At 46.8% G+C, this 141957-nt stretch overlaps 3 protein-coding genes, 4 non-coding genes and 1 pseudogene across 8 annotated transcripts; 3 read left to right on the top strand and 5 right to left on the bottom strand.

Moving 5' to 3' along the window:
• Window positions 1-19578: 19578 nt before the first annotated feature.
• UBE2Q1 (ubiquitin conjugating enzyme E2 Q1) lies at window positions 19579-26918 on the bottom strand. The gene is made up of 13 exons (XM_049782279.1): window positions 26556-26918; window positions 24394-24498; window positions 24128-24232; window positions 23512-23562; window positions 21896-22036; window positions 21617-21701; window positions 21357-21417; window positions 21194-21284; window positions 21049-21107; window positions 20921-20969; window positions 20644-20739; window positions 20397-20463; window positions 19579-20066 (listed from the first exon to the last, which is right to left on the bottom strand). Exons 1-13 carry the CDS (start codon window positions 26901-26903, stop codon window positions 20035-20037), a joined length of 1290 nt encoding a protein of 429 aa, XP_049638236.1. The 5' UTR covers window positions 26904-26918; the 3' UTR covers window positions 19579-20034.
• Window positions 26919-44072: 17154 nt separating this feature from the next.
• CHRNB2 (cholinergic receptor nicotinic beta 2 subunit) lies at window positions 44073-52820 on the top strand. Its single transcript, XM_049782272.1, has 6 exons — window positions 44073-44447; window positions 45524-45669; window positions 45830-45874; window positions 46088-46197; window positions 46859-47834; window positions 51993-52820. Exons 1-6 carry the CDS (start codon window positions 44384-44386, stop codon window positions 52152-52154), a joined length of 1503 nt encoding a protein of 500 aa, XP_049638229.1. The 5' UTR covers window positions 44073-44383; the 3' UTR covers window positions 52155-52820.
• Window positions 52821-56399: 3579 nt separating this feature from the next.
• ADAR (adenosine deaminase RNA specific) lies at window positions 56400-91281 on the bottom strand. 2 transcript variants are annotated; one of them, XM_049782211.1, is made up of 15 exons: window positions 91164-91281; window positions 71386-72746; window positions 69969-70152; window positions 69132-69277; window positions 68564-68720; window positions 68299-68489; window positions 63698-63923; window positions 63363-63534; window positions 62830-62923; window positions 60786-60908; window positions 60493-60626; window positions 59457-59639; window positions 59003-59115; window positions 58622-58749; window positions 56400-58529 (listed from the first exon to the last, which is right to left on the bottom strand). In XM_049782211.1, the coding sequence occupies exons 2-15, from the start codon at window positions 72081-72083 to the stop codon at window positions 58292-58294; spliced, it is 2787 nt and encodes a 928-aa protein (XP_049638168.1). In that variant the 5' UTR covers window positions 72084-72746; window positions 91164-91281; the 3' UTR covers window positions 56400-58291. The 2 variants fall into 2 exon arrangements, with proteins under 2 accessions (XP_049638168.1, XP_049638169.1); XM_049782212.1 differs by lacking the exons at window positions 56400-58529; window positions 58622-58749; window positions 59003-59115 and adding an exon at window positions 59151-59399 and having other exon boundaries at window positions 59435-59639.
• On the bottom strand, window positions 72140-107780 carry LOC126020134 (heterogeneous nuclear ribonucleoproteins C1/C2-like; annotated as a pseudogene).
• On the top strand, window positions 76343-76449 carry LOC126021416 (U6 spliceosomal RNA). Its single transcript, XR_007499933.1, has one exon. It is a non-coding gene; the product is annotated as a U6 spliceosomal RNA (small nuclear RNA).
• Window positions 91790-91896, bottom strand: LOC126021448 (U6 spliceosomal RNA). The gene has a single exon (XR_007499963.1). It is a non-coding gene; the product is annotated as a U6 spliceosomal RNA (small nuclear RNA).
• Window positions 107781-111218: 3438 nt separating the features above from the next.
• Window positions 111219-111325, bottom strand: LOC126021637 (U6 spliceosomal RNA). The gene has a single exon (XR_007500136.1). It is a non-coding gene; the product is annotated as a U6 spliceosomal RNA (small nuclear RNA).
• Window positions 111326-115709: 4384 nt separating this feature from the next.
• On the top strand, window positions 115710-115839 carry LOC126021065 (small nucleolar RNA SNORA22). The gene has a single exon (XR_007499679.1). It is a non-coding gene; the product is annotated as a small nucleolar RNA SNORA22 (small nucleolar RNA).
• Window positions 115840-141957: the final 26118 nt, after the last annotated feature.

Here is a 141957-nt window from a genome sequence, read left to right on the forward strand (position 1 = left end):
GAAGCTCACCACAAAGAGTGGTGGTGAATGCAGTTAGAAAAATAACTACAGGGCCCGAAGAGATAGCACAGCGGCGTTTGCCTTGCAAGCAGCCGATCCAGGACCAAAGGTGGTTGGTTCGAATCCCGGTGTCCCATATGGTCCCCTGTGCCTGCCAGGAGCTATTTCTGAGCAGACAGCCAGGAGTAATCCCTGAGCACCGCTGGGTGTTACCCAAAAACTAAAAAAAGAAAAGAAAAGAAAAGAAAAATAACTACACTAACGACTATCATGACAATGTTAGGAAGTGAGAGAAGTAGAATACCTATCTCAAATACAGACAGGGGTTGGGAAAGGAGGAAGATGGGGGGCATTGGTGATGAGAATGTTAAACTGATGAAGATAATTTTCCTTTCTTCTTTCTTTCTTTCTTTCTTTCTTTCTTTCTTTCTTTCTTTCTTTCTTTCTTTCTTTCTTTCTTTCTTTCTTTCTTTCTTTCTTTCTTTATTTCTTTCTCTCTCTCTCTCTCTCTCTCTCTCTCTCTCTTTCTTTCTTTCTTTCTTTCTTTCTTTCTTTCTTTCTTTCTTTCTTTCTTTCTTTCTTTCTTTCTTTCTTTCTTTTGTTTTTTGATTTTTTTTTGTTTGTTTGTTTTTGGGCCACACCTGGCAGTGCTCAGGGGTTACTCCTGGCTGTCTGCTCAGAAATAGCTCCTGGCAGGCACAGGGGACCATATGGGACACCGGGATTCGAACCAACCACCTTTGATCCTGGATCGGCTGCTTGCAAGGCAAACGCCGCTGTGCTATCTCTCCGGGCCCGAGGATTTTCTTTTTATGACTGAAACCCAACTACAATCATGTTTGTAATCATGGTGTTTAAATAAACATATTATTAAAAAATAAAATATAAAATAAATAAAAATCAAGTCTTGGGGCCGGGCGGTGGCGCTCGAGGTAAGGTGCCTGCCTTACCTGCGCTAGCCTAGGAGACGGACCGCGGTTCGATCCCCCGGCATCCCATATGGTCCCCCAAGCCAGGAGCGACTTCTGAGCGCATAGCCAGGAGTAACCCCTGAGCGTCACCGGGTGTGGCCCAAAAACCAAAAAAAAAAAAAAAAAAATCAAGTCTTAATGGAAGTCAGAAAAACAAGTCATGTCTATGAATGGAAAGAAGTAGTAAGAGATAATACAGGAGTTAAGGCATTTGCCTTACAGGCAACTGACCGTGGTTCCATCTTAACGCTATGTAGAGTCCTCTGAGCCTTCCAGGAGTGATCTCCCAGTGATAACCAGTAGTAAGCCCTGGGCACTGCCAGGTGTGGTTCAAACCCACCAAAAGAGTAATTTAAGAGTCCTTTATCCCCCATCTGATCTATTAAAATCAGACAAAATTTTCTCCATTACAGGATGGGTTGATTCTAAAACTTAACCAACCCAACTCCAACTCAACTTGCAAAGGAATAAAAGCTTAAAAATAAAAACAAAACAACAATTATGGTACTTACTTCCTTTTGAAAAGGAATTTGGGAGATTTTGACTGACATACTAGAGTATTCTGTAATGCTGACTCTGTGCTGGACCGTTTGAACAATAAAATACATCGGAGAGGTTGGAAAGATGCTCATATCAGTGCAGCATCTGTTACTCTGCTGGTGATGCAGGTTACTAGTGAGAAAACATTCTGGTCATTAGACTGGGATAAGATTAGACTGGAAATTATATTCCAGCCTTACCAAGGTATAGAAATAAATCCTAGATGAATTAGACTTCAATATGAAAAACAAGCTTTATTGTTTTGTTTTGTTTTTGGGTCATACCCAGCAGCGCTCAGGGCCTACTCCTGATTCTACTCTCAGAAATAGTTCCTGGAAGGCTCAGGGAATCATGTGGGATGCCGGAATTTGAATCACTGTCCTTCTGCATGCAAGGCAAAGGCCCTACCTCCATGCTATCTCTCCGGCCCCATGAAAAACCAACTTTAAAACTTTGGTGGGAGTATGGGGGAAGTAAAAAATATAACTTTGGAATTGGGTTAACTGTGTTAACTGTGTTAAAAGTAGTAAGTTGGAGGGTCAGAGACATAGTTTAGTGGGTAAGGCACTTGCCTTGCATGAAATCGACCTGGGTTCAATCTCTGACACCTTATAATATAAGGCTTATATAGTCTTCCCAAACTCAGTAGTAAACTCCTGAATACTGCTGTGTGTGGACCTAAACCCCCCCTACAAAAAAAAAAAAAAAACTCAAAAAACAAAGCCTAATCTTCCCCCTGCACTCTCCACACAAAAAGGTGAACTTGGAAAGAGTAGCTGGGTAACTGCTGGTCAGAGGGTAGCTGAGAGGCAAGTGAGAACCTCCAGATTCAATCTCACTATCTTGCCCAATTCCCTGAAACTGCTGAGTATGAACCCCATTCCCAAAGAAGTAGTCTTTAATTGTTACTATTAGGGAAGATTTGTTCGAGCCAGAAAATAGGAGAAGATATTTGCAATAATATAACTAACACTGGGGCCAGCAAGGTGGCACTAGAAGTAAGGTGTATGCCTTGCAAGCGCTAGCCAAGGAAGGACCTCGGTTTGATCCCCCAGCTCCCATATGGTCTCCCCAAGCCAGGGGCAATTTCTGAGTGCTTAGCCAGGAGTAACCCCTGAGCATCAAACGGGTGTGGCCTGAAAAACAAAAACAAAAACTATATATATATATATATATATATATATATATATATATATATATATATATATATATATATATATATATATATTGCACTCAGCAAAGTGGCCAATAGTTCAGTCCCCCGTTTTAGCCCTATCACCAAATCAAGAACACTCAGTTCTCTGTCCTTGATTTAAACTTTCTGTTTTGAGGTCATTGTCATTGCAATGCAACCAAGAGATCACTCCCCAGTAATCTTTACCCTCTCCCGGCTCTGGTTCTATCCTGTAGGAGCTAAGGCTGAAAGGGCATTGCCATAGGCTCAGAATCTCTCATTCCCTGTTTCCCACATGAGCCCCTGACAATCAGAAATAATCAGCTCTTCATCTATCCCATTTCAAGTTTGTTCTGTATGTGGAATGATCCAAGTCTGTAAGCTTTGGAGATTGGCTTTTTCCACTGAATGTATATGTAATATATAGTTTTGGGTCACACTCATTGGTTACTCAGAGATCACTCCTGACTCTGCTCAGGGATATCTCCTTGCAGGGTCAGAAGGATATTATGGGGAAAAAAAAGAAGGATATTATGGGACACCAGGTTTGAACCCAGGTCTGCCACATGCAAGGTAGGCACCTTATCCAACGTACTAGTGCTCAGGCATTGAGTTTGATGCTGAATTACTCCACATCTTCTTGAGCATGATCCCTCTAGCATTGTTTGTTCGTTTGTTTGGTTTGGTTTTTGGGCCACAACCGGTGACGCTCAGGGGTTACTCCTGGCTATGCGCTCAGAAGTCGCTCCTGGCTTGGGGAACCATATGGGATGCTGGGGGATCGAACCTCGGTCTGTCCTAGGCTAGCGCGGGCAAGGCAGATGCCCTGACCACTTGCGCCACAGCTCCGGCCCACATTCTTGTTCTTTTTTTTTTTTTTTTTTTTTTTTTTTTTTTTAGTTTTTGGGCCACACCCAGCGTTGCTCAGGGGTTCCTCCTGGCTGTCTGTTCAGAAATAGCTCCTGGCAGGCACGGGGGACCATATGGGACACCGGGATTCGAACCAACCACCTTTGGTCCTGGATCGGCTGCTTGCAAGGCAAACGCCGCTGTGCTATCTCTCCGGCCCACATTCTTGTTCTTGATGTTCTAGTTTCTGTTTTGTTTGCACACCACTAGAGCTGAGTGTCCCGTGAAACCCAATTGGTTAAACTGAATTGAACTTGCATCCTAACCTTTCGTGAAAGAGCTTAGTTATCTAGTCTAAGAACTTTGGAGCCAGCCCTAGGTTTCAATAATTTTATTTTTCCTAATGATTCTGTAGCTTTCTGTTTAAGTCTATGATTCTTTTTGAGTTAATTTTTATGTCATCTGTGGAACTTGATTTTTAGGTTTTGCTGATAGATGGCCAACACCATCTGTTGCCCCGGCAACGTTTGTATTTTTTTTTTTTAAATAACAAGTCTATTTTTTCCTTTAAATTGGATTTTCAGCTTTATAAATAGCTGGGCATATTTGTGTGGGTTTGTTTCAGTTTCTCAGTTTTCTCCCATTGATGTGAGTGTCTGTGCATAGTCTGGGTCCTGTAGCTATAAAAGCAATATTGATGTGGGTAGGCTGATTCCTTCCACTTTATTTATTTTTTCTAATTTTGGTAATTCTGTGACTTACCAAGTTGTTCATAGCACATTTGTTTCAGCTATTTAGTGTTCAAACACCACACAGAATAGTCTCACTCATCTAAGGGATTTAAGAAAAATAAAAGACATTGTAATAATACATGTATGGGTTTTAAGAAAATAAAAGACATTATTGTAATAATACACAGAGACAATAGAGATGAGGGCTGGAAAGACCGGCCATGATATGAAGCTTACCAGAAAGAGTGGTGAGTTCAGTTAGAGAAATAACTGCACTGACAATTATCATGACAATGGTAATGAGTGAGAGAAATAGAGTTCCTGTCTCAAATATAGGCAGGGGGTGGGGGAGGAGGTGGATGGGGGGCATTGGTGGGGTGAAGGTTGCACTGGTGAAAGGGGGTGTTCCTTTTTATAACTGAAACCCAACTACAAACGTGTTTGTGATCATGGTACTTAAATAAAGATATTAAAAAATATTTCAAAACCAGTCCCACCACCAATGTGACCAATGTCCCCAATTGAGCCTGCCTTAACGCAGGCACAAACAAATCTGCTTTATACTGCTGGTTACAACGTAAAGGCAAATAGAATTATCAAAACTTAGATAAACACAGTTCAATTTGAAATGCACCTAATATCTGTCCACAGCATTATTGAGGGCATGTCTGAGGATTTACTGGGCCGAGGTTGTGCTAGTTGAGTCCTCTGACTATTGTTTAGGCTCACTGAGCTTGGTTGATCAATACATAACTTTCCCATAAGATTTTCTGTGTCACTACTGGGCTGACACTACTATAAAATATTGAGGTGTTATAAAATATTGTTGCATGGTCCAGGATTTATACATCATTGAACAAATCTGATGGCTTGATAGTTGGATAAGATTAAGTTGGGGAGCTGGACCATTTATGTCAGAGGCTGCTGTAGTTCATGCAGAGAAGTGAATCTACTTCCCTCCTTTTGGAGAATGCCACAGAGGTATCAGCCAGGACCAGACTACTTGGGAAGAATTTGCAGCCATTCTTTTATTTTCTTTTCTTTTAGTTTTCTTTTGGGCCATACCCGGTGGCATTCAGAGGTTATTCCTGTCTCTGCACTCAGAAATCACTCCTGCAGGTTCAGGGGACCAGATGGGATGTCAGGGGTCAAACCTAGGTCTGTCCCAGGTCAGCCACATGCAAGGCAAATGCCCTACCTCTGTGCTTTCTCTCTGGCCCCATTATTTTCCTTTGGAGTTTGGAGGAGGAGCAGGTCTATTTTTCTGATGGGAAGAAGGTAATGGTGGACTGGAGCTACGGGCTTTCTGGTGGTGGGGTGGATGTGGTGGGCTCAGTCAGGTCCCCTTTCAAAAGGAAAGACCCAGCATTGTTAATCCCTGTAGTCCAGTCTCACATGAAATGATTTAGCTGCCCATATTCTTTGATTTCAGTCTTGGAACTGGGTTGTTTCTGTCAGAGGGTGTAGGGTGTGGGATTGGGTCCTTCCACTTTAGTGTTCTTTTGAAGAACATTTTAGGCAGGGGACAGAGATGGTGCAGGGGTTAAGGCACTTGCTTACTTTGTATGTGGTTGACCCAGGTTTGTTCCCTGCCACTGCATACTATCTCCCCAGCATGGCCAGGAGTCATCTCTGAGCACAAAGTCTGGAGTAAATCATGAGACTTAGAAACAAGCAAAACAAGAGTTTAGAGTTTAAGCGAAGGGGAGAGAGAGAGAGAGAGAGAGAGAGAGAGAGAGAGAGAGAGAGAGAGAGAGAGAGAGAGAGAGAGAGAGAGAGAGAGAGAGAGAGAGAGAGAGAGAGATCAACAGCTGGCTGAAATATGATTTTTTTTTTTTGGTTTTTCGGGCCACACCCGTTTGATGCTCAGGGGTTACTCCTGGCTAAGTGCTCAGAAATTGCCTCTGGCTTGGGGGGACCATATGGGACGCCGGGGAATCGAACCAGGGTCCTTCCTTGGCTGGCGCTTGCAAGGCAGACACCTTACCTCTAGCGCCACCTCGCTGGCCCCTGAAATATGTATTTTTTTGAGGGGGGCCACACACGTTGACGCTCAGGGTTTACTCCTGGCTATGCACTCAGAAGTCGCCCCTTGCTTGAGGGACCATATGGGACACCACAGCGGTTCGTCCTAGGCTAGCGCTGGCAAGACAGACACCTTACCTCTAGCGCCACCGCACCAGCCCCTGGAATATGTATTTTGTATGCTGAAGACCATGTTCGATTCTCCTCACTGCATGGGCAAGCAACAAACCAGGAATAGTCTGTGAACACTTCTGGTACGGCCCACAAGAAAAACAAATAAAGTTTCAGAGCTGTGAGTATGGTTCAGTGGCCAGCTGCTCACCAGCTTACAGGTTCGATCCCCAACATATGGTTCCTAGCTCCTTTGGAATAATTTTATCTATACCTGCAATTATTTTTGCTTGGATTTTTGCTAGAAATCCAATTAAAATATATAAACCTGTGCAAAAAGAATTGGCATTTTTATTAAATGTTGGAATGTTCATGAATATAGAATTTCCATTTCTTTAGATATTTGATTTTTGCGTAGTTTTTATATAAACTATATATTATAAGTTGTATTATCTTTTTTTTTTTTTTTTTTTTTTTTTTTTGGTTTTTGGGCCACACCCGGTAACGCTCAGGGGTTACTCCTGGCTATGCGCTCAGAAGTCGCTCCTGGCTTGGGGGACCATATGGGACGCCGGGGGATCGAACCGCGGTCCGTCTCCTAGGCTAGCGCAGGTAAGGCAGGCACCTTACCTCCAGCGCCACCGCCCGGCCCATAAGTTGTATTATCTTATATTTAGTTTTATTGTATGGGTTTTTTTTTTGGGGGGGGCCACACCCGGCGGTGCTCAGGGGTTACTCCTGGCTGTCTGCTCAGAAATAGCTCCTGGCAGGCACGGGGGACACCGGGATTTGAACCAACCACCTTTGGTCCTGGATCAGCTGCTTGCAAGGCAAACGCCGCTGTGCTATCTCTCCGGGCCCTATTGTATGGGTTTTATTAAAATAATTCTAACATGTTTGGCTAGATTTACATTCTAGGATTTTACCCAAGTGGTGGCAAATGCCATTATTTTGTTGTAGTTGCTTCGTTTTTGTTTTGGGGCCACAGCTAATGGTGCTCAGGAGTTTACTCCTGGCTTCGCACTCAGGAATTACTCCTTGCAGTGCTAGGGAACCATATGGGGTGGTGGGGACCAAATCCAGATTGGCTTCATGCAATGCAAATGCCTTACTTGCTGTATTATCTAACACTGGCCTCTATTTATTTCGTTTGTTTTTTTGTTTTGTTTATGGGCTACACCTAGCAGTGCTCAGGGGTTATTCCTGGCTCTGCACTCAAAAATTGCTCCTGGCAAGCTTGGGGGACCACACGGGATGCCAGAAATCCAACTGGGGTCTGTCTTGTGTTAACCGAGTACAAGTCAAATGCCCTGCTATCTCTCTGGCCCCTGAGACAATTTGTGATTTTTTTTTTTTTTTTTTTGGTTTTTGGGTTATACCTGGCAGTGCTCAGGGGTTACTCCTTTCTCTTCACTTAGAAATCGCACCTGGTAGGCACGGGGAACCAGTATATGGGATGCTGGGATTCAAACCACCGTCGATCCTGGATTGGCTGTGTGCAAGGCAAATGCCTTACCGGTGAGCTATCTCTCCAGCCCCTATTTTGTGATCTTTCTTATTTCCTAATATAACTTTTAGTGTTTTACAGTTTCCTATAAAGGACCTAGTTTTTCACCCAGTGTCCATAGATTTTGATATTTTTCCATTTTAATTTCTTTTTTCTTTTTTTTTTTGTTGTTGTTTTTGGGTCACACCTGGCAGTGCTCAGGGGTTATTCCTGGCTCCAGGCTCAGAAATTGCTCCTGGCAGGCACAGGGGACCATATGGGATGCCGGGATTCAAACCAATGACATCCTGCATGAAAGGCAAACACCTTACCTCCATGCTATCTCTCCGGCCCCTCCATTTTAATTTCTGTTGTGTTTTCATGCTGTTCAAACTATTTTCCAAATTTCCTTTGAATTTCTTCATTCCAAATTTCCTTTGAATCCTCTAAGTGTGCCTTTTTGTTTCTCACCATCTGGAGACTTCCACGTTATTTTTTGCTACAGTTCTGGGGTGAGAGAATACGCTCCACATTACTGACACTTACTGAGACTTCAGAGCTATAGAGACTGTCTTGGTATCAGATCAGTTCACACCCAGAAGATCAATTCACATCTGTCAATTGGTTCTCACCCAGAGGGTCAGTTAACACCAGAGTGTTGGTTCACACCCAGTCAATCAGTTCACACTTAGAGGATTAATTCACACTTGGTGTGAATCTAGAGGGTCAGTTCAAAATGATTCACACCTAGGAAATTGATTCATATTCAGTGGATCTGTTCAAATCTAGAGGGTCAAGTCACACTCAGTGGATCTGTTCTAACCCAAAGGGTGAGTTTACCCTCAGTGATCTACACCCAGATGATATGTACTCCATGGGGTGTCGTGTCCAGTCATGAGGAGTTGATCCTATTGATTGCTGTGGAATTCTGTATTTTTGTTGTTGTTGTTGTGTATTCTTTTTTGTTTGTTTGTTTGTTTAGTTTTGGTTTGGGGACCAATCCTGGCTGTGCTCAGGGGTTACTCCTAGCTCTAAGCTCAGGGATCACTCCTGGAAGACTTGGGGGACCATCATATGGGGTGCTGGGGTCAAAGTGGGTAGAAGCATACAATGCAACTCTCTTGACTTCTCTTTGTGTACCTTTTATGCAGTTGTTTCTGATGCTATATTTTATGTAGGGGAATGTGTTTCTATGTAACCATCAGTCTGCTGATTTTACCAGTGTGAGTCATAACAATTTTACCTAACTTGCTTTTGTTCTAATTGTCACTAATGTTTCCTCTGGGTTTATTTAGGAGCACATCAGACAATGTTGTTAATTTTTGTTTCAGCTGTCAAACATAATCCAGAGAGGGCAAGAGAAGGAAGAAGCCCTATTGTGCTTCTCTGTCCTCATTTTTTTTCATTGTTCTTTCTTCCTGATGTTTCATGGTTCCTTCTTTTTATCATTTCCTTCTAGGGTTAAAGAACTTCCTTTATAGTTGTTGTTTAAGGGATGGTCTTCTGGTGACAAATTCTTTGTTTCCCTTCCTTGGGAAGGTCTGAATTTCCCCTTCATTCCGGGAGGATATTTCTCTTGGTTCTTTCCTGTCAGCACTTGAGAAGTAGACTGCCTTTCTGCCTCCATGGTTTTCACAACAAATCTGCTCTTATTTTTACTGTTTTGTTTGTGTCGGTGGGGCAGCCATATCAGGCTGTGCTTAGTTCGGGGATAACTCTTGCTGGGATTCAGGGGATCCCTTTGCAGTGCTGGGATTGAACCTTTGTTGGTCACATGCTGTGGTTCTGCTGATAGTCTCCTTAGACACCCCCTACTGGTGGCTTGTGACTTCTGTGGAGAGGTGTGACTCCAGTAATGCTCCTGGATACCAGAGAGGGGGAACACATGAGATGCCACCAATCAGTTGGCCAGTTATCACCAGCACATGACAGGGCACCAGAAAGGGTAGGCTGGATTGATGACTGGCTGACTGGTGACATCCTGGCTGTGTACATGACCTTGTCTGACATAACTAAGGTAGATATGTTGGGGTGTCTCATTGAAGCTTCCTGGGGTCAGAACTCTCAGACTTCTTTTTTTTTTTTTTTTTTTTTTTTGCTTTTGGGTCACACCCGTCAGTGCTCAGGAGTTACTCCTGGCTCTACGCTCAGATATCGCTCCTGGCAGGCTCGGGGGACCATATGGGATGCCAGGATTCGAACCACCATCCTTTTGCATGCAAGGCAAACACACTATCTCCATGCTATCTCTCCGGCCCCATTGAACTTCTGACATAGGACTTTACACATAGGATTGGGTGTGTCATGTGCGTCTGAGGGCAGCTTTTTGGTAGGTTCTGTCAGTGCCTGTTGGTGCTGTGGGTCCTTTTAGCTCTAAGTTTAGTGATACAGAGTGGGATGAAAAACCCAGGAAATGTCACCATAGTGTTTCTTGGTTCCCAGGTCAAAGTCCTTTCACCTTCATTTGATGCTGAAGACTAGAAATTATTTTTTATTGTACCGTTCAAAATGGGTAGGAAAGCTACAAATGGGCTAAATCCCAGAGTGAAACTCTAGGAATTTGTTTTTTAATGATTGGGGGGAAAATCCAAAGGAGAATAATGTCCTCTTACAAAATGGTCCCCAGCAGTCATTTCAGAGTCCCCAGAGAGCATGTTCTGAAGAAGGGCCTCTCCTCGTTGCTCTTTGAGCCCTCCCTGATCCAGTAGTGTGCCCTGCTCCCCCATGAAGTTCTAACTCCTAGCTCTTTACAGAAAGTCTCTTATTCTCCATTCAGATCTAGATAGTTAAGTCCAACTAAAGAAAAAGGCTCTTAAAACTTCAAAGTTCCTGAAAATTAGTGAGCAGAGGAAGCAGCCTGACAGAAAGCAGGTTAAGAGCTGGGAAGGGGCATTCATGGAGGATGCGACTGCTTCTGGCTACACCTGCTTCAGGCCTCCCACCATCTGCTCTGTCCCCACAGGGACATGATGTTTGCTGGTGTTGCCCTCCCCGGTGGTTGCTGGAGAAACCTCAGGCAGTGCATTCAGGCTTCACTTGTCCAAAGCTGGCTGACTCTCTTTCCACCCCATCATGTGCCACAGGCTTCTCACCTAATTCCAGAGTCCCAAAAGGTATTTTTGTTGTTTTGTTTTTGGGCCACACCCGGCTGCGCTGAGGGTTTATTCCTGGATCTGCACTCAGAAATTGCTCCTGGCAGGCTTAGGGGACCATATGGGATGTCAGGTGTTGGGTCCCGTTTACACCTTGATTGTTCATCAATGGATCCTCAAAGAGCTCCCAGAATGAGAAATTGAGTTCCAGTCCCCTATCCCCTTGTAGGGGAGGAAATCTTGGTAATATTTATCTGCAGCAAATAGTCCACACAGACAGGAGGGTAAAGGGGTAAGAAGGTCAGATGCAGAGTCCTTTGCCAGTCTACTACCAGCTCCAAAAAACACCTGGAGCCAGAAAAAACACCAAAAGATCCCGAGCACCTCGCTCCCAGACTATTTATTAGGCTCTCAACAGCGCCTCCACCTGGAAGGTAGAAGGTAGGACAACAGGCAGAGATAAAAATCTTATGGAAATGCTTTCATATATAACAATTCCCCCTTTTTGTAGTAAAGTAACAATAATAAAATACAAAAGTAAGTAATATTTTCTTTTTTTTTTTTTGTTTTTGGGCCACACCCTGCGGTGCTCAGGGGTTACTCCTGGCTGTCTGCTCAGAAATAGCTCCTGGCAGGCACGGGGGACCATATGGGACACCGGGATTCGAACCAACCACCTTTGGTCCTGGATCAGCTGCTTGCAAGGCAAACACCGCTGTGCTATCTCTCCGGGCCCAAGTAATATTTTCTATCATTATAAAAGGACCAACTAAGCAATAAGAAAAGAGCGGCTGTTTCCATAAGCGCATCACAGGGAAAAGTAAAGGAAAACTTCTAACCTAAACACAGGGTGTCCAAAGCCAGAAACATGTGTCAAGGAATCAACTACTAGCTCCAGAGATGATAGATCTATGACATATAGGGATTGAACCCGGGTCTGTCCTGGGTTGGAAGCATGCCAGGCAAACACCCTACCACTGTGCTATCACTCTGGCCTAAAAGGTTATTTTTCACAGTTCTGTTAAGTCTTAGCATGGCTTCAGGGAGAGAGATTGTATCCTGCCATATTTTGTAGTCAAATAGATTTAAGTAATAAGGTCATTGAGGATCAGTTTTTGGGGTACCCCTGCAGGAAGTGGAAAGGTGGGGATGAGGCCTCACTCCATCTCATGGAGTCCCCGAGTGAAAGATGTGTCTTTTCACAGTGAGCTAGTGTCCAGATGTTATGAGTGCAGAAGTTGCAGACCCACAGCCTGGCACAGTAGAAAAGGAGCTCAATCTCAACATAAAGCTTCAGAGAGAATGGTTGCCGAAGGACCTAGGCCTGGCAGTACTGTGAAATCCTACAGGAAGTTACAATCAAACTGAATTGGGCATAAAGATTTGTTCAGAAATAAGGAACCAGTGAGATAGTATAGTGAGATAGGATAGTGCCTTGCTTGCAGCCCAGATTCAATCCCCAGCACCCTACTTAGTTCCCTGAGTCCTGCCAAGAGTGATTGTTGAGTGCTGAGTTCAGAGTAAGCCCTGAGAATCACCAGGTTCAAAAACAAAAACAAAAGAAATAAGGGGGTGGGGTATGGAGAGATAGCACAGTGGGTAGGGCATTTACTTTGCACATGGCTGATTCAGGTTAGATCACTGGCATCCTGAGCCCACCAGGTATGTGGCTCCCAAACAAACACAAATGAAAAATAAGGGGTCTTAAAAATGTATGACGGGGGCTGGAGAGATAGCATGGAGGTAAGGCGTTTGCCTTTCATGCAGAAGCTCATTGGTTCGAATCCGGCATCCCATATGGTCCCGTGAGCCTGCCAGGAGCGATTTCTGAGCATAGAGCCAGGAGTGACCCCTGAGCACCACTGGGTGTGACCCCAAAACCAAAACACACACACAACACCAAAAAGTATATGATGCTGCTGAGAGAGGAGAATGGGGTCTGGGGGAGAAATCCTAGAGATGGGCCTCATGGAAGTCTTGACTTGCGGGCTCTGTGCAAAGTGTCTCCCACAACAGCAGTAAGCAGTAGACTTTGTGGCCCTGCGGGCAGAACACCGGTAATTGGCCCATACCAAAGGAATCTTTCTGGAGCTAGAATTGAAGTCCAATCCATTTTCAATACCTGGACATTTTTTTCGGGCCACAAACTCTTGATGATCAGGGGTTACTCCCGGCTAAGCGCTCAGAAATTGCCCCTGGCTTGGGGGGGACCATATGGGACACCAGAGGATTGAACTTCGCTCCTTCCTTGGTTAGCGCTTGCAAGGCAGACACCTTACCTCTAGCGCCACCTCACTGGCCCCAATACCTGGACTTTTTGAGAGGGGTGGTGTGACTTTGGGTCATACCTGGTGGAGCTCAGGGCTTACTCCAGGCTCTGTGCTCAGGGATCTTCCTCTATGGGGTTTTGGGAATCAAACCTGCATTGACCTTACCCTCTGCACTATATCTTGCTGGAGAGTTTGGTGGAGGAACCGTGGAGAAAGGCAATTAGCCTGAGTTGGAACCAAGGATGCAGCTAGTCTGAGAAGCTGGCCTGGGCAGGTAGTGGGGAAGGTAGGTGTGGAAGGAAATGGGGCTTTGAATGAAGGGAGCAGATATGTTCAGTGGAGCATGTGGGGGATCTTACCACGGGCACTCAGGGTGAGTCCTTGTGAGAGCCATGTTCACAGGGGCAGAGAGTCCCAGGGAGGGAAGGAGGTGTGAGCCCAGCTATGGTGAGTAATGGGGTGAATGTTGAATGGCAAGAGGCCGAGGGATGTCCAAAGTGTTGTTCCCCAGAGGTGGGCAGGTGTGAGGAGTGGAGAGACCCCATTAAGTGGCTAAGTCCTGGGCTCTGGCCTGGGCTCCACTGCGTAGAGGTGATCCCTGAGAGCAAGAAAGCCTGAATGGCTGGGGGCCTGGATGCTCTGTCTGGCTTCCAGCATGTCCTTCTCGCCTTGTCTCCTCTTTCTCCAACAGGAGGGGCCTGTGTGACCTCAGAGGCATCTGAGTTTGTAAGTTCTGTTGAAGGGTTCAGAACCCAGGGAGAAGGGGTTGAGAAACTAGTTTGCAGAGCCTCTGAGCTCAGGGTCTCTGTCCCCCTGACAGCTGCTGATCGGTCTGTATGCAGCGGGTCTGACCTGAGCATTGCTTTTCTTCCCTCGGGTGCAAAGGAAATGGCTGGTTAAGAACAGGCCAGAAGCCAGGGTGAGACTTGCAACCCCCAGCGTGTGTCTCTGCAGGACCACGCTGACCCATCTGTGCAAGAATAGCTTGCAAGAAATTGGCTTCTCCAGGAGCTTTCTGAATTACAGAGGGGGCGTTTAGCACCCTTTCCTGCTGCTGAGCCCAGGAGGCCATGTCAGCCAGTTGCTGACCATCACATCCTGCCTGGGAGTGCGACACCTTTCGGAAGCAGGGGTTGCCTCTAGGACTCCACCTTCTGTTTTGCACTTTTTGCACTGCCCACTGTCATGGCGACCGGGAACCACCAGGCTGCTGAGAAACCCGGGACGGAGTCCCAGAGCACAGGGCCTTGCAGCAGCACTCGTGCAGCTCCAGAAGCTCCAGCAAGGGGGCGCCATACACTGATTTCTCAGGGCTTGGATCATAAAATAACCCGAATCAGAGCAAAGAAACAGGACAAGTAGGGAGGGTGCTTGCCTTGCCCATGGCTGACCCAGGTTCAGTCCTCAGCACCACATAGGATTCCCTGAGCCCCATTAAGAGTCATATCTGCTTTGTGGGAGTTATGGCCACACCCCCCCAAGAAATAAGAATTTTAAAATACCTGTGTCCTTTGATACATGCAAAAGCCCCCAGCTTTCTCTATCTTGGACCCCAGGAGACTGTGTGCCTTTGTGTGGCTGGGAAATTTGCACTGTGGGCACCTGCTGAGCACATGCTCTGCAGGTAGGAGTGCCAGGCTTGATGCCTGGTGCCACAAGGCACTGCTGGGCACCATGGTACTTACTGCTGGCATGGCACCCCTCGGTCCAAAGAAAGGAACAGAACTAGCATAATGTTCAGGAGTGGGACAGTGTGCGACCTGAGCCATGGTAAGTGATGGCCAGTGCATGGTCTTGCCAGAACAGCTGGCAGGGAAACGGGACAGGGTATTCTTCTGCTGTTCCCCCAGGGGTTCCTTCCTGGCACTGCTTTTGCAGGAATGCTTCTGAGACCCGAGCTGACTGGCCACCATCTTCAGTGTGAGCAGGGAGGCAGGCTGCTGGTCACCAGTGTGGTCCCCCAGACCTTGTTCTACTGGGCCATGCACATCACAGAGGTCTGCAAGAAGCCTCCCCCCGCCATGAGTTTTTGGGGTGAGGGATCCCATTCCTGGTGCTGTCTTGGCACCCTCGCATGAGTGCAGGTAGTGAGGCCCAGCCAGACACTTCACAAGAACATGCAGGTGAGGTGCTCTTCAGCAGCCTGGCTGAGGCGAGGAGCAGGAACCGTACCTGCAGGACAAGGCAGTGCAGCACAGGGCCTGTGGTCTGGCCGAGCTCCAGTTGGGTAATCGTGGCTGTGGCTGGAACAGGCGTGTGCTGAAGGGGCGAGTCCTCCCACCTCCTCAAGCCTCTCTGCTTTGCCCATTTCTCTCTGTTCTGAGACTGCTCTCGGTCCCTCTGCTGTCTCTCCTGGCCCTGCTCCCAAGGACGGTCCTTACTGCTCCCTGATTCTTGCTCTAGAAGTCACAGCACTGGCATCACACTGTTCTGCTCTCCCACTTACTGAATGCTGGAGCCAGTGGGTGCCTGGGCCACACACAGCTACGTTCATCGATTTTGGCCAGATGGCCACTGTCCCCACGGGCTCCCTGTGCAGCCTGGAGAGTGACGTCTTCTGGACTGTCCCCCCGCTGACCCAGGCTTTGTGTTAGAGAAAGGGAGTGCTCTGGGAGAACTGTTAGGTTTGGAAGGGCTGTGCACCCCCATACTTCAGGATTCTCAGTAGACCCTCCCGTCCTGATCTGAGCCCCACTTGCAGAGCTTGCTAGAATGTTGGCTTTTGACACTGGGTGGAGCTCTGTGAACTCTCATTCCCTGAAGTGTCGGCCAGTGACTGAGTCATCTGGGCAGCAGGAAGAAGGGGCCCCTGTCCCTAACTTCTGCTCAAGCCACTCTGCTTTTTGCCTGTTGCCTGCATTGAGTTTGGAGGTCTCACCAGACAACGATTCTGTTGGAGAAGAATATAAGCCTCTGAGAATCAGGAGGACTCAGTGCTTATGTCCCTGAAATGAGGGAACCCCTCCCACACTCTCCCCTTTTTGAGACTAGGGTTCGGAGAACTGCAAATAGGGAAGAAGGCTTTGGGGAAATGGAAGGAGGTGAAGAAGTGAGAGTCGCTTCCTAACTCCAGGTCCAGAGGGAAAGGAACAGACTGGAGGACCCACTTTGCGCCCCCAGCACTGAGCCAGGGAACCCCCAGGACCCATTGGGTGTGACCCAGCCCCTCTCAGCAGACTCAAAGAGGAAAAAAAATCATCTTCCCTAGTGCCCCACGGCTCTCCATTTTGTGCTCAGTAGTCAAGGGCGCCACCCACAGGCCATTTTGGCCTTTGCATGAGGCAGTGCTGTGCATTCCAGGCAGGCTCCATGTGGGTAGGAGTGGCCCAGGGCAGAGTGGAGCAGAGCAGCTGGGCCGTGCTCATCTTCACGTGTGGACTAGCCCAGCCCAGAGAGGACAGGAGGGTGAAGAGAGGCTGCAAGAAGTGAGAACATGAGAGAACGGCCTCACAGGGCAGGAGTCAACGGTTCATTCTTCTGGGCCAGGGGCAAGGTTTGGAGCCATATGCAGCTACTTGGGGGATCACATGGTACCAGTGAGCAAATGGGGGTCAGCTGCATAAAAGGCAGTTACCACCCCTAATAAACCTTGCCTTCACTCTTCTGTCCCTACTTCACCTAACATGCGCCTGTCTCATGTGTCTGGGCAATGTCAGGATTTGGCAGATTGGCAGGACTGGGAGAGAAGGCTGTACCCCCACCCTGCCTGGCTCCAACATGCAGGACGCTGTCCTGGCAAACTCGCAGCCCCTCTGCTCTCTCTGCTGCTGTCAGTCCAGCTCTCCAGAGTACAACAGCTCTGCGGTCTGTGATCATTGTAACCATAACAGTGCTTGCATTGAAGGGCTTCCCATGCCCACCCCACCTCGCTCCATCCCGGCAGCAGGGAGCAAGCAGGCACTGACTGGCAGGGGCTTGCCTCAAGCTGCTGCAGCCAGAGTGCCTGCCGCAGCCTCTCACGCCCCTCCCTGTCTCCTGCTTGACCGGGAGTCACCATGGGTGTGCTGGCCTTTGCCATCACACCCTCAGAGGGAAAAATCACAGGCACTTGGGCTTGGAGTTAACTGACGTGTTCTTCCCCTCCAAGGCTCTGCCTACTTCTTCAAGGGCTACAGGGCTACTGGCCTTTCTGCCTTAAGATCTGCTTTCCCTTGGGCCCGGAGAGATAGCACAGCGGCGTTTGCCTTGCAAGCAGCCGATCCAGGACCAAAGGTGGTTGGTTCGAATCCCGGTGTCCCATATGGTCCCCCATGCCTGCCAGGAGTGATTTCTGAGCATGGTGCCAGGAGTAACCCCTGAGCACCGCCGGGTGTGGCCCAAAAATCAAAAAAAAAAAAAAAAAAAAAAAAAAAAAAAGATCTGCTTTCCCTTCCTGTCGCACATTTGAAGAATTTAAATAGCAGGCGAGAGCCACATGGTCCAGTTCCGCTGCGCAGGTCCACATTCCTGTCCCGCTCGCTGGGGCCCTTCTCGAAGAGGGGCAAAACCCAAATGCCCAGCACTGATTTCATCTGCGTTGGCTTTGACTCCAGATTCCATTTCATGTGAGAGCATACACTTTCTTTCTCCTGTGTTTTAGGTTCCCCAACACAGCACTTTGAACCCAAGAAAACTTTAGTTGAAAACTGGAAGCCGGCAGGCTTTTCCCCTTCATTTGCACCCCGGTGCACATGGAGCTGAAGGGACGAGAGGCCCCTACGTGCTTTTCCTGGCAGCCCGTAGCTGACTCAGGTGGAAAGCCTTTAGTGAGCAAGTCAGTCATGAATGTCAGACTATGATGAGCCGATGAATACATGTCAGCAGGGCTCGTGTTACCGGTCACTGTCCAGTCAGCCCTGCCCCACAGAACCATAACCCAAGGGGCTGCCCACTCACTGCCTCAGGCTTGGGCTTGGGGACCAGGATGCACGGGAGGTGCAGGACAGTCACCAAAGAGAAAGTTGCCTTAGGAGTAACCTTGACTGTTATACTCTAACGTCATCAGAACCCTACGTTTAAGGTCCTAAAGAAAGTGCTGAGTAAGGAAAGAAATGTCTGTTTCATGGGAGTGGAGCCCTGTTCTTTAAATAATGTTAGAACCAAACTATTTAAATAACTTTATTTGTTTCATCCTTTGGTAGATGAGAAAAATACATTACAAAATACGTAATACAGAGGACAGATCACAGTACACGTGACTAAAAAACACAGTCTACATTCCCGCCAGGACTGGTGGCAGGTCCCAAAGAGAGCCCACGCCTGAAACCATATTTTAACTCTGGAAGTTTTACTTCAAGGTTCTCTTGTCCGCCACCTCAACCAACACACATGAACACCCCTAATGAAACAGGTGGAGAGTTACAGCAGCAATGAGAACTCTCATTACCTGAAGCAGCAACACCAGGGGAAATAGCCAATGGAAGGTCGCTATTTCAGAACATTCCAGAACTCCCCTGGTATCCTACAGGTTCCCAGGCCACTGGCCATCTGTGCCTTTGAAACTTGGGGACCTTACTGAGCCATCCCTGGCTTCATGTAAGTCAAATGGCCGTGGCTCGGACTCAGGGTGCTCAACCCTGAGGTGAGCTTATGGCCAGTATGAGGGAGCCTGTCCTCTTCCAACAGCAGGAAGGGACGATGTGGCACTGGCAGTTAGCTCAGCAGACACCTCACCCCATTCTCCCCTTGCAGCAGTTTCCTGAGCCCCAAAAGGGCTGACAACAAGGCATAAGGACTAAGTCGGCCCTTCCAAAGAGGCCCACTGGAAGGCCAGGCTTGGCCTTGGAAGGATCCGAGGTTCTCCAAGAACTTCAAAGCCATGTCCCATTCTTTCCAAAGAGCAGATGAAATAAAGGGTGGGGGAAGTAAGGGAGGCACCAACTGTAACGCTTAATTCCTGCATGAAAGTGGTTTCCAGAGGGAGGGAAGCAAATGCATAGCCGAGACGCAGCTCAAGTATCATTGAGAGCGGAAATGACCATGTAGACAGACACTCAGTCCCCCAAACCCATTCATGTCAGAGCAGTTCTATGCAACAGCCTCTGAAGCCTTGTTAGTCTTCTTAGAAATCTGCACACAATAGAAGAACAGTCCTAGGAACAAGGTTGTGTCCACCTACTATAGCGTCCTTGTCTGCAGGCCAGGCACAGCATCCTGGGTGTGGGCGCTGGTCACTCTGGAGGCTTTAGGGAGTGCTGGGAGCAGGTGATGTGCTTCAGCCTCACCTGCCCCAGAGCAGAGCACGGCTTCTCTCCTAAAGCCACAGTGGCTTGGCACCCCCACCCCCACCGCCCAACAGCTCAGGAGGGGGGCCATGTGTGGGAATAAAAAGATGAGCCAAGACCAGCGTCTTCAAATTAACAAACTGTAATTGTTTTCCCAAAGATACATTTTTTCCATACACATCCATCATACACTGTAACCAAAAAAAGCAGTGTACATGAAATAAGAGAAAATAAATTAAAAATCCATAGCATAGGTAAGGAGGCTCTAGTCTGGAGCACAGCTGAGTTTCCAGCAGAAGAAGGAGGCTTGAAAGTTTCTCTTATAAGAATGCCTGCTAGCAAGGGTTCCAGCCAAGTGGTTGGTTGGTCTGTGAGTCAGTCTGGAGTACTTGAAGACAGTTCTGTGTGTGTGTTTTTCCTTAGCGTTTAGAATAGCCATCATTGTCCTGCAATAGGCAGAGCTATCACGTCCAGGAAAAATGAGGGAGGGAACCACAGAGGCAGCGTGAGACCCAAATACAGCATTCAAAGGTAATTGGTCCAGTGGCGCCTGGGGAGGGAGAAGGGGGCCGGCCCCCAGGGTTAGCCGTCTTCCTTTGGGGGTGTGTACCAGCCTGCAAAGAAACCCAAGACCAGAGTGAGTGAGAACAGGCCACAGTCTCTGCTCCCAGTTCCCATTGACCCTTCCAGGGCACAGCCAGCCAGTCCAGGAAAGTGAGCTTAAGGTGGGGAGCATAAGCTAGATAGGTGGGTGCTGGGGAAGGAGCCACAACACCAAGTCCAGTATACTTTTCTGGGCACAGGCAAGGGAGACCATCCCTCCCTCCAGCTCTTCTCTGGAACCTGGGGCAGGAGGGAACCAAAGGGCATTTATTGCTGTTTTGCTGGAAGTAAAATCAGGGTTCTGGCAAATGTCTGAATCTCAAATCCAGCTCCAGCCTCACCGTTTTTTTCGTGGATCTGCACCAAGGACTTGTAGGACTGCTGTGCTCTTGTCAAACTGTACTGAGACTGGGGAAAGGAAGCCACAGCATCAGACATGCCAGGCCAACAGTGGCCTCGATTCCCTCCCTTCCCTCGCTACCACCCAGAGACCCAGTGCTGGGCTCTGCCGAGGCATTGGGTACCCTCCCCGGGGATGGCCAGGGAGCTCCTTTGGGGAGCAGTGCCCTCCTCCCTCCAAATCCTCACTTTGTTGGCTCCGAACTGCACTCGTGCTTTCCCCTTGACCAGTGTGGCGCTGATCTGCATGATCACAGACTCTATGGAGTAGGCACTGCTCCAGCCCTGGGAATAGCACAGAGCAGACAGTTGGGAAGTGTTTCTGAGAAGCCTCTGTGCTCCAGCAGGGCCACCATCTAGCTATGGAAGGTCAGTGGGGCAGGCCTTCTCAAGCAGAATCAATGGGCCTCATGGGGTGTTTCACCCGACCCACAGGGCTGAGTGCGAGGCTCTGGCCATGGCTCACCTGTTTGGTAAGAAGTTCCATGCAGATGGCACCTCCGCCCAGAACATACCTGCACAGGAAAGGCCAATCAGTGTCTTGAAGCACCCGGTCCCCTGGCCCTCCGCAGCAGGAACTGCCTGGACACTCACCCCCCAGAAAGAACCGGAGACACAACCCTGACGAACGGCGGGTCAAAGGGAAAATTATCCTGAAGGAGACAAGGACCAGTAAGGGAAGGTCGCCCTCCACAAGGCTGGGATGGGGGGAGGGGGAACACTGGAAGGCAAGCCTCACTTTAAAAGAAAAGTTGAGGAGAATGAAGTCAGAGCCTTCCTTCTCTTTGAGGATCTGGAGATCATTGTGCAAAGCGCTGTCCTGGTCAACCCTGAAATAATGGGCCTACTTTAGCGCCACAGGCTCCCCTGCGGACCACCGCTGCCCACCCTCCCCAACTCACTTGAGGAGTTTGACATTCCAATCGTACAGGCTGTCATTCACGAGTTCCACTGCATAGTTTCCTGGAAGCAGGGAAGGGATGGGAAAAGGGTAAGGCCCTGCTGTGGGGAAAAGACCAAAGGCTCCTCGTGCTCCCAGGAGGCATGCTCAGCCTAAGCTACTGGCCACACTTCCAGTCTTGGTCTGAAACTCGTGTGTCCTAGGGCTCTGGGGTCCCCAATGAGATGTTTCCAGGGGCTCTGCAGAGACAGACAGACTCACCGCCTTTGAAACTCTGTGATCGGTAAATATCCCTGAGCTCCTTCATCAGCCGGTCAGTGGCCTGCACCGAGCCAGATACCGCACCCTGCGCCAGAGGGACAGATGTGACTCAGTCATGGGCTTGGGGATACCCGTGAGGACAGCGTGCAGATAGGTGCAGGCAAGGTCAGGCACACTTGTGACTCACTCCCAAAAGCCCACAGATGATATGGGGTGGGGGACACAGGTGCTGGCCTACCACCTCCCAGTCAGCCCGGCCTCATCCCAGAAGGCACGTACATTTAAGTAATCTTGCCTCTGGTTCTTTTTAATTTTCTCTAGTATGGCCAAGTTTTCCTTTCCGATGCCATCATCTTCAGATTTCTTGCCTTCAGCTGGCTCTTCTTCTTTCATTTCATAGTGATCCAGGTCTTCTGTGTCCTGGGCCAGGTGTAGGGTGGGAGAGGGAGAGGAGAGAAACCACTGGAGGCTGGGGGAGGGGCTATGACCTTCCCAGAGGGTGGCCTGATGAGGACAGCAGGGCCCTTTCCATTTTCAGTCCCCCCACACCCCCGAAACACAGACAAAACTCGCACTGAATGTTCCAAGCAGACCTACAAGTCCCTGAGCTGCATAACTAAACCAAACTGGGGACAGTGGTAGCAGGGCCTCTGGCTCCTCCTCCCTCCTCAAATGAACCTGCCCTGCCTGAAGTATCACAAAAATTCGCTTAGTCGTAGCAATTCTTCCCTGAATCACAGAATAACTCTTGCATGGCACTGTACCCACAACTCTCCAGGTTGTGGACTAAGGCACTCATGCCTGGCCCAGGCAGAGGGGGTTGCCACTAAGTGGACACAAGGAAGGCCATTCATGGAGAGGGGGAGATCAAGCAGAAGCTATGGCCCTTCCCCACTCAAGACAGCAAGCAAGCAGTTCACCAAGCATGGAAAGGACCCTACTTCTAGGGCTCAGGGCTGGGACCGGGAAGGAAGGCCTTGTGCCTCACCAGCCCTCTGACTGGAGATCCTCAGTCCTGGAGAGGATGAAGCCTAGATGTGTGCCCAGTGCAGATCAGGTGAGCATCGAGTGCTGTGCTCAGGCAGGATAGAGCCACCAGCCTCCCATCAGAGTGGCTGACACCTACTACTGCTTTCCATACAGACTGGTCCATTTGATGCACAAACTCACTCCACTCAGATGCACTCACACCATGGCACAATTGTGCCTGTTTCGCACACGAGGACACTGAGGCCCTACAACCATTAGCAGAGTTAAGATGGAAAAAAGTTCAATGCAGAAGTTCTAGGTTCAATCCCTGCACCGCATGCCTATACACCACCAGGTGTGGCCCCAAAGCATACAACCAAATTCTAACTCTGACGTTAATTCTAATATTCTGTAGTAGAAGAACATCAGGTTATTTGGTACTGATATACTATGAACACTTAAGACATCCATAGAAGTGTTCCAATTCCCTAGTCATACCTAGAAACATGGTTTAACAAGATGAAGAGCAGTCTACTTGGGAGACATCTGCACCTCAACTCTGGCTGAGTAACCTCTGCATTACTGCACTGTACCCTAGGTTCATCGGATCCTTCTTGGAGCACAGCTCTCTTTTACCTTCTGTCCTCCTCTCTCTGGAAAGCCCACATTTCTTTTTAGAATAAGCATCCTTCAGAAAACCCAGATTACATCACTGTCCCAATTAAAACAGAGAAGCTACAAAATGCACGCTCAGGATGGTACTTCACTGACTGGCTGAACAGATGCTCAGTTGACTATGATAGCATGTGCAAACCCTATCTTCTGTCTTGACATTTTCTTCTCCCTAGTTCTGGGTCAACAGTGCTGTGGAATTAAGAGGTCCCATAGTGCCACTGACTAAAGAGCTTCCCGCCAGCGCTGCTTACCTCTGGCATCTCCTCATCTTCGTCCTCTGAAGACACATCCTCCTGTGTGCACTGTGGAGGGTAAGGGATCACAATCAAGGCCACAATCAAGGACCCAGAAGCTTCCTTGAAGACAGTCTCTGACCTAATCCCAAGTGGCCATGCCTGGAAGCTATGCCCTCTGGCTGAAAAGCCTTCTGCTAGCCAGATAGAAGTGAATGCTACAGGCCAGGGAATGACTTTAACGCCAGCCTATTATTAAGCTACCAGACGCCAAAGAACAAGAAATGAATGAAACGGCAGTTTCTGTCATCTGCCTCTCCAACTCCAGATTGAATTTCCCAAGAACCCCTCTTGGATTGTTAAAGAGGGCTTGAGTCCCTAGGGCCACCACTGCTAACGCAACAATAAGTCCCCTCCTTCTCCATGTGATGAGCACTGCCTGTGTCTGGCGACAAGACAGGAAGCTCGTGGCCAGGAAGAATAAGGCCCTCCTCATCTACAGCAGAAAGAGGTCAAGAGTCGCACTGTGTGTGGTCAAAGAGAAGTGGCTGCCAACAGGTTCCAACGAAAGTGCCTCAACCATCTTAGGTGGAGTGACCCTGCGCAACAGAGGCTAAAACCCCTTGCTTCTCACCTGCTCTGCTGGCAATGGCTGATCCAGCATCTCCACATCTGGATGCTGAGGCAGGTTGTAGAGTTTACACAGGTCAGAGATGATCCTCTTCAGATGCTGCAAGAGCTGGGGGGAGGGGACCATTGAGACCTCAAATATTCTTTCCCAACCCTAATGTGGACCAGGGCAGGAATGAGTATTAACACTCACACATGCTCTCCATCCAATCTATGTCTTCATGCCAGAAGAGAAAATGCACCCAAACCCCAACACCAAGGCCCCCTCACCAGAGTATTTCCTTTCTTTATGTCCACCAGCCTCTCCAGGACAGCAGCCAAGTTAGGGTCATCAGACTCCACTGACCAGATAGGGGGCACGGCAGGGTAAGATTCCTGAGGAGAGGAGGGAACGTGTCAGGGTAAGAGGCCATGAAGAATAAAAGTGCCTGTGCGCTGCTGCCCCTACCCCATAAAAACCCAGGTCAGCTCCCCCCCAAAACGAAAGGCCAGGAAATAGTCTCATGGTGACATCAAAACGGAATGCTCCTTCTATTTCTGTGAGGGAACTTGGGACGCCTTCTCAGCTTCTGTGGCATAAATCACTAGACCTTTCACAGTTTCCCAGTCTTATGCACCCCAGCACAAGCCCCTAGACTCTGCTGTTCCAATTCGACTGAGGGGTGACCCAGGCCAGCCACACTGAGGTGGAGGGAGGATAGGCAGAACCCCACCCCAACCCAGCCCATATGGGGTGGGTAGCGTTGAGTGGTGGGTGAGTTGCTTCATGGCCCAGCCACATTTTCCTGATGAGGGACACAGATCTGACCAGGTGCCCCTAGTTCAGTCCCTTTGGGGACAAAGACAGTGACAGCCTCTGGCAGCTGGAAAGGCAGCAAGATGTGTCCCCACATGAAGCGCAGCGGCCTAGAGTTAGGAACAAGACTTTCCCCCAGGAGACCCACCCCTTCCTCACAGTTAGCTCTCTCTACTCTGGCTAGCTGTCTCCTGGCCTAGGGGGGGAACTTTTTCAGGAGTCAGGCTAAGGGAAGGTGGGGGAATGAGGGGGTCTTTGAAACCTGTGGGTACCCACCAGACTCACCCAGGCCAGCCCACCTGGGTTCTGCCCAGCACCTAACAGTCACAGAGACCCCCCCTAAAAAACTGTCCCACAGTAAGCTCCTTCTGGAGCCCTTCATCTGGATGCTGGAACTGTCCCCCATCTGCTGCACCCCAAGACATCTAGGCCAGGCCCCACAGGAAGCCCCTCCAAGCCTGCTAGGCTGTGGCGAGGAGGGGTAATAGGGGTGCAGGCAGGCAAGGGGAGGATAGCAGGCCTGGGAAGAGAGAGGAAGAAACCCTCTTTTCCTACTACCCGGAACAGTGCAGCCATATACCCGGCTATGGGTATGTGAGCATGGGGTGCCCAGCTGCGGGCACAGGAGGGGAGTGGCAGGGGCAAAGGGAGGAGCCAGGGTTGGCCCCCAAAATAAAGGGACCTCTTAAGATTGCACAAGGTGTGTGGAGGGTTCCACAGGAGTCAGGGGCCCTGACCAGAGTGAGGTGTGACCTGAAAGGGGCCGACAGCGCAGCCACATTCCCCACCATGGGTATGTGGGCATGGGGTGCCCAGCAGTGGGCGCAGGAGGGGAGTGGCAGGAGCAAAGAGAGGAACCAGGGTTGGCCCCCCCTAAAATAAAGAGAACCCCCTAGAGGTGCATGGGGGGGGCGTCCCCACAGGAGTCAGGGGCCCTGACCTGAGTGGGGTGTGACCTGAAAGAGGCCTAGAGTGTGGGGTATGTGGGCAAGGGGGTGCCCAGCAGCGGGTGCAGGAGGGGAGTGTCAGGAGCAAAAGGAGGAGCCAGGGTTGGCCCCCTAAAATAAAGGAAACCCCCTAGAGGTGCACAGGGTGGGGGTGGGAGTCCCACAGGAATCAGGGGCCCTGACCTGAGTGGGGTGCGACCTAAAAGAGGCCTAGAGTGCAACCACATACCCCACGCTGAGTATGTGGGCATGGGGGTGCCCAGCAGCGGGTGCAGGAGGGGAGTGGCAGGAGCAAAGGGAGGAACCAGGGTTGGCCCCCCTAAAATAAAGGGAACCCCCTAGAGGTGCACGGGGGGGGGGTCCTCTCACAGGAGTCAGGGGCCCTGACCTGAGTGGGGTGTGACCTGAAAGAGGCCTAGAGTGTGGGGTATGTGGGCATGGGGGTGGCCCAGCAGCGGGTGCAGGAGGGGAGTGGCAGGAGCAAAAGGAGGAGCCGGGGTTGGACCCCCCTAAAATAGAGACCCCCCCTTAGAGGCGCACAAGAGGGGGGGGGTCCCCGCTGCTCTGAGTCAAAGTGTGCCCTAAAAAGGGGCCGGACGGGGTGCACGAGAGAGGGGGGCGGCCGCTTTCCCGAGGGGGGGCGCCCAGGCGCGCGACCCCCGGGGGAGCCGGGCCGGGGGGCGTCTCACCGTGATGTTGCAGTGGATGCGGACGGGCTCCCCGGGGCCCGAACCCCGCGGGGGCAGCTGCGGGCCGGGCGCGGCCCCGGCGAGCAAGAACTCGCAGCTGAGCTCGTCGAGACAGGCGCTGGCGATGCGGAAACGCTCGTGGCCGCGGTGGAAGATGGACTCGAGCAGCTTGAGCTCCCGCCGCAGGCAAGGCCCGGGGCCGGGGCCCGGGCCTCCCCCGCCAGGGCCGCCCCCGGAGCCCGGCGCCGCCCCCTGCACCCCCAGCTGCTGCTGCTGCTGCTGCTGCTGCCCCGGCCCCGGCTGCTGCTGCTGCGGCTGCGGCTGCCCCTGCGGCTGCGGCTGCTGCATCCTCCGCTCCGCTCCGCTCCGGGGCCGGCGGGCCGGGAGCCTCCCTCCCCGCCCTCCCTCCGGCCTCCGCTCCGGGCTCCGCGCCGCCGCCGCCGCCGCCGCCGCCGCCGCCGCGGTCCGCCGCACTTCCTGATCCCCCCTCGCCAAGATGGCGCCGCCGCCACCTCCGGGACAGGCCCCCCCCGCCCCGCGCCGGAAGCCGCCGGAAGCCGCGCGCCACGCCCCCTCGCCGCGCGCCACGCCCCTTCCTCCCCCACGTGACCGCGCCCCGCCCGCCCGCCCGCCTCTCACGTGACCCGCTCTCGTCTTGCTAGCCCGCTCCTCCCTCCCTCCCTCGCTCCCTCCCCCCCACCCCGGCGTCACTTGTGACCCGGGGCTTCCGGGGGATGGGGCGGGGCGGGAGGCGCTCGCCGCCGCCGGGAGTTCGGCGGCGGAAGTGTGTGCGCGCGTGCGCGGGCGTAGGAGCCGGCGCTTTTTCTTGACGTCACAGTCGGCGCCGAACGCGCGCGAGCGGCGAGGGCTTGCTCCTCCCAGAAGCGCCTTGCGTTGCGCGCGGCGGGACTTTCTGGGGCGCTTCCGGCTTCTTGATTCCGGTTTCCGGTTCCCGGCGTCACCCCCCCCACCCCAGGCGCTGAGGGGGAAGGAAGCGAGTGGTTCTAGCGGCGCTCTGGGGAATTTGGGGAGCGATTTTTCCCGAGCCGGAAGTGGCCACCCTCCAAACTGGGGGGCTCGTTTCCCCGTGTGACCTTGTGCGTGTGTGTGTTTGTGTGTGTGTGTGTGTTCACCACCCCACACCACTTTTTCCTCTTGGGCCTCAGTTTCCCCACCCACCCCCAGACTTGGCCCATCCCCCTCTTTGGTCTTAGGGAGCTTTTCAGGCTCCAAAGGGGGTCTTTATTTATTTAATTAGTTAATTAATTTATTATATTTATTTCATTTATGTAGTACAATCATGATTTTTATTTTGACCCAAGTGGATTACGAATCTTTCACAGTAATATTTTAGGTTCATTACTGACATTGAATCGGGAATTTACACCCGCAAAGTTGTCCTCCCTCCACCCCTGTTCCCAGTTTGGTTTTTGGGTCACACCCAGCAGTGCTCAGGGGTCACTCCTGGCTCTGCACTCAGAAATCGCTCCTGGCAATCACATATGGGATGTAGGGATTCGAATCACCCATCTGTCCTGCATAGGCTGCGTGCAAGGCACACGGCCTACCGCTGTGCTGTCTCTACGGTCCTTATTTATTTATTTATTTATTTATTTATTTTTGGTTTTTTAGTCACACCCAGTGACGCTCAGGGATTACTCCTGGCTTTGTGCTCAGAAATCGCTCCTGGCTTGGCTTGTAGACAAGACTTACTGTCTGGTCGAGCGCGGTGGCCCTGCTCAAGCTCTTTAAACTAATTGTAGGGGAATGGTTTTCAGGACCTAGGACTGCTGCTCCTCCGACCCCAGAGGTGGTTGGGTCTCTGCAGCCGGGCGAGGCCTAAGCTCTCCCCTAAGAAACCTGGCCCTGGCTGTGTTCTCTGGGGCTGTGTCTCACCAGCCAGATGCCATGATCGCGGCAGCTGGCACTGAGCGTTCACTGGGTGGCGCTGGTGGGGCCATCCCACCCCCTTCTCAGAAGAGAGATGGACCACCTACCGACTGGCTACGGTTTTATTTTTAATTAACTTTTTTAATGAGGCACCATGATTTATAATGATGGTTAATGTTTGGGCTTCACATATACTAGGTTTCAACACCACACCCCCTCGCTTTCCCCTCTAGTCTATTCATTCTTGTCCTCTTTTTCCCCCCTCCAGGTCGTGGCAACTTATTTATGTGATTCAAGGCCTTGGGCATACTTGGCTCTGGGTACTTAGATGACTGAAATACTGTGGGGGGAGGTCAAACCCCTTGTTGATGGTCTCCAAGTCTAAGAATGACTCCCAGAATGATAAATTGAATCCCATTCTTCTGTCCCCCCTTTTGGGGGAGACTTTGATAATAATATCCGACATGAATAATCAACGAATGCAAAAGATTAGGGGACCAAAGGTTCAGCAAAGAAAGTCTTTTGTCAGTTGCAGCCAGCTCCAAAAAGCAAACCGAACCAGCAGTCAGTTCTGGCAAAAGAGCTCCCTATGCCTCCCCAACAAGCTATTTATTTGTTTCCTTAATCACCCCCACCTGGAAGATCCAGGTGGGATGACAGGCAAAAACAATATTACAATAATTACTCAACAATTCCCCCTTTTTTGTAAGCAAACAATAATAGTATACAATACAATACAATAATAATATACAATACAATACAACACTACATAGTTACAATTACAAAACTTGAATGAAATATTAAATACTATAAAATTAAAAACATTAATTTCAATTAATTAAAAAACATTTAATTACACTAATCATAAATTAAATATACTTTAAAAGATTTTAATCATAAAAAATACAAATATATAAGTTAAAAAAAATTTTTTTTTTTTTGGGTTTTGGGCCACACCCAGTAACGCTCAGGGGTTACTCCTGGCTATGTGCTCAGAAGTTGCTCCTGGCTTGGGGGACCATATGGGACACCGGGGGATCGAACCGCGGTCCGTCCAAGGCTAGCGCAGGCAAGGCAGGCACCTTACCTTTAGCGCCACCGCCCGGCCCCAAGTTAAAAAAATTTTTACCAGGTTCAAAGTTACTCTCAAAAAATAAGGAGTATAGAACTCCTAAAAGTCCAATCAAAGACATTTGATGAATCAGGAAAGACGAGTTGTAACTTGATATAGAACACAGCACTGGAACAGTTAATGATGTATTCCTCAGTTCGATATCAGGAGGCTTGCAATTATGATGAGATTCCTACAAATAAAACGTTAAGAACTAGGAAGAAAAGATGAATTGTGAGAAATAATAAATTAAGGCATAAAGTATCAGGGAAAGAAAACCATAAACAAAAATTACAAAACCAATACACATGCAAATACATACTATACAAAATTATGGGAATAACACTCATTTATAATTGCCAAAAATATCAATTAGACAGGAATCAAAATAAAGCCAAAGAAAAAATTTTAACTGAATCAACAAAAAACACTTTGAAAATACAATAATGAAAAAACTGTTTAAATGAATATTTCACAATAACAAAAAATTATAGTAATGAAAAAAAACTTTTTAAATTAAAGTCGAGTAAATCTAGATGATCAAGAATTTCATGTACAACATGACCATAAAATTCCATAATGCAAATATGAAACAATAAATATATTATAATCAGTCATGAATAATGAGCACTGTGAACAGAGTCTACTCAAAATTATGGTTATATCAAAACTATGATTATATCTTCATCTCAAAATCTATGTTGAGAGCAATAAAACACTGATGTTACAGTGAAAAGTCAAAAGTTGCCAAATGAACATATATCGATACACAATCATAAAGCAACATTAACATGATTAAGAATCTTTCTTCCGGGCCCGGAGAGATAGCACAGCGGTGTTTGCCTTGCAAGCAGCCGATCCAGGACCAAAAAGGTGGTTGGTTCGAATCCCGGTGTCCCATATGGTCCCCCGTGCCTGCCAGGAGCTATTTCTGAGCAGTTAGCCAGGAGTAACCCCTGAGCACCGCCGGGTGTGGCCAAAAAAAAAAAAAAAAAAAAAAAAAAAAAAAAAAAAAAAAAAAAAGAATCTTTCTTCCATATAGGTCTTAAGTAACATCAATATATTGCAAAATCTTCTAATTAATAGTGACCTAAAACAATACTGAAATTAAGGCATAAATACATCATACAAACAACCACAATGGGAATTCATCGTATTCATTCCTATTAAGGAATCATACCTAAAAAATGACCAGTAAAACATCAATGATAATTGACAAATAAAGGAAATGATCATTAAGTATTCATAGATCTCTGAGAAATATAAAACAAGATATATGCTGCTGTAGATTTTACCGATGCAATAGGGATTTTCTTGATCTTCTTATCATCAAAATTGATCCAATACTGTTCTGTGGCAATTTTACAATATGAAGTACAATGTCCATAATGAACTTGGCCAAAATGATTTGATACTGACAATAAATTATATTTTTCAATCTTGTTATTATCTTCTTGAGTGAACTCTGCTAAATTGAGGTCTTCCAAAGGAAAATCCACATAAGTGTATAATTTTTTTAATCTGTTTTCCATCAAAAGCAAAACGTTTCAAATGAATTATCAATACAGGAGGTATTTTCCATAAATATGTTTTCTTTGAAAAATTCCTTTTAGTGTTGCAATTATAACAGTGAATTCTATTGTTATCTCTCAAATCTTCTTCTTTAAAAAATTCAACAAGGCATTCCTGTAAAGTACACTTATCTGCAGACTTGACAGCCAGGGACAACTGAACAAATGTTTCATAAACCTCAGACTTTTGGTAACATGTAAGACACTGTAGTATAGATTTAAACTGTCCTTGAAAGGTATCATAGATAACAGATTTGCAAGCTCTAAATTGTTCATATTTATCATTGTCTATAAAGTGTACAGTTTCATCTGTTACTGAATTTTTAAGCAAATCTTGATGTAGTCCTTCTATAAGAAACATTAATAATTCGTGAGGATCCTGTTGGTTGTGTCCAGCAAATTGGTCATTGAGTAAACTTATTGTTGCTTTGAAGCTTTCAGGATTGAAATACTTATGGCATCCATTTCTCATGATTTTGATAAGATGCCCAAATTCATCTGCTAATTTACCTTTATGTCCCTTTGGATTTTCTCTGTTAATATCTTTTTTATAATGATCTTGATAAAAATACTGAGTCAAGTCTGTAATATTATACAAGCATTGCAATATTGAATTCATGTAACATGAGTTACCCAAATTTTGTAATCCAGTGAAAACAGGTTTCTGTTTTTCTCTTTGTAGTCCAGACTGTAAGGATTTTTCACTTTTGTCAGATTCACTGAGAATATGAGGTATGAAAGTTAATCCCTCACTTACTTTCCCAGTCACCTCAGCAGCACCACAACTGTCAATATCTTGAGCACTCTGTACTTGATGTGGGGAGGAATCTATAGTCCCAGCAACCTGACCTTGATCATCAGCGCCAGTCCGATTTCTAACGAGGCGCAAGGGGACCCAAAATTCCTTAGGAGGGTTGTCATTTGTAGAAACATAAGCATATCCCCTCCCTCTCAAGAGGAGATAACCAGCTTTTTATCCTCTTTTATCCAAATTGGAATATTTGTTGTTTCTTGTCTCTGATTATCTTCTTTAAAATGTTTTTCCCCTGCTGTATAGCTCTCTCCCTGAGGTAAATTTAGATAATTTAGTGTAATGAGAGTCAAAGATAACAGCTCCGTTGGCATTAAACCTCTTTTTCTATTCTTTTGCAATTGAGTTTTCAGAGTTCGATGGGCTCTTTCCACAATTGCCTGTCCATGACAATTGTGGGGAATTCCTTTAAGATGTTTTATCTGCCATTCATTACAAAAAAATTCAAAAGTTTTACTTATATAAGAGGGTCCATTATCAGTCTTAATAGAATACGGAATACCCATAACAGAAAAACATTGTAAAAGAAAACTGCAAACTGCCTTAGATTTTTGGGAAGACATAGGAATTGCCCAAATAAATCGAGAATATGTATCCACTACCACATGAAGGTATGGTTTTTTGGGAAATAAGTCTGTTTGAGTTACATCCATTTGCCACAATTCGTTAGACTGCAAGCCTCTTGGATTTGCTCCTGCTATATGAGTCTTTTGTGCTAGCGGGGCACATATGTTACATCTTTTTATAATTTCTCTCGCTTGCCTCCATGGAATTTGATAATTTACATGTAAACGACGAGCATTTGTGTGTAAGGCTAAATGTTCCTCTACAGGTGATTTAAATATAGGCATTGCCAACAAATCAGCAGTTTTATTTCCTTTAGCCATTGGCCCTGGAAGGCCTGAATGAGCTCTAATATGTGTGATGAAGATAGGTTCAGTTCTTTTTTGAATAATGTGTTGTAACTTTTTTAATAAATTCTGTATAATAGGACTATGAGAATTGAGGGAGGCAGTGGCTATCACCGGGCATAAATTTACAACATATAAAGAATCAGAAACAACATTCATGGCTTCAGATACATTTTCTAATAAATAAATTAATGTTGCTAATCTAATTCAACTTTCTGTGCAGACTTATATTTGGTTTCTATCGTTATATTCATATTTTCTCCGGTTATTCCGCCCCGTCCCCCACTTGATCCATCTACATAAAAAACTTTTGCATTGGGAATAGGAGAATCCCTCACAATTGAAGAGATAACAAACTGAGTCTTTTTCAAAAAGTCCCAGGTCTTTTCTTTTGGATAATGAGAAGAAATCTCTCCTGTAAAATCTGAGAGAGCCCTTTGTAGAGATTCATTAAGAGGCAATATTGACTCAATTTCCTTTTTTGGTATTGGCAATACTATTATATCTGGATCAAAACCTAACAAAGATATTGATCTGAGTCTTGCTTTGATAATCAATTCTGAGATTAGTTGCAGGTAAGATATCACAGACTGAGGCTGTTTGTTATGTAAATACACCCATTCCAAAGGACCAGCCTGTTGCATTAAAGCCGCAGTAGGTGTTTCTTTTGTAGGGAAAATTAATAAAAATACCTTCTCTCCAGGGATAAATCTTAAGAGAAATGATTTCTGCAGTCTGTTCAAGAAAATGTCCAATTCATTTTTAGCAGTTTGTGTTAAATTTCTGGGACTATCTAATGCAGGATTACCTTCCAAAGTTTTAAACAGATTAAACAGCTCTGCATTTGAGATTCCTAGTGCTGGGCGGAGCCAATTTACATCACCCAAAAGTTTCTGAAAGTCATTAAGCGTTTTAAGGTTCTCTTTTTTTATGGAAATTTTTTGTGGACATATTGATGTCCTGTCCAAAATAAAGCCCAAGTATTGATATGGTGGCATGGTCTGTATTTTTTCTAAAGCTATTTTCAGTCCTGCCATTTGCAAACAATTGATCACATAAACATATAATTTCTGTAAATCTGTTTCATTATTCATTGTAATTAAAATATCATCGGTGTAATGATAAATTATAGTTTGTGGGAATCTTTCACGAGCAGGGCTCAAAATTTTGTCCACAAAATATTGACACATAGTTGGTGAATTTAGCATGCCCTGAGGGAGAACAGTCCATTGAAAACGCCTGCAAGGGTGAGTATTATTAATAGAAGGAACTGAGAATGCAAAACGATGTTTATCATCTGGGTGAATAGGAATATGATAGAAGCAGTCTTTTAGGTCAATTATAATTAGTGGCCATTCCTTAGGGATTACTACAGGTGATGGTAAACCTGTCTGTAATTTTCCCATAGGTACCATAGATAAATTCACAGCTCTCAGATCCATTAACAATCTCCATTTACCAGATTTCTTTTTTATGGTAAATACAGGTGAATTCCATTGAGAAAACGAAGGCTCAATATGTCCTAATTTTAGCTGTTCTTCCACTAATTCTGTCAGCACCTTTAATTTATCAGTTTTAAGGGGCCACTGGCCTATCCAAATTGGTTCATCAGATTTCCATTTTATTTTTATTGGTGCTGGGGTTTTTCTGGCAGTGGCCCCTACCAAAAATTTTGGGTTTTTAATTCAGAAGAAGGTTCAGGCTCACCTTGAGCTAATGGAATATGGAATTCTGCCTTCCATTGTTTATGCAAATCACGGCCCCATAGGGATGGTGAGAATGGGCCCACATGAGGTCTGATTATAGCCTTTTGATTTTCTGGGCCATGAAATACCATGGTTCTTGTGCTTAACAAACAAGAACTCAGGCCTCCTATTCCTTTTAATGAATATGGAATTTCTTGCAGAGACCAATTTTTTGGCCATTCTTTATCAGAAATTACAGTGACGAGCACCTGTGTCTATCATGCCATTGAAGAATTGCCCTTCTATATTAAGTTTAATCATTGGATTTTCATCTTTACATTTAGTAATCAGAGCCACTCATGGGTTTTTGGCAGCCCCTGGATCTGTGCTTCCAAAACCTCCAGTTCTTATCTTATCTGAAGTCCCAAATTTAACATAAGGTATTATTACTATTTGGGCAATCGTCTCCCCTTTTTTGAAAGTCCAAGTAACTGGCACATTGATAACTACAATAATTTCTCCCTTTGAATCTGAATCAATAACACCTGTGGCTACTGATATACCTTTTACTTTAAGGGAACTTCTGCCCAGAATCAAACCCATTGTATCTGGGGGTGGTGGTCCCACTATGCCTGTGTGTAACATATAAGGGCATTCTCCTGGGTAAATTGTAATGTCCACTGGGCAAGTTATATCAAGCCCAGCACTGCCCACAGTGGCATGTGTTAATTCATTAATTGAGATTAATCTTCTTGGGCTGGGCTGGGGAGAATTATGGTTTGATGACTTTGCCCCTGATTTGTAAGGGCCTGGGGATTGGCCCTGTAGGCGTTTCCCTGTTTTTTTTAATCGTAGATCCTGGAGGAACTGAATTTAACAAAAGATGGCAATTCCTTTTAATATGCCCTTGTTTTCCACAATGGTAACAGGCAAATTGTCTCCTAGGGTTTGTATTAAAACTTCTTCCTATGTTATTATTATGGGGATTTCCAGATCTACAGTCTTTCGCCCAGTGGTAACCCTTATTACATTTTGGGCAGAGACCTGGTTTTCGGGCAAGCTTTTGCCCCCTTTGGTAAAGAGGTTTATTTCCTTTAGTAATTGCAAAGGTTTGCACCTGATCTGAATTTGCTAATGAATGGGGTATATCATAAACATTTCTACATGCATATAAAAATTCATTTAAATCAGCTTTTTCCTGCAACGGAGCCAATACCAATTTGCAAGCTGAATTAGCATTATGATAAGCCAAACATTTTTCTAGAAATTTCCTCACCTCATCATTTTTAACTTGTATTTTTAAAGCGTCTTTAAGTTTAGCCACAAATTCTACATAAGGCTCTTGGGGACCTTGGATGATTCTTAAAAAGGTTCCCTCACCAGTACTGTTAGTATCAATTCTTTCCCATGCAGATAATGCAATGTCTTTAATTATTTTTGAGATTTCCTTTGGTAAAGCCGCTTGTGTCTGTATATCTGAATATTGATTTTCTCCCATTAATAATTCATATGAGAGATTAACCCCTGCCACTCGTTTTTTGGTTCCATCTGGACTATATAGTTTGGATTTCACACCCTCTGCATATAACATTTCCCATTCAGTTCGCTGTTTAGATGGCAGGCATATTTCAGCAAGTTTTTTAAAGTCATGCAGAGTCCAAATTGATTTTCGACACCACATGCTTAGTACCTCCTGACAATATGGAGAGGTAGCCCCAAATTCTTTACATGCTTTCTTAAACCGTTCCACATCCTCCATTTCAAGAGGTTCATAATTTGAAACATATACTGTTTGAAATGGAGTTGAGGCTGGATTAGCAGAAGTACCTTGCACAGGACTCTGATGCCTGAGGTGTGGAATACTAGAATGTGGTTCATTGTCTGAGTTGGCATTAACATGTGAGTCCATATTGTGAACAGAATCAGGACTCCCTTGTGGACTTAGCACTGGAGGCTGATCATCAGTGTCAAGATCTTGATTTGGATTATGAGTATCTAAATTACGTGTCCGAGTTGGTTTTTTACCGGCAAAAATACCTATACTTTTGCTGCCAGTGTTAGATTTATCAGCCTGTATCTTAGTCTGAATTTTCGTAGGAAAATTTTTTTTATTGTCCATACTGGTCATCACTTTACAATTTCCACATTGTCTATTTCCTAACCACCAGCTAATGGCTATGCATATGGTAGTCATATTAGCCAACACAGAAATTCCACAAACTATGACTAATGGAGACCATTCAAGCAATGCAAATATTGGAGTAGAAATTTTTGACTGAATTGTAAGCATCAACCATCCAATGACAATGATATTTACTAGTATCAAACCAAGTGGTTTATATCCAAGCAGAGTAATGCACTTGAGTAATGCCGAACCGATGTATTTAATAACAGATGGCATAGTGAGCGTGAGTATCCATAATAACCAGCCAAGGATCTCCAGAGGTAATTTCCAATGAAACATCTCACTTACAGTTCCAGAGGGTCCAGATTCACCTGTTCCGGGCGCCAAATGTGGGGGGAGGTCAAACCCCTTGTTGATGGTCTCCAAGTCTAAGAATGACTCCCAGAATGATAAATTGAATCCCATTCTTCTGTCCCCCCTTTTGGGGGAGACTTTGATAATAATATCCGACGTGAATAATCAACGAATGCAAAAGATTAGGGGACCAAAGGTTCAGCAAAGAAAGTCTTTTGTCAGTTGCAGCCAGCTCCAAAAAGCAAACCGAACCAGCAGTCAGTTCTGGCAAAAGAGCTCCCTATGCCTCCCCAACAAGCTATTTATTTGTTTCCTTAATCACCCCCACCTGGAAGATCCAGGTGGGATGACAGGCAAAAACAATATTACAACAATTACTCAACAAAATACGTTCGGAGTTATCTTGGGGCCACTTAGCTCCTTTAACCGGAACTGTGAATGGCATGCATTTTTGTCTTTGAACCACATCTGATGATGTTCAGGGCTTACTACTGGTTATTTGCTAAGAATTCACTCATTTCAGGGCTTGGGAATCATATGCAGTGTCATAGATTGAACCCAGGTCAACAAGCACAAAGTAGACACCTTACCTTCTGTGCTATCTCTCCAGCCCCATACCATCTTATTTTAGGTTGCTAGTTATAAACACAGAAGACTGTTATATGAATTCATACTCATCAAGCATTTCCTATTGTTGTGGGGGACATTGTCTAGTCTAGAGCTATAAGTAGGGTTCTGAGGCTTGCTTTCAGAGACCACATACTTGGAAGCCACTCTGCTTTCCTTATCTGGTTGTTAGACACATGCCACTGAACTCCAGACTGTACTGAGATACTCAACTGGATTCTATTCTGTTAATTGCAAGAAAATATGCTAAAACAGCCTTCACCCCTCCCCACCCTGCCGCTGGGAAGTGAGTCCATTTACAGTCTCCTTGTCTCTTCTGTTTGGGAGCTCCTGACACCTAGAATCCAGTTTGGTGGTGGCACATCAGCAGCAGTGTGGCAGGCATTATATTAGAAATGGAAGCAAATAGGGGCCGGAGAGATAGCACGGAGGTAAGGCGTTTGCCTTTCTTTTATGCAGAAGATCGGTGGTTCAAATCCCGGCATCCCATATGGTCCCCTGAGCCTGCCAGGAGCTATTTCTGAGCATAGAGCCAGGAATAACCCCTGAGCGCTGCCAGGTGTGACCCAAAAACCAAAAACAACAACAAAAAGAAGTGGAAGTGAATAATCATTAAATGAGTAAACCCCAAGTCCTGGGGTTGGAGAGATAGGACAGGCATTGTGGCACTTTTCTTACACACAGCCAATCATGGTTTGATTCCCAGCACTTCACTAGGGTCCCTCATACCTCTCTAGGACTGATCCTTGAGTGAAGGAGTAAGCACTGTTAGGTGTGACTCCCCACCAAAATAGTTATCAAAGGCTAATTATTGGTGATGTTTGAGAAACAGTAAATGAAAGGGGAGGCTACAAAGCTGTATCTGTATAGACTTATTTTTTGGGAGGGGCACACCTGACAGAGCTCAGGGGTTACTCCTGGCTCTTTACTCAGAAATTGCTCCTGACAGGCTTAGGGGACCATATGGGATGATGGGAATTGAACCCGGGTCAGCTGCATGCAAGGCAAATGCACTAGCCACTGTGCTATTGCTTCACCTAGTGTAGACCTTTTGTTAAAATATAAAACGTGCAATTATATAACAAAAATTGCTATATTTATGCTCCAAGACACTGCATTTAAAGGCATTCAGGATCCTCACTGATTTGTAAAATTACAAAATCACAGCACAGTACAACATGTTGTCCGCTTGCTTTGCTTGAGACCAACCTAGGTACCTGAGTACCACCAGGTGTGGCCCCAAAACAAAACAAAATCAATACAAGGGGCTAGAAAAGGACTCTGTGGGTTGAATATGTGCTCTGCATGCAGGAGGGCTATATTCAATCTCCAGTACTGCCTCAGTACATTCTTACTTTCTCTCTGAGTCCTACAAGCGCTTATAGGAACAACCCCTGAGCAGTGAGCTGAGCCAAGTACCTGAGTACCACTAGATAAGGCTCAAAGGAAAGGATGTATCAAAAAACAGTTATTTCATTTATATAAAATTCAGGGGCTAGAGTGATACTATAGTGGTAGAGCGTTTGTCTTACATGCAACAGATCCAGGACCAACCTGGGTTCGATCCCTGGGCAATTTCTGAGCGCTTAGCCAGGAGTAACCTCTGAGCATCGAACAGGTGTGACCCCCCCAAAAAAAAGAATATAGAAAAGAATCCAGGTGGAAAAAAAAAAAAGACCAGCCTCAGTAGCTCAACTCTTAGGTACCTGTTGTTTGCAGTGAATAGTGTAAATATTGAGGTGGACAGCTAGTCAAGTCCCAGCTTTTTAGGAGGTCACAGGTTCGCTGTCAAGAATTATGTCTGTGGAGACTGCTCCGATAAAAAAAAAAAAAAAAGAATGTGCTATGTGCAATGTGCTTTAAGATCCACTACGTACTTTATGCTCTGAGCTATATGCTATGTGCTGTGGAAGTACGGGGTTAACAGTACCTAGAGTCTGGAGATAAAAAAAAACTACGTGGAAGATGAATAAGCTAGTAAGTCAAGGATGACTTGAAGCACTTCAGACTCCACAGGGAGCTATATGTTCAGTCAGCACTCAACACTTTGCTCTTTCAGCTGATGCCAGTTTATAGAAATGGGCTGTGAAGGTCTTTAAAAAGTTGCTCTTTTTAAACACTCTGATTGGGAACAGGACATAGCCTACAGTGAACACAGGAGGCCTAGTTCAGTCCCCAAAACTCATTCCACAAAACAAACAAAAACAAAACCAGAAAGAGGAGAGAGGAAGTTCTTTTATTCTTCCCCCCACCCCTAGAGAGGGACTTTTTTTCTGTTTTTTGGGCCACACCCGGCGGTGCTCAGGAGTTACTCCTGGCTCAGAAATAGCTCCTGGCAGGCATGGGGGACCATATGGGACACTGGGATTTGAACCAACTACCTTAGGTCCTGGATTGGCTGCTTGCAAGGCAAACACCACTGTGCTATCTCTCCGGGCCCATAGAGAGGGACTTTCAAGGTCATTGCTTTGCCTCTGGCTTGATATATTATAGGATCATCTCTCCATTGGCTTCCTGATCTCCTTTCAAGCCAACCTGCACACCTCGGCCTCTCCTGTTCCAAATTGCCCAACTTAAAAAAAAATAAGGGGAGAAGGGGAGGCAGAGCGGTGGCGCAAGTGGTAGGGCATTTGCCTTGCATGTGCTGACCTAGGACGGACCAAGGTACAATCCTGGCCTCCCATATGGTCCCCCAAACCAGGAGCGATTTCTGAGCACATAGCCAGTAAGTAGTAACCCTTGAGAGTCACCGGGTGGCGGCCCCTCTTTCTATATTCTTACACACTCTCTGAGGCTTTTATTCTCCTTCTTGGTGTGAAAATTTTGTGAATCTTTAAGAGACTGCTACATGTTTACATGAATATGTGTAGATTTATGCTCATTTCCTTGGGTAACATAGGGCCTGTGGTTATTTAGCTTCATATCTGATCCTTTACAGATACTTTTCTATATTTCTCTCCTTAACCAATGGATAGGAGACATGTTGACTAATTGATATTATAGAGGAGATTTCCCCATGTTAAAAGACATCAGACCTGCACTGGCCCTTATGATTTTGTTTTTGGTCACACCAAATGGTGCTGGGAACTACTCTTGATTGTTCAGGGTTGCTCCAGGTGCTGCCTGAGGGGACCATGCAGTGCTGACAATCAATCCTGGGTCATCTGCACGCAGAGCACATATTCTAACCTGGAGCTGACTCTCTGAATAAACTTTTAGTCTTTTTCCTGATCCTTTGTTTCAGAAATTCCCATCAAAATCCAGCAAATAAACCAAGCAACATATCTTGAGAAGTGGAAAAATATTGACATATTTTGCTAGTGGGCTCGATTGAGCTTGTGCTACAGAAATGGGTTCAGAACAAAGAAAAAAGCTCCATTTTATACAGTATCTAATTGGGGAGAGGGATTAGGGGCATTTACAGGCAGCTGGCATGAGAGTATAGAAGAAGAAATTCCAAAGTATGTTGCTTTACAACTCAGAGTCTGGACCATCTCAAGGGCATGAGCACATTCAGCACAGGCTCCTCGGATATCAAGGTTCCAAAGTGATACCCGACCATCTCAAGGACATCCAGAGAGCACACCATGGTTATGTCATGTTGCCCAGACTCAGCAGTCCTTCAGCAGGCCGTTCTCTCTCATGTTAGCCTGCTTGAAGTAAGCCTGTTTGAAATATGGGCAGGAATTTCTTTTCCTTATCACCTTTACTCTATAGAAGCTCTGTGCAGGGACAAACTCGAAGAGGCAGCCATCAGTTCAGCTGGATTCATTTAGTCATAAGACATCCTCTGGAGACAAAGAGCAGATCACTGAACTTATACGTGGGTCAGACACTGCTTCACTTCAGAGCTGACATTGCTGCCAAATGCTCCAAGTTAAGTAGAAGGTGGTTGGAGGAAAATAAATGGATGTGAAAGATCCAAGTGTTGCAGGCAGAGATAGGAAAGTGTGCTATTATATGCTGGGAATATCTGGGAACCTAAACCTGCCAATGACATAAAGATTATTGTCACAAAAGACCCATCTCAGGAACCCTGAAAACCTTTTGTGGAAGGGGCCAGAGGGATAACACAGCAGGAGTGCATTTGCCTTGCATGCAGCCAAAGCAGACAGACCCGGGTTGGATTCCCAGCATCCCATATGGTCCCTTGAGTCTGCCAGGAGCAATTTCTGAATGCGGAGGCAGGAATAACCTTGAGTGACACCAGGTGTGACCTAAAAACAAACAAAGCTTTTGTGGAAGCAGAATTCCAGGCCTAGCACATGGATAGATCCCTGAAAGGTGCCAGTAATACATAGACAAAGACTGTCAAAGGTTTGTTTGTTTGTTTGTTTTTGGTCACGCCCAGTGGCACTCAGGGGTTACGCTTGGCTCTGTGCTCAGAAATTGCTCCTGGCAGGCTTGGGGGATCATAGGGGATTCTGGGATTTGAACTACCATTCGTCCTGGATTGGCAAGGCAAATGCCTTACCTCTGTGCTATCTCTCCAGCCTCAAAGGCTGTGATAGGAACTCAAGAATGGCCCACAGGAAAACCCTCATTAGCTTCAACTTGTATAAAGAATCTGGGACAAAGGCAATTATGGAAAATATCCATATATAATTTTCCCTCAAAAGTATTCTAGACTCTGGGCCCGGAGAGATAGCACAGCGGCGTTTGCCTTGCAAGCAGCTGATCCAGGACCAAAGGTGGTTGGTTCGAATCCCGGTGTCCCATATGGTTCCCTGTGCCTGCCAGGAGCTATTTCTGAACAGACAGCCAGGAGGAACCCCTGAGCACCGCTGGGTGTGGCCCAAAAACAAAACAAAACAAAAGTATTCTAGACTCTTTCCACTCTGAAGAAGCTCATGCTTTTTTTTTTTTTTCTTCCACCCTACCCTCTTAAGCCTCCCAAATAAACTTGTTTGACTTTGCTATTGTCTCCTTCTGAAGTGCTTTTCTGTGAGGGAAAGGTGACAACTGTGGAAGTCCTGGGTAAGGTTTTAGACCGACTTTCCTTTTCTTTAGAGGGCATTTCTTGCTCCAGTCTGGGTTCCATGGCTCCCTAAGAACTCAGGTGAGGGATCAGTTCCCAAATCAGGCAGACTAACTACAACCAGGTGCTTTTTGAGAACCGCCTATGAGGCTGGTAAGACTTGAGGTCTATACTGAGTCTGGGTTCAGAGCAGACACCTCTGTACTAGAATTTTGACGCATGTCCTGGGTCAGGGCGGGGAGAGAAGTGGTCAGTACACTCCCTTCTCAAGGCAGCCTCTCTCCTTCCCACTCACATACCCTCCCCCCCCAATCCTGGGACCTGACTCCTTCGGATTGGAGTCAGCATCATCCACTAACACAAGGGACTCAAGATGTGTCCAAGGACTTCATGTGGCAAGCAGAGGGGCCAGAACCTTCAAGGACCTTAAAGATAGCACCATTAGTTGGAGCCTCGAGCTGGCTTGCTGATCCCAGTGACGCTGAAGATGTGTTCAGAGGAGGAATCAGAGAACCTTGATGTATGTGATAAGGCTTTTGGAACCTTTCGGTTTGAAAGCTACACGAAGCCACCTAAGGGAAAAAGGAAGCCTTTATCAGCTTAGAAGTGACAAGTTCAGGGCTTTTAAGATCAAAGATGACATTGTGCTTTGCCAGGGCTCTCTGTGTCTCATCTAGGCTCTCCTTTGTGTGGGCTGCATTTGCTGGCCTTTGTGAAGAAAAGCCTCTGGTCAGGTCAAAGCTTGATATCAGGGCCACCAAGATTCAAGGTTACCTTCCTTTTAAATGGTATCCAGAGTGCTGCCTTGGGCATGATAGCGGTAGGGAATTTTGCCTTGCATACGCTGACCCAGGGTAGACCTGGGTTTGATCCCCAGCATCCCACATGGTCCCCAGAGCCTGCCAGGAGCTATTTCTGAGAGCAGAACCAGGAGTTATTACCCTGAGTGCCACCTGGTGTGACCCAAAAATCAAAAAACAAAACAGAATGCCTCCTTGAGGAGAGCATAGAGCTCTCTGCTGTGAGTGGAGGTCAAGAGGGGGAGGAAAAGGGCCTTTCCTAGGTTCCAAGAGCCATAAGCACCCTTCAAATAGCAAAGCTGACCACCCCCCAAGTACCTTATATACGTTTTCTCAGCTGCATCCTCAGCTTTCCTGCAGCAGCAGGATAATTTACAGCAGGGGGAGGAGGGTGTTTAGAGAAAGAAGGGGGAAAAAAGAGGGCGGGAACTCCAAGAAATCGCCCCCCTCCTATCCTTATTGTCTGAGTTCTTTGGGACTCAGAGGGTCCGGATCTATTTGTCTTATTGCATCCTTCAGAAAGACAGCCCCCCACACACCACACACACACACACACACACACACACACACACACACACACACACACACACACACACACACACACACACACACACACTTCATCCTGGTGCAAACGTTGCCTGAAGGAGGAGGCACTTCTCCCAGCGCCCCTTTCCAGCTCGGCGGTTCCTCCACCCAAGCCCCATCCGAGTCTCCTCCCTGCTATCCCGGGTGTCTTCCCGGGCAGGGCTGAGCTCCGGAGACGCGAAAAGAAGCGGGTCCCCGCCGTCACCCTCCTCCCGCAGCCCCTCTGGGTCTTTGAGACCCAGACGCGATTCAGAGTCTGGGCGCTGCAGCACGTAGTCCAGCCCCGCGGGAGCGGTTTCAGCACCGCGGACAGCGCATCGCCCCGGGCCCGCTCTTCGTCCGTCTGCTCCGTGGCCGCCCTGGCGAGCGATGCCCGCGGCATGGCCCGGACACCCGGATCCGCGGCGCTGCTCCTCTGTGTCCGACTCCTGGAGCTGTGCTCAGGTAAACTATAGGCTGGACCGCCTGGCTTGCAATGGACCGGCCCAGCTTCCTAGAGCCTGGGCTGAGAGATGGGAGAATTCTTGACGTCTTTTGTTCTTTCCATGAAAGGTGGGTGGATGCCCCTCCATTATTATTCTCAGGTTCTTACATACTGAGCTCCTGGTTTTCGGAACCCCACAGGGAATGGGTAGGAAGGGGAGGGATGAGCTTTGCAGAAAAGAGGGGAGGGTGGTCAGCTGCTCTGCGGGGCTGAACGCCAGGGAGCAGGACAGAGCTGCAGAGAGACGTGGTGGAGGGTAGGAACAAGGCAAATGCAAGGTTCTCTCCCACCTTCAGCCTTTGGATGCGGGGCATCTTTTATGGGACTGGCTGGACTCTAGGCTCCATCCCAAGTCTAGTTATCAGCGCCATCCTCCTTCTGCAGCTGGTGTCTGGGTGGGGAGCAGGGCACTACCCACAGCCAAGGTCACGTCACATGTGATGGGCATATGCAGCTAGCTGCTGCCAGTGGAGAAAGGGCACGGTGTGGTGAGGCCTGAGTGACAGTACTTTGGTGACCACCTTTATAACCTTCCTCTAGTCATGGGGGAAGCCACAGGAAGAGAAATGTCAAGTCCTTTGCAAGTACTTCCCCCGTCCCCCACAGGATTGCAGGAATCCCCTCACATGGTTCCTAGTCTGCAGGAATTCGTGAGTGGCCTTGGTGCTGCTTTGCTGCTATTCTCAGGCAGAAGCCTCTGAGGGGTCGCCCCATACAATTTTTTTTATTTTATTTTATTTGGTTTTTGGGTCACACCCAGGAGCGCTCAGGGACTACTCCTGGCTCTACACTCAGAAATTGCTCCTGGCAGGCTCAGGGGACGATATGGGATGCCGAGATTTGAACCACTGTCTGGCATGCAAGGCAAATACCTACCTCCATGCTATCTTTCCGGCCCTGCCCCATGCAATTTTTGCTAAATCCCAATGGGAGGGGCAGTGAGACTCAGCAACTTCCTCTGGGAACTAGAATTGACCCATCTATCAGGGAGGGCCGACTCCTGGAAGGGCCTCACTTCTCTCTTGCCCCTGTCCAGGCATCTGGGCCACAGACACAGAAGAGCGGCTGGTGGAACATCTCCTTGACCCTTCACGCTACAACAAACTCATCCGCCCAGCCACCAATGGCTCAGACCTGGTCACTGTGCAGCTCATGGTCTCACTGGCCCAACTCATCAGTGTAGTGAGTGGGGGAGACATTGGTCTGGTTGGTGGGGAGCTCCTAAACACAGCCATCAACGCCACCAGAATGTGTGCTAGTGAAGTCTCCAAAGCTGGTGGAGTTGTGAGAGGGTAGGAGGTGCAGAGGTAAGCTTCTTATCAGCTTCTCTCCTTTTTCTTAGCACGAACGGGAACAGATCATGACCACCAATGTCTGGCTGACTCAGGTCAGTGCCCTTCCCACCCACCGTCCTGGTCTGCAAAAGCTGCGGTAGCGGCTCAGTTGGCTCAGCTGTGAAGCTAGTGAGAAGCTGTGTTTCAAGTTCACAAGCTGGACAGAGAAGTCCAGTGGGGGGGTGTGTGGGGAGAGCTGGCTAAAATGCTTTTGTAGGCACTTGGGGTCCCTCTGCCCCTTTCTCTGAGCTCCTATCCCTGTGCAGGAGTGGGAGGACTACCGCCTCACCTGGAAGCCTGAGGAGTTTGATAACATGAAGAAAGTCCGGCTTCCTTCCAAACACATCTGGCTCCCGGACGTGGTCCTGTACAACAAGTAGGTGGGGATGGAGCACCAGGAAGGCTGGAGGCTATTAGGGGAGCACTCCAGGAGGAGTGGGGTTTTGGGAAAGTAAACTAGCTCATGGGCAGGTGGAGAGAAGGGTAGAGATGCAGCCAATGAGGACAAATAAACCCATACCAGGGCTACTGTGAGGACAGCTAAGGTGACCAAAGCCCAGGCCACTCCTCTCCTGGCTAACTCTAAGTCCCAGCATTTGGGGCTGCAGTGGTGCACATGTAAACCCTGGGGTCCTGAATTACTTCAGCATGCCAGGGCAAACTGAGGGATCCCACTCTCCTCCAAGTCTCTCCCTTGTTCTGCAGGAATCTTTCAGTATTCCATCACCCCAAACCTCATTTTCTATTTCCACCTACCTTTTTTCTCTTCCTTTTCTCATACCTCTCTGACTCCAACTTGTCCACAGGCTCTGACACCTTTTACTCAACCCCTTCTCAGAGCAGAACTCTAGGCTCCCAAGCAGGCCACCAATCTGGCACCATGCCCTTCTGGCACCATGCCTTTCTGGCTCTCCTTTGGCTCCACTGCCCTGGACATGGGGATGGACACCATGCATCTTCCCCTTGCACCATCATAGTCAGGGCCGGTGGGGGGGAGGCTGCTGAGACCTGGACCCAGTGGGCTGCTCTCCCCACAGTGCCGACGGCATGTACGAGGTGTCCTTCTACTCCAACGCTGTGGTCTCCTACGATGGCAGCATCTTCTGGCTGCCGCCAGCCATCTACAAGAGCGCTTGCAAGATTGAAGTCAAGCACTTCCCATTCGACCAGCAGAACTGCACCATGAAGTTCCGTTCGTGGACCTATGACCGCACCGAGATCGACCTGGTGCTCAAAAGCGACGTGGCCAGCCTGGACGACTTCACCCCAAGCGGCGAGTGGGACATCGTGGCGCTGCCGGGCCGGCGCAACGAGAACCCAGCCGACAACACCTACGTGGACATTACCTACGACTTCATCATCCGCCGCAAGCCACTCTTCTACACCATCAACCTCATCATCCCCTGCGTGCTCATCACCTCCCTGGCCATCCTGGTTTTCTACCTGCCCTCCGACTGTGGCGAGAAGATGACACTGTGCATCTCGGTGCTGCTGGCACTCACGGTCTTCCTGTTGCTCATCTCCAAGATCGTGCCACCCACCTCTCTGGATGTGCCGCTTGTCGGCAAGTACCTAATGTTCACCATGGTGCTGGTCACCTTCTCCATCGTCACCAGCGTGTGCGTGCTCAACGTACACCACCGCTCACCCAGCACACACACCATGGCACCCTGGGTCCGGGTGGTCTTCCTGGAGAAGCTGCCCACACTGCTGTTCATGCAGCAACCACGCCAGCACTGTGCCCGCCAGCGCCTGCGCCAGCGACGGCGCCAACGAGAGCACAAGGATGCGGGCAGCCTCTTCTTCCGTGATGCTCCAGGCACAGATTCATGCACATGCTTCATCAACCATGCGGTGTCTGTGCAGGGCCTGGCCGGGCCCTTGGGGGCAGAGGCTGCGACCGGGGCCAGCAGGGCACGCACCAGGGCTACATGTGCCTGCGGCCTGCGGGAAGCAGTGGACGGTGTCCGTTTTATTGCTGACCACATGAGGAGCGAGGACGAGGACCAGAGCGTGAGTGTGTAGGCCCAGGGTGTGTGTGAAAGAGGATAGGTGGGTTGGGGTGCAGTGGGGAGCACTGTCATGGCTAGACCTGTGTGGTTTACACAGAGCTGAGTTGCCAGAGGTGAGGTGCCTTTGGCTGGATACCCCCCTGGCTAGATCCCCTAGGTACAAATGCCACCCTCCAGGATGACCTTGCTATTTTCTGCCCATTGGAATCAGGGGTGAGACACTCCCTCTTTGCTGAGCTGCCAGGAGCTGGAGGAAGCAATCCTAACTTTGTAGGGGGGCCTGGGCTAATGACCCCCAAAGTAGCTTCCAAGTCAATGATGCAAATCTGAAGCCCCGAGCCCAGAGATGAGACCATTGAGGGTTCCATGGTTGGAGCAAGAGGAAAGTGTGCATGTTTGGTGTCTGTTGGGGGTGTGATAGGGTCCCATGAGTCCTTTTCAGGGGAGATGGAGGCTCAAATCAATACCCATTTTCTGTTCCTCTGCATCCCAGGGAACGACCTTGAGCGGTGTTTCTAGGGCTTGCAGGGAGTGGAGAAGGGCCTCTAGGACCGCCCCCAGCTTTCCAGCTCTTTTTGCAGTGATTCCCATCAGGTGATGCCCGCTGCTCTCAGCCAGTCTCCCAGTACCTGGCTGACTGCAGTGCACAGCTCAGCTGTTGCCGTGGAAACTGGCAACGTTTCTGTGAGTGGGGAGAGCAGGGCTCTGAACCAGATGGCTCAGCTCCCAGGGGGGCCAGAAATCTCCCTGGAGTTGGGTCTGGGGCCTTCGAGCTGGTTACTGCGCTGGGGAAAGGAGAAGGCAAATCTTTGTGGGAAAGGCTGAAACTGGCAGAAACCTTGTGGAGAGGTGCTGCGTGTTGTGGGGGCTGAGCTGGCTGCAGGTCATCTCTGCTGCGGCGGCTCATGTTCTGTCTGTGTCCTGCTCACTGACCTACTTGAGAACGTCTCACAATGTGGTTTCCTGGGGTTCAGTCTCTATCCCCACAGACTACATGACTCCCCAGCTACTGGTCCAGACCCCACACCTGAAGTGATTGTTCATTCCTTTCCAAACTTTCACATCCTAAAGGCTCCAGAATAGTCACCTTTACCATCTCTGTGGTCTAGCCTCCATAGCCTGAGTATAGTTGACCTGGCAGTGTCCCTGGTTCTGAGTCCCTCCTTGCATCTCCCCCTTCACTTTGACAGTTGACTTTTTGCTTAGCATTTTCTCTCTCTCTCTCTCTCTCTCTCTCTCTCTCTCTCTCTCTCTCTCTCCCTCTCCCTCTCTCCTTTTCTCTCTCTCCCTCTCCCTCTCTCTCCCTCTCTCTCTCCCTCTCTATTTCTCTCTCCCTCTCTCTCAATCTCCCTCTTCCTCTATCCCTTTCTCTCTCTCCCTTTCTCTCTCCTTCTCCCTCTCTCTCCCTCTCCCTCTCTCTTTCTCTCTCCCTCTCTCTCTCACTCTCTCCTTTTCTCTCTCTCCCTCTCTCTCCCTCTCATTCTCCCTCTCTCCCTTTCTCTTTCTCTCCCTCTCTCTCCCTCTCTCTCCCTTTCTCTCTCCCTCTGTCTCCCTCTCTCTGTCTCCCTCTCTCTCTCCTTCTCTCTCCTTCTCTCTCTCCCTCTCTCTCTCCTTCTCTCTCCTTCTCTCTCTCCTTCTCTCCCTCCCTCCCTCCCTCCCCCCCTCTCAAAACTGCAATACCAGCAGTGCTCAAGACTTACTCCTGACCTTTTTGCCCAGGGATCTTTTTTTGCTTTGTTTTGCTTTTTGGGCCACATCCGGTGGTGCTCAGGGATTATTCCTGCCTCTGCACTCAGAAATCGCTTCTGTAAGGCTCGGGAGACCATATGGGATGCTAGGAATCGAACCCGGGTCCATCCCGAGTCAGCTATGTGCAAAGCAAACACCATACCGCTGTAATATCTCTCTGGTCCCACCACGGATCATTCTTGGAAGTGCTTGGGAATTCTATGAGGTGCTGGGAATTAAAACAGGGCAGAATGCTTACAAGGCAAGCATCTGTGCTACCTCTCCAGACCTAACATTTTAATATTATAGTTAAAAAAATTTCCCCCAGTTGTTTTAGTAATGCCCTTGTAGCAAACCTGGGACTCACATCATACCTACTTTCACCATCTCTTCTGTTTCTATCAGCCTGGAGCAGTCGCTCTGTTTCATCTTTCAGGCACAGTTTTGATGGGATAGAGGCTGTAGAGGAACCTCATTGTCTGTGGTGACAGTATGGAGCTTAGGGCTTCACTTAGGTGACGCATGAGCTCTACCAATGAGCCACATGCCAGCCAACCCTGACTGCTGCTTCTTTCGACGTGTTCCTACATGTTGGCTCTGTACTCAGCAGCATTTCACCCTCATGTCCTCTCCATCCAGACCACCCTTGAGGTGCCATTGTGTGTCATATCTCAGTTCTGGTCTAGATTGGCACCATGGGCCAATTTCTACCTAGTATGTGCCTCTGTGGATCAGGGGCCACAGGATATGCTTGCTTGGACATCACATACTGGGGACTTTATCTACCCAAGTCCAATCCAGAGGACACAGCATAAATGTGATGGGAACAAGCTAGAGTGAACCATTGACTAAATGAGGTCTCTGCTGGTTTCCTTCCTATGTGCCTCATGGTGTGGGTGTAGCTTGATTTGAGTTTAGGGGTGCTGGCTGGGCCAGAGCCCAGCTAAGAGAGGCTCAGGTCTCTCTCACACCACAGAAGTGGCTTCTGGGGTTGGAAAGATAGTACAGCAGGTTGAGCACTTGTGTGCATGTGGTCAACCTAGGATTGACCTCCAGCACCACCTATGAGTACCTTCAGGAGTGATCCCTGAACACAGAGCACCTTTGGGTGTGGCCCCTAAACCAAGAAAGAAGTGAGGGTCCAGAGAGATAGCATGGGGCTGAAGAGATAACATGGAGGTAGGGCATTTGCCTTGCATGCAGAAGGATGGTTGTTGAATTAAATAATTAAAGATGGGTCTGGAGGGAGATGGATGGAGGCCTTTGTCCTTAGGCCCCAACCACGTGGCTTTATCCCCCATCAACCGGCGGGTCTGGGGTCCAGGAAAGTGACGGGTATTGAACTCACTCACAGGCAGGCATCAGGAAGCATCAACTTTATTTATACCCTATCCACCACATGTGTGTGGCCTACTCATAACCTTTCAAGCACTAGTTATTCTTGGCCCTGCATCTTAACTCCTTTCAGCCATCTTCCTTTGACCTCCATGCTGGTCCAAGACCAGAAGGGGAGAGCCCGCCAAAGGCCAAAAGGGCAAAGACCCTAATCCCCTGGGTCAAAGGCTTTATATAACCTTCCAAGACCACTCCCTGGAATGTGAGGGGTCTTGCAGGTAAGGTTACACCTAATATCCAGTTCCCAAGACCCCTCCCAGAAAAGGGCGGGTCTCAGGTAGGTACACCTAAATCCAGGGTGGAGTTACAGATGGTGGTTCGAATCCCGGCATCCCATATGGTCTCACAAGCCTGCCAAGAGCGATTTCTGAGCGTAGAGCCAGGAGTAGCCCCTGAGTACTGCCAGGTGTGACCCAAAAATCAAAAACCAAACCAAACCAAACCAACCAACCAACAAACAAACAAACAGAAAAAACGAAAGAAAGAAAAGAAAGAAGTGAAGAATTGGTTCTTTTTTACTTTGTTCTCTCCAAAACCCCATATCTCCTTGTAGGCCTGGGAGCTGCTTGAAGAGACCTGGTAGATAAGATGTGAGACTGCAGGCCCTGACTCTTCATTGAGCTCCATTGGCTGTACCCTGTGTTTCACACAGTTCCTGATCAAAGGGAGCTGGTTCAGAGACTCAGCTCAGATTGGGGTGGAGGGAGGGAAGGAGGGAGGACACAAGCTCGATGGAAGTTACAATATGACACAATGAAAATCCATGACAGAGCCCGTGCAGAGGCTCCCAGATGCACAGTGGCTCATTCTAAGTAGGGGAAGAAGCTAAGTAGGGAAGTACTCATTGTAAATAGGGAAGGAGCTTTCCATAAGAGGTGACAAGAGGTTTGCATTTCAGAGGACATAGAGGAGTGAGGATGAGAATGAGTGTGAAAGAGAAGGGGGGAGAGAGACAGAGACAGGGAGACTTCTATATTCTGTTTGTGACCTGCTTTCCTGGGTCCTTCGGCTGATACTTGCCCTTCCTCCCATGCAGGTGAGTGAGGACTGGAAGTACGTCGCCATGGTGATTGACCGACTGTTCCTCTGGATCTTTGTGTTCGTCTGCGTCTTTGGCACAGCAGGCATGTTCCTGCAGCCTCTCTTCCAGAACTACACCGCCGCCACCTTCCTCCATGCAGCCCCCAGCTCCAAGTGACCCTGGATCCAGGCACCCTCCCTCTTTTGCCCTCTGCTCACATAGGTCCTTTGGAGCACTCCTCTCCCCCCCTCAACACCCACCGGAGGCTGCAGGACCAACCAGCATCTGTTCTCCAGCTTTGGCCTAACCCAAGGATCATGTTGAGGGTCAAGGAGGAAGGGGAAGTAGGGGGCAGAGACACTAGCCTTTGGCTGTGAGCATAGGGGATAAGGAAAGGGTGAAGGGGTGATGAGCCAGAACACCCCCACTTGTGGGGGAGGGTTGTGTGGGAGCAGAGGAGACATGGCACCCCTCTCAGGGTGGGCTTGACATCAATAGTTGGAGATAAAAGAGGGATGGGGTATCCATAGTAGACCAGGTCACCCCAGATCACCCCACAGTGAACCCAGATTATCCTATAATGAAGCCAAGTCACTCCCCAGGCACTCACACCACAATGGACCCAGGTCACTCTGAAGTAGATATAGGTCACCCCTGTGGATCAGGTCACATTCCAGGTTACCCCACAGTGAACCCAGGTCACCACAGAAGGGGCTTAGGCCATCTCCCCAGGTCAACCTGCAATGGATCCAGGTCATCCTGAAATGGACACAGGTCACCCCGCAGTGGATCAGGCCACTTTACAGTGAACCCAGGTTACCCTGAAGTGGACATAGGTCACTCCACAGTAACCCTCAGGTCACACCACAGGGGACTACCAAGCTCTCACAGGAAGTTTAGCCATCTCCCTGCAGATCCCGCAGAGGTCCCAGCACAGCTCCCAGCCTGCCTGTGAGGGGTCCAGAGCCCAGCTCCAGGCGCCTCTTCTCTGCCCACCCTGCCCTCAGGCTCTGTTGGGTACTGGGGAGCCTCTGAACTCTGATTCTTGGAGAGACCTGCTGGCAGCCTGTCTTCACTCAGACACACATAGGCCCCCACATGAAGCATTGGGTCCCACAGGTGGAAGTGAGCTTACAGCACCTTGCCCTGGAGCTGGGGTGAGAGGCTGGGGACCAAGTTCCCCTTAATATACCTCCTACTCCATCCTTCCTTCCATCATGGCCCATGTAGCCCCTCAACTGGGACTCTCCCTCATGAATCCAGATCAGAGCTAGCCAAAAGGGCACCTGAGCTTCCTGTCCTGTGGGTGCTCAGTTGGAACAGGAAGTAGCCCCAATGTTAGAAATTTCCTGCTCACCCCACATAGCTGCTGTGGGGTCCACCTGCAGGAGTAAGTGGGGGTGAGGATGATAGCTGGGCCCTGCCTGAGCCTGCCTTCTGGTACCAGTGCTGCTACCTACCTGGCAGCCACCTGGGGTGTCTTCACTTTGCTGGGCCTTAGTGTCTGTCTACTAAAATGGGGCTTCTGGGAGCAAGGTCAGAGCCAGGCCCAAGAAGGCACAAGTATGAGGTGGGGTGTCCTGTCCTCCATAGGCAGTGGAGGCCTGTGGGATTAGACTGCCTGTCACAGGGCAATAGGGACTCCTGCCCATGCACACTATCAACCCTTCTCCCCTTTTGAGTTAAGCAAATGCTGGAAAATGGAGCCTGGAGCTTAAGGGAGTGGATAGGAGCTATAGGGAGGCAGCAGGGGGCACTCTAGGATTCCCAGGGGGCGTCTCTCAAAGAGTCTGCACTCTTTTCTTCTGGCTAACGCTGGGTGAAAGGGATGAAAGGGGTGCTGGCACCTTGAAGACTCCTGCCTAGAAGAGCCAAGCATGGGTAGCCCCTGGCAGGTCCCAATCCACCTCGGACTCAAGCCACTGCCACCATCTTGGGCTTGAGAGTGCCCACATGGAGTCCCTCTGAAGATCCTAGCCCAGTCTAGGAAGGTCTTCAAGCTCTGCATGTAGTAGCTGTATTTAACCAAGCCCCCCAGAAGGTGCTATGTGCCCGACTCTACCTTTGGCTGAGGTGCAGATGGCACATGCCTCATTGGTGTAAGAGGCTTCATCTGAGCCTGCCCATCTTATGGAGTGCAGGGATAGAGCTGGTTGTTGGGGAAAGGCAGCGGATGGATGGATGGGAAGAATCATTAATGCTATCTCAGAGGTCTAGGGCATAGCACCCAACATGTAGGATGCTAGGTGGGAACTCTCAAAGCATTGGGGAGCTGTGGTGAGTGTCTGGAAGAGATGTGGGGGCTTGGCCTGGGTTGAACTGGCATGAAGAGGAAGTTCTGGGGGCTGCACAGTAAGTGAAGGCTGTGCCAACAGGCACAGGAGAGGGGCAGGAATTGGCAGAGTAGGTGCCACTGAGATACCAGGCTGGAGCACGGCTGGGCACCATTTTGGGGGCACAGGCATGGTGGAGGTGCCCTCTTCGGGGCACCAAATGGGGAGCAGGCACAGTCTCTGTCTCCATGCTGTGCCAGAGGGCAGTGTCTAATAGGACTGGCTGGGACCAGCAGCCCAGACCTCACTCAGACCCACTGACTGCAACGTCCTCTCCCTGTACTCCACGATGGCCAGTTGTCAAGATGACATATCTTGGAATTTTGGTCCCTATATTGCTGAGGTCAGGGTGGCAGGCATTGCAAGGACACCTGCCCCCAGGTATTCCCTGTTACACCCAGGCCAGTCTTGTTCCCCTTCATCTGCACACCTGAGATGGGAACACTGCCATGACCTGGTCCAGGCTGGACTCACTGGAAACTTGAGATACTTGTTAAGAAAAGTTGTTTCAAAGCCATCTGGTGTGTCTTGTGTTTGGGGACAGCGTGTGGGATAGGGCTGGCAGATTGGGGCTGAGACCCAAGGCTGTCTGTAGCTTCACAAACCTGCCAGTTCCCAGGAAGGTTTCTGGAGAGGCAGGACAGACCTGTCAGACCTTGGGCCAGGGGCAGATGTGGGGCAGGAAGCCCGGACAGGGCTAGCTCTGGTTTTGGGTTCACACCTGGTAGTGCTCAGTTTCTAGAACCTGTCCAGTTGGGGACCCCTTGGGAAGAGAAGACAAACAGAACCAAAGAGATGGGGAACTCTCTCCCTTATGCTCAATCCTCCCTGGAGCTGTGTGCTTGACTGAGAGGAGGTAGGTCTGGTGCCTCTGGCCCACTGGATAGCTGGACATGTTGACTTTAGCTGTGCAGCTCAAGTTCTCTCCGAGTTGAAGGAGCCCAGAGCTGTGTTCAGGTCTTAACCTGCCTGAACCTGCCAGGTCCCTTCTGTTTGCTGCCTAGAAGGTAAAGGGCCCCGGGCAAGGCGTAGTCCTTGCCTCAGTGTGGAGGGGGTCACTCCTATGGGTGTGTAGCTCTTTGAGCCATGTCCCCTTCCTAGGAGACCCTGTTCTTGTCAGGATGCCAAGATGGCAGGGGCAGGGGCACATCTTACATTTGAGGAGAAATATCCCAATGTGTCCCTGAAGCAGTGAGCCCATGACCCAGTCTGCCTGCAGCACGACTTCAAGGTACACTTTCCAGCAGGCCTGGCAGGTGACCTGTGACAAGTTCGTCAACTTGTAAGGCAGCCCTGTGAAGGGTAGGATTGGGCCCAGTCTGTGTGTGTGCGCATTGGACGAGAGAGAGAGAGAGAGAGAGAGAGAGAGAGAGAGAGAGAGAGAGAGAGAGAGAGAGAGAGAGAGAGAGAGAGAGAGAGAGAGGAGAGAGAGAGAGAGAGAGAGAGAGAGAGAGAGAGAGAGAGAGAGAGAGAGAGAGAGAGAGAGACAGACCCTGTGACTTTGGCATTGGACCAGTTTCCCACTCTGGGCCTTGAATTCTTGCCCACCCAGTCTCTGGGGTCAAACAGTGTTTAGTTCTGAACTTGGGGCTAGACTTTGTAGTGCTCAGGGATCATTCCTGGCAGGGCTCAGGGGCTCAGTGGTGCTGGGGATGGAACTGGGCTGGGTTCTGTCAAAGCAAATGCCTCACTTGCTGTCTTTTTTTCTACGGTCCTGGGGATGAGATGTTTAATGGTGGCCTCAGTTCTAATGAGGAAAGGGAGTCTAAGGAATCCATCGGGGTGTCTGCTGTACCCCAGTCCACCAGGCCAAACTGACCTATAGGCAGCCCTTAGAAGAACTCCTTCCCATAGGCAGGAGGCTGTGGTGGGGCTGAGACTCCCAGGAGTGCAGCACTGTCGTTTTTCACCCACTCTTTCAGGGAAGCAAGACACGAAACGTCCTAACAACTTAGACTTTTTTTTTTTTTATTGACAGGAATGTTTAGTCAGTCACTGCTACCAAGAAGCACATAAAAGCAGAATTATAGGACAGACAGTGACTACTGCAGCCCCCAAGGATGTGCTCAGCTTGTCATGATCAAGGACCCTTAAAAACAAGAGTCCATTTAACATGAGTAAAGGGAATGGCTTCAAGCAGGGACAGCTTGTACATGATTATTCTAAGAAAGCGCAATAGCCTAGTCCAGACACATCAACTACAAAGATCATTAAAAAAAAAAAAAAGGTGGGCCAGCCTGCTTGTTAAAAGACAGATTGGACAAAAATAAAAGGGAAAACAGCAGGGAGCATGGAGGCCACCCTGCCCGCCTCAGGGGTTGGGGGGTCTCAGGGAAGCGTGCAAGGCCCAACATGATCTTGTTTCCAGCAGACGTGAAGGGTTTGGGGAGGCCTTGCCACTTTTCCACAAAGAAACAGGGTAGAGTAGGCTACCAGACAAGACGTGGGGTGAGCCGGGGATCTGGACTCCTGGTTCAAGAGAGACTACAGGAGTCTTAGCCTGTCAGAGCAGATGCTCCAACATCCTGAGGGGGCAGGCGGGGCCCTGCAGGCTGGGTGGCACCAGCCGTTAGCAGATCACCAGGACTAGGGTGGAGCTGGTGCCCTAGGAAATGGTTACTCCACTTGCTCCTTGGGACACTCTGGTGCCCACAAAGACAGCCTTCCTGGATTAAAAAGCACAAACAAAACCTGGGTTTTCTGATTTTGGTCAACTTCTGGTCAGCAGTATAGAAGGGATAGTAACCAAGAGAGTAAAAGTGCAAACGTGAACTTAGCTACTGCGGAGGTGGTGGGATGGGTGGTTGGGGGGGGGGGGGGGTCGCAGAAGGCGGCTCAGCTGAGGGTGCTGCTCATAAGGTCACAGATGGGAGATGGGAGGCCAGGATGGAGGTCCCTGGCTGCTGCAGGTCACAGTAGACTCCAAGCAGCTCTGCCCAGGGGAGCCACTAATGGCTGAGCTCAAGTTGGCCCAAGGTGTAGCCCAGAGGCCACTGCCCAGTTTTTGGGTGCCTTCTTCTCCTGCCTTACGGAGCCCTTGGCTACAGAGGGGGCCTCTGGTTGGGACCTGTCACGGGGATGCCCTGGCAGAGCCAAGCACCTGGGAACCTGGGAAGGGGACACCAGGAATTCAGAGTTGGAGTCGGCACCCACAGGGCCCCCACTGGGTCCCTGAAGCACTCCTCATTTGTGCTTGATGTCATGGCCCCAGAAACTGTGCTGTGGGACAGGGATCTGTCTGGTGATTGTGACCTGTACCTTTTATTTTCATTCCACCCTGATTAACTGAACAGCTGATTCAACCTCTAGAGGTTTCCCTGGCAGCCAACCACCCTCTCCCCACCTCAGCTAGACAGATTCCTAGGAATGCTCTAGGAGGAATAGTAGGGAACTGCATACCCTAAAGTGGAAGGAGGCACCCTCTAAGAGGAGACCTGTCACTGTGAGATAGTGGACCACGGCTTGGCCATTCCCACTGTCCTGTTGCTCAGGAAGGGATGGGCCTTTCCACTCCACTCTAATTGCGCCTCCCACCCAGAGGGCTAACGTGCAAGATCTGAATGCCCAAAGACCTCAGCTGCAGGTTCCGACCACACTTGGCAGTGAGCTTGCGGCAGTTCACGGTCACCTGATTCTCGAAACTCTCCTCTTTGTCCTCTCAGAAGAATGGGAAACAGGCCTTGACCACAACAAGGCAGGCATCCCATAAAGATGAAGAGGACAGTCACCAGCACAGAGCTGGGTGGTGGATAGAGACCCCACCTCTCTCCCCTGGTCACAGCCCCTTGACTTGGTGGGGGGGGGGGAGAGAGAAAGGGTCTGGCTATACAGTAACCCTTTCTCCGAGGAAAGCAGGGCGACTCTGTCCTCAGTATGGCCAGTTGTGGATCCCCTGGGGAAAAAGCCAAGGGAAGCTTGCTAGTGAGCCATGTGATAGGCCCACAAGGCCTCCTTGCTCCCTTGGGGCCAGCCTCGGCCATGCTACACTGGGCAGAGGTAGAAATTTTTCTCCTCCTGGGGCTTGCTGATCCAGTTCCCATAGCCCATGTCCTTCAGGCCCTTTTTGAAATAGTTCTTAGCCAGTTCGTACTCGCGGGCCTCTCGCTTGGCTTCACCGTAGGAGAGTTGGAGCAGGTCCCTTCGGTAACGGAAGGAACAAAGCTTCTTAAACTGGAGGAAGATGTTCTTCTTGGAGATGCGGGACAACTCATTCTGTGGCCTGGGAACACCAGAGCATATGTGAAGCTGGGGAGTGGGGCTGGGGGTACCGGGAGGTGGGAAAGAACCTGGGGTGCGGGCCATGCTCCTCACCCATCTACAGTGCCCCGGGTCCCATCCAGAATCTCCAGGTCGTAGCCATCAGCCAGACACCAGTTGACGCTAGTCTCCTTGGTCTTCCCCGACTGTCTCTTAGAATCATAGACGCTGACACGGCCAACCTAGAAGGGCCCAGTGACAGAAGAGATGTGGGAACATCTTAGGAAATTGGTGAGGGATTTGTAGAATAGGGGTGGGGTCTTGGGGATCATTCACCTCCCCTGCTAGAATCATTTTAGGCACCTGCCACCCCCGGCCCCTGCCTGTCAAGAGGACTTTCCTGCCCCTAGCGCCCAAAGGGGTTGGTAACAAGGGGATCTCGGGATCCCAGAAAGGTGGGTACAGTTGCCAACAAAGGGAACCAGGTGTGGATACCTTGGGGTGGTTCACAATATAGGGGTATCGGAGCCCGTCTTCAAATGAACGCCCATCTCTGGTCATGCGGCAGCAAATGGCACGAGTCAGGTGTCCTTGGCTGAAAAGGTAGCCTGGGAGCAAAATGGAGATGGATGACCCCCCAGTTGGTACTCACTCGCAGAGGCAGGTTGAGGCTGCAAGCGAAGCCGTCAGACCAGGTACCAACAAACCTCCCCTGTTTGAAAGCCCCGGGGCCACCTCCCAACCCCCTAAGAGGTAAATGGGTTCGCCAACATGCATAAGGCCAGAATGTGAGGTTCTGGGTGGGTCATGGGCTTGACTTGAAGAGCCAAGCCTGGCCTGAATCAATTTCCACTCCCAGTGGAGCCCCTAGAGCCTGCTCCTGGTCATGGAGCTGAGCATCCCCGGGTCGTAATGCTCAGGAACAACAAACGGATGGATGCACCCTCACCGAGTGTGACTGACTTGAGGTACACGGGCTGTAGGAAGTGGGTGAGCAGTGCCCCCTGCAGGCCTAGCACATTCCAGCGCAGGATCTTGTCGCTACAGGACATGGTCCGTAGCCTTTCTCCAAGCCGGATGCCGTCCCAGGTGGGCACAATGTCGCTGGACTCCACTGGGATGGTGCCTTCCCCTGTGGTGAGTCGTGGTCAAACCTATCCCCCCAACTCGGGGGCCTTGCAGCCTCACTAGGACATAATTCACCTGTCTGAAGTGTAGGAGTCCTGACCTTCACTGCGTTCTCAGCTCTACAGAACATCTCATCATGCTGAGCTCCTCCCACCAAGTTAAGCTGTTTCTAGTTCTAGATATTTCATACAGATGGACCTTACCACATGCGATTTTGTGAGTGGCTTCCTTCTTTCTTCTTCTCTTGGGAAGGTTTATCGCTGCTTACATCAGCAGGTCACTATTTATTTTTTCTGCTGGGCCACACATAGCTATGATCAGGGCTTGCTTCTGGCTGTCCCCTCAGGGATCACTTCTGGTGGGCTTGGAGGACCCAATGGGGTGCTATATGGGACTGACCCTGGGTCGGCTGCATGCAAGGCAAGCATATTCCCAGCTGTGTTATCTCTCAGCTCATGCCCCCATTTTCTTTTTCTTTTTTTTTTTTTTTTTTTGTGGTTTTTAGGTCACACCCGGCAGTGCTCAGGGGTTACTCCTGGCTCCATGCTCAGAAATTGCTCCTGGCAGGCACGGGGGACCATATGGGACGCCGGGATTTGAACCGATGACCTTCTGCATGAAAGGCAAATGCCTTACCTCCATGCTATCTCTCTGCCCCCCCCACCCTTTCTTATGGTCAAGCAGCAGCCCTACTGGCTACTCTCTGTGCCACTGGAGGTTGTGGGATTCTATCCAGTATTGAGAGCCCCTGGAACACTGGATTACGATCAGGCTTCTGATCTTCTGGGCAGCTCACAGCACTTCTCCTTCAACAACAGTTCCTGGGGACAAGTAGGGGGCAGGAGCTGCACACTCACCATTCTCCACCTTGGTGCGGAGCTTGCCCTGTTTGGGGTTCTCAAAGACAGGGTAGTGGTGGGAATCAGGGCTCTCCATGGCTCTGTCACTGCACGACTTGTCGAAGAGGGCGCCGTCACCACACGGAGCAGTGCTGGAAACAGAGGACCCATCAGCACACATCTGAGCCAGCAGCTCTTTGCTATCTCACTGGCCACATAGGCCTGTTCCGGGAGTCACACACCCCACGCAGGGCAGGTTCCACTGGGGAGCACTGGCCCAGCAGTGCTGGGGTTGCCTAGGAGCTGCCCACCTGATGTAGAGATGGAAAGACACGTTCTTCTTGATCTTCAGTCTTTTTCCACAGCTGGCCAGCTCGAATATGCTGTCCCTCGCAGTCTGTGAGTTATACTTCATTAACTCGCTGTACAAAAACCTACAGGCAGAGAAGCTCTGTAAGAAATTTGCAGAGCAGAGGAATTATTTACCTACTAACCATCTCACAAGGGGTTAATATCAAAGATATATAAGGCACTGGTAGGCCTTTATAAGAAAAGGACACCCAAATCCATCAAAAAATGGAGAGAAGAGATAAACAGAAAATTCCTCAAAAAAGAAATACATGATGGGGGTTGGAGAGATAGCGCAGAGGTAGCGCATTTGCCTTGAATGCAGAAGGACAGTGGTTAGAATCCTGACATCCCATATGGTTCCCTGAGCCTGCCAGGAGTGATTTCTGAGCATAGAGCCAGGAATAACCCCTGAGTGCAACCGGGTGTGACCCAAAAACCAGAAAAAAAAAAAAAAGAAAAAGAAAAAAAAAGATATACATGAAAGGTACATGAAAAACGCTCTACATCATTAATCATCAGGGAGATGCAAATCAAACAAAAAAATCTTTCTTCAAACCAGTAAGGTATCATCTCACAAAACAGAGAGAGTGGCATACATCAAAGAACAACCAGTGCTGGTGTGGTCGAAATGGCAACTGATCCAGGTCTTCTGGGGAAAAAATATGAACATTCCTTAAAAATCTATAAATTAAGCTTCCATTGTGACCCAGCAACTCCACTTCTTGGAATATATCCCACGGGTCCAAAAACAAAATGGAGAAAAGAAATATGAATCCCTATGTTCCTTGCAGCACTAGTTGCAACAGTCAAATCTGCAAACAGTCCAGTGTCGAAGAATATGTGACTAGATAAAAAAACTATGGTACATATATGCAATGAAATATTACTCAACCATAAGAAAAGATAGTCATGAAATTTGCTGCTACATGGAGGGACCTGGAGTACTGTGCTGAATGAAGTTATTTAGAGGACAGACTGGCACAGAAAGATCTCTTATTTGCAGGATATAAAGAAACACAATGGTGGAATAACAGATACCCAAAGACAATGGAAACAGAGAACATGAGAACTGCTATCCAGTAGGAAACAAGCCCCCTTGAGGGAGTTGAAAGATAGGATAGAGAAGGGTGGTAAGAAAATGTCTATGGTGGAAACAAGACTCCACCCAGAATGAGGAGGTGGTGCTGCAAGGGGATAAAGTGTAAAGTGTTACATATGAAATCCTATCAGCAACAGCACTATAAACACCAATGCAAATATCTGTCCACCCACCCATCCATCCATCCATCCATCTTATCCATCCATCCATCCATCCATCCATCCATCCATCCATCCATCCATCCATCCATCCATCCATCCATCCACCCATCCATCCACCCACCCACCCATCCATCCATAAATCTATCCACCCACCCACCTACCCACCCATCCATCCATCCACTCACCCACCCATCCACCCATCCATCCACCCACCCATCCATCCATCCATCCATCAATCATCTACCTCATTCTATTTTTAATATTTTTAAAAGTGCCTCTTGTAGAAGCAGACTGGTGGGAGGCAAATGGGGGGGGGCATTGGTAGAAAAAAATGGAGAGTGATGAAGGGACTGATTGGTGTTGAAACATTGTATGCTGAATCCCAATCATAAATAATTTTGTAATTTTACAGTGACTACATAAGAAAAATAAAATAAAAAAAATCTTTGGAGATTGTGAGGGTCTTTGAGAAGGGGACCCCCTCGGTGAGTAGTGGGCCCTCAGAAACATGGGCCTCAATGGAACTGAGAACAAAGCCTCCGAGTTAGCTGCTCTATGGCAATGAAAGGCAGGACAGCGGCAGGTGTGCAGGGCAGTGAGATGTAGACAGGATCACCCTCTCCCAACTCTCAGCCCTGACCAAGGTCACTTCGTGCATCTGAGAGCAGATACGCAGTGGAGCAGCAGAAAAACCGAGCATGCTGGTGAATGGTTGGGCAGCAACATTCCACCCCCAACACACACCTGATGAAACCCCTCCGGGAGATAATCTCAGCGTGACAGTCGTTCACGGTCTCCCCCTTCAGGCTGAGTGCGTCCCCCTTCACACATCGGTTTCCTGGGAGGGGTGGGTGCAAGCGAGGTGAGAACCCCAAAGCTGGATGGTGGTGCCTGGGGCTATCTGCACACCTCCCTGAAGACAGGCATGGCACCTGCAGGTCTGATTCCAACCCCCCAGATGAGAATAACTCATTCTGTACCCTGAAATCAGTCCCCTAGACAGTAAGGAGTGGCCCCCAAATGCTGAGCTGGGTATACCTCTGACTACCCTGAATATCTTTTCTGGAGGCTGAGGATCTGGATTCATACTCTGGATGACATGAACACCTGGCTCTCAGCATCAATAGGGGCTTCATGGTCCCTGCTGAAGCAGGGCCCCAGCACTGACACCCTGGTCAGGCTGGCAACAGTTCTGGGCCTGAGCACTGCCTGGGAGACCTGCCTCCCTTGACCCTGCCAGAACAAAATCTTTCCTTTCCTAGGCCGAATCCATATACCTGTCCCCAGGCTGACCACAATGCCCTGATCCTCAGCATTCCTCTTCATGATGATGGCGGCCAGGATCTTGCGGCCCAGCAGAGATGGCTGGAAATTGTTGGTGAGGGCATTGAAGCACCGGTGGCTCAACATAGCAATCTGGTCATGGAAGGTGCTGCCCGTGACGGGGAGCTGAGGGGACAGACAGGGCGGTGTCAGCCCAGGGCCAGGCTCCCACTTCGTACCCCACCCCATATCTATGGCTCAGCTCTACCCAGAGTAGAGTTAGCAGGACCCTCACCTTCCTCTCCCCTCGACCCTGCCAGAAAGAAATCATGAAAGGCAAGCGCTTAACTGTCTTTGGCTGTGTCTCTGAGGCCCTGGAGAGGAGGAGCATAGTTCTTCTGAGCCCGGCCCCTGTCACAGGGGTTACCTCTGTGAAGCCCAGGCGCTCGGCCTTCTCATTCTCCCCGATCAGGACACGCAGAGCCGCGTCAGCTGCCTCCTGCTTGCCCTGCTTCTTGCTATATGCGCACACAGCAGGGAACCAGCGACCCCCGACTTTGGCTTGGTAAACGAACCTTTGGGGAAGAGAGCAGCCGGGTAAGTGCTTGCCTCCCTGCACACACCAGCTTTCTTGCTCTGACACACACGAGGGATCATTAAAACCATGGGCTGCATAGCTAAAGTGGGGGCACTGCGAGGCAGGTGGCAATGAGGTGACTGCTGCTGGAACAACACAGACCTTCAGCAACAGCCGTCCTGCTCCCACTTGAGACCATAGGGGCAGGGCCCATGGGGACCATGTGGCACATGGGACAGTGGCTGACAAAGGCTGGGAAATGATGCCAAAATACAGCGTTATCACGGCTGACTAACATGCCTCAGGACATGTGGACAGTGTTCTTATTTATTTTGTTGGTTTCTGGGTTACACCTGGCGGTGCTCAAGGTTTAATCCAGGCTCTGAATTCAGGGGTCACTCCTGGCAGACTCTGTAGACCATATGCAAACATACCCTACCCTACTTATTGTACTATTGTTCTGGCCCTCCACCATGTTTCCAACAGTCAAAACGATAGCACATGAATTTCTGATCTGGTCTAAGAGAAACATGGTGCAATAAAGGCTGTGTACAGAAGCCACAAGTGTATGGGTGTGAGTGTGTTTAGATGTGTGTGCTCATGTATGCTTTCAAAGACCTCTTTACTGATGTCGTGTGTGTGTGTGTGTGTGTGTGTGTGTGTGTGTGTGTGTGTGTGTGTGTTTTCTTAGGTCCACTACCTGGTGCCACCCCATAGGCACAAAAAGGCTGAAAGCTGGGGCCAGAACAATATTACAGCAGGTAGGGTGCTTGCTTTGACAGGAATGAACCTGAGCACAGAGCTAGGAATATGTGTACAAAAATAAACTGAAAACCAACAAAAAGACTCAAAGCCATTGAGGGGGGTGATGAACATATATAATGTGAGATTTGAGTGCCTTTGATATCTGTGTCTGTAAGTGCAGTTTATATTTTCATCTTGTCTATGGGAATTCCAACAGATGCAGGGATCCTCAAACTTTTTAAACAGGGTGCCAGTTCACTGTTCTTCAGGCTGTTGGAGGGCCAGATTATAGTAAAATCAAAAGTTATGAACAAATTTCTATGCACACTGCATATATCTTATTTAGAAGTGAAGAAACAAAATGGGAATAAATACAATATGTGGCCCGAGGGCCATAGTTTGAGGATCATTGCATTAAAGCAATGAGCCATGGGCAGGCATTTTTCCTCAGGCAGTCTCAGTCTCCACATCACTTTTTCTTACAGCCTTATTTCTGCATTTCTCTTTTGTTTTGTTTTGTTTTTTGTTTTTGTTTTTGGGCCACACCCGGCCTTGCTCAGGGGTTACTCCTGGCTGTCTGCTCAGAAATAGCTCCTGGCAGGCACGGGGGACCATATGGGACACCGGGATTCGAACCAACCACCTTTGGTCCTGGATCGGCTGCTTGCAAGGCAAACGCCGATGTGCTATCTCTCCGGGCCCTGCATTTCTCTTTTAACATGGGGTCTGTTCCAGCCCCTCACCTGAGAGCTCAGTGCCAGGCCAGGGGAAAATCCGGCTCGGGGCCCTTAGTGGGACCTTGTGGACTACACTGAGCGTGCTCTCCAGCCAAGCTGTCACTGGGTCAGCTGAATTCCTTGACTAAAAAGGTTTCTGGCACTCAGTCTAAATACCAACCCCCACACACTCAGGGGTGGGAACTCTAGAGTAAGTTTGATTCCTGGCACCACAAGATCCTTGAGCAATGTTGGGGGGCAGCCCTGGAGGGACCTGCCACTACATCCTTGGGCCCTTGCACTGAACCACCCACCAGACTGGCTAAGAATCATTGGATGGAATCCTTGGGCCTCTTGGATGACCTTTAACCCCAACTTTTAATCCAGTTATTTTATGATTTCACTCATGGTACATTATATGCCCTTTTTTTTTTTTTTTTTTTAATTTGGGGTGGTATACCTGGAAGTGCTCAGGGGTTACTCCTGGCTCTCCATTTAGGAATCATTCCTAGCAGACTCAAAGGATCATATGGGATGCTGAGGAATGAACCCGGGTTGGCCGAGTGCAAGGCCAATGCCCGACCCACTGTGTCCTCATGTTCTTCATTTTTTGATTTTTGGGCCACATCTAATATCACTTGGCAGTGCTTAGGGCTTACACCTGTGGACGGGGAATCACTCTTGGTTCTACACTCAGGGATCACCTCTGGTGGGGATTAGAGGTCACAGCTGGCTCTCTGCTCAGTATCACTCTTGTTGGACTTGGGGGATAATATGAGGTGTCTCTTCAGTTATCACCTGCAAATACCGATGATGGCTCTTACCAATGACCATCTTCCCTTTCTCCCTAACATATGTGAGTTTTTCCTTTAAAAGGATCGTTAGTTGGTAATGCCAGACTGATATTAAAATATGATGTACCTCTATCTGCCTCCTGACTTAAAGGGGAAAAAGTTCTGAGTTCAACAATAAGTAAGCTCTTGACTTCAAACATTTTTTTTGAATATACTAAGTGGCTATTCACCAATTCCTGTTTTATCAACAGCCTGTTTTCTCATCTGAATTGATATTGCTTTATTTTTTTGTTTTTTGGGTCCACCTGACAGCGCTCAGGGGTTACTCCTGGCTCTACACTCAGAAATTGCTCCTGGCAGGCTCAGGGACCCATATGGGATGCCGGGATTTGAACCACTGTCCTGCATGCAAGGCAAACACCCTACATCCATGCTATCTCTCCGGCCAATATTGCTTTTTTTTTTTTTTTTTGGTTTTTGGGTTACATCTGGCAGTGCTTAGGGGCTCCTCCTGGCTCTGTGCCCAGAAATCTTTCCTGGCAGGCTCAGGGGATCATATGGGATACTGGGATTTGAAACACTGTCCATCCTGGGTTGGCTGTGTGCAAGGCAAACACCCTACTGCTGTGCTATCTCTCTAGCCCGAAACTGCTTTTTAGAATTCTATGTAATTTTTTCTTTTGATCTATTAATATTTTTTATGCATGACTATCTATCAATCAATATAAATTTATTCATATTGCCAATACATTAATATATATCAGTATAGAATACAAATCTTTAAGTGCATTGTGCCAAAAAGCCACTCTTCACATTAAGAAGAGTAAACATTGGCCCGGAGAGGTAATCAGGGGAAGGCACTTGTCCTGCATGCAGCTGACCCTGATTTGATCCTGGCACCCCATAGGATCCCCTGGACTTCATCAGTAGTGATCCTTGAGCACAGAGCCAGAAGGAAGCCCAAGAACAGCTCGGTGTGAGCCTCCCTCTCTCCCTCAAACAACACAAAGGAAACAAAAAGTGCTAGTCTATGCACAGAAACTTCTAGATAGATTCAAGAAACTGGGATATAAATCTGAAATAGGAAATGCAAAGCCTGAGAAAGAAACTAAGACTTTTCAGAGTTTTTCAGCATTAAAGATCTTTCTCTTGGGGCTGGATAGCACATCAGGTAGGAAGTCTGCCTTGCATATGGTTTACCTGGGTTCAATCCCCAGCATCCCATATGGTCCCTTGAGCCTGCCAGGAGTAATTTTTGAGCCCAGAGTAGCCTGAGTGCTGTTGGGTATACTCCCAAACCAAAATAAAACTAATTCCTCACCCTCCAAAAAAAAAAAACCTTACTCTGAATGTATGAATTCCCTAGAAATTAAAGATATCTAAAAATCTGCAAAAAACAAAACACAACAAAAAAAAAAAAAGGGGGGGGGGCCAGAGAGATAGCATGGAGGTAGGGCATTTGCCTTGCACACAAAAGGACGGTGGTTCGAATCCCGGCATCCCATATGGTCCCCTGAGCCTGCCAGGAGCAATTTCTGAGCGTAGAGCCAGAGTAACCCGAGTGCTGCCAGGTGTGACCCCAAAACAAAACAAAACAAAACAATTAAAAATCTGGAGGCTGAGAGATTTTTTTTTTTTTTTTTTTTTTTGGTTTTTGGGCCACACCCGGCGGTGCTCAGGTTACTCCTGGCTGTCTGCTCAGAAACAGCACCTGGGAGGCACGGGGAACCATACAGGACACCGGGATTCGAACCAATCATCTTTGGTCCTGGATCGGCTGCTTGCAAGGCAAACGCCGATGTGCTATCTCTCCGGGCCCTGAGAGATGGTTTGAAAGACTAGAACAGAGCTTTGTGTGTCAAAGCCCTAGTTTGCTCCTAGGGCATCAGGTGGTCCTGAGTACATCCAGAAGCAACCCCTACACACTGAGCCAGGAGTGGCCCAACACAAACTGGGCCAGTTTTAGAAGGCAGAGACACTGACTGAGAGAGTGAGTGCACCTGAGCATGCCGAGCACCTGGAGATGGGCTGTGGTCCTTTTGGCCTGACCCTCTCATCAGTCCCAGCTCTCACTGCCCCTCCAAGTCCCCCACACCCCTGTAACCATGCAGATGCTCACTTGGGCTCATGGGGTGGTCCCGATTGATCGACCAGCTTGAACTCAGCTGTGAAGCCATGGGAGCGGGCATACTCGAGGAGGCCCCCCACAGGGTTGGTGTTGAGGTAGCGGACGAGCTCACTGACCCTTCGACTGCTGCCAGGCAACACAGATTCCAGGCTGTCCAGGGTCTCCGTGCCAGTGCCTCCAGGCTGAAGGAGAATGAGCCAGAGAAAAGAGGAGGCAAGGACCCCCCACCCTCATCAGGAGGGCCACGCCACCCCACCTGGTCCTCGGAGGATGACGTTGAGTGGCTCGAATTGCTCGTCTCCTCGTTCAGGGCCTTCATGGCCTCCTTGGCAGCCATCTGCTTGGCCACCTTCTTGCTGGGGGCACTGGCTGTGGGGAAAGTGTGGGTTCCCACGGTCACGCAGTACTGGAACCTGGGGGTAGTGAGAGGAGACGGGACCAAAGGGGTCGGTAGGGATAGCCGCATCCACACAGAGTGCCTGGCCCAGAAGCTACTCCCTGCACCCTTCACTCTTCTCCTGCCCCGTGTCTGAGCCTGGCTGATCTCCACCTAACACCTGAACCACAGCCGCTACAGTGTCACCTCCATGACCTCTGCTGAGCCGAGTTTCCAGAGCATCTGCACCTGCCGTCTCCACCCCAGTGACCCACCAGCCCTGCTCACTCCCTGCTCGGCCCTTCCCGTTGCTGACCTGGTTCTTAGCTCTACATGTGCCCCCACCCCACGAAGCCCCCATATTTTCACACTAAAACCAGGAGTCAGGGGGCCAGAGAGGAAGGACAATAGCTTGAGGTGGGAGGGGAGAGTGAGGCGAGAGATATACTTGGGGTCATGGGCGGGGCCTTCTTTGGACAGGAGGCGGAATTCACAGGAGCTTCCCAGCTTGTGAACACATTCCAGCAAGGTGGTGACGGGGCTCTTCCCGGAAGATAAGAGTGCTGAGGGGGCAGCGGGCTGGGGCTCTGCAGCCTGCGAAAGAGGGAGACAAGAAGTAACCGAGATGCAGAGGGGAGAAGGGGAAGGAGGAGGCAGGAAAAAAAAAGTGCTAGTCTTTGCACAGAAAAGGAAAGAAGAGGAGGGGAGGGCGAAGTAGGGCAAAGTAGGGAAGGGAGGGAGGAGAGAAGATGGAAGGAAATGAAGAAGAGATAAGTGAAGAGGGGAGAGCAGAGGAGGCAGAGGGTAGGTGAGGGAGAAGGGTGAAGAAGGAGGCTTGGAAGACAGAGAGAGTGGGGGAGGACAGAGAAAGGAAGAGCAGAGCCGGGAGAGTTGAGGAAGGGAAGGGATGGAGAGAAAAGGGGAAAGGAGAAAACAGGGCGAAGGGGAGAGGACAGGTGTGGGAGAGGAACAGGAGGGTCTGCCTTGTAGGAGGAAGATTAAAATCTGTTTTGATTATTGAACACATTTGATTATTTGAACACCTCTAGTGGTATTCAGGGGTACTACTTGGTGGTGCTTGGGGGACCATACAGGGTGTCAGGGATTAAACTCAGGTTGACCACATGCTGACCTACCTTCTGTACAATGGCTCCAGCCCAGGAGTGGCTATTTGAATGTCTCATTTCTCTGACCGGGAGAGACTGGACCCACATCTTTAGGGCAGACAGGATGGGAAGCAGCAGAAGCTGCTAGTGTGGGATGGGCCTTGCACTGAGGCACCCACCTTCTCAGACTCCTTCTCCTCCAAATAGTGTCGCAGTTCTTCAGGCCTCCCTCCATCCTTGTTTCTCTCTTCTTCGAGCAGAATCTTTAAGGCCTTCAGGGCTGCGTCCTGCTTGGCTACTTTCTTGCTGCCAGCTTCAGCTGGGGGAAACTCTCGGCCACTTACAACAACTTGGAATTTAAATCTTGATGGAGAGGGATGAGAGCGGTGAACAATGATCCAGGCCACCCCTTTATCCCCTCCAGGCTGCCACCCTGGCACTGCCTACCACCACAGGAGATGAAGGTGGGCTGGGAGCTGCCATGCCAGGAAGCTCAACATCTTCCTGCATTTCAGGAACAGTTGGTCCCTCTCACCCTGAAATTCAAGAGCTGTGGACTCAAGGATTTTGCACAAACCCCAAGCCAGGCAAGCCTTTGTCCAGGCCTCCAGGGCCCGCTCAAATCAACTGCTTTGGCTCTGCTCACTCTGGGGTCTCCTTTAGAAAGAGGGTCAAACCTTTCTGACTTTTTAGGTCTCCTGGAACACTGGGACATGGCCCCCCTGTTTCTTAGTTTCTTAGTGCCTTCCCCACTCTGTGATAGGTGGAAGAAGCAAAGGTTGGTAGCCCAGGCTCTACCACACAGGCAGAAATTCTGGCATTGCCAGCTGGTGGTGAGACACCTCTTGCCCCCAACCCTGCCATCAGCTTCCCCGCAATGCCATTTCAGTTACTAAGATAGTCAGAAGGGTTGAGAGGCAGGATAGGGGAAGGGATGGCTTTGCACGCATCTGTCCCAAGTTTGGTTCCTGACACCCCAAGGGTCCCTTGAGCCCCAAGAGGAGGAGAGATCTCCAAGTAAGCCCCATCTGGGGTGGCCCCCAACAAAGACAATCACGAGAACAAGAGGCCCACTTGGGCTTCCCCCCACCCCAAGCTAACCTGGGTTTTATACAGGCGTGGAGTCTCTGTGGTTGCTGCCCACCAGAAGGCCGCTCATTGAGGCATCAGGCACTACCCCACTAAGTAGTTTCCTTGACCTGGGAGGCCAGAGCAGCTGGGACGGGGGTTCCCTCAAGGCCCCACAACTCCCTCTGGTAGTGCTGGCAAGGCCTTTGTGTGGAGGGACTAAAGCCACAGCACCTCCTCAACAGGCCTGGTGTGTGCCCATTACCTCCCTGAGAATAGAGCAGAGGGGGTTTTGTGTATACCCGCCACTGCTGTGGTGGGGGAACCCTGTCCCTTCCCACTTGTCCTGCATCCCTGGAGAGGAAGGTGCTACAGAGCGGGCGGGGTCTTTTCCCCCTCAGGCCTGAAGAAGCTGGTCAGCACTGGCTCATGGCTATGTCCAGAGTCAGCTGCCCACCTGGCTCTGCTGTCATCCAAGCTGCACCCAGCCCGGCCCAGATCTAGAGGGAGGAGGGAGCAGACTCTTACCGGGGCTCGTGGGGTGGCCCGCTCTGCTCCAGCAGCTGGAACTCACACGTCTGGCTGGCGAACTGGGCATATTCCAGCAGTCCACTGACGGGGTTCTTCAAGTGGCACTGGGCTAACTTCTTGTAAGGTGAGCAGCGTGGCCAGCCGTGGTTGTAGAATGAGGGCATCTCCATGATGGTGCGGAACTCACCTGGCGCCGCACGGATGCTGTTCAGGTCATCAGGGATGTCGTCGGTGGCCCACTGGCCATTCTCGGAGTCAGCATAGCTGGGCTGAGAGGAGATGCTGTGATGTACAAGAGGGGGCTTGGGCCGTGGGGGCTCTGCTGGCGTCTCTAGCTTTATACTTGGTATTTGCCCATTCTCCACCTTCAGGGCTGTGGCTGTGAGGCTTGTGGGGACGGTGGGTGGTGTGGGTAGGGGGCATGTGGGCAGCTCACGATTGTCCCCAGCCTGTGGGGTCTGGGCAGTGCCACCAGGCCCCCTCCTGAGCTGCAGTCGCTCCCGCTTCTTGTCCGTCAGGTACCAGATTGGGGAGGTGGCACCCTGCCTGCGGACATCGCCCTGCTGCTCCAGGTCCAGCAGCGCTGCATGGACATCACGGGCCTTGCTGAGGCCGACGTTTCTGGCCAAGTTCAGGGATGAGGAGTTGGCTGTATTGAACAGGTAGTCACAGATTTTCTCCTTGAGCTCAGCCATGTCCAAGGGCTCAGGGAGATCCACCAGGTCAGGAGTAGGGTCCTGGTCTCCAGTCTCTAAGTGCTGGGCCCCAGGCCCGTGGGGACTGTCCTCTTTGCAGAGTGGCTGTGCTCTGCCTGGCTGGTGAGGTGGGTGGTCCCAGGTCTGAGTGGAGGCAACAATTCTCCACCGAGGGGGCCGCCCTGGCTGCTGGTGTAGCCACCCTTTCCTTTTCAGGGAGTACAGGGCCTGGTTGACAGATTTTGGGGATGTATGCAGCCGATAGGCCAGCTCCTTGGCGGTGGTGGACTGGTTTTTGCCCAGCTCCTTCAGGAGTGCCCAGATGTGCTGCTCCTGTACCTGGCTGATGCTTAGCTGCTGGAACTGTGAGGAGAGTTGTTCAAGGCCTTGCCATGGCTGGACTCCGCTGCCATGCTGGGGAGGCTGTAGGTACCCTGGCAGGAAGTGATCTCCCGGCACGGCCCTGGAGGGGGGTCCGGGGAACCTGGGCTGGAGTCCAGAGGAAGTCGGTAGCAGTGGTGCTGCTGGACGATGCCCCTTGAGGAACTCTACCTGCTGGAGCTGGAAGTTGTTCAGGGGGCTGGGCAACCAGGGCTGCGGAAGTCTTAGGTTGCTCTGTCCACAGACCAGTGTGGCCTGCAGCTGGTACCTGTGCCAGGAGCCCTGCACGATAAAAGGGAAGAGATACTGAGTTGGGGGCCCAAGAAGGCCAGTGGCAGAAATGGCTGGCCTGTCTCATGAGGACAGAGAAGCGAGGTCAAGGGGCATCCACCCACTCAGTCGTGCCTCTCCTTCACCCTTTCCACAGTTGACAAGAGCTTCTACGTCCCCAAATTATCCCTGTAAGTTTAAAAAACAGATGTGACTTTGATTTCAGAACCAAGGATGCCACAACAGAGATCTAAATCTCCCTGGGGACTCAGGGGGAAACGAAGACAAGCAGGGCTGGAACAGCAGCCCCTGAACCCCACCGGTCATAGCACAGGAGGCTGCCACAGTGGGGGGCAGTACTGCATGGGGTCCGCCCCACTGCCACCCTGATAAAGGTGATGCTCCTAGAAAAAGGCACATTACCCTCAGCCCTCAGGGTGAGACACCCAGATCCATCCTGAGTCCATCAGCCCCATGGCTACCCTCAGCACGCATCTTCTGAACCCCAAGTTGTAGGGCACCAGTGAACTCACATCCCCCACATGCCACATGAGCTGGGCCCTTCTTGCCCATGGGTTACTGCTGGGTGCTCATCACCAGAGAGAGTGAGAGGACCCAGTGTGGGTGGGGTTGCCTTCTGGGTCCCTTCAGCCTTCTGTGCACCATACTCTGTCTCAGGGAGTGGGGCATTTACTCCCTGTGTCCCCACATACAGAACATATCCCTTACTGACCCCATAACACCACTTCACCCCCAGCAAAGGCTACCTCCAGCCCTGAGGCCCTGTCTGGCTTCCAACCCATGTCACTACCACCAGCACAGAACTAAAGACCCCCCAGCTGTGCCAGTTTCTAAGCCAGGAAGTTTCTGGGCTTGTGGTTCTCTTGTTGTTCATGACGCCGAATATCAACTACAGGAACAGATGTTCTTTTTTTTTTTTTTTTTTGGTTTTTGGGCCACACCCGGCGGTGCTCAGGGGTTACTCCTGGCTGTCTGCTCAGAAATAGCTCTTGGCAGGCACGGGGGACCATATGGGACACTGGGATTTGAACCAACCACCTTTGGTGCTGGATCGGCTGCTTGCAAGGCAAACGCCGCTGTGCTATCTCTCCGGGCCCGGAACAGATGTTCTTTAGTGTTTGCTTTTAGGACTCGGTGTGGACACCTCACCCAGAGGGTCTGGGCCTGGGGTCCTGGGGTCTGAGCTCAATTCCTGGACAGATGAGGCTCAAGACATACCCCTGGCAGGGGCCTCTTCCTACTGACTCTGTGGTTGGCACAGATAAGCCCCATATCCCAGAGTGAGCTGCCTAGAGGTGAGAGGAGGATGCATATGTGTGGGGCAGCACTGATTCCCCCGCAGCTACTCTGTGCCTAAGTCTCAGAGTGTCTACAGTTCTGACCCCACAGAGTCTCCAGTCTTCACCTCCTCCCTCAACAAAAATAGCCCTTCCATTCATTTCTCATCTCAGAACCAGTCACATTTCTACCCAAGGTCCCATCCTTACAACTGCTCCCAAATGTGCGACCTTCCCAGGATTGCCCAATTCCCCCACAGACTCTATTCACTGCTGATGGGTGTTGGGCTTAAACTCTGACTCCAGCCCTTGATTTCTTTTCTTTTCTTTTTTTAATTTTTGGGTTACACCCGGCAGCACTCAGGGGTTACTCCTGGCTCTATGTTCAGAAATTGCTCCTGGCAGGCTCAGGGGCCATATGGGATGCCGGGATTCGAACCACCGACCTTCAGCATGCAAGGCAAACGCCTCACCTCCATGCTATCTCTCCGGCCCCAGCCCTGGCTTTCAACCTCTCCTCCCAGTGCCAGAGAGCCTGGAAAGCAGGAAGGGCACTGGCTTTGCATGCAGCAAACCCTTCTTCTATCCATGAGCCCCATCAAGAGTTGCCCTAAACCCAAAATCAAAAACAGAGTTCCCCTACCCCTAAGAAAGGAGTATTCTAGGGTTGGAAAGATAGTATAGTGGGTTTGGACACCTGCCTGGCACATAGCTAATCCGAACATCTTATAGAGATTGCATTAAATCTGTACAATGCTTTAGAAAGTATTTCCATTGGTTCCTGGCACCAGGAATGACCCTTGAGAACTTCAGGGTGGCTCAACCACCCCAATTATAAAGACAAAAGTCAAGAATTAAACTCTCCTCCTAGGTTCTGGTGCCAAGTCTCCAAGGCCTCCTCTCACCTCTCAATTCTGCACGTACTGCCGTATAAGTACCACGAGCTCACAGATTGCGCCACTGGAGCCTCTCCCCTTACCTCTCTGTTACCTTCTTTCTTCCCTCAGTCCCCAAGTAGATTTCCCTCTCTCCACTCTGTGCTGTAGCGGCCCCTTCAGAGAGTTCAGGTTGTCTTCCCACCACTGTCCATCCTCTGTCCCACTTGCCATCTTTGCCCTCTGGAGCTGCCTTCCCCTTCCTCCTTGCCTGGCTCCATTCACTGTGGCTGCAGTGTCCTCTGCAAGTTACTAGGGCCAGAACTCAAGTCCGTGCTGAGCTGCCTGGTCTGTCTGCCATTAGGCAGTGCTTGTCCCATTTCCCCTGGTCCCCTGTGGTGGTGAGGTCTCCCTCTAGTTCTAACTAACTCTTCAGGACCTCCCATGGGGCTATCCCATCTGTGTTCAGCAGTCTCTCTCCCCTCATACTCTTTGACGACCCATGGATGTGGCCTACATCATCCAGGCTAGCTGATGTTTAATGGCACAGGAAATAGTGGAAGGGGATAGCCAACTATACACAGCTGTCCACTGGTGGGGATGAAATGGACTCCAAGGGAAGCCTCCAATGTTTTTCTTTATATCCCCAGCACCTAAGACAGACTGAGTTAGCAGGTTAAAACAGAGGGGATTGGGCTAGAAAGATAGCACAGCAGAAAGGCGTTTGTTTTGCATACAGCCAATCCAGGAGATGGTGGTTCAAATTCTGGCATCCCATATGGTCCCTGAGCCTGCCAGGGGCAATTTCTGAGCACAAGGTGAGGAGTAACCCCTGAGCGACTCCGGGTATGACCCCAAAACAAAAATCCCCCAAACCCCCCAAAACACAGGGGAGCCTGGACCAAAAAAAAAAAAAAAAAAAAAAAAAGCCAACAAAAGGCATCTCAAACCCCAATCCTCAGTCTGTTCTTGCTCCTCCCATAGATGCCCAGAGTGGAGTGCCCAGAGAGAGGAAGAGCCTGTGGAGTCAGAGAGAGATCAGGGCCTGGTGGAGGATCCTTAAGATTCCTTTGGGTAACTCAATTAAAAAAACTTTGTTTCCAAGGAACCAGAATGTTTCTTGATAAAATATTCTAGACTTAAACTGCTACTATTGTGCCTAAACTTGCAAAAACTATTTGAATGTCCATATATAGAAGAAGAGTTGGATTTAAAAAAAACACATATCCATGGTATAGAGCAGTACTCGCATTATTTTATTTTTTTGAGGGGAAGGGGTCACTGGGGTTACACCTGGCTGTGCTCAGGACTTACTTTCTTAGCTCTGTTATCAGGGGTCACTCACTCCTGAAGGGGGCTAGAGGGTACTGGGGATCAAATCCAGATCAGCTACAAAACTTTCTCTCTGAAACTCTAACTTAAAAAACAAAGTGTGGTGCTCGCTTTGGCAGCACATATACTAAAATTGGAACGATACAGAGAAGATTAGCATGGCCCCTGCGCAAGGTTGACACGCAAATTCGTGAAGCGTTCCATATTTTTATTCTGCCAATAGTAGATGGAGCCAAAGATGGATTTAGCAGCCTTTTCTCAAGTCATGTTTGGTGTTCTTTTCCCAAACAGATAATCATGCTTTATATTGGCTGAGGGGGATATCTGTACCTTGGGTTGACTGTTTTAATAAAGGGTCTTTTCAAATACGGTTAAAGAAAAACAAAACAAACAAAAAAACAAAGTGTGAGGGGGTGCGAGTTAAAGCAAAAGGGCACAGTGAATGCCTTGCTTGCCAATAGTACAGTGGGTGGGACATTTGCCTTGCACACAGCCAACCTGGATTCAACTCCTAGTAGATACTCCATATGGTTCCCCAAGTCCTGCCAGGAATGATCCCTGAGTGCAGAGCCAGGAGCACTGCTGGGTTTGGCTTCCAAACCAAAATAAATAAACAAACGAATTGAATGGAAAAAGAAAAGTCCTAGTGGCCCAGCACCTCTATACCTGAGAACCTGATCGTATACTATAGAGTGTGATTAGGAGTGGCCCAGAGTCTCCTGCACTGCTAGGGTGCTCCCTCCCCACCAAAGTGGTACGATCCATTTGTATGCATCCAGAGAATACTTAAGAAGATGCTTGGGCCGGGAAGGTGGCGCTAGAGGTAAGGTGTCTGCCTTGCAAGCGCTAGCACTGGACGGACAGCGGTTCGATCCCCCGGTGTCCCATATGGTCCCCCCAAGCCAGGGGCGATTTCTGAGCGCATAGCCAGGAGTAACCCCTGAGCATCAAACGGGTGTGGCCCAAAAACCAAAAAAAAAAAAAAAAAAAAAAAAAAAAAAGAATATGCTGGAAGTGAGTTAGAAAAAACATCTATGATTGAATCCCTTTTTGTGAATAAAAGAAACTAGGCTGTGGCCCTGTGTGCAAGTAGCTAGAACAGAGAGCAAGAAGGTCACGCTGAGCACAAAGGCCTGTCAGCTGCGCAGCTTGGGGGAAGGGAAGGGGAACCATGATTTCTTCTTTCCTGCCCTATTGGTCCCTGAAAAACCAAGCTAAGTTACCCCTTGAAAAGCGCCATTTGCAGGGCGAGGCAAAGTATAGGAGAAGGTGGGGTGGGGAAAGGCCGTAAGAGAAGAGTTGACAAGTGGGAAATAGAGCTACAGGGTTCAGTCCTGATCCCCCCCACCCCTGCAATGCACCACTTCCTAACAAATCAAGTAGCCAGCAACCTGCACCAGGCCCTACAGTGTCCACTTTCCTCACCTGAGCTAATGTAGTTATATAATAAAATGGGTTGCTACGTATAGAAAAACACTCCTCTTTCAAATCAGAGTCCTTAGTCCCCTTGAAGGAAAGAAAAAACGGAAACAGATTCTAAGCCAATGATGTAAAACATTTAAAGATGTAACATGTATACGTGTTTTATACACATAAAGCACATCTTAGGGAGTTTATCCTATAAAACCTAAGGTCTAATGTACAAATAGTTGATTTATACTTTTATGAGCATTGACCCTGCAGTGAAAACAGATAACACAGAAGACAAAGGCAAAGGACAAAAATACCACACTCTGCTGTCTTCCTCCAAAGCAATCTTATGTTCTCAGTAGTCAACTCCTTGCCCATACACATTGCCCAACTGTTGCCCCTTAGAAAAAACAAGGGGCAACTTTAGTTTATCCCAAAACCTCAGGCATGTGGACCCAGCCACTGTCTATGAGCAGCAACTGCAGGGAGACCCACAATTTGTTTCTCTAGACACCAGCTAAAGGGGTATTTTCTAGGGAGAACATTTACAGGAAAATGATGTTTTCTCCTGGGTTCAAAGGGGCCACTTTTCAAAGAAGTGGCTCCAGCGGGGTTAGGGCACAGCAGTGGCTGGTCCCTTGAGCTGGGCGGACTCTGTACCTACTTCTGGGAAGGGGGTGCATGTTTCCCCATAAGCCCGACACACCCCATAGATCTACAGGGCAGAAAGTCCCCTGGCAGGGTCCTAGAACTCCACTCTGTGGACCTCACCTGCGGGTGTGGGCCACAGCGCATTGGCCTGCCTCAGAGCGAGCAGGTGGTGCCAGGTGAGGAAGGAAGCTTCGGCTTACCTGCTGGGACCCCTGGTAACCCCGCGGCATGTCCCGGTCAGTGCTGGGAGCAGCGCGACCCCTACCCCGAGAGCCATGCCTCTCAGCCAGGGTCACTGCGGGGGGTGTGTACACGTGTGTGGGGTGAGGGGTCGCGTGGGAACTCCCCCTGGGAATGCGGCAGCTCAGCAGCAAGATCCAAGCGACGGCTAGATTCGGCTAGATTTTACTTTCGTTTCTCTTGCAAACCGGGAAGGGAGGCGGGGCTGAGGGGAGGCGAGGTCTGCACCCCAGGCTCCTGCGACAACAGGCTAATAACCCCAGTTTGCCGGGGAGCGCTGGGTGCGGTGCAAGATGCAACTGGGACTCCAGTGACAGTCCTTGCAAAGCAATTGTCAGGCCTGGAGCCTATGCTCACTGACCCGCCCCAGGAGGGAGCTGAGGCACAGGGAGCCAAAGGTGGGTGCCTCCGCCACCCCAGAGCGCGCTGAGACCTTAGGGCATTGGGCACTATCCGCATCCGTAGGTAAAGCGTCCCTACACTCAACAGCCGGCAGAGCGGGCGGCAGCGAGGCTCACTGACTATCGTCAGCAGACCTTACACCAGTGTGGAAACTGAGGCTGATGGGGCCGTGGGGAGTGTAAACTATACCCCACTCCAGTGGCTGTGCACCCCAGCACTGTCCCAGAAACAGCTGCTGTGGCTTCCACTTACTCCCTTCCACAAGAAGGCACAGAACAGGGTGGGAAGGACTGCATGACGGGCAGCATCCCTGCACCAAGGCAGGTTTGAGGTGCACTGAGTATGCTATTTTTCTGAAAAGAAGAAGAGCACCTCAGAGGGACCCTTGAACCCAGCCAGAAGAGACCTCACAGCACAGAGCCAGGAGTCAGTCATAAAAACCAAAAAGGGGCCGGGAGCGTCATTATCTAAAATCAGGTATGTGTAAAAAACCCCTGGCCCTGTTCTGGAAACGTCTGGCTTCCACACAGCACTACGGGGTTCCATACGGGCTAGGCAGCCATGCTCATCCCAGTCCCTGCCAGTCTAGTTAAGTAGCTTTCTGTGACGGTAGCCTGGATTTTGGCTCTGCAAAGGCTTTGGCTTGTTGTGGACCAGGTGCAGGGATGTTTAATTCCAGCCTCCTTATCAAGAATCTTCCTACATTATGGGCTGTATAATCTGCTGTCTCCCTTCTTTTCTCCTTCCCGTAAAGCAGATGCCTGCCAGCTCATTGGCGATCTCCTGACAGTCAGAACCTTCCTGGAAAGTCACATTCTAGTTTATATCAATACTAGCCAAGAAGTACTATGTTATTTTATTACTTTTAGCTCTAGGCATTATTTCAGAGCAGATGTTCCTGAAGTCCTGGGAACTCCACAGTAAGCAAAGCCGTGTCACTAGGCACTCACCAGGTACCATTGATTGCCCTTCTTCTTCTGGTTGCTTTCTTCAATTCTTTATCGCTATTGTTCTTATTCACCCTTTCAAAGAGTCTCTTTCCTGCTACCAGACTCCTCAACATAATCTTCCATTTCTCAAAGCTTCCCATAAAGACTTCAGTTTTTGCCAACTGCTGAACGTTCTTGGGAGTCAGAGCAGCAAGGTGCCAAAGGCTGGGTAGTTTAGGTGGCCTGAGTTCTGCTGATCCAGGTCACTCTGGATGTTAAAGACCAGACCAGCTTCTGAAGTTACAAGGAAGCCAGAGGGGGCTTGGGCTCCTGCATGGGTCCAGCAAAGCTCTCCAGAGACCAGTGAGAGAAAAGTGGAATTCACTGTTATCTAGCAGCACCAGGGGTTGTGGGAGGAGGCATTCATTCGTATATGTGAAACGTCAAATTGCAGCACTGGGTCCACTCAAAGCTGCGAGGATGATAGGCATGTGCTGAATGATTCACATGTGGACAGTTAGGATACATGTAGCTCACAAGAGATTCTGGAACACGTGACCTATGCTTTGGCTTAAGTCCTCATGTCCCCTAAACTGATTCTCTGGTCAGCACAGAGATTTGACTACATTCAGCCAAGGCCACCTTATTCTTCCCTGCTCCTCCTCTTCCTAAGGCCTTTGCTGGGGAGTCACTGGCCGGGTCCCCACCTCCACTGTTCACAGGCAGTGCAAGACGAACACAATCCAGTTTCATGCAAGCTTGGCGGTGTCTGGGCCCTACGCCCCCGTTCTGGTGAACTTTGACTTGACCAGTCACCATGAGCCACATTTTGTTCCACAGTATTTTCCGGCGTATAAGACAACCCCCTAATTTTACAGTTAAAACATAGGTTTAGGCCTATATGTTCCTGTGTTGCAACTATATCTTTCACAGTGAGCCAATCGCAACAAGCAAAGGTCCAAAGGTTAAACTGTAGTCAACGTCCTCTCTGACTCTGGCCAATCTGAGCAGGCTTTTTACAGTGTAGATTTGGGTACAGAACACTGTATAATTTGCGTGCATAAAAAGCCTGCTTGGCTAAGTAGTAGGTCAGATACAGAGGGGACCGCATATTCTAGCCGCCCTGAGGGTGAGGGAAGAGGAAATGGGAGGGAGGACAAAAATGGAGGTATAGGGAAGATAATCTGGTGATGGGAATCCCCCTTGATTTTATGTAAATATGTACCTAAAATAATATTGTCAACAATATGTAAGCCACGATGATCAAAATAAAAAATTATATTAAAAAAAAAGAAATTTAAAAAATCAAGGAAGTTCTGCAGCAGAAATAAAAAGAGCTGTGACACTAAGAGATGATGACCTAACACACATTGCTATTTAATAACAGTACTAAAACATCTGGGACGCAGATTTTACACAGTACTAGAAATTTAAGATTGAAGACCACAATCTCCTAAGACACAATTTAGAAGACATACATGTTAGGATTTTTTCCTATAGCAATGTTAGAAGCACACCCCAGCAAGAGAACACATTTTAGTTTATGACCCAAAAATTTAAGATTTGTAAACAGAGCCTCCTGGGATACAAGGACTTGGAATAAACTGAAGATTCAAAGGTCACATCCTTCATGCAGGGCAATGATCTTCAGTAAATACCTGGTTTGGAAAGGAAATTGCTTCATCCAGGTTGGCTTTGTTGAAACTGCTTCTAGTTTCTGAAAAGCCACAATGACCTAAGCACAAGTATGACTTGAAGAGGTTCTAGCTAGTATGCTGTTAATGGGGACACAAGAACTCACTGATGTTTGACAGTGAAATAAAAGAAGGAATATAACATCCAAAAAAACCCCAAAACAAAACAACAAAAAAATATAAATAGAAGTGGGGGCCAGAGAGATAGCATGGAGGTAAGATGTTTGCCTTGCATGCAGAAGGATGGCGGTTCGAATCCCGGCACCCCATATGGTCCCCAGAGCCTGCCAGGAGCGATTTCTGAGCGTAGAGCCAGGAGTGACTCCTGAGCGCTACCGGGTGTGACCCCAAAAAAACAAAAAATAATCACTTTAAAAAATAATAAAAATAATAAAAAAAGTTTGTAAAAGCAAAAAAAAAAAAAAAAAAAAAAAAAAAGCCTGCTTGGATTGGCTGAGTTAGAGAGGCGTCTGAGCAGCCTGGCAGTGATTGGTGCAGGATAGAGCTGGAAAATTCGTTTTGTGGCAATATTCAGACAATTTTTGTTTACTGGCATATTGAAACATTTTTCGGGATATACTTGGCGTATAAGATGACCCCCGATTTTCGGTTGACATTTTTTTTGTTTCAAAAGTCGTCTTATACGCCGGAAAATACGGTAACTGACGTCTAGATGTAAGCTAGCCACAAAGCATCTCCTGGTGAGCCACTTCACAGGCTAGGTCTGTCTGACTCTGTCACTGGAATTGCACTAGAGTAGAAAGAAAGGCCTGTCTCTTCACCTGGTGGCTGAGGTTCCAGAGGTGTAAGGTCTGCAGGTGCGGTGGGGGGAGGGGAGGCAGGTTGCTATACTTCTCCAGAGCTGACTTTTGGGAATTTTCAGAAATTAACTGATAACCTTTCTGGAGTTTCATCTCTTTGTAAAGGAAATAAATAACTTTTCAGTTCCTCACAGGGTTTGGGGGAGGTTGAGGGTGTCACAATGCAGTCTGTGCAGGCCACAAGCCTTTACCTGCCCTTCAGCTGCCAGGACAGCTAATGTATGCTGCTTTGATCTCCAGCACTTTGGTACCTCTTTGCTGCTTGAGACTCCTCCATCTGTGTGTCTTATCACTGCCACTAGGAAACCAATTGCCATTCTGGAAGAAGTCTGGGTCAGGCCTACTGCAGGGCCCTGGACCTGCTGTGGGAAATAAGAGGCCAAAGCACCAGCCCTGTCTGGACCACCACAGCTGCATGCCCATTTTCAAGTGAAGTCAACCTGCTACTGCCCAGCAGACTAAATGTCCTTTGCTTACTCTGGGTAAAAAGGGCATTTCCTTAACCTCACAGATGGGCTTCAGATCATGTCCATGTTAAGAGACAATTATACCTTTTCCAAATGAGCAATAAAACGAAGACCACCCATGACTATGTTCTGTTCTTTTCTTAAATGAGGGTTACTGGGATGGCTTTGTGCTTGACAGGCACACATATTCAGTCACAGAAGGGGGCACACTTTAGAGTACAGCTGGATATGAGAAAGATGCAGGACATAATCAACCACCTCTCTGCAGGGAGCAGAACACTATATCTATTTTTGTTTGTTTGTTTTTCTCGGTTATACCTGGTGACACTCAGGGGTTGGGTTATTCCTGGCTATGCACTCAGAAATTCCTCCTAGCAGGCTGGAGACCATATGGGGTGGCAGGAATCGAATGGGGTCCACCAGGGTCAGCTGCATGCAAGGCAAACGCCCTACTGCTCTGCTATCTCTCTAGCCCTTCAAAGGAACAATCTTTTTTTTTTTTTTTTTGGCCACACCCAGTGGCACTCAGGGGGATATTCCTGGCTATCTGCTCAGAAATAGCTCCTGGCAGGCACGGGGGACCATATGGGACGTCGGGATTCGAACCAACCACCTTAGGTCCTGTGTCGGTTGCTTGCAAGGCAAACGCTGCTGTACTATCTCTCCGGGCCCCAAAGGAACAATCTTAAGAAATGCCAAGGAGATGTTTGAACTGGGCCAGCTCCATAGACTCACTGTTCTCAAACAAGATGTAAACTGAGCTGTGAAAGATCATGGCTACACTAGCTAGTGCAGCAGAAAGCGAGTCATCTCGGGAGGAAAGGTGGGCCCTGCCCACGTCCTGCCAAAGCCATACTTGCTCTATCAACCGGCATCACCATTTCCCTGATGGCCCTGCCTCATCAATGACCCTCTCTGATTCTTTTGTGGGATTCCGATCTGACCATACTTCAGGTATGGCCGGCTTGGGGGCTGATTTCACCAGGGCTTTTTGGAGCAAGTGCAGGCACCCTCCCCCTGTATCCTCCTTCTTCCTGGAGGCATGGGAGCTGAGTACATGCCCCTAAAAGTCATAAGAGGGCTTACAGCTGGTTGGCAGTTGGAATAAAATGTCTGAAGGCCCTCAGGGGACTGAACCACAGAATTCCCATGTCAAGTTTACTGTATAAGAACAATTATTTTTGCTGACAGAAGAGAAAGGAGGCCCCTTTTTTGGTCTGGAGTGGTTTAGATAGGATTCCCAATGATGAAGGGTTGGCGATACCCTGGGTAAAGTAGGGCTGGGAGCCTGCTGAAGAGCAGAACCTGAGCAGCCCCTAAACTTGGGCCACTCAGACAAGGGCCCAGTCATGGTTCTTCAGCTCCAGACAGGGAGGCTCTACCTGAGGGGGAGCAGTGGTGGGTGTGGACAAAGCACCTTGAGGAAGGCTGTGGAAAAGGTGTGGTGAAGGTGACCAGGGGCACTTGTGGGTGAAACAGCCAGTGAGTGCCAGATGCTGCATGTTCTGTGTCAAGGCCTTGCCTGCTGTCCAGGGGAATGGTCAAGTAGGAGCCATGAGCCCACCCACCAGCCAGGTCACCATGAGCAACTCTATACGGAGCCACATGTTGTGGGAAGCAGAACTGCAAGACCTTTGAGGAAAGGAGTACTTCAAGCTCGCAATCTTCATCCTGAAATCTCAGAGTTGTTATTTTATTTTATTTTACTTTATTTTTGGTTTTGGGGCCATACCTGGCTGTGCTTACTCCTTCCTCTGTACCCACTCCTGGAGGTGCTTGGGGGGCCATATGGGGTGCTGGGGATTGAACCTGAGTTGGCCACATGAAAGGCAAATGCTCTACCCATTGTACTGTCACTCTGGCTCCAAAAGTCATTATTTTAAAGGGCTAATGAAAGAGCTTGTACATCCTAAGTGCTCAAGTAAACGTTTCAAAAGCTATTGCTCTGGAGCTGGAGTGACAGCACAGTGGTAGAATGCTTGCCTTTCACGTGGCCCAACCCAGGATGGACCCTGGTTCAATTTCCAGCATCCCATATGGCCCCCTGAGCTGCCAGGAGTGATTTCTGAGTGCAGTGCTGCTGGGTGTGACCAAAAAAAAAAAAACCAAAAACAAACCACACAACCAAAAAAAGCTAATCCTCAAAGGAAGAGGGTTCAGAAGTGGGACAAACCTCACTGATCAGCCCATCCAAGTCCAGGGGTTTGGGCAGAACTTCCAGGGGCTTCTCTTCGGAGCCTGACTTTTGAGTGAAGAGCCCCAGCACTGAGTTCATTTGTGGGAAGACTTGTTCCCATCACTCAGACTGAATCCTCAGCAGCACACTGCAGCATTTCCTACCTGGGGGCAGCTTTTTGTCCACTCACTTAATTTACAATTATTAAACACATACTACATGCCAGGCACTGCTCTGATGCCAAGAAATGCATGGTAAATGCCCCTTGAAATGTTCTTTTTCTTTATTTTTCATGACTTTTAGGTTCTAGTAAAAAGATGGGCAATAAATGAACACTTCCGGAGAAGTGAGCAAAGATTCAGATTCTGCTCAGCAGACCAGGGGACCTAACTCACTGATGGGGTCCAGGAAGGTTTCTGGGCCAAACACAGCCATAAAATAGTGGGGGGTGGGTTAGGTCCCCCCTAAACTCTAGCCATGGGGTACAGTGGGAGTCGACCTGAAGTCCCAAAAGAGCAGCCTTGTGCCATAGCCAGGCCAATCCAGGGCACTCATCCTGTCGCAGATGAAAGACTAGGGAAAGACATCAAGTAAGGCTGAATACATGAGCAAACACATGAAGTCTCTTGTTGACCCAGCCTGACCAACAAAACTTCACACCCTACTGCATTACAGACCAGCAGCAGAGTTCCAGACCCCAATGTATTACAGATCAGCAGAGTACTCTACTCCACAATCTCTTCTTTTTTTTTTTGGGGGGGGGGGGAGGGCTCAGAAATTACTCCTGGCTCTGCACTCAGAAGTTGCTCCTGGCAGGCATGGGGGACCATATGGGCTGCTGGAATTCTAACCAGGGTCCGTTCTGTGTTAGCCTTGTGCAAGGCAAAATGACTTACTGCTGTGCTATCGCTCCATACCCCAATCTTTTTTTTTTCTCATAGTTTATCAGGAATTTTTTTTTGTTGTTGTTGTTTTTGGGCCACACCCGGTGACGCTCAGGGGTTAATCCTGGCTATGTGCTTAGAAGTCGCTCCTGGCTTGGGGGACCATATGGGGATCGAACCGCAGTCCGTCCTAGGCTAGCGCTGGCAAGGCAGACACCTTACCTCTAGCGCCACTGTGCCGGCCCCTATCAGGAATTTTTTTTTAGGTTTTAATTAATTCATTAATTAATCATTTTCATAATAATATCTTTATTTAAGCATCATGATTACAAACATGTTTGTTGTTGGATTTCAATTATAGAAAAGAACACCTCCATTCATAGTGCAACCTTCCCACCACCAATGCCCCCCATTTCCCTCCTCCCCCTCCCTCTGCCAGTATTCGACAGGCATTCTATTTCTTTCACTCATTACCATTGTCATGATAATTAATTGTTCATGTAGTTATTTCTCTAACTGCCCTCACCACTCTTTGTGGTAAGCTTCATCTCTTCATCCTCAGAAGGACTGGCCCTCATCTGTACTGTCTCTGGGAATTATTACAATACTGTCCTTTGTTTTTTTCTTTTTTTTGGCCACATCCAGGGACGTTCAGGGGTTACTCCTGGCTAGGTGCTCAGAAATCGCTCCTGCCTTGAGGACCAAATAGGATGCTGGGGGAATCGAACCACCATCCTAGGTCAGCCGTGTGCAAGGCAAATGTCCTATAGCTGCACCACTGCTCCGACCCCATGTCTTTTGTTTTTCTTAAATCCCATAGATGACTGAGACTAATCTGTGTCTATCTCTCTCCCTCTGACTTATTTCACTCAGCATAATAGTTTCCATGTCCATCCCTGTATAGGAAAATTTCATGACTTCATTTTTTTCCCCTGACAGCTGCATAACATTCCATTGTGTATATACACCATAGTTCATTTAGCCACTCATCTGTTGTTGGGCTTTTGAGTTGTTTCCAGATTCTAGCTATTTGTAAATAGCACTGCAATGAATATAGGTATGCAGAAGGCATTTTTGAATTGAGTTTTTGTGTTCCTAAGTTATATCCCTAGGAGTGATATAGCTGGATCATATAGGAGCTCAATTTCCAGTTTTTTTGAGAAATCTCCATATTGTTTTCCATAAAGGCTGGACTAGAACAGCATTCCCACCAGCACTGAATCTACTCCACATTCTTAGAGGCGAACAGAGAGCTCCATCCTAGAAGATGGACCCAGGACACAAACCTGGCTAAACACAGAACTTGAACTCCTGGCCCATAGAAGAACAAGACCCATGACTAGTAACTGCATATTAGCAATTCTAGGAGAGACCTATAAGTCCACAGGTTTGGGGCTACCAGAAGCCAGCAGTCAGAAAGTGTAGAGAAAATAGCAGAAGAAAATAAAGTCAATAATAAAAAAGAAAAGGAGAAGGGTAAGGCCAAGGGAATCTTCGTAACAGCAATTCAGTCTCATTCAGCCAAGCAGGAAGGAAAGTCATTTGTGAACTTTCAGTTAATATCAAAGGAGCTGGGGGGAAACCTCTTTTAGCTAAAGTAAGTTTATATTGTATTTCTGCCGTTTGCAACTAGATTAATACCCCCTTAGGGGATAGATAGAGCTCAGTGTGTGTGTGTGTGTGTGTGTGTGTGTGTGTGTGTGTGTGTGTGTGTGTGTGTTGGCGGCATCGATGGGGCACAATGGGAACACAGATTATGTCCCAGGGTATCTCGCATGATTGATCAAGAAGACATTGAGACAAGTGACTTCAGACACGTGTGTGTGTGTGTGTGTGTGTGTGTGTGTGTGTGTGTGTGTGTGTGTGTTGGCGGCAGCCTGGGGCACAATGGGAATGCAGATTATGTCCCAGGGTATCTCCCATAATTGATTAAGACAGTGAGACAAGTGACTTCAGGTTCTGGGTGGGAATTGGGTTTAGAAGCAGTGGAAACTTCTTCCACTGAGAACTTATGGTGCATAAGTTCATCTGATGGATGGAGCTGATGGATCTGATGGGTGGACCTCAGGAGGTGGTATTACCTTAGCTATTTTTTGTTTTTGTTTTTATTTGCTAGTTTTGAGGCCACACACCCAGGATGCTCTGTTCTCAAGATTGGCAGTGCACAAGAGACAAATGGGATGCCTGGGATAGAGTCTGGTTTAGCTGCATGCAAGGCAAATGACCTACCAGATGTACTATCACTCCAACTTTGGATGTAACAGTGGGGTGCTGAATAATTCTTTTTCTGAAAAGGAGGATGTGAGTTTGGGGATTTCTAGTCTACATGAACAGATGATATAAAACTTGTGAATCCAAATAACTCACTATACAACTCTAAGCCACCCACAGAAAACCAATATCAAATAGCTGATCAAAACCACAGAAAATTATGTTTTTAAACTGTTTTTAATGTTCACAAATGCCCACCAGTCACAAATCTTTCTCAAATATTGAGAAACAAAACATGAACAAAAAAACAAAACAAAACAAACCTAATATTTGAAACTCTGCCCCTAATCCCAAATGATCCAGTTTTCTCCAGAAAATGTGGGCAGCAATACCCATTATAGTTAAAAATCTAATAGATGTTTCAGCAGAACAAACTTGGGATTCTCAAGAGACTACTACAGAAGCCCCAAAGCTCAGCTCTTACTACTCACATATTTGAAAAAACAAAATCAGCTGCTCAAACATAAATCACTGACCATGGTCTGAAACCCAGCTCCAAACCTTTAGGGCCCATAAATCAGAAAGACACTCACATTCTACCAAATTATGGGATAAAAAGAGTGCATTAGCAGTGAATCTCCTTCTGGCAAAAAGAACACGAGTTTCCTCTGGTTTTAAGGGCTGCAGAGCATGTTTGCATGTGGGAACCCCAGGTTTAACCCCTGGAACACTGCCAGGACTTAACCTTCAAGCACTGTATCAGGAGTAGCATCCAAACACTGCCAGATGTGATACCCTCCAAACCAAAAACATACCAAAGCCAAAGAGCATTGTGGAGGCATTTAGCAAATGCCTACTCATATGCTTCCAATGCCAGCACTCTGTGCTCCTGAGCCTTTGGGGTCAGTATGGAGTAAAACATAAATAAGGGGCCAGAGAGATAGCATGGAGGTAAGACATTTGCCTTTCATGCAGAAGGTCATTGGTTCGAATCCCGGCATCCCAGTCCCCCAAGCCTGCCAGGAGCAATTTCTGAGCGTGGAGCCAGGAGTAACTCCTGAGTGCTGCTGGGTGTGACCCAAAAAAACAAACAAAACAACAACAAAAAACAAACAAAAAAGCATAAATAAAAGACAACTTGATGGGCCAGAGAGATAGCATGGAGATAGGGCATTTGTCTTGCATGCAGAAGACGGTGGTTCAAATCCCAGCATCTCATATGGTCCCTTGAGCCTGCCAGGAGCAATGTCTGAGCGTAGAGCTAGTAGTAAGCCCTGAATGCTGCCGGGTGTGAGCCCCTCCCCCAAAAAGGGCAACTTAAGGTGTTCTTCTTGCAGCAGACACTGGCCCTCAGAATACTGCTTTCCAGGGCTCTCCTCAATTGGGATCAAGAACCACAGAGGCAGGACCATGGACAAGAGTCTCATCTCTGGAAAACAGGATAATAATAACACCGTACTTGCTTAGGGCCTTGGACTGGCAGAGAGATTAAATCAAATGACTGATGTAAAAGGCTTAGTTAGTTTAGGGTCAGATGCACAGCAAGTGCTTAATAAACAGCAACTATAACAGAGGAGGTAAAATTCCTTTCCAGTGGTAAAATGTCCACAGACAGCAGGGAGCAGAATTGTGGGATCCCACGGCCCACACCCCAAGTCTGCTTTATTTATCACAACCGAAATCATAACACCAGACAGAGCAAAAATTCCACCTGCTTTTCAGGCCAGCTTCCGTGGCGGTGGAAGACTCCAGCGGAGGAGAAGGTAGGTTTCCAGAGAGGAGTGCCCTCACTGAGAACAGCCAGCCAGCCATTTCAGATTCTACGGGCCCCAACCCTACCAGGAAGGACACAGTTCTTCCCACTCCGTAGGAAAGCTGGAGTAGGCGAAGAGAGAGATGGACGAACTCTGGCATTGCGATCTCTCTAGCTGGGAAAAGGCAAGCCTGGCCTGCCAAAATTCTGTATGCCCCCTTTTCGCGCCGCCTGGAGCGAGCACCCAACCTGCGAAATGACTCAGGGGGTAGCAAAGAGATTGGGGGGATGGACGGACGGACGGGAAAAGGCAAGCCTGGCCTGCTAAAATTCGGTATGCCCCCCTTTCGCGCCGCTTGGAGCGAACGCCCAACCCGCGAAATGACTCAGGGGGTAGCAAAGAGATTGGGGGGAAGGACGGACGGACGGACGGGAAAAGGCAAGCCTGGCCTGCTAAAATTCGGTATGCCCCCCTTTCGCGCCGCCTGGAGCGAACGCCCAACCTGCGAAATGACTCAGGGGGTAGCAAAGAGATTGGGGGGATGGACGGACGGACGGGAAAAGGCAAGCCTGGCCTGCTAAAATTCGGTATGCCCCCCTTTCGCGCCGCCTGGAGCGAACACCCAACCTGCGAAATGACTCAGGGGGTAGCAAAGAGATTGGGGGGGGGGGTGGGACGGGAAAAGGGCAAGCCTGGCCTGCCAAAATTCTGTATGCCCCCTTTTCACACCGCCTAGAGCGAACACCCAACCTGCGAAATGACTAAGGGGGTAGCAAAGAGATTGGGGGGGGGGAGGGAAAAGGCAAGCCTGGCCTGCCAAAATTCTGTATGGCCCCTTTTCGCGTCGTCTGCGAAATGACTCAGGGGGTGGCAAAGAGATTGGGGGGGGAAGACGACGACGATGATGATCGAGGCAAGCCAAGCTTGCAATTTTCTCCCAGGCAGCTTGAGCTCCCTGGTCCTCTTGCTCCTGGTGATGAGCGACACTCCGATGACCTGGTGTGATGTGGTGCAAAGGCAAAAGCAGGCCCTGTGTCCTGGACCCACCGAGGGTGGGCAGCCCTGGGTTTCTCTGGAGGCCCATGCATTTTGCATTCCCTATTTGCAACCCCAAGCCTGGGTCTCCCTTTAGCTGAAGCGAGCATCCCAGGACACCCTGGGACACTGCAGGGGGCGGTGACGCAGCCCCAACTCCAGGGCCCTGACAGCTAGCAGAGAGGCCAGGGCGGCCTCTGCAGCTCGGTGCGCGACGGTGCGAAGAAGGAAAGAAAAAAACACCTCTTACCCGGTGGCGCGAGTCTCTCGGACTCAGCCCCGCACCGAGGCCGTCCCTGCTGCCGCCGCCACCGCCACCACCGCGGCCTTCCCGGGTTCTCCCCAAGCACGCAACTAGCGCGCCCCACTCAGTGGGAATCAATGGCAGCGGGCGGCGCGAGATGATGACGTCACGCGCCCCGGCGTGGGGAGAGATCACGTGATCGCCTGTAGGTCCAGCCGGACTCCAGCGCGCTCCCTCTGTGGGAATCAATGCCCCGCCCCGGCGGCGCAGGCTGATGACATCTCGCGCGCCCCCCCCCCCGGCGTGGGGAGAGGTCACGTGACCACCTGCTGGTCCAGCCGGGTTCCTGCATCCTGGGATACTGCTTGGGGATGCTGAGGATGGGCCCCTGGCGTGGTTGTGTGATTGTGGACCCAGAAGGCAGTTTATTTATGCACATGACCTTAGCAGAAGGCCCGTTGGGCTCCTGGAAGGCCTCTCAGGCCTTCGTCAGGTACCAGAGGTTGGAATGTATCCTATTGATTATAAAGTTATTTTGTTTACATTTAATTTTTTTTAATTTTTATTGTGCCCAAAGTGAATTACAAATCTTACACAGTAATATTTTTTGTTTTTATTTTATTTTTTTCTTTAAAAATATGAAAGGCTTCACGCATTTGCGTGTCATCCTTGCGCAGGGGCCATGCTAATCTTCTCTGTATCGTTCCAATTTTAGTATATGTACTACCGAAGTGAGCACTCACAGTAATATTTAAGGCAGTGCTTTTCAACCTTTTTGTGCAAAGACACACTTTTTTCATGAGAATAAATCACGAGGCACACCACCATTAGAAAATGTTAAAAAAAATTAACTCTGTGCCTATATTGACTATATATAAAGTAATTCTCTTGAATAGGAATCAAATAAACACAAAGAAATTATTATTTTTTTTTTTTTGCTTTCTTTTTTTTTTTTATTTTGATCATAATGGTTTACATAGTGTTGACAATAATATTTTAGGTACATATTTACATAAAATCAGGGGGGATTCCCATCACCAAATTGTCCTCCCTACACCTCCATTTCTGTCCTACCTCCCATTTCCTCTTCCCTCATCCCAGGTCGGCTTGAATATGTGGTCCCCTCTTTATCTAACCCACAACTTAGTAGTCTTGCACCTGTTTGGTCTTGATGCCTCCCTTAGTTCCCCCTCTAACTGGAGGCAGGACTAGCTAGTTCAAGTTGCGTGGTTTTGTTTGAAAAAGAGAAAAGTAATAAACTGGGGTAAGGATCTAATACCCCGAAACTGGGCGGAATCCTTCTAGAGGCTCTCATCATCGATTTGAGAGATGGAGAAAAAGAAGGTGAAACACTCCACCAGTACCAAAAGAAGTGTCAAATATCTAGTGAGGGCTTGAGCTGTATCGATAAGCACCACAAAAAAAAAACAGGCAAACAAACAAACAACAAAAAGCAAAACAAGCAAAAACAAACAAAAAAAACACACCATGGTCTTGAAATGAGAAACATGGCATAGCACATAACGAAAGAAAAGAAAGGAAGAGAAAATATAAGTATGGTTGGGGACAGTTTCAATAATCACTCCCAAACAGAGAAATCGACCAAAATAGATAGGTGAATAAAAATAATAACAACAATAATAAATGGAGGTAAAAAATATATAGATAATAACCAAGGTTTTGTGCTTTTTGTATTTTTATTTTTTCCCTCCTGCCCTGGCACAGTAAATATTGGGGTCATTCGAAAAGGAATTCACTTGGCCTAAGAGATATGGGGTTTCTCCGTCCTTGGAGCATACTGTCATGGGATCAACACTAGACTTTGCTCAGGAGCCTTTACTCTCCCGATGGTGGTTTTTTTTTTTTTTTTTTTTTTTGGTGTGTGGAAGACTTCTGTTCTGTGTTTAGAGGTCTCAGTATCTGCACAGCTCCTGAGGTGGGACTTATGATGAAGTCAGTCTTTGTGGTTCTAGAGGTTCTGTTACCTCCGTATCATTTTAAACCATCTTCTGTGGTTGGTGATCTTGGTCTTTGCCCTGATCCTAGGGTGGCACCTAGGATAGCATCTTTCTTTGTGCTTCCAAAAGCCCTGTTCCGTTACAATTTTCTCTGCCGGACCTTTGGGACTGGGGATCCTGGTTATTGTGCAGGTCATAGTTCAAACCCTAAACTAGGGCTTTTTTTTTTTTTTTGGTCCCAAGATGTATACCGTCTGGTCGTAGTTCTAGCAGCCAGTCAACTATAAATCACGATCTTGGCTTTTGGACCTACCAAAGGGTGCCGAGACTTCTGGTTGTGTCTTGTCGTTAGCTGGTAAGGTAGGTTAATCTGCTCTGAGGTCAGGATGTTCAGATTTTCCTCATTGTCAGGAAATCATGTTAGAGTTGGCCCTTGTTGTTGACCCCGCAGTATTAAGGCAGTCCCGGCTGGGATTTGTTTCTTGCCACTGTTGTGAGGAACTGTGCCGTTTCTATGTCTGGGATCCAGGGTTCAAGGCTGGATGAATGGTATCTGATCACCTGAGGTCTAAGTTGATTCCACATGACATATTTTCAAGGTAGGAGATATCCCTATGATATCTATGAGTTCCCATCTCTAGTAGACAAGAGCTCTTTTTTTTTATATGTAAGATTTCCCCTTTATTTGGTGTGCCTTTGCAGGGGGAAGTGGTGCTACATTATAATGTCTGTGTATTTGTGGGTGGACAGAGGGGATAACAGAAACAGGTCACATACCCAAAAGCGAGGAAAAGAAAAAAAAAAAAAAGGAAATAAAAATGTATGCGCTCACAAATGTATATGTAGGACAAACATTTAAAAAATAAATTAATTAATTAAAAAAAATTAAAAAATTAAAAAAAAAAATTTAAGGTGAGTTAGTGAGGTTTTTTAAGGGACCAAAGTGGTGCAAAAGACTACCTTACATTTGGGGGAGAGTAGGTAAAGAGGTGGTGTATTACCAGTCTTATGCCTATGTTGGAGGTACAGTTTTTCCCATTGTCTTTTGGGTGTTTCCTGTGGTGTGTGGGTTCCCAGGCATCTTCCTATCCCACCCCCTGACCTTCTTCAGATTGGTAAAAATTTGTGGCAGGGAGGTCTTGGAAGAGTTCTTGCGTTGGGGATACTTTTGGACCTAGATCCGGTTTCAAGAAACAGTCCACGTTAGGGGGAGTTGGTAGGGAAGGCCGCACAGCATGAGTCCGCAGGGAGTTGGCTGTCTTTTCTTGCAGGAGACGAGGTGTGGGTTTGACTGGGTGTCCCCTCGCCTGGGTGCTGGGTACTGTTTCGTTGGGTAGGAGGTCGGCCTTGATGCCTAATAGATTAAGGATTGAGGGTGAAGAGTTTTAATATGGTGGGAGATCTGGATGGAATTGAGGGGTGAAGGGATAGTTGGATTTCCAGAGGGGAAACAGGGGAAGGTATATGGGAGGGGTATGCAGTGAGAGGAAAGAGAAAATACCTTAGAAAGAAAAGGAGAAGAGAAAGGGGAAAAAGTAAAGAGAGGAATAGAATTAAAAAAAAAAAAAAGTAGTGAGAAGAGAGGGGAGAATAGCAAGGGAATGCTGGTTAGGTTGAATGTGTTCGAAGAATAGAGCCTGTAGTTTAAGTCTGTACATCACAGGCACTGCTTCGGTGGTCTGACTGGTCACTTGCTTCAATTCCTAAAAGAAGGAATAACCTAGAGATAAAGTATATGTTAGAGAGTTTTCTCGTGGCCCTCTCGTAGTGCATGCTATGTATGGTATCTCGTGTGGTATCCCGAGTTGCCATCTTAGTTTGTCCGCCCTTTGTATCCAAGGGCGCCTGTGGACAGAAAAGCTGAGAGGTTATTTAAAATATAGTAAGATAAAGGCATTAAAACATAATGCTATGGTATGCTGCCATTGCAGTCGTGATTTCCCTTGGTGTTCTATACTTGTGTTCCTGTATACGAACTCTAAGGGATTATTGTGGGCCTTTGTTTTGGAAGTCTGATTACTTACCTGTTCTCTTAATGCTGTTGTTTCTGTTGTTGCTGCTTTCTTTGTGGTATAATGTGTTGTCAAGTGTTTGTGTTGCTCCTTTTTCATGAATTTTGGACACTGCTCCCACGTATATGTTGAGTATTACAGTGTTCGAAGTTTCTACCCTGTTAAACCCTGTTATTTGATTGTTAGGTATTAGTTGTGTTTAAACTATATGTTCTAGGTGTTTCAGAATAGTGCCACCATTCTGTGTTTATCTTTTGTCTTCTGACTTACTTCGTTTAACATAACATGATCTAAGTCCATCCATGTTGCTGCAAAGTCTGTGATTGTATCGTTTCTGACTGCCATGTAATATTCCATTGTGTATATGTACCACATCTTAATGATCCATTCATCTGTTGTTGGACATCGAGGTTGGTTCCACGATTTGGCTATTATACTGAGTGCTGCAATAAATAGTGGGGTGCATACGTATTTTGGAATGAATGCCCTTCCATCTTGGGGGTATATGCCTAGGAGAGCAATTGCTGGGTCAAATGGCAGCTCAATTCTGAGTTCTTTGAGCACTCTCCAGACTTTTCTCCATAGATGTTGGACTAGGGGGCATTCCCACCAGCAGTGAATGAGAGTTCCTTTCATACCGCATCCCCGCCAACAAAGGTTGTTTCCATTATTTTTGATGTGAGCCATCCTCACTGGTGTAAGGTGGTATCTCATTGTTGTCTTGATTTGGATCTCCCTGATGATGAGTGAAGGTGAGCATGTTTTCATGTGTTTGTTGGCCATCCTTCTGTCTTCCTCAGAGAAGTGTCTATTCATTTCATCTCCCCATTTTTTTATGGCTTTATTTGGTTTTGAGGGTCTCAGCTTTCTGAGTGCTTTGTATGTTCTAGATATCAGGCCTTTATCTGATATGTCGAGTGAAAAGATTTTTTCCCATTCTGTTAGCTGTCTTCTTGCGTTAAGTAGGGTTTGTTTTGCCATGCAGAAGCTTTTTAGTTTGATGTAGTCCCATTTGTTTATATTACATGCTAAAGTTCTTGCCATTGGTGCTCCATTCTCAAAGACCTTTTTGATATATAGGTCTTCGAGTGTTCTGCCTATTTTATTCTCGATAAACTTTATAGATTCGGGTCTGATTTCAAGGTCTTTGATCCATTTTGAGTTGACTTTTGTATAAGGGGTGAGATATGGGTCGATTTTCACTTTCTTACATGTGGTTTTCCAGTTGTACCAACACCATTTGTTGAATAGGCTTTCTTTGTTCCATTTCAGATTCTTGCCTCTTTTATCAAATATTAGTTGGCTGTATATCTGGGGGTTTATGTCAGGGAATTCTGTTCTGACCCACTGGTCTGAGGTCCTGTCTCTGTTCCAGTACCATGCTGTTTTAATTACTATGGCTTTATAGTATAGTTTCAAGTTAGGTAAGGAGATGCCTCCCAGCTTCTTGTTTTTCAATATGTGTTTGGCTATCCTGGGTCTTTTGTGGTTCCAGATGAATTTTGTGATTGATTGTTCTATTTCTTTAAAGAATTGTGTCTGGATTTGGATAGGGATTGCATTAAATCTATATAAAAGTTTGGGTAAGATAGTCATTTTGACTATGTTAATTCTACCTATCCATGAGCATGGGATGTTCTTCCATTTCTTTAGATCGTCTTCAATTTCTTTCTGAAGTGTTTTGAAGTTTTCCTGGTATAGGTCTTTCACTTCTCTTGTAAGGTTGATTCCTAGATACTTGATATTTTTTGATACTATCTTGAATGGAATTGTATTTTTAATCTCTCTCTCCTCAACTTCATTGTTTGTATATAGAAACGCTACTGTCTTTTGTGTATTTACTTTGTATCCAGCCACTTTGCTGTATTGGTTGATTGTTTCTAGGAGTTTTACTGTGGACTCTTTAGGGTTTTTGATGTAGATCATCATATCGTCGGCAAATAGAGATAGCTTGTGTTCCTCTTTCCCTACTTGAATTCCTTTGATTCCCTTCTCTTGTCGGATTGCTATTGCTAGGACTTCTAAAGTTATATTGAATAAGAGTGGAGAGAGTGGACAGCCTTGTCTAGTTCCTGACCTTAGTGGGAATGCTTCTAGTTTCTCGCCGTTAAGTATAATGTTGGCTATAGGCTTTTCATATATAGCTGTAACTATCTTGAGGAAGGTTCCTTCTAATCCTATTTTGCTGAGTGTCTTTAGCATGAAAGGATGTTGGATTTTGTCAAACGCCTTCTCTGCGTCAATTGATATGATCATGTGGTTTTGGTCTTTCATGTTGTTGATGTGATGTATCATATTGATTGATTTGCGTATGTTGAACCAACCTTGCATTCCTGGTATGAATCCCACTTGGTCGTGATGAATGATCTTTTTGATGAAGTGTTGGATTCGGTTTGCTAAGATTTTGTTGAGAATTTTTGCATCTATGTTCATTAGTGAGATTGGTCTGTAGTTTTCTTTCTTAGTGGTGTCTTTGCCTTCTTTGGGAATGAGTGTGATATTAGCCTCATAAAAGGAGTTGGGGAGGATTCCTGTTTTTTCTATGGTTTGGAAAAGCCTATGGAAAAGTGGTAGTAAGTCTTCTTGAAATGTTTGATAGAATTCACCTGTAAATCCATCTGGGCCTGGGCTTTTGTTCTTAGGGAGTTTTTTAATTACATCTTCAATTTCCTCTGAGGTGATTGGACTGTTTAGACTTTCTAGATCTTCCTTTTCCAGCTTTGGAAGAGGGTGTTTGTCCAAGAATCTGTCGATTTCTACTGGGTTCTCTAGCCTAGTTGAGTATAGTTGTTCATAATATGATCTCATGATATGTTGTATTTCATGGGGTTCTGTTGTAATCTCACCCCTTTCGTTTGTGATCCTACTGATTTGGGTGTTTTCCCTCTTTTTTTGGGTGAGTTTTGCCAATGGTTTGTCTATCTTGTTTATTTTTTCGAAAAACCAACTCCTGGTCTCATTGATTTTTTGTATTGTTTTCTTAGTTTCGATGTTGTTTATTTCTGCTCTGGTTTTTATTATTTCTTGCCTTCTGGTTGTGGTTGGATTTCTCTGTTGCTGTTGCTCCAATTCTTTGAGGTGATCTTTTAAACTGTTGGTTTTGTTATTTTCCTGTTTCTTGACATAGGCCTGTATTGCTATGAGTTTCCCCCTAATTACTGCTTTTGCTGTGTCCCATAAATTTTGACATGTTGTCTCTTCATTGTCATTTGTCTCAAGGAATCTTTTTATTTCTTCCTTGAGTTGTTCTTTGATCCAGGTGTTGTTGAGCAGCATGTTATTTAATCTCCAGGTATTAGTTTTTCTCCATTGCTTCTTCTTGATATCAATTTTAACCTCTGTTGCATAGTGATCTGAAAGGGTACTTCTAATGATCCTTACCTTTGTGGTCTTATATAGGTTGGCTTTGTATCCCAAGACATGGTCTATTCTGGAGAAGGTTCCATGTGGGCTTGAGAAGAATGTGTATTCTGCTTTCTGGGGATGGAGGGCTCTATATAAGTCTATCAGCCCTAAATCTTCTAATTTTTCATTTAGAGCTCTTATTTCTTTGCTATTTTTCTGTTTGGTGGATCTGTCCAGTGGTGATAGTGGAGTATTCAGGTCCCCTACTATTATCACATTTCCCTTCATGTGTTTCTCCAGGTTTGCCAGTAGTTGCCTCACATATTTTGCTGACTCTAGATTAGGTGCGTATATATTGACCAGGGTTAGTGTTTCTTGATCTAATGTTCCCCTGATCAGTAAGTAGTGACCCTCTTTGTCTCTGATCACTTTCTTGAGGTTGAATACAATTTGATCTGATATAAGAATTGCTGTCCCTGCTCTTTTTTGTTTTCCATTGGCCTGGATGATTACTTTCCATCCTTTTATTCTAAGCCTGTGCTTATCCTGTAACTGTAGGTGTGTTTCTTGTAGACAGCAGAAGTCCGGTTTATTTTTCCTAACCCAGTTCTCTACTATGTGTCTTTTGATTGGAGAGTTTAGTCCGTTTACATTTAGGGAAATTATTGATAGAGAGGACTGTTGTGCAGTTGTATTGTGTGGGGTGGTTGTTGTTACAATCGGGGGTTTGGATTGTGTAATTCGTCTCTGAGTAAATCGCTTAGTATCGGCTTAGTTTGCACAAATAGTTCAAGTTCGTTCATATTTGAGAATGTTTTTAGTCTGCCCTCCCATATGAATGATAGTTTTGCTGGGTATTGGACCCTGGGTTGGAAATTTCTTTCATTCAGTCGTTTAAATATGTCATTCCACTGTCTTCTTGCTTGAATTATTTCAAATGGGAGATCTGGTTTGATTCTTATGTCTTTTCCTTTGTACTTGAGGTTTTTTTTCTCCCTTATTGCTTTCAGGAGTTCCTCTTTCTCTTTGTTTTTTGCCATTTGGATTATTATGTGTCTTGGTGTGGGTTTATTAGGGTCTATTTTATTAGGGACTCTCTTGACTTCCTGGATTTGTCCTGAATTGTCTTTCCAGAGGGTGGGAAAGTTCTCTGTTATTATCTCCCTGACTACCTGTTCTTCCCCCTTCCCTATTTCCTCCCCTTCTGGTATACCTACAATTCTTAGATTGTTTCTTTTGTCTTTATTCATTAGATATTGGACTTTTCCTTCCAGTGCTTTGCCTTTTATTTCTTTGTTGGTTTCTTGATCATTTTTTGATTGCAGTTTTCCTTCGAGTTCTTCGATGTGCTTCTCCAACTCTGTGTTTCTGCTTGTAAGGCTTGTTACTTTGTCTTTTAAATCCTTCACTTCTTTTTGTATGGAATCTCTCATGTTCTTTGACATTTCTTCTTTAATTTGGCTGATTCTTTCATCCATGGCTTTCTTATACTCGGTTGCTAGGGTTTCTTTCATCTGTTTTAGTAATTCTTGCATTTCCTTCCTCATGACCGCTTTTAGGTCTTCTTCCCATGGATCTGTGCGTTTTGGTGGACTTGGAAATTTAATAGGGTTTGTCATGTTGTCTCCAGATATTAGGGATTTCCTTGATTTACGCATAATTCTTTGTATTTAATGGTGTGTTTTGGAGTGCTGTGGCTTCTAATTTCGGCCTGCTTTGGTCCCCTTCCTGAAGGTGATTCTAGAGGATGCTGTTGGGTGGGCTTGTTGAACCTGGCTCTTTCTCCTCCCCTTTGCTACCTAGAGTTCGGCCCTCCTGCAGTGGGTATTATTGCTTTTCTACTCCTTATTTCTGTCGGCGGTGCAGTTCCACTCCTGGCCACACTGGTTGCTGGCGCTATTGAGCCTAGCTCCCAATCCCCCCTCCTTTCTCTGGGAGTCAATGGAGCTCTGCCCCCTCCAAGTTTCCCTTGAAGGAGTTCCCTCAGTCCGACCCTTCAGGCTCTGCCCTCGCCCTTGGGGAGTCCCTGGTCCACTCCAGGGTCCAGGGGGGTGGACTGCCCTAGGTCACCTGCGAGTCCAGAAGGCTGGCCCTATCTCCCCCCGTCTATTTGGGTTGCTCAAGTTGCCGTTCCAGGTGCCCACCTGGGGGAAGGGACTTGCCCAAATCACTCTCGCAGGCGCTCGTGGTCCCTGGGATGTGCTGGGCTAGGCTCCCGCGTGAGGCAGCAGGGACTCACCCAGGCCTCCCAGGCTGGCGTCTGGGGTCTCCGGGGGATGTGGTGGGCTAGGCGCCCGCGTGAAGGAGCAGGGACCTGCACAGGCCTCCCGGGCCGGCGTCTGGGGTCTCCGGGGGATGTGGCGGGCTAGGCGCCCGTGTGAAAGGGCAAGGACCCGCGCAGGCCTCCCGGGCCGGCGTCTGGAGTCTCCGCGGGATGTGGCGGGCTAGGCGCCCTTGTAAAGGAGCAGGGACCCGCGCAGGCCTCCCGGGCCGGCGTCTGGGGTCTCCGGGGGATGTGGCGGGCTAGGCGCCCGTGTGAAAGGGCAAGGACCCGCGCAGGCCTCTCGGGCCGGCGTCTGGGGTCTCCGCGGGATGTGGCGGGCTAGGCACCCGTGTGAAAGGGCAAGGACCCGCGCAGGCCTCCCGGGCCGGCGTCTGGGGTCTCCACGGGATGTGGCGGGCTAGGCGCCCGTGTGAAAGGGCAAGGACCCGCGCAGGCCTCCCGGGCCGGCGTCTGGAGTCTCCGCGGGATGTGGCGGGCTAGGCGCCCTTGTAAAGGAGCAGGGACCCGCGCAGGCCTCTCGGGCCGGCGTCTGGGGTCTCCGCGGGATGTGGCGGGCTAGGCGCCCATGCAAAGGACAGGGACCCGCGCAGGCCTTTCGGGCCGGCGTCTGGGGTCTCTGGGGGATGTGCCCAGCTAGGCTCCCGCGTGAGGCAGGAGGGACTCACCCAGGCCTCCCGGGCCGGCGTCTGGGGTCTCCGGGGGATGTGGCGGGCTAGGCGCCCGTGTAAAGGAGCAGGGACCCGGGCCGGCGTCTGGGGTCTCCGGGGGATGTGGCGGGCTAGGCGCCCGTGTAAAGGAGCAGGCCACAAAGAAATTATTTTATAATTATTTTATTATAAAATAATCTAATGATTGGTCTACTTGTGAGCTGAAGCCGCATGTTACAGATGAAATTTGAATTTTTCCCAAGGCACACAAGACAATATTTCACGGCACACTAGTGTGCCGCGACACAGTGGTTGAAAAATGCTGATTTAAGGCACATAGTTTTTTTTAATATAAACTATTTAAGTGCCATGATTACAAACACGATTGTAGTTGTGTTTCAGTCATTAACAGAACACCTCCCTTCACCAGTGCAACATTTCCACCACCAATGTCCTCCTCCCTCCTTCCCATCCCCTGCCTGTATTCAAGACAGACATTTTATTATAGTTCCTTTTTTTTTTTAAAGCAAAATATGGGGAAAATGGGGAAAAGAGCCTTGGCCTATCTACAAGAAGACCTTACCCCTGAAGTTTTCTAGCATAAGACCGATTCTGGGCTCTTGGCATACTAGGTTGCTAGGTTGTCCAACCCCTGAGTCATCCGTTGAAATTTTTTTCGCACATTAGCTGTTATTGTGTCAGGTTTCTGTAGTTAAAGATTCTGGTTTCTGTGCATTTCCTTCATCGAAGTCAGGATGATGTGAAGCATTCTCTAGTTTCACCTCACTATTAGATGCAGAGAGTCCTGCCATACAAGCACAATAAAAATGAATTTTTATTGTGGCCAAAGTGAATTATAAATCTTTCACAGTAATATTTAAGGCACATAGTGACTATGAATGAGGAGCATTCCCACCACCAGTGTTGTCCTCCCTTCACTCCTGTTCCCAGCATGCAACCCATATCTCCCTCCTTTACCCCCCATAATGCTAATGTAACTGGTCCCTCAGTTGTGCAGATTGCTGTAGATAGGGTATTGATTCTGTTGTCATTGACTTTGGGTTTGATGTTCATGTCTGATCATTTATTTTATTTCCACTAAATGCTCATATGACTGTATGTATGGTACCATCCCCCCCAAAATGTTTTTTTTTGTGGGTTTTTTTTGACCACACCCACTTGATGTTCAGGGTTACTCCTGGCTATGTGCTCAGAAATCATCTCTGGCTTGGGGGGACCATATGGGACACCGGGGGATCGGACCGCGGTCCTTCCTTGGCTAGTGCTTGCAAAGCAGACATTTTACCTCTAGCGCCACCTCACCGACCCCCCTAAAATGGTTTTTAAACAATGTCATGACCCCTCCCTTTATTCACCACCCCAGCCCAAGTACTAAGATTCTAATAAATAAATTTCACCCACTCATAAGAGTGGATATCTGCCATCCCTTCTCAAAAATTATAATGCAGGAGATTGGATGGGGAAGGGGGAGTCTGTTGTGATTTTTTTCAAAAAGTTCTTCAATCTTTTCAAGAATGTAGACATTGAGAAGAAAAATTATTGCTCCAGACACAGAGTTAGGAACAGGAAAGTTCTGTTGACTCGCAGATGGGATAAATTCAGCAAAGGGCAAAGTTAAAAGTAGGGTGTCTTGGGCCCAGAGAGATAGCACAGCGGCGTTTGCCTTGCAAGCAGCCGATCCAGGACCAAAGGTGGTTGGTTCGAATCCCGGTGTCCCATATGGTCCCCCGTGCCTGCCAGGAACTATTTCTGAGCAGACAGCCAGGAGTAACCCCTGAGCACCGCCGGGTGTGGCCCAAAAACCAAAAAAAAAAAAAAAAAAAGTAGGGTTTCTTGTAAAATTTATTCATTTCTTTTCTTTTCTTTTCTTTTTTGGTGTGGGTTTTTTTTTGGGGGGGGGTCATATCCGGCAGTGCTCAGGGGAAACTCCTGGCTCCATGCTCAAAAATTGCTCCTGGCAGGCACGGGGGACCATATGGGAAGCCGGATTCGAACTGATGACCTTCTACATGAAAGGCAAACACCTTACCTCCATGCTATCTCTCTGGCCCCCTATTTCTTTTCTTTTATTCGTTCATTCTTTGGATCACAACTGGTGATGCTCAGGGGTTACTCCTGGCTCTGCATTCAAGAATCACTCCTGGTGGTGCTCTGGCAACCATATGGGTTTCTGGGGATCTAACCCAGTTGGCCACATGAAAGGCAAGGCCCTACTCGCTATACTATCACTCCAGTCCCTCTTTATGTAAGAGTTTTTTTTTTTAATTGAGTTCTTGGTGTTTCTAATCAAAGGACTATTATCAAGTGACAGGATTTCTATTTGTTCCACATATGTTCTGTTAATTTAGGACTTTTTTTTTGGTTTATTTTTGCTTTTGGGTCACACCCGTCAGCGCTCAGGGGTTACTCCTGGCTCCATGCTCAGAAATTGCTCCTGGAAGGCTCGGGGGACCAAATAGGATCCTGGGATTTGAACCAGTGACCTTCTGCATGCAAGGCAAATGCCTTACCTCCATGCTATCTCTTCGGCCCAATTTAGGACCCTTTTATGTTGTGAGAAAAGACCAACATTCTGTGTTCCCAATTAGGCTTGGGGTGCTGGTGTCCTCTTCTTTAGCAGCTTCTGCCTATTTAAGAGCTTCATGTAGAGAGGCCTGAGCAATAGCACAGCAGTAGGGAATTTGTCTTGTAAGCTTCCAACTCTGATGGACCTCAGTTTGATTCCCAGCAATCCATATGATCCCCCAAGCCTGCCAGGGGTGATTTCTGAGCAAAGAGCCAGAAGTAACTCCTGAGCTCTGCCGGGTGTGACCCAAAAACCAAAAACCAAACTAAACCAACCAACCAAACAAACAAAAAACCCATTATGTTACTTATTTAAGCATTTTCCTTGGAAGAGTCTGTTGTTACTTGCTGCTTTTTGTTATAAAACTGTACAAGGTTTTTATTTATTCATTTGTGTTCTCTCGGTTTTGGGCTTTTGGAGCCACACCCACTGATGCTTAGGACTTACTCCTCTGCTAAGCGATCACTACTGGCAAGACTCAGTGATCATATATAGCAAGCTCCTTAACCTCTGTACTGTCTCTCCAATTCAATTTTTTTTTTTTTTTGCTTTTTCAGGTCACACCCAGTGGTGCTTAGGGGTACTCGTGGTTCTGCACTCAGAAATTGCTCTTGGCTTGGGGACCGTATGGGACACCGGGGGATCTAACTGTGGTCTGTCCTAGGTTAGTGTGTGCAAGGGAAATGCCTTCCTGCTTGTGCCACTGCTCTGGCCCCCAATCTAATATTTTTGGTTTAAAGATATGTCCCTGGGAAACTGTGGACTCTCTCAGTCTTCAGAGAGCCCTGGGATATTGCAGGAAGGATAGCTGAACTATAGGACAGTGACAACAAAAATGGAGCCATTCTCAGCAACTGGCAAGGCTTTCAAAACTCATCCTTTCTCTCTCAGAAATCTCCACCCTGATTTGCATTTGCGCAACTCATATTAAGTGGTTTCTTTGCATGTTTATATGCATGTTATATGTTTTCATTGCCAAATCCCAGAAGTATGTTTCTATAAATGTGTCTGTGTTTTCAAGTTTTCGTCCACTTTTTCTGAATATTTTTTGCCTTTTTTGTTTTGTTTAAGGGCCATAACCAGTAACAATCAGAGGATACTCCTGGATCTACACTCAGAAATTACTCATGGCATGCTTGGGGGACCATCATATGGGATGCCAGAGATTAAACCCAAGTAGGCCACGTGCAAGGCAAATGCCCAAACTGCTATGCTATTACCTCAGTCCCCTTTTTCTGGACTTTTATTTTCATAAATATATCCCAAGTGTCTTCCTTCACTAAAGCTTCTGTAACAAGTACCTTGGATTTATACATAACAGGAATTCATTTTTTCATGGGTCTTTTGGCTAGAAGTCAGGGTGCCAGTATCCTTTATTTTTTTTTGGGGGGGGGCAGACTTATCTATATTCTGTAGACTGCTCTACAGGATCTCTGTAGAATTTCCTTATAGGAATCCTCTCCCTTTCACCTCCCTAAAACCCCACCCGCCAATACCACCACATTGGGTTCTGGGGTTTCTGAGGATGGATTTTGGAGGGGACGATCTATGAGCATATAGACCCTAGCACTGACATCCACCACTCCTTTTTTTTTCGTGCCTGCCAGGAGCTATTTCTGAGCAGACAGCCAGGAGTAACCAGTAACCCCTGAGCACCGCCGGGTGTGGCCCAAAAACCAAAAAAAAAAAAAAAAAAGTTTTTTCCTCCCAGTTGTTCAACATGCTATTTGTTTTGTTTTGGGGCCACACCTGACAGTGCTCAGGGGTTATTCCTGGCTCTGAGCTCAGATATCACTGCTGGCAGGTTCGGGAGACCATATGGGATGCCAGAGACTGAACCCAAGATCGGCCGCATGCAAGGCATATGCCCTACCACTATGCTATCATGCCAGCTCCATCAACATGCTATTTTTAATTGACTCACTCCATAAAGTACTAATATGATATAAATATAAATCAGTAATTTAAACCTTAAGTAGAATGTACAGGGTAAGATGAACTGGTTTTACTCTCTAGTCAATCAGATACATAGGTTAACATACTTACGTGGCCTACCACCTTGCCTCAGAGAAACAAAAACAACAAAAACATTCAGGTCCCCTCTGGAAATCTACCCTTTTCATGAGAACAGAATGCACCTTGCAATTGCATACGAGGCTATTACTGCCCCTATAGATCATTCCAGTATCCCTCAGGGTTGGTATTGCTCACTTTGGGAAACACTGGTCTGATAATAACAATTTAGACAAAGTTACTAGCTTATCTCTTTTCTTTTCTTTTTCTTTTTGGTTTTGGGGTCACACCTGGCAGCGCTCAGGGGCTACTCCTGGCTCCATGCTCAGAAATCACTCCTGGCAGGCTCGGGGGACCATGTGAGATGCCGGGATTTGAACCACCATCCTTCTGCATCTAAGGCAAACGCTGTGCTATCTCTCCAGCCCCAGCTTATCTCTTTTCTTAAACCATATATCCTTAGGGCATAAAGAAGTATCAAAATTAAAAGCAAAAGTTACAGGCTAAGACTTAACATAACTACTAGGAGCATCAAAGGAAGTACAAGGAAGTGAAAATGGGACAGGGCAATATGAATGAGCATGGGAAGGTCAAGAATGATGAGAACAGTGAGCTGGTTCTAAAGATCCTAGGGGGAGAGGAACTGGTGAAAATTTTGATCTTAGAGAAGCATCTAGAAAAAGAAATAATGGGACATGATTTCTCTCTTTTTTTTTTTTTTTTTGGTTTTTGGGCCACACCCGGTGACGCTCAGGGGTTACTCCTGGCTATGTGCTCAGAAGTCGCTCCTGGCTTGGGGGACCATATGGGACACCGGGGGATCGAACCACGGTCCGTCCTAGGCTAGCGCAGGCAAGGCAGGCACCTTACCTCTAGCGCCACCGCCCGGCCCCTGGACATGATTTCTCAACCTCAGAGTCATCTTCTCCTTCCTCAGCCTCTTTTTTTTTTTTAATCATCCTTGACCAACTCTGGCTGATCTTCTTCCCATGTTCATTATCACCATCATCCAGTAGATCTCCCTCTTCAGCAAGGTCATCTGCATCACCTTCTGACTCCATCTTCACAGTAGTCTCCTCTTTTTTTCACAAAATTGCCACTTTGCTCCTCTTCTGGTTCTTTATCCTCCACTTCTGCTGCTTGTTTGCTCCTTTTCAAGTTTTTCCAGGTTTCCCAGTAGAGAATCTGCTTTTTGTTTTATTGGGGTCAACACTTTCTTAAGGACCTGAATATTATCTCCTTTCAACTTTCCAGACTTGGAAGCTCCTAGCTGTCTACTCTTAGAATTGAAGCCACTATTGTCCCTTCATAAGAGGTTCTCTGAAATGTGCTGGCGTTTTGAGGGCACCATAGCCCTAGCAATAGGGGGTGGTGGTGGAACACGTGCCAGAGAATAGTACAACTGGTCATAATAATCACGTTGAAAGTCATACTCCAAGCCAAATGAGGAGCCGTATACATCTTTGCTGCAAATCATTTCACGCTGCCTTTTTTTTTTTCTCAATTTAGTTTTGGCTCTGCAGCCAGATTGATGTCTAAAACCTGGCTGGCAATCATTCTGTCATCCTCTCCTGCCATTGCAGCCCAAGCATTTCTCTAATTAACATTCTGAACAAAGGCAAAGCCCTTATGAACAGAGCAGCCCACGATTTTGTCCTACTTGGAGAAGGATCTCCTCCACACCAGACTTCTTAGCCACCAGTGTATCCAGATTCCTAATGAACAGACAGGAGTTTATGGAGTAAAGGTCTGTCTTGTTGGTAACATTGCTGGCCATGGTCTTTGATGGCTTTAATGGTTTCTCAAAGTAAAAAAAAAAAGTAGCTGAAAATAAAAACAAACAAACAAGCAAAAAAAAAAAAACTCACAAGAGAGGGCAAAGAGAGAGGTTTGATTCTGACTATCCTATTCCAGGGGTCTATGTATAGCAATGGAAAGCAGCGAACGATTGCTGCTTGGGGTTGGTAATACTGTGGCAATAACTCAGTCTTCATCTCTTCAAAAAAAGATGAAAATACATGACTAGAAAGACTTAAGCCACTTTAAAGTTAATCATGATGGTTCCTTTTTCACATTCACTTTTTTTTTTTTTGATTGGTAAACAAGTCCAGAGTTGGGAAGGTGAAGGAAAACGCTGGCCACAAAAGGCTTTGGCTTTCCTAGGACACCTTTGAAGGCCATCAGCGCCAGTAACCACACAGTTGCAGACTCCACCACTCTTTTCTGGTGGGGTACATTGGGCAGTGTTTACAACTAGCCCTGCACTCAGGAAGTACCCTGGGCAGTGCTTAGGGGACTATATGGACGCTGGGGATTGAACCATGATTATCTGCATACAAGGCAAGAACCTTACCCATTGTTTTATGGCTCAGCCCCCAAGATCCACTCTTGTTGAGTGTAGCTGCGTTTCATTCCCTTTCATCTGCCGGTCAGTCCATTATGTGATGGACTTCTCTAGTTGCCAAACATTTATACCGCCTAGAAATTTCTGCAATTTCTAACAAGCTCAGAGCCTGCCTTCTGCTGTATCTACACATGCTATCATGGTTATGTTTACGAATGGAGTGGAACGCATGAGTGCTAGATGTGACAGAGTTCAACTTTACATAGCAGTGCCAGTTCTACATTCAAAGTGGCCAGACCGGTTTACATTCCTGCTGTTTCAAAATTTCTACTTGATTTTCACTAACGAAATGGGAATTAAATGGTGTTTCATCTTGGTCTTACTGGCATGTCCTTGAGGCTAAGCCCCTTTTGTATTTAGTAAGCTTCTTTGTGTCTGTGAATGAATGCATGTGTGTGTGTGTGTGTGTGTGTGTGTGTGTGTGTGTGTGTGTGTGTGTGTGTGATTTCAAGGTACATAAGGGAAAAAAGTGTGACCACAAGGGGGCAGTAGTGCAGACAAGCTTTTTCTGGGCAAGTGTTGGCAGGTTTGTATACAGGAAATTCCTCACAGATTATTACCATCCAGTGTCTAGGAGAGAGAAAAGCAATTTCGGAGATAAGGGCAAAGAATTCCCACAGAGTGTTTATCTGCTTATTTAGCTGAGGTTATCAGGGTCAGGAAGCTCTGAAGCACAATAGCATTTTGGGGTCTTATCATAGGATTTAATCTGTTTGGCAGATGGTGGCCACTGTTTATGACATATAAAAGCATTCAGAGAACGTTAAATGACTTTTAAAAATATTGATTTGGAGGGCCGGAGAGATAGCATGGAGGTAAGGCATTTGCCTTGCATGCAGAAAGTTATTGGTTTGAATTCCGACATCCCATATGGTCCCCCGAGCCTGCCAGAAGTGATTTCTGAGCGTAGAGCCAGGAGTGATCTCTGAGCGCTGCTGGGTGTGACCTAAAAACAAAACAAAACAAATTTTATTTGGGGACAGAGCTATAGAACAGTGGGTAGGACATTTTCCTTGCATGTGGCCCACCCAAATTTGATCAGTGGCATTTCATGTGGTCCCCTAAATCTGCCCTGAGTAATTTCCAAGCTCAGAGTCAGGAGTAAACCACTGAGCATCATCAGGTGGGGGTCCAAGAAAAAAACAGAATAGAAAGAAAGGAGGAATGGAAGAAATGAATGAATGAAGGAATGAATGAATAAATACATTTATTTATGTTAAAACAAATGAAGAGCCAGAGAGATAGTCCAGTGAATAGGAAGGCACTTGCCTGTACACAACTAATCTGGGTTTGATCCCCAGCACCTTATTATAGTCCCATGAGCCACATCAGAGTGATCCTTGAGAACTGCTGTGTGTGGACCAAACCACCTTCAAATTTATTGTCATTTTTATTTAAGGGCCCTTAACGTTGAACATAATGTTGACATTTTTTCCTAGACAGGGCTTTGGACTATATCTGTTCTCCCCCATCACCAGTGCTGTTTTCTAACTTCTTCCTCCACCCTCTCCTGCTCTTCCTCCTCCTCCTCCTCCTTTTCCTTTTTTTCTGTTTTTGGTTCATACCCAGCAGTGCCCAAGGCTTATTTATGACTGTGCTCAGGGATCATTCCTAGCGGGGACCGAGGGGCTATAGAAGGTGCTGCAGATTGAAATGGGGTTGGTGGCATGCAAGTCAAATATTTTATCTTCTCTACTAGATCTCTGGCCTACCAATTAACATTTTTTTTCTTTTTTGTGGTTTTTGGGTCACACCCTGCAGTGCTCAGAGATTATTCCTGGCTCCAGGCTCAGAAATTGTTCCTGGCAGGCACGGGGGACCATATGGGACGCCGGGATTCGAACCGATGACCTCCTGCATGAAAGGCAAACGCCTTACCTCCATGCTATCTCTCCGGCCCCACCAATTAACATTTTAATGTTTGCTCCATTCCTGTTTCTGTTCTTGTTTTTTTTTGGCCATGGAAAGTAAAGATTGGGCCTTGCAGATATTATAATAGGCTTATGCTTTGCATGCAGGAGGCCTGAGTAAGATCCCCAGTACCTCCAGGAGTGACTTCTGAACACTGCTGGGCATGTCTCAAACAATTTCATTCCAAAATATCTTCATTTCAGAAGTATCATCTACTAAAAAAACAAACAAACAAACAAAAGGAGCCGGAGAGGTGGTGCTAGAGGTAAGGTGTCTGCCTTGCAAGTGCTAGCATAGGACGGACCACGGTTCAATCCCCCGGCGTCCCATATGGTCCTCCCAAGCCAGGAGAGATTTCTGAGTGCATAGCCAGGAGTAACCCTCGAGTGTTTTTTTTTTTTTTTTGGTTTTTGGGCCACACCCGGTGATGCTCAGGGGTTACTCCTGGCTATGCGCTCAGAAGTCGCTCCTGGCTTGGGGGACCATATGGGAAGCCGGGGGATCGAACCGCGGTCCGTCCGAGGCTAGCGCAGGCAAGGCAGGCACCTTACCTTTAGCGCCACCGCCCAGCCCCACCCTCGAGTGTTAAACTGGTGTAGCCCCCCCAAAAAACAAACAAACAAACAAACAAAAAAAACCCAAACGGAAGTATCATCTACTAAGAGGTACATCATGTTAACAAACATTTCATTCCGTTTTTTTTGTTTGTTTTTTTTGGGTCAGCGCTCAGAAGTCACTCCTGGCAGGCTAGGGGGACCATATGGGATGCCGGAATTTCAACCACCATCCTTCTACATGCAAGGCAAACGCCCTACCTCCATGCTATCTCTTCAGCCCCATCCATTTTATTTTTTTTTGCACTTAAAAACTTTCTTGTACTGTATTCAATTTGAACATTTTAAAAATATGGAATGCTTCACGAATTTGCATGTTATTCTTGCTCAGGGGTCATGATAATCTTCTCTGTATCATTCCAATTTTAGTATATGTGCCGCTGAAGCGAGCACTTCAGTTTATTTTTTTGAGGAAGCTACACCTAGTGTTGCTCAGAGGTCATTTCTGGTGGTGCTCAGGGGACCATATGGAGTCCCAGGGATTTAATTCAGGTCAGCTACATGAGAGGCAAATGCTCTACCCACTGTATTATTGCTCCACCCTTCATTTCATTTATAAAAAAATACTTCCTATGATGATATATAGTAGAAAAGACTACATAAGAGAGGTGAGGCCTTCATTGCCCCTCTTGGGGTATTTTCCAATTCTGAAGTCAAACTGAACAGGACTTTCAGAAGCTTCCCAGAAAGCTCAGAGATCCTAGTTTTTACAGTTGGAATTCCTGAAGATTCTATGTTCTAGATAAAGGGGCATAGCTGAGACTAAATCCAACTTGAATCAGTTCAACCACATGGTTTTCTTCTACCTCAAGCTCCCTCCTAACCAAGACTAATTTCTCTGTGAGTGAAGAAAATATTGTCAGTACTTAAAATGATTTCTTCAGGCATGCCAAAAATCTAGTTTACAATAATTTAGTGACGAGACAGGCAGTCAAGAGAGATGGAAGAAGGATTCAGTTTCGTTTTTATCATACACAGAGTTTAAGATAACAGTGATTAACATTCCCCAAAATGGAATGACAAGACTGACAATTCAAGGGAGATGGAAGACAGTAAAAAAAGAACCAAATAGAAACTCTAAAACTAAAGAATATTGTAACTAAAACCAATAACTTAAGAGATAAATTTAACAGCTTATTATTGACTAAATATGCAACAAAAGAAAGAAGACACAATCATAGTGATATTACACAAGGAAGATCACATAAGAATCAATATTGAGGGGCTGGATCGATATATATATATAGCACAGGGGGTAGGGTAGTTGCCTTTCATGAAGCCAATCCAGATTCGATCCCTGGCATTCCCTGAGAACCACCAGGTATGACCCCTGAACACAGAGCCAGTAGTAATCCCTTAGCACCGCTGGGTGTGGCTCAAAAACCACACCAAAAAAATCAAGATTGAAGGAAATAAAGAGGAATATTTCATATCAATAATTTTCATATCAATAATGCAGTTAATTCACCAAGAAACTATACCAACTATATCTATACATAATCAGAAAATGCTTTATAGAATAACAAGGAAAGAAAAAAAAACCTAATATATAATACATAATTTTGACTACATATTAACATAAATTGCTTATACCATTAAGTTACTCAACAATTTTCATGTGATTAAAATCAAGCAAAGCACATTCTCTGGCTGCAGTGAATAACTTAAAAATCACGGGCTGAGCTACCATGTGAACTCCATTAGAGCTTCACACTATTTTAGGGAGAGAAACTGTTGGGGACTGACTTGTTTGAGGCCATTTTGCTGTTCTTTCTGCCATATTCCAGCTTTTCACCTAAAAGCTATTTTGCAGTCTTGCTGTAAGTTTTTGAGCTATAGAGAAAGGAATGTGCAACTGTAGATATAATTAACTCTAGCCCGGAGGAGAGCAACACTGTCCGGTACCGTTATCAGAAACTAGGCCTCACTCCTTAAGACCACATTTCGGAGTGAACTAGGCTATTATCAATAAATGTATGCTACATTGTCTGTTCAAGATCACTGAGGCAAGCACATCTTGCACCAGCTCCTGATGGTCAAGCAATTAGGAATGCAGCTAGAAGGACACTAGAAATTTCCATGGAAACAGCACGTTCATCATAGCTTGAAGGTCATCCAGCCCCCCTAGCCCGCTGCCCACTTCCTTATTTAGAGAATGCCTAACTTTCTTTGTTCCTTGAAACCTGAAATATATTCTTGCCTTGTATGGGCCTTCGCGCCAAAAGTATGACTGACATCACCTTTGTACTGCCCCCTTCTCCTTCATTATATAAGAAGGAGCTGTAGCCCAATAAAGGTACCCTTGAACAGTGAGACGCTGCCTTGGGTCTTTATTATTAACCTCTTTCAGATTTTTTACAGGTGTGGTTGCTCTTCTACTCAGCAAAATAGGAGTGCGGTTGTCTGAGAAGCCTTTCCAGCTAATTCCTGCTGGCCGGGTCCCCCCTGGGGGGGCTTCAGGACACCGCATTTTGGCGCCCAACGTGGGGCACGAAGATCACCGCCACACCCCGAACGACTACGGGTCGGCGAGTCCGGAGCTGTTTCATAAATCGCAGGAAATTACCCCATCCGGGTAAGCGTTGAAACGAGTTAGCCTTAATCAAATATTTAAACTGCAGTTTTTTCAGTCGTTCTGATCACCGCCCCTGATTGGCTCTTGGGGCTTCGCCCGTTGGCTTCACTTCCATGGGTGTTTCGTTGAGTATTGAACTTAAATTCATTAAATATATACAGTCTGAGTTGAAAGCCAGACATATAGAGGTTACCAAAAAAGATATTTGTAATTTTTTAATGTTTGTTCATGATGTTTACCAGAAATCTAGTGTTCCTGGGCTCCCTCTCGCTCTGACTCTGTCTCTCAGTTTCCTTCCTCTTCTAACCCTTCATCTTTACTTCTGCCGCTGCACCCTCTGTGCAAAATCCTAAACAGCCCTTCACTTCCCTAGCTTCAGCTCCGTCCCTGTTTCACCACCCTCCCCTCCTTAGCCAGCAATTGCAACAATACAAAGCCTTTAATTGGAAAAGCCTCAAAGAGCCGTTTCAAGCCGTAACCTCCTATGGCCCCCAAGCCCCTTACACGCTCTCCTGCTTAGAATCTAAAAGCTGAACTCTTTGTCTCTTGGGAAGTTAACTTTTTTTTTCCGCTGCAAAGCCCTTGCAGATAGGCAGGAATCCTGATCTCTAAGCTCTTATAGCTGGCCTCGCCTCTTTTCATACCTTAAAGGTACAGCACACTTTCCAGGTCCCAGCTTGCCAACATGGCTCTTGCTGCCCTCTGTGCCTGGAAGTCGCTCCCCAGAGCCGGCATTCCAGCAGCTCCCCCACACCGGCAACAAACTGTTGCTGCTTTCTCCCTCCCCCCCCCCCTTTTTCTGACTTAAGCTCCCAACTCACCACAATTACATCCATGGTCTCTCACCTCTCTAACAAACTTGATAATGCTCTTAGCTCAAAAACCAGTGCTACCTTTCCTGTCTTTCTCCCTAATGGAGAAAGTCTTCCCACCCCCCCTCCCCGCCTGCTCAGCAGCCTCCGCAGCTACCTTCTCAAACGCCTCCCACTGATCCCCCGCACCCCAGGGGAAAAATTCTAAATGCCCAAGACGCTCAGTCCCTAACCATGGCAGATTCCCTCCTCTCACCGCTCCCCCTCTTAAAGCTATAGATATGAAGCTACTTGGCCACATTAAAAATCTTAAACAAATCTTAAGCCTTCAAAAACAGGCTGCTTCTCTTAATTCACAAGTTTCTGCCCTTCAGGCTTTCCCCCGCCCTCCTAAATCTATAGCTGTCTGTCCTTTGCCCACTGAATTCCACGGCCAAGCCCCCCCTCTTGAGAATTCAAAGAAACAAACTATAAAAGTCAGGCTGAGTGCCATAAAACAGAAACTGCTGCAGTGCCTACAAAAAATTCTAAGGGCACAGTGAGTAGGATAATTACAAAGTATCATCTGCTAAGCCATAAAACCTTGCGATATCTACACTTTGCTGTTAAAACTTCTGAGCCTAATGTACCTTTTACTCAGGACAATTTTGCTCAAACCAGCCCTCAGCCTCCTTCAGCCTCTTTCCTGCCAGCCTTGGGAAACAGCCAGCTCAGGCCCTTCCACTCCCACTTTAAGCCTTCCATTTCACCTTGAAATACCCAATCTTTGTTATTCAAAAGAAATCTAAAAAGTAGCATCTCTTGCATATTCTCAAATCAATTAATAAAACCATGATCCCCATGGTGCTTTTGCAACCCAGACTCCCCTCTTCGGTTGCCATTCCCTCTAATTCCAATAAATTAGTAATTAATCTTAAAAGATTGCTTTTTTTTTTCTTCTCTATATCATTACACCCTGCTGACTGTAAATAATTTGCCTCTAGCCTTCCTGCTGTTAACTGTGCTGGCCCCTCCCCGAGTTATCAATGAAAAACTCTGCTTCACCTTGTCAGCCCTACACTTCGTCAAATATGTGTTATTAGGTTTAGTGCATTAAGTGGTGTAAAGTAATTATTAAAACATTAAAAAGCAACAGGAAGATAAGGGCAATAAACTTTTTTTTCCATGCCTCTCAGAAAATTTTAGAGCAAGGTCATAATTCTGTCACTTTACAGATAACAAAATGTTGGTAAAAGAAAAACTTCTTTGTGTTTTAAAATCCAAACGAACACAAAAGTGTTAAATTTAAATCTTATATTTCTATTAAAAGTTTTATTTTAATTTTTAAAGTATTTACAAAATTATGTGAAAAATAATGTGGTTAGCCTTTTTAAACAATATAGTTAATTTAATGCACAGTGAACACCTAGGTGTGCTTTATAGTACCCTTAGTTTTAACTTTGTGCTACAGCAATGGTTGTTCTTTATTTCTGCATTGAAAGAACTATTATTTTAAGTGCATTCAAAATATCAGCACATTATACAAATCTGTATATTTGTGTCGCAGTGAAAAAATAATATAAATGAAAAATATATTATATATAATTTTATAAGTAATATATAAAAGTAACTAAACTTTATAAGCAAATTAACTAGTATTAAATATAATTTTAGTCTTAAGTTCTAGGTGTGTAAATGCATCAGATGTCTTTAACTATATTTTATAATAATCTAAGCATTTAGTTAATTTGGTATATAATATTTTTTACAAATTATTCACTTAAAGTCTTCATAGTAAAAACAGTTGTTTGTTTTTTAAAAAATCAGTTTTTATACCTTTAATAATCATAGTTCATGCTATTGTGTTTAATCATAAAAATTTTAACACTTTATTGCAGCTGTCTTACTGTTCTACTGCAAAACCAATTTAAAGAAAACCTATTCATTTACAGCAAATCATTTCATACTTCCAAGTAGAGACTCCTTCTACAGTGCTCATTAACCATTTTACTTAATGTTTTAAACTTCAAATTAAAGTTGTTTTAAAAATGTTTTGTGTTAAATCTAAACCTTAAAATTTATTTTCAGCAAAGTTCCACTCCATCTACATTAAGTACTTCTCAACACTAAAAAAGTTTTTCTACAAAATTTTTTTTTCTCTTCTTCTCACAAACATGTTAGCTAAATATTTAAAAGCGCTTGTCAATTTTTTATAAATAAGTCTTAAATCAATCCTTTTGTCTGTTTATGTGTCTGTTGTGATGAATGAAAGTGGCCACAAGTGTAAAATGTTGTGTTTAGTGTTGTTTTGTTTTGTCTGTTTATTTGTTATCTCTACATTTTATAATAATACAATTTTTAAAGCCTTATCCATTTTTTAAATTTCAATTAATTTTTTCAACCTGGTTCAGTCTGGTCAGTTCACAGACTGGCATCTTACAACTAAAAATCATGTGTTAAAAATTATGTATTAAGCTAGCTTTGTCCTTCTAAGAACATGGCGGAGGGTGTGGAGAATGGCAAACCCCAGATTTCTCAATGGCCATCGGGGATAACTTTTCCCTGGAGAATTTCTGGACTTTGCAGTCACCTGGCTTTCCTGCTATGTGTAAGTTCAAGCCTATAGAATATGTATTTATGGCTAAAAAATAGCATCCAGCTTTAACATAATAACTAGAAGTTTAAGAAAAATCCTTTATATTCAGTTTAAAAAAATTTTTTTAATTAGCAATTGTTAATTATAAATTTTCTTTTATGCCAAAGTCTAACAGAGGTCAAATAACATTCCCGTGGTATTCAAAAATAACTAGTGTAATGTAAATTGCTAATGTTTTCTGCCTGTATACCCAAGCCAAAAAACTAAGTAAATTCTTAATTTTTATATGAAGTAACCATTTTGCCTCCTGCCAAGCTGTTTTCTTATAAACCTCCTGCTAGACGCCATTCCTGCAAACCTGTTTCTAACTGACTCCACCTTTGACAATGCTGAATTAGACACTCTGCCTAGCTGCCTTGGATGCCCACCGATGCCACCAACAACCTCCATCCTCTCTACCTCCATCCCTTGGCCGGTCTTGCAAGTCGACCTTTGTGCCCTAGCCATGGGTGCAAGCCTATACTGGGGCACCTCCAATTTCCGCCTGCCTCAACCTCGTGCTGTTGACCCCGATGACTATTACTCCCCTGCTAGCGGTGGCTGCAACTCTGTTATTCGCCGTGATGTACTACGCCACCCCTTCACCACCTTCTACGTCTGCCCTGGTCACCACCGGCCCCGTTCCAGCGACTATAAGTGTGGCGCTCATAACCAACACTTTTGCGCCTCCTGGGGCTGTGAAACCACCGGAACTGCTTATTGGAAACCCTCTTCCTCCTGGGACTTCATCACCGTTTCACGCCCCCCAACTCCTCCTTTTCTGAACTGTGATGCATCCTCTGCTACCCGTGGTTGGTGTAACCCCCTCATCATCGAATTTACTGCTGCTGGACGTCAGCATCACTGGACTCAACCCGTACAATGGGGACTCAGACTTTACGTTAGGCGTACCGACCCTGGACTTCTTTTTTCCCTCCGTTTACTTAAACAGTTGCCGAATTCTCACCCCCTCGCCGTTGGTCCTAACACCTTTCTTCATCCTCATTCAGGTCCATCACACATGCCTTCTCCTCCTTATCCTCTTCCATCTGCCTCTCCTTCTCTCAGACAGCTCACTATGCCTTCAGGTCCTTCTCCGTCCTCTCAGGTTATTCTCAATCTCATAAATGCTTCTGCTCTTGCCCTTACAGATCCTGCCTATGAAAGATGTTGGCTTTGTTTTTCTCCTCAACCTCCTTTCTATGAAGGTGTTGCAGTGTTTGGCAACCTTTCCTCTACCTCCAACCCCTCTGACCTCCGTTGGAACACACAACCTCAACATGGCATTACAGTCGGTCAAGTCGTAGGCTCTGGCCTCTGCATTAAGCCTAACGACTCCCTGCTTCCTAGCCAATTACTTGACGTGTGCAACGAAACTATTGACATCTACAATTCTTCCTCCTCACAACCCTATCTGTTAGCCCCCAATGGTACTTATTTTGCCTGTGCTTCTGGCCTTACTCCTTTCATCATTTGTTCCTCTTTTCTCCTTTCACATGATTACTGTATTCTCGTTATTCTCATTCCAAAAATCACCATTCACTCAGAACATATCTTTCCCTCTCCTGCCACCTCACCCTATTCCTATTCTTCTCAATCCCTTTCTCGACAACGCCGTGAGCCCTTCACCTCCGTTACACTTGCAGTGCTCCTTGCTGTTGGCGCTACTGGCGCTGGCACTGGTATCTACTCTCTTGTATCCTCTCAATCCAATTTCCGCACTCTTACTCAAGCAGTGGAACAAGACATTAATGAAATCAAAACTAGTCTGCAATTTCTCACAGATACTATTAGTTCCCTTGCTGATGTTGTTCTCCAAAATCGTCGTGCTTTAGATTTTGCCCTTATGAAAGAGGGGGGAGTCTGTGTAGCCCTTAAGGAACAATGTTGTATTTTTAAAGACAAAACTGGTTTAGTTAGAGATAGCGTTCAACATATTGGCGATGGTATAAAAGATTTTGAAAAACATTTCGTTGAAGAACAAGGCTGGTACCAGGATTGGTTTTTCTCTTCTCCTTGGTTCCACACAATCTTGTCCACCGTTGTGGGCCCTCTTATTAGCCTCATGCTGCTCTTTTCTCTTGGCCCATGGATTTTCCGCAAAATCACTGCCTTTATTAAGAACCAGGTAGATGAACAGGCAAAAACCTCTATTCAGGTTAACTACCAGCGTCTAACCCCGCGTGACTCCTGTGAAAACTTGGCTTTAGTCACCAAGCCGCCTTTCCAGCCACTAAGTTTCCAGGAGATAGAGCGCATAGCTAACAAGCGGAGCTTGCTCCGGCACTTGTGCTCTCGGCTGTGGAGACACCTACGACGGGATTAGCAAGGTCCCAGTTAGGGCACGGCCCAAAAAGGCTACAGCGCATAATTCGGATCCCTGTGCACACCCACGGCGTTTGTAGCCACCTTTTAAATGCGGCTTTGGCCGTGTCCGACCTGGTCAAACCTTGTAGCCTAAGACACGGTTCTTCCACCCGCTCACGACTTTCCTTCTTTTATTAGAAGAGAAAGGGGGAGATGTTGGGGACTGACTTGTTTGAGGCCATTTTGCTGTTCTTTCTGCCATATTCCAGCTTTTCACCTAAAAGCTATTTTGCAGTCTTGCTGTAAGTTTTTGAGCTATAGAGAAAGGAATGTGCAACTGTAGATATAATTAACTCTAGCCCGGAGGAGAGCAACACTGTCCGGTACCGTTATCAGAAACTAGGCCTCACTCCTTAAGACCACATTTCGGAGTGAACTAGGCTATTATCAATAAATGTATGCTACATTGTCTGTTCAAGATCACTGAGGCAAGCACATCTTGCACCAGCTCCTGATGGTCAAGCAATTAGGAATGCAGCTAGAAGGACACTAGAAATTTCCATGGAAACAGCACGTTCATCATAGCTTGAAGGTCATCCAGCCCCCCTAGCCCGCTGCCCACTTCCTTATTTAGAGAATGCCTAACTTTCTTTGTTCCTTGAAACCTGAAATATATTCTTGCCTTGTATGGGCCTTCGCGCCAAAAGTATGACTGACATCACCTTTGTACTGCCCCCTTCTCCTTCATTATATAAGAAGGAGCTGTAGCCCAATAAAGGTACCCTTGAACAGTGAGACGCTGCCTTGGGTCTTTATTATTAACCTCTTTCAGATTTTTTACAGGTGTGGTTGCTCTTCTACTCAGCAAAATAGGAGTGCGGTTGTCTGAGAAGCCTTTCCAGCTAATTCCTGCTGGCCGGGTCCCCCCTGGGGGGGCTTCAGGACACCGCAAGAAACAAGCCAAGCTGCAAGAATTCATGGGTACACCGGTCTTATAGTTGAAAATTCTAAGGTGCCCTGGGGAGGGGACAGGCTGAGTCCCTGCGCTGCTGAAGCCCTGGCAACTGCACCCACACCCCACAGTTGTCCCCACACCAATGGCCCAACTTCTCTGCTCCACCATTAATCTCTGCAGAGACATCTAATCAATAAAAACTCCAGGTATGCCTATCTTAAGATTGAAAACTCTGGGGTCTTTTTGGAGTGGGGCAGGCAGTCTCCTCACCTTTTATGTTTGTTTGTTTTTTGTTTTTGTTTTTGGGTCACACCCAGCAGCACTCAGGGGTTACTCCTGGCTCTACGCTCAGAAATCACTCCTGGCAGGCTCAGGGGACCATATGGGATGCCAGGATTCGAACCACCAATCTTCTGCATGCAAGGCAAATGCCTTACCTCCATGCTATCTCTTCAGCCCCACATGGAACATTCTTGAAGATATACACATGCTGGGCACAAAGTAAGTATTAGTAAAATCCTCAGACTGAAATAATATCAAGTAAAATTTCAGACCAGAGTGGAATAATGCTAGAATTCTACTCTAAAAAGAATTTTGAAGAAAATGCAAGCATATGGAGACTAAGCAATTATAGGTCAAAGAAGAATTTAAAAAAATCTTAGAAATAGACTTTGATCACCACTGGTTGGTATCCCAAATCCAAGCTCCAAACAAACAAACAAATCCTGGAAACAACTAGAATGAAGAAATGAGCTATCAGAAAATACTGAATATAGCTAAAGTAGATAATAAATGGGAAGAAATTTTGAATAATGCAGGTTAACACCAATAAATGAAAAAGCTCAAATAAGCAATCAACCTCACATATTAAGGAACTAGAAAAAGAAGAACAAGTGAAGCCCAAGTCAATAAAAGCAATTATTTTTTATTCTTAAATTTACTTTATTTAAAGAATATGAATCACATAGTTTGCATAGTTGACTGTAATACACTTGTTTCCAGATAAGTGTGAGAGAAATTATTTTAAAATGTATAAAAAGAAAACTGGACAGGGCTTTCTGCATTGCCCTTTAATTGTGAGTTGAAATTAGACGTCAATTGTCACTATCACACCTTTACTGTATTTTTTTACTCTTATCTTTTAAGGAAAAAAAATGCAACTTACTGAACTTAAAAACAAATAACTGTAGTAGAATGCCTATCTCGAATACAGGCAGGGGATGGGAAGGGGGAGGGGGTAATGTTACACTGGTGAAGGGGGGTGCTCTGGTTATGACTGTAACCCAACTATGATCATGTTACTTAAATAAAAATATATTTAAAAAAATCATCCTACCCAAGGACCATAGCAATAATAGAGCAGGTAGAGAACTTGCACATGGTCACCCTCACTCAATTCCCAACATTTCATATAGTCCCCTGAGCACTGCCAGGAGTGATTCCTTGTGTGTGTGTGTGTGTGTGTGTGTGTGGTTTTTGGTTTTTGGGCCACACCCAGTGATGCTCAGGAGTTACTCCTGGCTATGCGCTCAGAACTCGCTCCTGGCTTGGGGGGACCACATGGGATGCCAGGGATCAAACCCAGATCTGTCCTGGGTCAGCTGAGTGAAAAGCAAACTCCTTACTGCTGTGTCACTGCTCCGACCCACTAGGAGGGTTTCTGAGTGTAGAGTCAGGAATAATCCCTAAACACTGCTAGGTGTGGGCCTCTTCAAAAGAAATCATCCTACCCAGGGAATTCATTATTCATATTTTATGGCATTACTATCAAAATTTTAATAAAATCTGTTTTTCAAGAGATATCAAGAGATTATCACCAAACAAAAACTGTAACAACAACAACAACAACAACAAAAACAATCATTAAAGCAAAGTCACCCTACTGAATGGAAGAAAAATATTTTATACCATATATCTGATAAAGCACTAAATTCAAAATATACAAAATGTTAACTCATCATCAGCATATACATTAACAACAACAACAACAATAACAACAATATGGGGCTGGAAAGATAGCACAGAGATGGGGCATTTGCCTTACATGCAGCTGACCCAGGAAGAACCTGGTTCGATTCCCGACATCCCATATGGTCACCCAGCCAGTCTGGGGCAATTTCTGAGTACAGAGCCAGGAGGACCCCTGAGCTCTGCTGGGTTGTCCCAGAAACCAATCAATCAATGAATCAATCAACCAATAAAGTTTTTAAAAACAACAACAACAACATCATAACAAAAAAATACCATAAAAGTTAGGAAAGGAATTCAGAGATGGAGTACACTGGATAAGACACTTGCCTTGCATTTTCTGACTGACCTGAGTTTAATCCCTGGCATCACATGATCCCCTGGGCAGTATCAGGAGTGAGCCTTAAATACAGAGCCAGGAATAAACTCTGAGCACAGTTGGGTGTGTCTCAGAAACAACAACAACAAAACACAAAAAAGAAAAATTTTGTATTGTACTTATTAAACCTTGACAACAACCCCACAGTGGAGGCATTATACAACCACTGGATAGACAGAAAAATTAAGGCACAAAGAAATGAAGTAACATCTGAAACCCTGGTAATTCCTGCCAGAGATTGAATTTTGATTCAAGGAATCTGACTCTACAACAAGCCTGCTTTAAGAATGGTTAACATTTACAGCCCACAGAAAAGTTCAAGAATAGAGCTGAGGACTCTCCCACCTGGAATCCATGGGATACTAAATTGTACATTGATAAGTCCATCACCTCGGACGACTTTCTTGGGTACTTATTACAAACCAGACCTTCTCCTTTGTAACACAGCCTCATTGACAGGAAGCTAATAATGAACTGTGAGTCCCTTAAATATCCCTCGGGTCTATTGTCCCCACTGAGAGTCCTGCTCAGAACTTCCTGCAAGCATTTAGTTCCTAAAGCTTGGGACTTTCCTGCAGCCTGGAACATATTGTTCCTTGACTTTTGTGACTGTGTCATTTTGAAGCTTTCAGGTTCTTTAGGATGCTGTGCCCACTTTGAGTTTGTCTGCAGGTCAGAAGTAGGCTCTGTGCTGCAGAGGATTTGTGCTCCCAAGCTACCTTTTCCTAGTCTGATATACTGACAGGAGTGCTTACATCTATCGCTCGATTCCAGTGAAATCTGTTGTTTCAACAGTGTTACTCTTTTTCTAAAAATCATTTTTAATTATAACACTGTGTTTTCACCAGTAGTTCACAATACAGTTGTTTCAGGCATTAAATGTTCTAACACCATTTCCATCATCAAAGTGACCTTCTCCCTACCAATGTCTCCCAATTTTCCACCCTTCATTGGATCTTGCCCCCTTAGCAGACACACATTTACTTTATAATGTTTGTTTAAACACAAAGGCAAGCAGAATTATCAAAACTAATATCAATAAGAGTCAATTTGTGATCATTGTTATAGCTCACAATGGTGATACTGAAGGTGCTAGCTGAGACTTCTGTGTTACTGTTTAGGCTCACCTAACTTGGAGGTCTTGCATGCAACTTTCCCATTAGATTTGCTGTGATCTTACTGGGCTGACAGTACGATGAGGTTTTGTGGTGTCCAAAAGCTATGGAGCTGAAATGATTTGGAAAGTTGGTATGTAATGAGGGTATGCCTCTAGGCTATATCTACTATGCCTTCTGACAGAAAGAGAAATCTGCCTGTCCCCATTTCAAGAAGTTCTTAGAATTTACAGCCCAGATCAGACTACTTGGGTAGTTTCTGTTCTTCTGAAGATCAGTTGTGGATCTGGGCCATTTCTCTGCTTACAAGATGGCAGGTATGGGTGGGGGCTGCTGGGCTTTCAAGTGGCAGGATTGGGGTGGCAGGATTGGTCTCCACAGACAATACAGCACTTTCCCTTCTGTCTCATATTTTGTGATGTCATATTTTATTTTGATGATTGTTCTCAAGTTTTCTTTGCTCTTGTTTTTGTTTTTGGGTCCTAAAGTGGCTGGTTCAGGGCTTACTCCTGGCTCTGCAGTCATGGATCACTGCTGGTTGCAGTGAATACCAGGGATGGAACCCAGGTTAGTCACTAGGAAAACAAACTCCTGCAGTGCTATCACTCTGGTCCCCTCTCTTCAACTTTCTTACCATCTCAGCTCTGTTGAAGAAAATTGACAAATACAAAAGATATCTATTTGAGGTGTCCCAAGTGATGCTTTGAGGTTTGTATATATTGGGAATGGTTATCCCCATCCTGTTTATTAATTCAATCTTGCAAGTTATCATTTTTGTGTAAATGTTTTCATATGAACACCTTCAGATCTCAGCAAAATCCAGGTATACATCATTAATATTTATTTATTATTATTGTTGTTTGGATCACACCTGGCTGTGATTGGGACCTATACATGATGCTTGGTATAGAAACAGAGCCAGCTGCATGCAAGGTAAACAATTTTCCTTGTCCTCGTTCCAGCCCTTTACGTTTATTCACTGTAGTTACTGTGCTGTGCTTTAGATCTCCAGAAATAATTCATCCTTCATAACTGAAGCTTTGGACCCAACATTTTATCTTCCCCTCATTCTTCTCTAGCCCTAGCAACCACTGTCTACTCTCTGCTTCTCTGAATTCTGCATTTTTGATTGCACATGTAAGTGAGATTATGCAGTATTTGTCCTTCTAAGTCAGGCTTTTTTTTTTTAACCTACGTGTAATCATTATCCTTCACATTCATCTGTCTTTTCACAAATACAGAGCTTCCTTATTTTCTTCAAAAGGTTGTTTTTTGTTAGATATGTCTATTTCCCATTTTTTCTTTTTTTCTTTTTTTGATTTTGGGCTATATCTGGCTGTGCTTAGGTATTTCTTCTGGCTCTGTGCTCAGGGATCACTCCTGGTGGTTTTGGGGTACCATATGGGACACTGGGTATAGATCTTAGCTTGACTGCATGCAAGGCAAGTGCCAGGCCTGTTGCCTCTGCCCCCGCCCCATATTTTTTTGATCCATTTATTTGTTAAGAGACACAAGTTGCTTATATACATTATTGACTCTTCAGGGAACAAGTGTAAGGCAGATACCTCTTTAAGATATTGATTTCAGGGGCCGGGCGGTGGCGCTAAAGGTAAGGTGCCTGCCTTGCCAGCGCTGCCTTGGACGGACCGCGGTTCGATCCCCCGGTGTCCCATATGGTCCCCCAAGCCAGGAGCAACTTCTGAGCACATAGCCAGGAGTAACCCCTGAGCGTTACCGGGTGTGGCCCAAAAACCAAAAAAAAAAAAAAAGATATTGATTTCATCTTATTTTGGATCAATACCTTGAAAAGGGATTGCTACATCACATGGTGGTTCTTCATTTATTTCTGATTTTTGAGGAATTGCCATACTATTGTCCATTGTAGCTATACCACTTTACAAAATATTTGGGGGACCTTTAAATATCCTTCTCTTTATCAAATTTTTCTTAATTTCATCAGCATAGACTTCCATTTTCTATTTTATTCAATAAGTTTTCATGTTATTTCATTTTTTATTTTGATGCATTATATTTTCCTGAAAAATTCCAATAAATATGCCTTTAAAGCCACATTCCAAGTCTTTTTTGGATACACATCATCATTTTTCAATGCAAGTTCTTATTTGGGAAGCTCAATAAAATGCTTCATACTTATCTGAAAGGTTGAATTAGGAACGTAGAGAATTTAAGTTGATTACGTTTGCTCAAACGATGACATTTGGTTTAAAATGTATAATGGTCTCAGAATGCTAAGTCATGGGCATGAACTGGAACAGATAGAAATGAGAGCACCATTTTATCAATGGAATAAATTCTCACAAGGCATCTGTTATATCAGAAGGAATGAATTGTTCATGTATTCTCATTAGAAGACTATAATTAGAAACTGAGCTTTCAAGTAGATTTTTTTGGCTTTTGGGCCACACCAAGCAGTGCTCAGAGGTTACTTCTTGCTCTGCACTCAGAAATTTTTCCTGGCAGGCTCAGGGGACCATATGGGATGCCGAGAATTGAACCTGGGTCCAACCCAGATCAATCATGTGCAAGGCAAAAGCCCTACCGCTGTGTCAAGTAGAATTTTTGTTTGTTTTTTGGGCTACACCCAGTGATGTTCAGGGGTTACTCCTGGCTATGTGCTCAGAAATCGTTCCTGGCTTGGGAGACTATATGAGATGCTGGGGGATCAAACTGGGGTTTGTCCTAGGTTAGCGGGTGTAAGGCAAACACCCTATCGCTTGCACCACCACTCCGAACTCTCAAGTAGAATTTTTAAAGTCACTCTTGGTTTTCAGTATCCCACTGGAGAAAAAAAGCCATTATACTTGTTCTGAAAAATTTTATGAATTGTGAGAATTCTGTGCTACCCTAAGGGAACAGATTGTGTATGGAAGCACCTCAGGAAACTGAAAGTGAACACCACCAGATAAATATAGCATCTGACTTGTCTTGTTTTCAAGTTCATCATCGGCTCCTACAAGCTCCTCAACAAGGGGTTTCACCATCACCTTTTCATGCCTGCTGGTTGGCTGGTAGCTTCCAATGCTGGCACTGCCTCTAATTACCCCTGCCCTCAGTGTTTATGCTGTCTCCCTTCTGTCCACAGGATGGCAGCATTTAGTCAAGGCTCCAGCACCACTGGGGCTGGCTGGAGTTGGAAACGGAAAAGGACCTGTTTTCCTCCTGAAATAAAACCAGTGCTCAGGGCTGGTTTCAACAGCTGGAGCACACATATGAGAGTGAGTTCGATCCTTGGTACTTCTTGTCATCAACCCCTTTGGATGTGGCCAAAGGATTAAAAAGAAAAAAAAAAAAAACAAAGACAAAAATTGACCTATACTTTGGTTTTCCTAGGAGGGAAGCATGTACAGTGTTTTCTCCATCCTTGGTCTGCCAGCCCTGAAGCTATGTCTGTCTGCAGATTGTGTCAGCCCCAAACTGGCCAGTGGACTGCAGGAACAAACTCATGCCCATTCTATTTTTTGTTTTGTTTTGTTTTTATTTATTTATTTTTTTATCACATCTGGTGGTGCTCAGGGTTACTCCTGGCTCTGTGCTCAGAAATCACTCCTGGCAGGCTCAGGGGGCTATATGGGGTGCCAGGATTTGAACCACCATTCATCCTGGGTCGGCTGCTTGCAAGGCAAATGCTCTACTGCTGTGCTATCTCTTCGTGCCCCCCCCCCTTCTTGTCTCTAGCAGTGAAGGGGTGGCTGCTACTTTCTGAACAGAAAGGTAGAGCCAGTGATGACTGAGCTCTCATGGTAGCCATGTGCTTAACCTGATGTTTGATAGGGTGTTGGAAGACCCCTTGGGAAGTGGCTCAGGTAGTTGCAGGGTTGAGCTGCAATTCTAGAGCATTTGGTTCCAGAGCCTCTGATCTCAGCTGCCTCTCTCTAAACCACTCTGATACATCAAGATGTCCCAGGGATGCTGGAAACAGAAAAGTACTTCCTTCCACCCCAGGGAATCCCACTTAAGGATGCTGGACTGCAGGTCAGGAATGTGGATTTGTTGTGTTTTCCAGATGATCAACCAACAGGCATGAGAGTGAGGGTGGTGAAGAGGGTGATGAAGTGGGTCTTGAAGAATGAGGCTGAGTTTTCCAGGCAAGACAAGAGAAGGCTTTCAAAGAGTGAAGAGGAGCAGGTGCCAGTTGGCAGTGAGGGCCAAGCAGAGAGGCATGAAGTCCAAATATGTGTGAGGACCAGAGAACCTCTCTTGGACCCAGGGAGGAGGGCTAAAATTTCCCAGTACAACAAGGCAGGCACAATCAGGTTTTATTGTTATTATTATTATTATTATTATTATTTAAACATCCATCTTATTTTGTTTTGTTTTGAGTCACACTCAGCAGTGCTGAGGGGTTTCTCCTGACTCTGCACTCAGAAATTACTCCTGGCAGGCTCAGGGAATCATATGCCATGGATCAATTCTAGGTCTCCGTGTGCAAGGCAAATGCCCTATCCGCTGTCCTATTGCTGCAGCCCTTAAGCAACCATTTTTTGACTCCAGAAATTCTGATCTATTGAAAGAAAATGAGCTTACACTGGAGAAGGAAGATAATAATGTTCCATCAAGACTGGAAATATCATTGAACTGCTGGGAGAGATGGAGACAGTTGTGGGAAATGTGTGCACTGTGATGTTGGCCTTAGATTCATGTACTTGGGAAGGGAAGGGAGCGAGAGAACAAGTTTACAGAGTTGGCCATGGAAGTAGAGTTGGGGAGAAACAATCCTTTTACCAGATTTATTCAATAGAAGTAGGACAAAAAGATCTTGGCAAAGCAGGAAGCAGAGTGCAGGGGGAGTGAGCTCTTGGGGATAAGAACCCTATGCTACAAAAGGGGACCCAGGGTGGGGATGCTCCTTTGCAGAAATCAGGGTCACTCTTGTGAGTGGGTATGAAAAAGTAACTTGTGGGCCCGGAGAGATAGCACAGCGGCGTTTGCCTTGCAAATGGCAGATCCAGGACCAAAGGTGGTTGGTTCGAATCCCGGTGTCCCATATGGTCCCCCGTGCCTGCCAGGAGCTATTTCTGAGCAGACAGCCAGGAGTAACCCCTGAGCAATGCCAGGTGTGACCCAAAAACCAAAAAAAAAAAAAAAAAAAAAGAAAAAAGAAAAAGTAACTTGTGGTTTTGCTTGCATTTTCTGATCACTAATGAAGTTGATGAAGCATATTTTCATATGCTTATGATTGTTTATTTCTTTCTGTGAAGTCCCTGTTATTTGACTCATTTTCATCTTCCTATTGGCTTGCTTGACTTGGTAAGAATATAAGTTAGAATAAAAAAATTAAAAAAAAAAAAAAAAAGAATATAAGTTAGAAATATTTTTCAATTCAGACTTATCTTCTTTTTTTCTTTTCTTTTCTTTTTTTCCCCCAATATCTGGCAATGTTCAGGGATTAGTACTTTGGCTTTGTGCTCAGAGATTACTCCTGGACGGCTTGGAAAACAATTTGAATTGCTGGGGATTGAACCTTGGTTAACTGTGTGCAAAACAAATGCTCTACCCTCTGTATTATCTCTCCAGTGCCTTGGTATTCAAGTTAGATATTTAATGTCACTCGTTGAATAGTCCATTTTCTCCACCTTATTTGTGAGATCAGCTCTATAATAAATCAGATTTAGGGACTGGGGAGATACATTGGATAAGTTGCCTTGCCCACAGTTGAGCTGGTTTTGATCCCAAAATCCCCTATGGTCTCTTGATCCCTGAGCACAGAGCCAGAATAAGTTGTGAGCCCTGCCAGTTGTTCACAAAAACAAAAAGTCATATTTCCACAAATGTTTGACTTTGTTAGCTCTCTCTGTGTTCCATTGTTTAATGTGTTTACCTCCTCTTGTATAGAGCCATATTCCCTTAATTATTAGAGCTCTATGACAAGCATTCTTGATATATGATAGGATAAGTCACCCCACCTTGTTCTTCAGGAATGTCAAGTTTTTTGCTTTAGTATCAGTTTTACAAAGCTGTGATTTCCACAAAGAAAGAAAAGAAAAGGCCTTGTTTGAAGTTTGATTGGCACTGCATTAAAATATATAGACTAATTTGGGGGAGAGGATGAACATATTCACAGTTCTCAGTGTGCTTATTTTCCCATTTAAATTTTTCTTATTGTTTTGTATTACTCCATACTCATCTCTGTAAATTGTTTAGATATCTCTTGCTAGTTTGTAGAGTGTCAGTAGTTTTGGATACTATTATGAATGATTTCCAAGCAATCTTATTTCATAGTTTTTGTTGATAGGAGATTGATACGTGCACTCTCTATTGTATTCAGCATCCAGATAACTCTTGTTAATTTAAATGACTTATCCATCCTTAGTGCTTTTAGACAGACAAGCAATTACTGTCAGCTGAAATAATGATCAACGCTTCTTGATTATCTGTGGGTCTGGAATTCAGTCTTACAAAGATGAAGCCTTCACAAGGGCTTAAAGATGGGGGCCCAGCTATGAAGACTCTGCTCCCAGTTGTGCTTAGAATTAATTTCCTCCAGGAGTTAGACTGTTCTTGCTTCCTTTCAAGCCCCACAATTCCCTGATATGTGAACCCATAGAGAGATGGCTTAAGGAAGTCTGCTTCCTCACTGTAAGCCACTTTCTAGTACCCTAAACCAAAGTCTTGTTTTATTTTTGGTGATTTTAGGGCCATACCCAGTGGCACTCAGGGATTACTCCTGTTTCTGCATTCAGGAATCATTCTTGGCATTGCTCTAGGACCAAATAGGATGCCAGAGATCTATTGTAGTATACAGGGTAAACACCCTACACTCTGTCCTAGGGCTCCAAACCCCAAGAGTCTTCTTCAACACAAATTATGCACAGGGATGACATCTCATCACCCCTCCAAAATCTGTTGATAAATTATAGGCCCGCTGTCAGAATGATTCAATTCCACTTAATGTTTGTTCATGTCCATCTCACCCTCCTTCCCCTCCCTGCCAGAAGTTTTCTTACTCAAGCTTACTCAAGGATCCCTCAAGGTGGGACTATATAGGTACTGAGGATCAAACAGGAGTCAGTTGTATGCAAATTAGCTATGTATAGCCTTTCCCACTGTACTGTCTTAGGATCATTGCTTTAGGGCTTTTTTTTTTTTAAATCAACCAACACTGGATTTAAGTAATTTAAAAATTTATTATTAAATTACTTATCTTTCAATCTTTTATTACTTTTCTAATAGTAAATGAATGTAGTTTTGGATAAGCCTCACTTTATTATCATAGAACCCACCATCTATTTCTAGAATTCGATTAATAGTCATACTATACTCAAGATGTTTGCATTCATAGTCATAACTCAAACTGGTCTATACTTTTTCTTCTGCTTTCCTTATCAAATTTTTTTTTTTTTTTGGTTTTTGGGCCACACCCTGTGACGCTCAGGGGTTACTCCTGGCTATGCGCTCAGAAGTTGCTCCTGGCTTCTTGGGGGACCATATGGGACGCCGGGGGATCGAACCGAGGTCCGTCCTAGGCTAGCGCAGGCGAGGCAGGCACCTTACCTCCAGCGCCACCGCCCGGCCCCCCTTATCAAATTTTGACACCAAGACTATTCCTGCTTAATAAGATAAGTTTGGGAAGGGCCTTTCACCTTCCTCTTTCTCATATACTTTTAAGGGGTCTTGGGATTACCAGGTTCCCTGGGCATGCTGGGCACTTTGCTGCTCTTCTTGACTTCTTCCTGAGTCAGTCAGTCAGTCATCTTTTCCTAGGAATCTTCTGTTATTTTCCAAATATTTTCCTAGTTAAAAATATTTGCTGCATCATTTTAAATGATAATTTGTCTTCCCTTCCTCTCTTCTTCAGTGTCCTCTTGTTCAAACCTTGTTTGAAATCTTGTTCAAAATGTTTATTCATTTTATTAAGTTTTTCACTATTTAAAAATGTAGCTGGTGGATAGGTTTCTTTTCAATTGAATTCATTTCTGCTCTTGTCTCTATTTGTCCATTTTGTTTTGCTTCAAATTACATTCAAGTCATCTGAAGTACATTTTCACTGAAGTTCTTTTTCAGGTAATACATTTTCCTCATTTTATTTGTACTCGATTTATGAATTATTTAAGTGTCTTAATTTCTAAAGGATTTTTGGGATCATAATTTTATTGTTTTATTGATTTTGAGTGCACATCTTACTGTAAACAGAATGCTACTAGTATGGTACCATTCTTTTAAAATTTGTTGGCTTGTATTATAGTCTTTTAATTGGTTCATTTCATTAATTTTCCATGTTTTGGGAAAAATGGTTATTATAGATTTACTATTATAATTGTTCTAATTCTCTTAATTATAATTGTTCTGAACTATAATTGTTTTCATCTCTTTACTCAGAGTTGCTCTTACTTATTCCTATGACAGTGAATTGTTGATTTTGTGATAGTTTCATATATTTGTTTTAAATATTTTGATACCAAATGATTAAGTGTATTATGTAAATTCATCATTTTTATATTTTCCTGATGTACTGTGCTCTTCTTACATTAAACTCTATTTTCTGCATAATATCTCTGTAACTAGCCTCATTTTTCCCATTTGGTTAGAATATACTTGATATATCTTTTTTTCTTATATTTTAGAAGCTGCATCCCTTTAAATAGCATTTATTTGGATAATCTAAAACATTTATCCTAATAATCATTTTTTCTTTTTTGGCCAGGAGCACTTATTCTATTTTCACTGTGACTATAGAAATCTTTGAGTATATTTATTCTTTTTCTTTTGTCCTTTCAACTTGTTCCATATTTTTGTATTTGCTTTTTCTTTTTGTTTTTTTTTTTTTTTTTTTTGGTTTTTGGGCCACACCCAGCGGTGCTCAGGGGTTACTCCTGGCTGTCTGCTCAGAAATAGCTCCTGGCAGGCACGAGGGACCATATGGGACACAGGGATTCAAACCAATCACCTTTGGTGCTGGATCGGCTGCTTGCAAGGCAAACGCCGCTGCGCTATCTCTCCGGGCCCTATTTGCTTTTCCTTTTAAGTTGATTTATTTTCTTGGTTTCTATCTTGTACTAGTTTGGAAGTTATAGACACTATTTAAATTATATTATTGGTTACTTTGTAATTTTAATGATAAAACTTTGAAGTTACTAATATTTAGCTTTATTCTAAATAAGATCTACTTCCTATTATTCCCTTAGCCTCTCCCTCTAGATATTTTTGCCTACTATAGTCTTCCTTCCTTCCTTCCTTCCTTCCTTCCTTCCTTCCTTCCTTCCTTCCTTCCTTCCTTCCTTCCTTCCTTCCTTCCTTCCTTTTGTTTTCTGTTTTGTGGCCACACTTGGCAGTGCTCAGGGCTTACTCCAGACTCTGTGCTCAAGGATCACTCTATTTTTTCCCCTTTGTTTTTTGGGTCACACCCGGCAGCGCTCAGGAGTCACTCTTGGATCTACATTCAGAAATCACTCCTGGCAGGCTCGGGGGACCATATGGAAGGTCGGGATTCGAACCACCATCCTTCTGCATGCAAGGCAAATGCCTTACCTCCATGCTATCTCTCCGGCCCCTCCAAGACCACTCTTGATGGTGCCCAGGGCCGAAGAGATAGCACAGCAGTAGGGCATTTGCCTTGCAAGCAGTGGACCCAGGACAACTCGGGTTCGATCCCTGATCCTCAGAATCCCATATGGTCCCCCGATCCTGCCAGGAACAATTTCTGAGCACAGAGCCAGGAGTAACCCCTCAGCACCACCAGTTGTGGCCCAAAAATAATGGTTAATTATTTTGTTAATAATTAACAAACCATGTATGCTGGAAATCAAACCAGGGTCTCTGACTTCCAAATTATTTTTTTATTTTTAGTCCACACCCAGTGGTACTCAGAGGTCACTCCTGGCTCTGCACTCAGAAACCACTCTTGACAGGCTTGGGGGGACCACATGGGATGCCAAAAATTGAATCCGGGTCAGCTGTATGCAAGACAAATGTCCTATCTACTGTCCTTTTGCTCTGGCACACCAAGTTAAATCTTATAAGAAAAAGAGAGTAGGGCTAGAGAGAGTACACAGGGATTAAGGCGATTGCTTTGTGTACAGCTGACCGCAATTTGACCCCCAGTACCATGTCAAGTCCTCTAAGCATCATCTGGAGAAATCTCTGAGAGTAAAGCTTTGAGCACTGCTAGGTATGGCCCATCTCTGGGGACCATATGGGATGCTGAGGATCAAGGATCAAATCCGAGTTTTCCTGGGTCTGCCACTTGCAAGGCAAACACCTTACTGCTGTGCTATCTCTTCGGTCCTAAATTTTTTTTCCTGTCATTCTAGTTAACTTTGGTGTTTTCCACTTTTTAAATGCCAGAAGTCTGGAGTGGACGTTAGTTCTTTCAGCCCTTCTTCTGGTAAATGTACAGAGATTTGGTTCTTCTCAGGATTCTTGGTGGCGAATGTGCCCAAATTGTTTGCATGCCACTAGAAAGCCAGGTCACTGCCAGGAGTCATTGCTCCAAGGACATCTGATAATCTTCCACTTCTTTCCTCTCTCTCCTGCCTTCTGTGGTCCTATCTGATTCTTCCTATCCTGGATGGTGACCCTGTTTATCCCATCACCACTCAGCAGGAAATAAAATGGTCACAGGACTCTAATGAAGCTCTAATAATGCCTCTCCTAGAGAACAGTTTCTGGGACTCATTTATGTTGGCTGATTTAGGGTCATCCCTTGGCAGAAGGATGAGATGTGCTCTGAATGCTTGAGACTTCTGAAGCTCACTGGTTTGACAGTGGTGTTAATGGTGTTAGTTCCAGCCCCATGCAGAGTGGAGATCAAGGAAGGTAACTTGGTCTCTGTAAAAATCTGGGTTTATTAGAGGCTGGTTAGGTGGTATAGGGGGAAAGCATTTGTGTTGCATGAATACAGTCCAGTTTGTGCCCAACACCAAATGTGTCATGTGAGCCCCACTGGGAATGATCCCTGAGCACACAGGCAGGAGTAAAACCATAGCACTTGAGAGTGGTTTTCATGTTTTTTTTTTTTGGGGGGGGAGGTCATTCCTGGTGGTGCTTAGAAGTTACACCTGGCTCTGTACTCCGGAATTACTCCTGATAGGCTCAGAGGACCATATGAGATACTGGGGAGCTAATGCAGATCAGTCATATGCAAGACAAGAGAACTACCCACTGTACTATCACTCCAGCTCTATCCCCCCATTTTTCCCTTAAAAACCTAGGTGTATTTGGCTGGAGCTTTGGGAATGCATGCTGTGGCAACAAGACATGAATGCCCTGTTATCTTCCTTTTTCCCAGCTCCTTAAGATAGATTTCAGCTCCTCTTGTTCAGATTCTGACAATGTAAAGCCAGTATTTTTTCATTTGAACCCCAAAGAGACCAGGTTTAAGGGCCCCATATTTGTCAGTCAAGTAGACAAGGTATTGCCATTCTTTGAACTTTTTTTCCCCCTAGGAAATTCCAAGTAACTATTTGTCAGAGTTTAGGACCCTTAAATTCTGAGTTTTCCACTGAGCCAGAATCTACTTCTCCTTCCAAGAGGTGGGAGGTGAGGAGGGTGCGGAAGAAAGGGCAATTGAATCACAGCTGACAGGAGCCCTGACATTTCCCACGGTGACTGACTGGGGTGTGGGTGCCCCACTTCTGTACGTGCACTTTCTTGAGAAATGCTTGATTGCTTTTAAGTGATACCCCAGCCGAGGCAAGTGGGAGGCAGAACATATTTGGAAAGAAGCTTAACTGAAATCAGGAGGAAACCGCCTGTAGGCTGAGGCAACATATTGTGTTTGTGTTTTTCACCTTTGGTTTTCCAAGGGGTAGCTGACATTTGGGAGATACTTTTAGTGTGACTTGACACTGAAAAACCCAAGTGCACATTTCAAAGTCATGTTACCAAAAAAAAAAAAAATTAAGCTGCCTTTGGCTATTTTTAATGTACTATTTGCAATAGTGACTGAAGTAACGACGAATAACCTTGACCACTATTAACATAATTCATTGTAATACTGGATATAAAACAGCATCATTTAAATAATCTAATTCATGTTGCCAACTGAGTGTAGTGGGGGTGGGGTAAGGTGGGAAAGAATGTTCTTAGATTTGCCAATATTAGCTTCAAATTATTTCAACTTTGAAAATAACCAGTGCCTCAGGATTCTAAAACATGAAATGGAAGAGTTGGAGAGATAACCCCAGTCCCTGAAGACTTGCTTTGCATGCCTGAGATCCAATCTCCAGCACCTCCTGATTTCCCCAGTACTGCTAGGAATGTGACCCCTAGCACAAAGCCAGAGCTAGACCCCAAGGACTGTAGGGTGTAGCCCCAAATAGAACAATACACCATGGTTGAATTTGGTTAGTCGCAAAATGCACAACATTGTTGTATGTATGTATGTGTGTGTGTGTGTGTGTGTGTGTGTGTGTGTGTGTGTGTGTGTGTGTGTGTGTAGGCGTGGTGAAGCTGCAACCTCTAACTTTTGATCAGACATCTGACACATTGATAACTGCTACTGAGGATGACTGCGAGACTATCTTGCAGAAGCTCTGGGAGGGAGATAGCTTCTGTGGCTGTGGTTGAGGTGTCTTCAACACTGCAATGGAGTTTCTGCCCTGCTGCTGGTTGGTTGGCATTTGGCTGGGTTTCATGGTTTCTCTGGTCGCTATGAGTTCATCTTACCTGCAGGGGGCGCCCTGACTCAGTGGGCCCTGGGTTTGGCACAATCTCCCTGTGGGGAGAACTGGATCCGTCTGCATGGGTTCTAATCCCTATTTCCCCCTTTTTCACAGCGATGCCTAAGGCCACCAGGGCCCATGTTTTATGAAAGGAGACGCTGCTTTTAATGGTTAAATCTTGTTAGGAAAAGATGAATGAGCTTTTCTATTTTGGTGGCAGGTTTAATGAGATGCCAAATAGCAAGAGGCATGCTAGTTTATTCTCCTGATGGTTTGTGTATTTGTTGTTATTGCAGAGACTGGTAGTGGTGGGGGCCACCAGGGTCACATCTGGCAGCCATACCAGTGGGGTGGGCTGGAACTTGAACCTCACACCTGTGAGGGGCTCTTGCTGTCCACTTGAATCTCACTCTGGCCCCACAGCCTGTTATTTTTAAGCTTAACCTTTTTGGATCTAACAGCAGATGTCTGGAGGGCTTTCCTGCCTTCCGCCTGAACTGTGTGCCTGGGGAGAGCGGAGGCTGCGACTGAGAGAAGACCTGGTGAATAATAATCTGCAGATTGGTTGCAGTTTGTGTGGAGCCTGAATGCAAATAAGGACAGGTTCGTGGGTCCGTGAAGAGAAAAACCAGGGCAAGACAAGACGATAGGGAACGGTGCTTGCAGCAAAGGATTGTCTACTAAAAGCATACTCTATCTCTCCTTGTACCCTCCTACTACTCCTCTGGGTCACCTTTGGAGAGGCCAGAGACTAGGTGCTGGTCAGACTGGGGTGGAGAAAGGGTGTCTCGACTTCAGCAAGCCTTGGCTCAACACCCACTGTTGTGTTACCATCCCCTCACCATCCAGCCCCATCCATGGGTTGTTATTCAATACCCTCCAGGTGGAAGCTCCTGAGACCAGCTGGGCAGAGCTACCTGCAGGGACAAGGACAAGTCCCACGTCACACTGTGCCTTGTGAATCTCCACAGGCAGAACGCTGGACTTAGGTGTTTTCAAAGGCTCGGGAGGGGGGTTGAATGTGAAGGAAAGGTTGCACAAAATGGAACTTCTGTAGCTGCAGCTTCACAGCTTGCACTGCTGCCTATTTCCCTGCTGAGGATCAGCCTACACCGACTCTTGTGTTCTCACTGGATTGTGGATTAGACTCAGTCATGTGTTCATGGTGGCAGGGCCAAACTCCCTGCTGAGTGCTGCCATATATCCAAGGCCACATATCATGGAGGCAACTGTTTCTAGCAGGCTCTGGTCTGGTCTAAGTTAAGGTTTTTCCTCTTTAAAAAAAAATAAAAATCCCCATTTGGGGCCAGAGAGATGGTACAGCAGGGAAGACTCGTGCCTTGAATGTGGCCAAGCTGGAGTTTGAGCCCTGACACTGCGTAAGTTCCCCTGTTCCCTGCCAAGAATGATCTTTGAGTGCAGAGCTGGGACTTATGCCCTGAGCATTGCCCAGTGTGTGTGGCCCCAAATAGACCCAAACTAAACAATTCTTTTTTCAGATTCTAGGAAGATGGCTTGGAATCTAGAGCAGATGCTTTATTAGCACTAGATGGTTCACTAAGCATTGCTGAGTGTATTCCCTGCCCCTTCCCCATTCCTATACAGCCATTGACTCAGGGAAGTAAGGAAGTCTCTTGCATTTTTTCCTGGGGTTAAATCAGTTCCCTTCTTTTTTTTTTGTTTTTGTTTTTGTTTTGTTGTTGTTTTTGGGTTACACCCAGTGGCGCTCAGGGGTTACTGCTGGCTCTATGCTCAGAAATCACTCCTGGCAGGCACGGGGGACCATATGGGATGCTGGGATTCGAACCAACGCTGGTCCTGGGTCAGCCGCTTGCAAGGCAAATGCCCTATCGCTGTGCTATCTCTCCGGCCCCTCCCTTCTTGTTTTTATTCAATCCTTTGCCTTGTATCAGCATTTGCTAGAACACTCAGATTTTTTTTTTCTGTCTGGAGTTCAAGAGCTTTAAAGAGGTGAAGGCCAGAGACAGTTCACTTTCTCTGGCATCTTTCCACACTTTGCCCAACCCCCCAAACTTGCCAACCAGTCCACCAACTACCCCAGATCACATGGCCAGCCCCCTCTGCAGCCCCCCACCCCCTTATCCAAAGGTAGGATGTGAGTCACTGAGTTCTGTTCACACCCCAAATGTGCTGAGAAATCTTAGGTTGTATTTTTACCTTAACTCCTGGCATCACCAAGTCATTTACTGCTTGGTCGTCTCTAGCTATGTCTTCCCACTGGAATAGTGGGGATAACATTTGTCAGATGCCCATAGGATGACAATGAACTCATTAAGAATTGGGAACCACAGATGGATGGTATTGTTTATATGCACAAAGTTTTATTATCTAGTGATCACTAAATTGTTGTCTTCATTCTTAAAAAATGAGGGAATGGGCCTGGAGAGATAGCACAGCAGTGTTTGCCTTGCAAGCAGGACCAAAGGTGGTTGGTTCGAATCCCGGTGTCCCATATGGTCCCCCGTGCCTGCCAGGAGCTATTTCTGAGCAGACAGCCAGGAGTAACCCCTGAGCACCGCCGGGTGTGGCCCAAAAACAAAACAGAACAAAAAAAACCAAACAAACAAAAAAAATGAGGGAAGGAGCTTTGGGGCCATACCTGGTGCTCCAGGGCTACTCCTGACTTGATGTTCTGGGATTAGCTCCCTGCAGTGCCTGGGAGATGAAGAGGTACCAGGGGTTGGAACTGGGATGGATTATTTGCGAAACTAGACTTTCATTACCTCTCTGGGTTCCCTAAAGAATTTCTGAAAGGGGCACTAAGGGATGAATAGCTGCAGAAATAGAGCTACTCATAGCTCTGAAAAAATTCTTTTAGATCTACTAGCTCAGAGAAAGTTCCTAATACTAGGCATTATTTCTAAAAGAAGCCAAATTGCATTATTAGTTCTTCTTCATTCTTTCCTCCTCCACTTCCTTCCCCTCTCTTTCAAGTTCTTTAAAATTCAGGGGAGGAAAATGAAGGTCAAGGAACTTTACTGCAGAGAACTTGGTTTCTTGTCATCCCCCCCCCAAGCTTCTGATTCTGTACATGACTGTGCCATGGGGAATTTGGCAGGGGAAGGGTACTCTTTCTGTTGGCACTGTGCAAGGGGCATTGCCACTCTGGCCCTACCATAATGGTCATGAGAGAGTCTCCCAGAAGGGACAGGGAAGTGGGGAGGAAAGTTTATGACATTCAAGATGGGAAATGCCTCCTTGACTCATGGGCAAACAAGGGACCTGGAAGCTGCTCTGGAGCTGTGGGGGCTGTTGGTATTTGGACCAGACACTCTGTGATGCCCTGGGGAAAGAATGTTGGTTGGCTGACATAGGTAGTTGTACTGGTGGACTCAGGGAGGGCCTAGAAGGTTTCCTAGCTTCCCTGGGAGCCTTCTGTTTTTGTTTTTTTGAGTCACACCCGGCAGTGCTCAGGGGTTACTTCTGGCCCTACATTCAGAAATCGCTCCTGGCAGACTCAGGGGACCATAAGGGATGCCGGAATTCAAACCACCATCCTTCTGCATCTAAGGCAAACGCTCTACCACTGTGCTATCTCTCCAGCCCTCCCTCCCCCTTTCTGGGGGCCTTCTAAAGCAAGTTTCCTTGTTCTTCCAGAGTCCATGAACAGGAAGCCTTTCTGGATCTGATCTGCACCCAGTCCTCACCTCTTGCCCTTCCTATCCCTGTGTTGTCAGAAACCTTGGTCAGGGAGAAAATGAGAAATTTAGTAGAACCAGTGCTGTGTGGTGCAGAGGGAAATACACAAGTGTGTCCTGATGAAAACTTCCCCTTACTTTTTTGAGTTTATTTTAGCCTTACTCCTGCTCTACACTCAGAGATCACTCCTGGCAAGCAAGGGTCAGGGGGCCCTTGGTTGGCTGTGTGCAAGGTTTCACCCAGTTTGGGCTCCTAAAATTTCCAACCTCCTTACCACTGGTGCCCATGTACTCACAGAGGGAAAACACATGGGGGAAAAAACTTTTCTGGGGAAGAAGAAATAGTACAGCAGTTAGAGCATTTGTCTTGCATGCAGCCAACGTAGATTCCATACCTGGCATCCCTTATGGTTCCTTAAGCACCACTAGGAATGAATCTTGAGTGCAGAGCTAGAAGTAACCTCTGAGCATCACTCAGTGTGACCCAAACAACCCCACCCCCTAAATTGTTTTCCTCAGGGATAAATTGTTTCCTTTTTCATGATCTGAGAACATTTACCCCAACTCCATTCAAAACCTTCAGGCACTTGACATTTTCTTTTCTTTTTTTTTTTTTAATATCCTTTACCTTTTTAGTAAAAAGTAAAAAACAAACAAACAAAAATACATCGACGTCCTGAATAGAACCTCTCTATGTAAAGTTCTCACTAAACAAACATAGGATCAGACAAAAGAAATGGAGCTGCAGGTAGCAATCTGATATGTTAAGGAAGCGCGAATATATATGTCTATATTATATATGATGTGCAGGTACATGTGTGTGCACCTCTGTATGTATAAATATGTATCAATATTTGCCTACATACATCACACACATATATATATATTTATATCGACCTCTTTAGATTGAAGTCCAAGGCACTTTTTACAATGAACAGGTTAAAGCCATTAATTTAGAACATAACTGTTTCTGGGTACATATCGATTTATGGCGCCGAGATCAGAATTCGCCTCTTTTCCTTGCTCACCCTGGAGTGTGTCTAGTTAGTGGAATGATCAGGAGGATTTCTGAGGTGGAATGCCCTCAGAAGAGATTAGGAAATGATTCTAGGGGGTCACTCCCATTTCTCTAACTAGCTTCCTTTACTGGAGGAGTTCTTGGGGGGGGGCTGAATGTTCTCAGGGAGGAATTTCTGCCACAGGCTTAGCAGAAACCCTTATTGGTGCATGGGGGGCTGCCCCATGGGAGCATCTGGAAGTCTAAGGGCCTCTCCTCAGACAGAGAAAATGAAAAAGCTCAGAAGAAGGCTTTGAGGTTGCCCCAAACTATCAAGTGCGTGCTTTTAAACTGGCTGAAAAAAGCCTGCCTCCTTTTGCCTTCAATTTGTTTCATGTCTACGCCAAGTTAGAGGATCTCAGTGTCAGATACACATAGGACAAGTGATATCAAGTGATACTGTAAACGAGGAGCATAGAAGAAATGATTTAATTTTTCAGATGTTAAGTTGGTTTCTACCAACTGGGCTCAGCTCCATCTACAGATCACCTGGGCATCCTGTTATAAAGCTGAATCTGATAAATGGGTCTCTTACGGAGCCCGAGGTTTTGCATTTCTGCCAAGCTCGCAGGTGACGCTGGTACTATTAGTTTGCAGACCACACCTTGAGGAGCAAAGGCTGAACCAGAGTATCCACCTAAGTGCTGATGACTTCTACCATCAGACTGTACCATTCTTTGTTCTAGGTGGAACACAAACTTGGGGAAATAAGACTCTATCTGCTTTCAAGATACATGAAAGTGTTAAGATTTTTATGAATGCTAAAAGGAAAAGTCCAAAAAACCATTTCTACTTAGTAGCAGAGAAGTATTGAAATAAATGAATTTCCTCCAGAAACCTTCATCAATTATACAGCTGAGAAGAAACTGATTTTCATGACCCCCTGTGAATAACCTGCTGAAAAGCAAGCCTCCTGAAGTTCTGGTAGTTTCCATGCACCTCAGCTTCAGAGAGGTGAGGAACT

This window comes from Suncus etruscus, chromosome 10, assembly GCF_024139225.1.
Source record: "Suncus etruscus isolate mSunEtr1 chromosome 10, mSunEtr1.pri.cur, whole genome shotgun sequence".
Classification (NCBI taxonomy): domain Eukaryota; kingdom Metazoa; phylum Chordata; class Mammalia; order Eulipotyphla; family Soricidae; genus Suncus; species Suncus etruscus.

Excerpts from the sequence above, each read along its gene's own strand:
- CHRNB2 (XM_049782272.1), top strand. The coding sequence starts at position 44,384 with ATGGCCCGGACACCCGGATCCGCGGCGCTGCTCCTCTGTGTCCGACTC. Across the intron at positions 44,448-45,523 it reads ACTCCTGGAGCTGTGCTCAG|GCATCTGGGCCACAGACACA; the intron begins GTAAACTATAGG and ends GCCCCTGTCCAG. Across the intron at positions 45,670-45,829 it reads TGGCCCAACTCATCAGTGTA|CACGAACGGGAACAGATCAT; the intron begins GTGAGTGGGGGA and ends CCTTTTTCTTAG.
- UBE2Q1 (XM_049782279.1), bottom strand. The coding sequence starts at position 26,903 with ATGCAGCAGCCGCAGCCGCAGGGGCAGCCGCAGCCGCAGCAGCAGCAG. Across the intron at positions 21,285-21,356 it reads TGGAATGTCAAACTCCTCAA|GGTTGACCAGGACAGCGCTT; the intron begins GTGAGTTGGGGA and ends CCATTATTTCAG. Across the intron at positions 20,970-21,048 it reads TCTCCGGTTCTTTCTGGGGG|GTATGTTCTGGGCGGAGGTG; the intron begins GTGAGTGTCCAG and ends TTTCCTGTGCAG.
- ADAR (XM_049782211.1), bottom strand. The coding sequence starts at position 72,083 with ATGGCTGAGCTCAAGGAGAAAATCTGTGACTACCTGTTCAATACAGCC. Across the intron at positions 63,924-68,298 it reads GGACCACCCCATGAGCCCAA|GTTCGTTTACCAAGCCAAAG; the intron begins GTGAGCATCTGC and ends TCTTCCCCAAAG. Across the intron at positions 58,750-59,002 it reads ATATTGTGAACCACCCCAAG|GTTGGCCGTGTCAGCGTCTA; the intron begins GTATCCACACCT and ends GGGCCCTTCTAG.